This window comes from Danio rerio, chromosome 1 (assembly GCF_049306965.1).
Source record: "Danio rerio strain Tuebingen ecotype United States chromosome 1, GRCz12tu, whole genome shotgun sequence".
Classification (NCBI taxonomy): domain Eukaryota; kingdom Metazoa; phylum Chordata; class Actinopteri; order Cypriniformes; family Danionidae; genus Danio; species Danio rerio.
Genome location: NC_133176.1, coordinates 2,444,556 through 2,566,451, shown reverse-complemented (window position 1 = coordinate 2,566,451; position 121,896 = coordinate 2,444,556). Strand labels below are relative to the sequence as shown.

At 37.3% G+C, this 121,896-nt stretch overlaps 3 protein-coding genes and 1 long non-coding RNA gene across 7 annotated transcripts; 1 reads left to right on the top strand and 3 right to left on the bottom strand.

The window, feature by feature from the left end:
• Positions 1–9,030: 9,030 nt before the first annotated feature.
• LOC108187381 (uncharacterized) lies at positions 9,031–58,729 on the top strand. Of its 3 annotated transcripts, none has more exons than XR_012405284.1 (7): positions 9,031–9,115; positions 30,008–30,118; positions 39,347–39,533; positions 42,675–42,748; positions 48,580–48,691; positions 57,439–57,548; positions 57,668–58,729. It is a non-coding gene; the product is annotated as an uncharacterized lncRNA (long non-coding RNA). The 3 variants fall into 3 exon arrangements; XR_012405289.1 differs by lacking the exon at positions 9,031–9,115 and adding an exon at positions 24,009–24,360; XR_001799161.4 differs by lacking the exons at positions 9,031–9,115; positions 30,008–30,118 and having other exon boundaries at positions 38,211–39,533.
• On the bottom strand, positions 13,864–24,284 carry atp1a1a.3 (ATPase Na+/K+ transporting subunit alpha 1a, tandem duplicate 3). Its single transcript, NM_131688.1, is given in 22 exon segments — positions 13,864–14,011; positions 14,162–14,253; positions 14,338–14,439; positions 16,438–16,568; positions 16,666–16,811; positions 16,894–17,017; positions 17,102–17,256; positions 17,335–17,503; positions 17,595–17,745; positions 17,823–17,959; positions 18,041–18,216; positions 18,305–18,497; positions 18,574–18,708; positions 20,780–21,088; positions 21,171–21,439; positions 21,534–21,651; positions 21,734–21,868; positions 21,950–22,063; positions 22,270–22,473; positions 22,707–22,766; positions 23,950–24,063; positions 24,200–24,284. Coding segments are annotated over 22 exon segments (3,075 nt in total). The 5' UTR covers positions 24,212–24,284; the 3' UTR covers positions 13,864–13,982.
• Positions 33,410–40,887, bottom strand: atp1a1a.2 (ATPase Na+/K+ transporting subunit alpha 1a, tandem duplicate 2). Of its 2 annotated transcripts, NM_131687.1 has the most exon segments (22): positions 33,410–33,539; positions 33,670–33,761; positions 33,858–33,959; positions 34,084–34,214; positions 34,364–34,509; positions 34,594–34,717; positions 34,795–34,949; positions 35,028–35,196; positions 35,282–35,432; positions 35,530–35,666; positions 35,803–35,978; positions 36,080–36,272; positions 36,359–36,493; positions 36,606–36,914; positions 36,999–37,267; positions 37,351–37,468; positions 37,720–37,854; positions 37,934–38,047; positions 39,321–39,524; positions 40,256–40,315; positions 40,490–40,600; positions 40,815–40,887. In NM_131687.1, coding segments are annotated over 22 exon segments (3,072 nt in total). In that variant the 5' UTR covers positions 40,827–40,887; the 3' UTR covers positions 33,410–33,510.
• A 40,041-nt stretch (positions 58,730–98,770) lies between the features above and the next one.
• atp1a1a.1 (ATPase Na+/K+ transporting subunit alpha 1a, tandem duplicate 1) lies at positions 98,771–118,166 on the bottom strand. Its single transcript, NM_131686.1, is given in 22 exon segments — positions 98,771–99,013; positions 99,335–99,426; positions 105,734–105,835; positions 105,915–106,045; positions 106,132–106,277; positions 106,624–106,747; positions 106,827–106,981; positions 107,061–107,229; positions 107,650–107,800; positions 108,197–108,333; positions 108,406–108,581; positions 108,652–108,850; positions 109,015–109,149; positions 111,066–111,374; positions 111,454–111,722; positions 111,804–111,921; positions 112,002–112,136; positions 112,227–112,340; positions 112,440–112,643; positions 112,725–112,784; positions 112,873–112,992; positions 117,979–118,166. Coding segments are annotated over 22 exon segments (3,087 nt in total). The 5' UTR covers positions 117,991–118,166; the 3' UTR covers positions 98,771–98,984.
• Positions 118,167–121,896: the final 3,730 nt, after the last annotated feature.

Sequence of the window (121,896 nt, the reverse complement as noted above, 5' to 3'; positions counted from 1 at the left end):
TGGGCGCAAATGCCTTGTTGATGCCCGAGGTCAGAGGAGAATGGCCAGACTGGTTCCAGCTTATAAAGGCAACAGTAACTCTAATAAGCACTCGGTACAACCGAGCTCTGCAGAAGAGCATCTCTGAACACACAACACGTCCAACCTTGAAGTGGATGGGCTACAGCAGCAGAAGACCACACCGGGTGCCGCTCCTGTCAGCTAAGAACAGGAAACTGAGGCTACAATTCACACAGCCTCACCAAAACTGGACAATAGAAGATTGGAGAAATGTTGCTGCTCTGATGAGTCTCCATTTCTGCTGACACATTCAGATGCTCGGGTCAGAATTTGGCCTCAACAACATGAAAGCATGGATCCATCCTGCCTTGTATCAGCGGTTCAGGCTGGTGGTGGTGTAATGGTGTGGGGGAGATTTTCTTGGCACACTTTGGGTCCATTAGTACCAATTGAGCATCATGTCAACACCACAGCCTACCTGAGTATTGCTGCTGACCATGTCCATCCCTTTATGAGCACAGTGTCTCCATCTTCTGATGGCTACTTCCAGCAGGATAACGCACCATGTCATAAAGCTCAATCATCTCAGACTGCTTTCTCGAACATGACAATGAGTTCACTGTACTCAAATGGCACCTTTGGGATGTGGTGGAACAGGAGATTGGCATCATGGATGTGCAGCCGACAAATCTGCAGCAACTGTGTGATGCTCTCATGTCAATATGGAGCAAAATATTATTTTGGAATATTTCCAGTAGCTTGTTGTATCTACGCCACGAAGAATTAAGGCAGTTCTGAAAGCAAAAGGGGTGTACCTAATAAAGTGGCCAGTGTGTGTGCACATATATATATATATATATATATATATATATATATATATATATATATATATATATATATATATATATATATATATATATATCTCCATATATATAGATATATGTGAACACATAAAATTATATTTAATAAATTTAAACATATGCATTTCCAATGGTTTCAAAAAGTGGCAATTTTGCAATATTTTTATATACTGTATGTGAAATCCAAATATGAATTTGTCACACACACACACACATATATATATATATATATATATATATATATATATATATATATATATATAATTTGCATATATTGTTATATATCAGATTCATATAAATGCTAAAGACAGTAAATTTTATTCAGAAAGAGATCTTTAACTTCCTCTAAAGACTGAAAGCATGTTTTTCTCTGCATATTAGGTTACTGGGAAAATCCTTTTCACACATTCGACACAGGATTTAATGTCAAAGTCCTAAAGGCCCAAAAGAACTCAAGAGATGGTTAATAATTTTGCCTCCCAGATTCTTTTGAAGAGAAATAAGTGAGCTGAACATGTAACCCAAAGTACTGTACAGGTCAATTAACTCAGGGATTTGTTAAAGGTATGTTTCATAATGCAATTTAAGCCGGCGATAAGCTTCTTGAACAGGTTATCTGAGACATCGTCCTAAATATATTACCTTTTACTTTTAATACTTGCTAAATCATCTAACTATATCTGATAAGATTGAGAGCCAGTCAACTGAATGAGTAAGAAAGACTCGACTGAATTCACTTTAAAAGACTTTGAACATAAAACTGCACCCCAGAAAAAGAGGAAAGACCGCGGTTCTGACAACAGCAGATGCTGTATAATTATTAAAGCACTACCTCACAAAACATTTTCAGCTGTGACACGCCTTTGGAAACTTATAAGTAGGCTGAACAGAAGCAGAAGAAATAGAGAAGTTAATCTGTGAATCATGTGTTCAGGAAACCAGCGACAGAAAAAAAAAATGATGCAGCTGAAGACAAAACCAAACCACACTGAGAGTTGAGTTTATTAAATAAGCTGTATGAATCAACGACCTTTCAGTTTTAGTTTTCAGTGGAAGCTCATTAGTCATAAAACAGCTGTTTCATACATCATGGTTGGGAAATACCATTATTTCATATGTTATCTCCACAGAATTCACTGGAAACGATGAGTTATTGCTGCCATTTTGTAACTGCTTTACTGATTTGGTTCTTTCAAGAAATAGCCTGTAAAACACAGTTAGTTAAACACATCTCGTGCATCGATAAATTAGTCAACAATTCCTGTGTCTTTCAAAAGCTCTTTGAATGTTTTATAATTAAAGTGTGTACAAAATGACAATAGGAGCTAAATACATTTTATATATAATTTTCCTGAACGACACAAATGGCACATTTAAGATATTTTAAGCATAACAACACCTGTTTCATTCATATAGTGAGTAGCAAATAACACAAGTAAAAAAGCTAATAAATCCAGACCATCATTATTGAACATAATTGCAATAAGGATATTATAGTAGGCCGTTAGATACCTTTATTAGCTGACAGTGATGACTGGATGACCCAGGAAATGTGAAAAAAGGGAAGGGGAAGCAGTATGGATTTAAACACTAACCTCTTGAAATAAACGTTATTATTTTTCTAAAGCTACAACCAAAACTTTATAACAATTCCCTTAAAAATAAATATAATTCCCTTATTATATAAAATGATATATAAATAAATTTGCAAATAAATGAATAAATATATACACAAATTCCCTTATTAAATAAAACAATATATAAATGAATACGCAAATAAATAAATAAATTTATACACACATTCCTGCAAATAAAGCAATCTATAGTAAATACGCAAATAAATTAATAAATATATAGACAAATTCCTGCATAAATAAAACAATAAATAAAAAAATATGCAAATAAATAAATTTATATAATACATATATAAATCTACAAATTCCAGCATAAATATAAATAATTTATATTGTGGTATAAAAGGGGGACAACCTACTTTCGGTTTAGCATTTTCTTATTCTCCCAATATCAGTGTAATTTTTTTATTTATCAATCTGTAATTAATTTTTTCATTAAAATATATACAATTTTATAAAATATATTTGTTATTAAAATAAAAAAAAAAAAAAAATATATATATATATATATATATATATATATATATATATATATATATATATATATATATATATATATATATATATATATATGTTTGCATATTTATTTATTGTTTTATTTATGCAGGAGTTTGTGGATTCATGAATTTATTTGCATATTTATTCATTGTTATTGCAGGTTTCATCCTCCATACAGTTGGAGTCATATTTAATACTATGTTAAGAGTATGCACCTCCATTTTTCTGTCTAAATTAAATAGTTTTATCTTTATTTTATTTAACAGGACAACTTTAGTCCTTCCAGTGTACAGAGTGTTTTGGGTTTCTTGGGGTTCACTCCTTTATTTCAGGTACTGGTCAGTTTACCAAAGCAAAGAATAAGGCTTTGTGACTGAAAACATGTGACTGAATTGTTATTGTAATAACTTGTCTAAAGTAGATTCTTGCATCTTTGCCAACAGGTTCTTCATCATCATCATCATCATTTGCAGCTCTTCTTCTTTTGGGACTCAGCTGAGATGAGGCCTGCAGTAAATCAGTAAAGAGCAGTGAGTTTTTATTTGACCTTCATTTTCATTCAATTTACCTTGGTCAGTTCAATTCCAAAGTCTCTGGTAAGCTCTTCCAGTGTTAGTTTGTGGTCAGTTAAAATAACTTTAGGTGATGAGACATGAAGTGATATATATTTACTGCCAAGTTAATAAAAGGCTTAAGAAATGAAAGCAAAAGCAACAAAAACGAGTTTATTGTGCTATAAAATAGCAGCTTTTAAATAATTTTAATTAACTTAATTTATTCCTCAACATTTAAGGTCTGTTTTAAGCATTGAGTTAGATTTTTCTGCAAATAAGACAAAATAAGACATGTTATAAGTTATAAAGTAAAACACAAATTAATACAAGTTTCTCAAAACACATACCTATTAATTGGCATAGCAAAGTGTCATGTTTATTACCAGAGCTTCATGTGATCATTTTCCTAGCAGTCATTCACAATTTGGAAACAAATTAGATGGTAAATCCAGCAGTATAGCTTCAGTCCTTTTACTCCAAGCCACATTATCCTCAGTGTTATCCACCCAAAATGCAGTAGTTTCAGAAGTCCCTGTGTGTCCAAAGCAGCCTCCCAGATTTATACCCTGCCATCTTCCCTGTTTTAAAGCTGAGTTCTGGGAAAATGGAGGAGGAGTTTGTCGGGTGTCAACATTTCTCTAACATTATCATTTTTACAAGTGGGCCATTTAGGTCTTTTAACTATTTGCATATTAATAGTTGTCAGTCAGTCACTTTGAGATATGTTGACCAACAAATTGGGGATTCGCTTAGAAGACAATTGGAGTTGTATGAAATTGGTGAATGGAATCTGCAATTGCCCCGATTAAGGGAATATAATCCACATTTATCAGATGGCACATTCGATTTTTGATTCAGAGCAAGCCACATCTGAGCTGTCATGTTCTGGCATAAGTTAGGGGCACTGCAAAAATGCTTTTCTTACTTGGATTATTAAATAGAAAATTAATTATCTGTGACAGCCTGAGAAAGCACTGCTATCATGTGCATATGCAGACAGCGCTCTGCTAAAAAGTGCTTTTCCTACTTAGAGTTTTTGTCATTTCAAGTCCAAATTTCAAAAAATCGTTTAATAAATATAAAATGAATAAATATCAAATAAATAAAAATATACACAAATTCCTGCATAAAAAACAATATAAAAATAAATACGCTAATAAATGAATAAATATATACACAAATTCCTGCATAAATAAAACAGTATTTAAAAATAGGCAATTAAAATAAATAGAAATATACACAAATTCCTGCATAAAAAAACAATATATAAATAAATGCTCAAATAAATGAATAAATATACTCACAAATTTCTGCATAAATAAAGCAATATATAAATAAATGCTCAAATAAATGAATAAATATACACACAAATTTCTGCATAAATAAAGCAATATATAAATAAATGCGCAAATAAATGAATAAATATATACACAAATTCCTGCATAAATAAAGCAATATATAAATAAATGCGCAAATAAATAAATAAATAAATAAATAAACATATACACAAATTCCTGCATAAATAAAACAGTATTTAAAAATAGGCAAATAAATAAATAAAAATATACACAAATTCCTGCATAAAAACAATATATAAATAAATACGCATATAAATAAATATATACACAAATTCCTGCATAAAAAAAGGAATATATAAATAAATGCGCAAATAAATAAATAAACAGTATTTAAAAATAGGCAAAATAAATAAATAAAAATATACACACATTCCGCTCTGCAAAAAAAGTGCTTTTCAAATTTCTAAAAATCGTTCAACCAAGAAGCGTTTTCTAGACGAGTAAAAAATGTTGTCTCGTTCTCTGAAATAATAAATCAAAATTAAGTGATTTTTCCTTTTAACTATCAAAATAATTTGCCAGTGGGGTAAGAATTTTTTTCAAATATTTTTAGTTTTAAACAAAAATATTTTGCTGATTTTGGAGATTTTGGTCGTTTTAATGAAAAACTCATTTTGACATATCATTTCTGAAAACAAGACAGTATATTTTGCTACTCTAGAAAATGCTTTTTGATTTAATATGTTTAACCTACAGTATTAGGACTAGACAAGACAAAGACGACTCAAAAATAATTAAGAAAAGCATTTCTTTGCAGTGCATATTGCATTGACCAGGTATTCAATGCGATATGCTATAGGTGCTTTCCCAGGTTGTCACAAATGGCTAGAATTAATTTTCTGTCATGGACCTGCAGAAGTCTGTAAAAACTAGACAAGACAAATGAGCTGTTGCCTACATTTAAACTTCTAATTGCAATACTATAGTTGACCCACAACAATTTAGCAAATTGTTCCGATATTATTATGTGAAATGATATAGTTCAGTTTAATCCATCAGACTTTAAAGTACAAACAAAATTCTTAGATGATTTACAAAAACCAAGTAAATCAGAGAAACAAATAAGATTGAAGAAAATATACTCTGCAGGCAGTATTGGGCCTTTAAAGCTGTTCAAAACAGGCACAGTCTTGATTTATATAAGAACTTTATATTTTGGATGTGTTATTGAAAGCTTTGACAAGAATATACTACCTTTATACATGAGTGAGACCAAACTAACTCTGCAGGAAAAATCAGGAAAATCCAATAATAATTGTGAAAATATTTAATCTGTAATTGTACTAAATTCCGATACAAAAAAAGAAGATAAATTTGTAAAGGAAGATCAGATCTTTTATTACCATCTTTAATGTAGAGTAAAAATTAAATATTGTAAATAAAGTAAATTAAATAGTGGTTGGGTTTGTCTATATTTTAATCAATCCAGAAGATTGTAAGAATTAATCATTACATTAGAATTTAGACTGAATAGACCTTCAGAATGTTAAAGTAGAAAAACTCTTTGCTTTAAGTTGATGAACTCTCACAGTCTCCTCGTGTTTCACAGTGCAGAAAAGTTTGCATTTCAATACTGAACAATTTCATTCTTTTAGACCCTGCAGCCTCTTTTTATGCTTGTCTAAAACACAAGAATGTTAAAGCGCCACGTTGAGAAATGCAGAGAATTTTATGCTGAAATCCCCAAACAAAAGATCTTTTGTAAAGGTTGAGTTGATGAGCAGGCTATGACAATAGGTTATCATGCATAACTGTGCTTGTGTCACTGATTTACTTGTTTGCTTATACATAATCTGCTTCGGTATTCATTCAAAGATCGGTTCAATGAAATATTTGAATGACATAAGTAAAATGTTTGATTTTGTTTATCAACCCAATGATCAAATTCTTTTAAATATTTTTCAATATGTGGGTTGTGTCTTGCTTTTTGGACATACAGTATAATAATCTTTACTTTTGGGCATGGCTAAAGTAGCTTTGGTTAGTGTTTCACCAGCTTCCATTTTATAAAAACAAATCCAACTTCATTATATTTGTCATTCAAGTTTTTAAAAAGTATTAATATAATATATGAATAAAACAAATATATTTAATAAACAGCGTTGTCAAGCGAAACTCATCACTGTTATTTACAGCGCAGGTTTCTTCTTGGAAAAGAGGCATATTAGCTTTTAATGAAAACACTCTTTGTTGAGGCTAATAACAAAGTGTGTTCACACCAGTTACATCTTCTACTGCAATCTGAGCATTTTATTTAAAAAAAAAAAAATCTCATGGTTTTGTTAAGGCAGGGTTTGAGGCAAAAGATTTGAATTATGAAGATGAAAATTATGAATTATATATATATATATATATACATACAGTTGAAGTCAAAATTATTCGCCCCTTTTTGATTTGATTTGATTTTTTTTTATATTTCCCAAATGATGTTTAACAGAGCAAGGAGATTTTCACAGTGTGTCTGATAATATTTTTTTTCTTCTGGAGAAAATCTTATTTGTTTTATTACGGCTAGAATAAAAGCAGTTATTAATTTAAAAAAAAAAAACATTTTTGGGACAAAATTATTAGCCCGTTTAAGCTATTTTTTTTCCCGATAGTCTTCAGAACAAACCGTCATTATACAATATCTTGCCTAATTACCCTAACCTGCCTAGTTCACCTTATTAACCTAGTTAAGCCTTTAAATTTCACTTTAAGCTGTATAGAAGTGTCTTAAAAAATATCAAGTAAAATATTATTTACTGTCATCATGTCAAAGATAAAATAAATCAGTTATTAGAAATAAGTTTCTAAAACTATTATGCTTAGAAATGAGCTGAAACAATCTTCCCTCCATTAAACAGAAATTGGGGGAAAAAAATAAACAGGGGCTCTAATAATTCAGGGGGGCTAATAATTCTGACTTCAACTGTGTATATATACTGTATATATATATATATATATATATATATATATATATATATATATATATATATATATATATATATATATATATATATATATATATATATATAAATACACCATCAAGTAAGTTCTCCATACAATTAGTTTAACCTCTTTGCATTCTGTATCAGTGAGTACTCAGTGTGTACCATTTACAGTACGGTAACACCATGTACGGTACACTGAAACACTGAGAGGTTAAAGGAGCCTCAGCCCACATGTCCTTTAAACTACCTTAAACATTCACATGTGTTTCTACATCAGCTTCACTCATCCGAGGGCACCGGAAAGAGGGCCGGTTTCATCAGAAATGTCCTTCGCCTATGTCACAAAAAAGAGGAGAACCGTCACTTTTTTTTATTGCAATATTATGACCTGTGTCTAAGCACAGCGTGTCAGGTAAATAAGCTTACAGGTAAATCTCAAGGTTAATTTTTTACAAAATGTAAGCAAAAGTGAGAGCTTTTACTCGCTTCTGTTTTCTCTTGTGTGCTTGTTTTTCTTCATGCAGTTAAAGGAATATAATTTAAATGTTATAAACATATGCGTAACTCAGGTTTAGTTCAGTTCAGTCACACTTTCAAATGCTTTTTTTAATCAGTGTTATTATTTGAACATGTTATTAGCAAGAATATTGACCTGATACAGAATTTAGTGCATGATCAAATGGTCTTTTGAGTGCTTAATATAAGCGTTGATAAGTAAGGGTTGTTTCATTACCAAATGGTACAGTTAGAATTGAAGTAGGTAGAACAGAATACCTGTTGGGCAAAACATATATTGCACAGCTTTGTGGCATAAAACACATACTGCTACTACATTATTTGGTAGAGCTGTAATAGAGTAACATTTCTGTCAATACAGAACCATTGCAAAGTAAGCATAGGTTGAAAAACACTGAAACTAAAGGGGGAACATTGATAAAAATCCATTCAGATTATTTTTAAATGTGCTCGAGGAGCAGCATAGGACACTGAAGCTTGGAAGTAGATAGTCAGGAGGGTGATAATAAATCTGTGTGTTATAGAAAGGGGAAGGAGGTAGAGAATGACCTGTTTGCTCACAATAACCCCCCATCATACAATAACCAGTCTCCCGGTGTCTCCGCTCCACCTCTAACTGATATCCATCTAACCTCACCCACAGGAGGAGTGATAAGCCGGCTCTTTGGCTGAAGAACAGACTGGAGGTCATGAGATCCAGCAGACTGTGGTAGGAGTGGAAGTGTCTCATCAGCTGCAGCGCACAGTGGAAAGAAACACCAGGTAGGACATGTAATCCCTTTTTTCAGCTATATCTACATCGCCAATCTGCTTTAAAACAGATAATGCAGAATGATATCCACTTATAAAAATGCAAAAACAGAATATAAGACATATGTACACAGATCATGGACAGATAAAGATGTAAGAGAAACTGTGGATGGAATTTACTAGGGTTACACCTCATACAGTTTAACTAATAATTTAACTACCGAGTTATATTAATCAACTACATTTAGGGTTTGTATTTGTATGGTTAGGTTTAGAATGTGGGTTAGGTTTAGAGATAGTTGCATGTATTTATGCATAATAAAGCAGTTATTATAGTTATAGTTCACCTGAATATGAAATTTCTGTCATCATTTAATCACCCTTTACTTATTTCAAATCTTTACAAGTTTCTTTATCCTGTTAAACATAAATGGATATATTTTGAAGAAAGCCGAAAACTTAACCATTGATTTCCATAGCATTTGTGTTTTTGCTATGGACGTCAATGGTTACAGGTTTTTGGACTTTCTTTAAAATCTCTTCTATTGGAACAGTGATAACACACAGGATAATAGTGAAACTGACAGTGTTTACATGGACATCAGTCAACTAATTATTTCCCTTAATCTGAATAAGACAATAATATGACTAAGGTGTTTACATGAAATGAAGAAGAAAAAACTCTTAAAGGTTTGGAAACACTTCAGGGAGAATAAATCAGGGTTCAACACTAAGGATTTTTTCTACCGGCCCAATCAGAGCAGTTGTTCAGATTTTTACTTGCCAGCCAAGGCAAGGCAAGGCAAGGCAAATTTATTTATATAGCACATTTCATACACAGTGGCAATTCAAAGTGCTTTACATAAACAAGAATAAAAGAAACAAGTAAAACAAATAAATAAATAAAAAAATAATAATAAAACTGATTAAAAAACATAAAAACAGGTAAAATGTGATATAAAAGAATGAAAAAAAATGTTAATAGCTATTTCTTAGCAACAAATAAAAAAGAAATGTGTCAAAATGTTTGTAAATCTAGAATTTAAATATTTAAAAAAATGTTATTTAATATACGATAAGCAAAATTCAAAGTGTTTTGAAACAAAAGATAACTAAAGACCTGCAAAACTGACGGCAATCTGTACAAAACATCACTAAATTTAGTCGTGGTGTACCCTCGTAAACGTCTGCTTCCAAGATGTTAGAAACAAATGTTTTCCTTTAGCATAATCATTTGATGTTACCGCCATGTTGCTGTCTCTTCGCTGTAATGGTTGATACGGAAAAAAATACCATGCTCACAACATCCAATCAGATAAGAAGAACCGAGAAGGTTGCATTTGAAGGCTTGAAAACACAAACTGTTTCTCAATTCTAAGACTGTATTTGCAAGCAATTGACAAGCAGTCACAGTCAAATTAAACTATAGAGACAAGGCAGCAGTGGCCCGATCAGGCCAGTAATGATCTCACACGCTGGCCCCGGGTCATCGGGCAGTCCTTATTGTTGAGCCCTGTAAATAATGAGTATATTTTCAGTTTTTGGGTGAACTACCCTTTTAATGCAAGTACATAAAACATGTAATAAGAGCACCTAAAATAAAGCATTACATTACTAGTCCTAATGTTAACCTTGTAAGATTTCAAACTGAATTAAAAAATAAAGGCAAAATCTGTTAGGTATATAGATAAATTAATAATTCAGTATCACTTTAATCAAGATTGCTGTTACTTAAATGAAACTGAAATTCATTTGATGGTGGAGAAGTTATTCCTTATACTCCACAGATTAAACACCCAGATAAACCCCCTATATCTAGAGTAAAAAACACTGATGTAGATTAGATTGTAATGTAATCAGAAAATGCAAATACATAATGAGGCAGTGCATTGATATTAGGTAGTAAGTAGTGCTGTCGCCTCAAGAAGGTCGATGGTTCGAGCCTCGGCTGGGTCAGCTTGCATTTCTGTGTGGAGTTTGCATGTTCTCCCCGTATTGCCATGGGTTTCCTCCAGGTGCTCTGGTTTCCCCTACAGTCCAAACACATGCGGTACAGATGAATTGGGTAGGCTAAATTGTCCGTAGTGTATAAGTGTGTGTGGATGTTTCCTAGAGATGGGTAGCGGCTGGAAGGGCATCTGCTGTGTAAAAACGTGCTGGATAAGTTGGTGGTTCATTCCGCTGTGGCAACCCCAGATTAATAAAGCTGACTAGGCTGAAAAGAGAATGAATGAATGAATAGTTGTGTACTAGCATTCACCCCTTATGTAGAGAAGCCATATGGTCAACAGTAAAGACTTATTTTTTTGCACAGGATATTTCTATCTTTGTAAATAATCACCAGGTTGGATGGGAAATTGGCGATCTACAAACTACTAAAATGCATGTTATTCAGGCAGAAAAGCAGATTAGGAGATATCCAATTGAGAAAAAGCAGAGGTAAAACCAAAGAGCGACAAGATGCTTGTAAAATGTATTTGACAATTTATATTGGTATGGAAACAGGGTGCAACTTTATGAGCAATGATTGTTTAATCTTTCTAATAATATCACTATGTCATATACAGATTTGTATTGGGATATTAAAGGGAAATGTGCTGTGGAGTTAGATTATTAAAGCTTTTAATCACACATTTTTTTCTTACCAAAGTATGACCTGTTTGGTGTGGTCACATATGCTCTAAAGCAGAAGAGAACTCTGCAGAAACAAAAAAAAAAAAAGGATTTCTAAAAACAAGAAACTGGGAACATATAAGAAAATAATGTTCCTTGGTCCTGGAATAATTTTTATTCTGACACAGACCAAAATGTCTAAAACTAAAACCTATAACATACCCAAAATACCCCCTGGAAGAACCACCAGAACCGTTCAGACCTACTTATTTACATGTGCTACAAACTATATACAATATGTGTGGTAAGACCAATCACAAAACAGAAACAACAGAGATCCCAAAAATTATTACACAAACAACATTAGTCACAATGACAAGAACAGCAACACTATATCATTATTTTTATTTTTTGAAAAAAGCATGATGACCTTTTTCTAAATAAATACTCCCCTGGTGCGAACCATTTGGTTAAATAATGTATAGAAGAAAGTGTACAAATTCATAAAATATTTCCATTAATTTGCTAAAGAATGTGTCTGTCAGGTCTGTTAAATTGATCAACATCTTTATCTCAATTGATATGCATTGCTTTGTGTTCCTTTGACAGCGTTATGTGTTACAGAATTTAACTTTAAGGATTTAAAGTTAACATAAAACATAATAAAACAGTATTTTTAATAGATAAAGACTGCACTACCTGCTTTCTCACCTACAGTGATTAACATTTTAAAACAATGAAAAACATTAAAATATATAATAATAAATATGTGAATATTTTTAAGATTGTCAGTTTTCAGCATTTATTTTCCCTTCTTCAGTATCACATCATCCTTCTAAAAAATAATGTGATCATTTTCTACTCCATTATTATCCATGGTATTTAATTAGTTCATTCATTCATTTTCTTTTCGGCTTAGTCCCTTTATTAATCTGGGGTCGCCACAGCGGAATGAACCACCAACTTATCCAGCATATGTTTTACTCAGCGGATGCCCTTCCAGCCGCAACCCATCACTGGAAAACATCCATACATACATTCACACACATACACTACGGTCAATTTTAGCGTACCCAACTCACCTGTGCTGCATGTCTTTGGACTGTGGGGGAAACCAGAGCACCCGAAGCAACACGGGGAGAACATGCAGACTCCACACAGAAACGGCAACTGACACAGCCGAGGCTTTTACCAGCGTATTTCTTGCTGTGAGGTGATTATGCTACCCACCGCGCCACCGTGCTGCTCTGGTGTTTAATTATTACAACAATTTGTTCTAATTTACTTTACAAGGTAGTTTAACTGTGTATATAAATCTAGTGCTTTACCAATTATTACATAAAAGTTGTTTAACTATTTAAAGTGTTTTACAAACACAATTCATTATTTAAATAAAGAAACATTAAATGTGTTTTTTTTTGTAATATCTGTAAATATATGAATAAATATATGCATAGTTTAGAGGTAAACATTGTCTTTAGGTCTCCTAAAATTGTTCATTCATTCATTCATTTTCTTGTCGGCTTAGTCCCTTTATTAATCCGGGGTCGCCACAGCGGAATGAACCGCCAACTTATCCAGCAAGTTTTTACGCAGTGGATGCCCTTCCAGCTGCAACCCATCTCTGGGAAACATCCACACACACACTCATACACTACGAACAATTTAGCTTACCCAATTCACCTGTACTGCATGTCTTTGGACAGTGTGGGAAAACGGAGCACCCAGAGGAAACCCACGCGAAGGCAGGGAGAACATGCAAACTCCACACAGAAACGCCAACTGAGCAGAGGTTCGAACCAGTGACCCAGCGACCTTCTTGCTGTGAGGCGACAGCACTAGCTACTGCGCCACTGCCTCGCCCCTACTAAAATTGTAACTTTCCAAAGTAAATAGACAGATGCAGGCAGAAAAGCTTAATAGCTGTAGTGTGTAAGGGATAAAATGAAAACGAAAACTATAAAATGTTGTTGTTGTTGTTGTTTCTTTTTAAATAAAGAATTTGTAAAAAATGTTTACAACCCAATGTGAAAGTGTAATGCAGCCTTTAAGATATATCTATTACAATGTATTAACATATGCTGCTAAATGCAGCTAAAACATGCATCCTTGTTTATCTTAAATCAAAAATGTTCAAGACACAAAAATAAACTCCTCTCATTTATTAAACTGTCACATTTAAAATCTTAAAATGACATTAATTTAGATATTTAACAAATTATACAATCTCTCCCTGCACATGTTCCCAAGAGAGCGTCTTCTGGCTTTAGTAGTATGTTTCTCTTTCCACCCAGCCTGAAACAAAACAACACAGATATTACTTTTTCTATATCATCCAAAAGTAAAGGAAATGCATCGACTCAAATTGAAACAACAATTGCAAAATAAACTCAACTGATCTTATATGTGGAATAGGTTAGATGTGAGATTTAAATGGATATTTACCTCCTGGGTTTCGCCTGAGGATATATTTTCTAACTTCGTCATATATGAAAATGAGTAGCGAATATGGGAAGGCACAGAACCACCACAAAGGTCTAAACGGAAAGAGAAAACACCATTAATTAATTCAAAAACGCTTAACATTATTAACATATTAAATGTAGTATGATTCCACCCACTTCAGTGGATACATTCTGACAGCAACTTCCATGCCTGGGCAGTAGGACAGGAATGCTGCCAGAGCAGTTTCCTCCAACAAACCAAAGGTGAGGACCCGGTTCCTAGAAAAGATGAAAAAAAAAAGAGAGATTATGATTAGTGTAGCTAGTAGTTGACTGTATCACGGTTCCAGGCCCGGACTGGCTAATCGGGAAGACCGGGAGAATTCCCGGTGGGCCGGTCCGTCTTTTGGCCGTGAGGGCCGGTGTCCCTAGCTCCAGAATCTGTTGCTCTCAGCAGTCACACTTTTTAAATTAATTATTTTTTTTACTTGACCACAGTCTTCTTATTGATTATTTTACCGCAGCTCTGCTCTTTTTATCTTTTTCTCGCAGCCTGGTTAATGATGATATAACTTAGACGAGCCACCCTAGTATGCACAGCTGTTGTGGTTCAGTGGTTAGCATGTTAGGTTATGACACTGCGGACCCAGGTTTGTTCCTCGTCTGAGTAGGTTTTTTTTTTTCATTTTTATTGTTAAGACATATAATACTGTTAGGGTTGTTGAACATTTGAAGTTCTAAAGCAGCTGTTTTCTCAATAAAAGACGTGATAGTGTAATTAGAAACTGAATTGGAAATGTCCTTATTTTAATATAGTCAGTCGTGAACTGAGGTGGGCCGGTCTGAGGCTTAAAACTCCAGGGCTGAAAAGGAGTCCCACTCCGGCCCTGCACGGTTCTCTCTAGAATCAATTCCGAGTTTGGTTTATAGCTCTTAGCTAGTTTTTAATTGGGGTGTCAAAATTAATTGTTTCTTCGATGCACCATGTTGCACACGCGGACAATTAGGTATCGGTTCAGTAATAATCATAATCGGTTATTATGTACTGACATCATTTATCTCACATACGCTCTCTCTGGAGGGGAGCGAGCTTGAGTATTTACAACGCTCCAACTACTTAAAACATAAACTGCATAATTTCACTGCGTGTGTGTTTGCTGGATCAGTCTTTCACTGAAATTTACAGCAGATGCCCCATTTACTGCGATTGAGAGAATGAAAGTACTCCATTTCTCTCTCTCTCTCTCTCTCTCTCACACACACACACACACACACACACACACACACACACTGTGGCCCGTTTGACCTGCTGGCTTGACTTTTCCTCTCCTCTCGGCTGTTTTACACCAATACTTCTGAATACAGACATGAGCGCGTGCCTGCAGAGTTTTCTCCACCGTGTCTATCATGGATCAGCTGTGATCACCCCTGCCGCTTATCAGTGTCACTTGTCTGTGAAGAGCGCAGCGCTCAAGAACCAATCGCAACCGTTTTTGTTGAGGGTGTGACCAATCAAAGGGGTGTAAGAGAACTAAACAAGGATCAGAAAGCGAGCGGGACATTTATATTTGTTTATTATTTGTTAAATGCTCGTGTTGTTTAAAGTTACCGTTTATATATCCGACTGTTTGTATTAAATGACAAAATTGCATTATATAAATATATTCATACATTTTAATACAAGAATTGCTGCTGTGAAGAAAATATAAAACTGTGTATGAAAAGCACCGTCGATGCACCGAGATATCGAATTGAACCGAATCGATGGCATGATAATCGTAACCGAACCGTGAGACCAGTGTAGGTTCACAACTCCAGTTTTTAACCATGCACTCGAAGGATTTTTAAAAATGGAATTCGAAAAATGTGTTTGGAGTCATGCTAGTCGCACCTCGGCGTTTAATTCAAGAGATCTTCTTTAATCTTTAATTTGCTTAAATCTTTCTTATCTTTATTAATGATTATGTTAGGTTCAGGTGTTACGTGAAATGAATTGGAGGCAAGCAGAATAAGGCTGTTTGTAAAGCATACAGTGCCATCTGTTGGTTAAACTAAGCTCTCAGTCGAGATTCACAATGCATTTTGAAAGTCTTAGAATCAGTGCAGAATAATTTCTTAAATAACAATGCAGGGATTTATTATTACTCTAATAACTGGCCAAAAAAGTCGTTCAGAGATGCAACAGGCAAGTATGAGTTGGAGCTGAAGAAACAATTCAGTGTGCATGACATCAGCCCAATTTTGTTTCTTTGACTGTACCCCCCATTGTGAACATACTTCATTCCCTGCTGGAAGATGGAAAGTCTTCTGGTCTTGCAGATTAACAGGTCAGTCCACTGCACAATCACAATACTGGCAAAGAAGGCTGTGTGGCATGTGTACTCCACAATCTTTCTGCTCTCATAGGTCTACATCAGATGAGAAATAACATGTAGATCATTTTAAAAAAGCATATAGAAATATTGGTTTGATTTCTGTTAGGTTTGGTAGAACTGTAGCACCTACCCATTGCTGGCCATAGCTGTCTTCCAGGTCATTAAGAAATCTGTCTTCCCAACCAACTCGAATTCCCACCAGATCGTAGGGCAAGAAGCCATTCTCAGCAAGAATCACAAAGTATGTAAAGAACCCGCCAACTGCTTGTATCATGCCTGAAAATGAACATGAAGACATGTAAGAACAAAAACAGGAGCAAAATGCAGTTCACACTGTACAGTATTAGAATGCTCGTACCAATTTGACCATAGCTCACACTAATCAGCCTCTCATTCACCAGCCTATCGGTTGCAGCATTTCTGGGTTGTCTCTTCATGATGTCACTTTCAGCAGTTTCATAAGCCAATGAGATTGCAGGAACCTGTGACGCCAAACAGACAAACGCATTTATGTGTGCATATTGCAGAGTTCTCTACATTTATAAAACTAAACTGATATTGCCTACCATGTCAGTGCCCAGGTCAATGCAGAGAATGGTGACGGTGCCCAAAGGTAGAGGAATACCAACAAGGACAAACATGAGGAAGGGTGACATCTCCGGGATCTTACTAGTCAATGTGTAGGCAATGGATTTTTTCAAGTTGTCGAAGATCAGACGACCTAAACATATTGAAGATATGCTTGAGATGTGACTCTTCAGAATTATTCAGTCAAGGACGTTCCCAAAATATGACTTACCTTCTTCTACTCCGGTGACAATTGAGGCAAAGTTGTCGTCCAGAAGGATCATGTCAGCAGCCTGTTTGGATACGTCAGATCCAGCAATACCCATAGCCACACCAATGTCAGCCTTCTTCAGAGCTGGAGAATCATTGACTCCATCACCGGTTACGGCTACAATGGCACCCTGATAAGAGTAAGCAATGAATTATTGTACATTGGTACCTGCCGCATGAAAGTCTCCACTGTTAACAGCTACTGAATATATCTGATGGTACCTGTCGCTGACATCCTTCCACAATGATCAGCTTTTGTTGTGGAGACGTTCTGGCGAACACAATTTCTGTATGATGTTGAAGGACGTCATCCAGCTGTTCATCTGTCATATTTTTCAGTTCTCCTCCATGGATCACGCAGGCTTTAGCATCTCTAGAGTCACATTTAGTGTTGGTAGACATACAGAAAGCTGAATTTTATATTTGTGCTGGCTGAGTTGATAGGTTTACCTTGGATTCACCTCATCGATATGGATTTTCAGCCGAGCAGCGATGTCATCCACTGTCTCATTGCCTTCTGAGATGATGCCGACACCTTTTGCAATAGCCTTTGCTGTGATCGGATGGTCACCAGTAACCATGATTACCTATAACAGAAGTTTCAGATGTATAATCAGTTCATTTAATGTAATTAATTCAAGCAGTGGATGTTGTAATAAAGAAAACACCTTGATTCCAGCACTCCGGCATTTGGCTACAGCATCTGGTACAGCGGCACGAGGAGGATCAATCATGGACATGAGGCCAACAAAGCACAGGTTCTCAGTAGGGAAGTTCATTTCTTCAGTATCAAATGCAAAACCCTCAGGAAACTGATCATCGGGAAGGCAGAAGTGGCAGAAGCCTGTGAGGGAGAATGCAGAGTTATATATAATACTGGGGTTTATCATGTGCTCATTTTTTCTCGTCATAACTTTCAGTGGTATCTTTACCCAGGACTCTTTCTCCAAGACCTCCAAGTTCTAAATAAGCATTCTGAAAAGCATCTTTCATTTCATCATCCATAGGCTGCTCTTTTCCTTGAATTAAAATGGTGGAGCAGCGCTCCAATATTCTCTCAGGTGCTCCCTTCATCACCAGCAAGTGTTTTGGTTCTGAGGAATTGGGATTCTTGTGGATTGAAACCTGAAAGAGGGATATTTGTTTATTAAGGCCTAATCTAAAAACGAATCTCCAAAGAACAACTCCAAAGAAAACATACCTGATACTTGTTAGTGGAGTTGAACGGGATTTCTGCAAGCTTTGTGTAGTTTTCTCTCATTTCAGCAACTGAACCACAAGACAGCTCAATACACTTGAGCAGCGCAGACTCTGAGGCATCACCAGCTGTGTCTCTCTGCAAAACAGAAAGAGAAGTGGCATTGTTTAGTGTAGGTATACATATACAAAACTTTTCTTCTGCAATTAATCAGCAATTTGAAATCTGGTGGCTTGGTCAAAGACCCCTCAGTTCAGAAAAAGTGGAAGAGGTCGTGCAATGGTCATTTAATCCCCAACTTCAATCCCTGCCAGTACAACTTCAACTCCATATTAAATCTCAAATGCCCCCTAAAGACATTTTACTGCTGCAAGCTAGGGCTGTGCAATATGGACAAAATAATTAAGGGTGTCACGATCCTCCAAATCCTCGATTCGATTACATTTTCGATTCTAAAGGCACGATTCGATTTTTGATTATGAATAATTAATTAATTAATGACCAATTAATTATTTGTAGCCTACCGTTTAAACTACCTGACCTGCATGGTCTTTGTTTTACCCATAAACAAATCATACAGTAAATGAATAAAGGCAAGATACACACATAATTACCACCTGTCAATCACTTTTTCTGCAGGACTCGTGAATAGGCAGTGATCTGTGTCGTTATAATGGCGTCGGTAAAAAAGACGCACAACCAACAGGAACCAGCCAACAGTATCTGAAGTGTTCGCTAAAATGACTGAGTACAAGTGAGTGAAAGATTGAAGCAGTCCTCTGACTGCCTGGACCTGCTGTCGCAAGCGCATGGCTGTGCCTGTGTGGTCACGTGATGTGCATTTTCAGCGGTAGTGAAGAAGGAGAGCTGCTCAGAAATGCCACTGTGGATGTCAAATCACGCCACTGTGGATCTCAAATCACGCCACTGTGGATGTCAAATCGTTGTCGTTCTAAAATGCCATTTAAAGACAAAGACAGTGTAAACAGGGCCTGAGTGTGTACTTTTAGCGAGCGGATTTGCAACGGGGGCGGGCGGAGGACCGCCATGCCGGTGTTGTCTATCGGACGAACCGTACGTAATACGTACATAGCAGAGCTTGCAAAACTGTGTTTTTTTGTCGACAACATGAACGTTGTCAACATAACTCACTGGAAATCCAAAATGCTTCCACACCGGCGACTTCATTGAAAGAGGAGAGGGTTTAAGCTCTGTCGACGGGTCTCCTGCTTCTGCAGTTTAACAAGCACTTCAACAAGCCTGTTATTTTCCTGCTTGGCAAGCCAAGCTGACGTGACATGGGGGCGTGGCAGCATCGACGATTCTATTTTTTGATTCGATAATCGAAATTGAGCATAAATTTCGATCGATTTCGATTAAAAATCGAAATCGTGACACCCCTAAAAATAATCATATTGCAATTTTATGAATGAATATTGCGATTGCTATTTTATTAGCGATTTTGGCAGCTGTTTTAAACAAGCTACATACACACATTTTAAATGCATTCAGTGCACAAGAAGTGCATAACAAAACCATTGCGTCAAAAATTTCTTTGTGCCGTTTTGACCCTTTCCTATAAGGCACGGCGCTTGCAAATGCATGAACAATCATACTAGGTTAGTCTGTTTGGGCTGGCTTTGATGTGTGCTTTTGTTTGTTTTGATGGACTTTGTCGACATGCATTGATCATGCAGTTTTTATGATGCTGTTTTAAGTGTTGGATCAGATTTGTAGTATTGCTCCGTTTTGTTGGAATAATCATTTCAAAAGTCTTGAAAATTGCCTTGCTCTGTCACATCCTCTCTCCTGAATCCAAAATACTCCCAAGCGACTGTCGTTGAATTTCTCCTTGGCACCAAATCGTTTTTATTTTGACCTGCATCCATATTTTATGTTGTTTCCTCCTGCTCGCATATTCGGTTCTCCCACTCAACTTCGTCATGCGCAGAGTGAGCTGGTTAACATAATAGCTATATTTGCCCGGTGCGCTGCGTCAGCTCTGATTGGTTAACATATTAAAATCACGCGCACAAGAACATATTCTGAATAAAAATCAAAATAAATGAATAGATAACAATTGCAGCCTTTTGCGATTTAGAAATTGCATGTGCTTAAGTTGCGATTTTTTTGGGGGATTGCGATTAATTGCACAGGCGAACTGCAAGCCTTTAAATAAAATGTCAATGCTTCTATTAAGATAGCCCACCTTAAGCACTGGAATGTGGCTCTGATTTGACTGGAAGACGGCACGATTGCAAAGGCCAGCAACACGTGCGAGAGCAGACCAAGTAGCTGAGCTCCTGTCAAATGAGGCTCCAGTCTGGTTCTCTGTGGTATCGGCTATATGTATATGGTTGTCGAACCACATGTGAGCAACAGTCATCCGGTTCTGGGTCAAAGTTCCAGTTTTGTCCGAGCAAATGGTGGTGGTCGATCCAAGAGTCTCCACAGCTTCAAGATTCTTCACCAGGCAGTTCTTCTTCGCCATTCGTTTGGCAGTGAGAGTCAGACACACCTACATGAGCAAGCACACATCAAGTAATTGATTTTGAAACGTGCCTGAAAGGATATGTAAGTTTAATATCAATCATACTCACAGTTACAGTAGCAGGGAGACCTTCAGGTACATTAGCGACAATGATTCCTATTAGAAAAATGACGCCCTCCAACCAGTTGTAGCCAAGGATCAGCGACAGGACTAAGAAGGTCAGACCCAAGAAAACAGCTACACCAGTGATGATGTGGATGAAGTGCTCGATCTCCCTAGCAATTGGTGTTTGTCCACCTTCCAGGCTGGAGGCAAGAGATGCAATGCGACCCATGACAGTGCGGTCACCGGTGTTGACGACAACCCCTCTGGCAGCACCTATTGAATATTGTCATGCTCAAGCATTAATTTATTCATATAATTTACTGATTAATTTATCCAGACATAAAGCAAAGCTGGCTGAATTTTGTACCGTCAACACAGTTGGTAGAAAAAAATGCGATGTTTCTGGTCTCCAGTGGGTTGTCACTAGACATTTCAGGAGCACGAGTTTGGGGCTCAGATTCTCCAGTGAGGGAAGAGTTGTCCACCTGGAGAGATGAGCAAGCCAGGGATGTTTTCATGAGATCAACAATAAGCCAACTTTTAAGTCTTTGTTTGTTTGTTGTTTACCTTGCATCCTTGTGAAGATACGATTCGAACATCAGCTGGTATTCTGTCTCCACCTTTGACCTCTACAAGATCACCCACAACTACGTCTTCTGCATCTATTACACTTTTTTCTCCATCACGCACAACCAGGGCTTTCTGCATAATGATAAATTATGTGAATTTATTCGTTGTGAAAGCTATATTGTTGGCTTAAAGAGTGAATTTACATTTTTATACCTGAGGAACAAGGTTCCTGAATGAATCCATGATTCTGGAGCTCTTTGCGTCCTGATAGTATGAGAAGCATCCATTGACTGTGACCACAAAAGCAAGAACAAGTCCCAGGTAAAGCTGCAAATAAGTAATGCAGATTGTCATTAATCACATTTCTTTATCCAAAGATTACAGCAACAGTTATCAAAGGGAGAAGATGGTCAAGATTAGCTGTTTAGCAAAGGCCTTAAAGAAGAAAATTATTATAATGACAATTACTATATTTATCGTCATTATTTATGCCAGTTTAGAAATAAAGACAAATTTTTTCCCCTTGTACATACGTTGTCATTCGCCGGTTCTTCTTCTGAGGCAGCCTGGATCGAATATGCAAAGAAGCAGAGCAATGCACCAATCCACAGCAGAGTCTGAAATCCACCAAAGAGCTGCCTGCAGAACTTCACCCATTCTGGAGTCGTAACAGGGGGAGTCAGGGCATTTGGTCCATCCCGTGCTAAGATTTCCTTTGCTCGAGTAATGGACAAACCCTGCGCAAAGTTATAAAGTAGAGCATAATCAGCCATGCTAATAAATATTAAAACACTTATAAACAATATTGAAATGTTATTTTATTCATTAATAGCTGCTGGCTTCTGCAACATAAAGTTGTATAAATCATTAAATAAATCATAAATATAAATCATCCAAATATATTAATGTAAATGTTCTAGAGGTCATCATCATCATTATTATTTCACACCAAAATTGTCATTAAACCTACCTTGTTCAGATCAGTTCCATATTTCCTGCTGAGCTCCTCCAATGTCAGTTTGTGATCATCCTGAAGAAGAGTAGAGAAGTTTTTGTTTTTCAGATTGTGAAAGCACTTTTTCAGTCTATACTACAGGGCAAAAAGATGAAGTTTTGTATTGTTTTTCTAATTGAATGATACTGTTGACTTATTATCAGTTATAAAATAAATTAAAACCTAAAGCCTATACCTATTAATGGCAACGGTAGTCAAAGTGATTGGTTCATTTTTTCCAGAGCTGTATGTGATAATTTTCTTGTTAGTAAGTGACAGAACAATCACATGCAAAAAAAGCAAAAAATAAATAAATAAATAAATATCATGTTATTTTTTTTATGTGATCTAGACCCAGTTAAATCATGTAATTTTGCATATTTTTTGAATGTTGTCCCAGCAATTAAGAACTGTACTTGTGACTTCCCGTCTTATTTTAAATCTTACCACATTATTATTAATAAAACAATTAAATCAATTAAACAGTGAAAACTACAGATTTCTAAACAATATCTAAACAAATATCTAAATAATTATATATATATATATATATATATATATATATATATATATATATATATATATATATATATATATATATATATATATATATATATTTATATATATATATATATATTAATGTTGTTCCAATTAACAGTAAATTTTCATTTTTAACTAAAAAAATAAAAATGCAAGACCATAAAGGTATTGTAGAAAATTAATTTATTGCTATTTTCCACCTTACACCATAAATGATGTTCCCTAGTGTACCTAATTGAAGAACTAAATGGCCAAATTATTAAATATAAACTAACATTTACGAATATTTGAAGAATTGAGCTGATTTTCAATAACAAAATCTCAGTAACACACAAAATACAACAACAAAAACAACAACACAGAGTTAATTAAAATCTGCATAAACAAGCTTATTTTTCCTGCATTAACAACCCTTAACAACTTTTAAAAAAAGACATCCTAAAATGTTATAAATATGTGAAATATATCAACATTAACTTGAAGTCGAGTAATTTCTCAAAAAAGGCAGCCATGCTATTTTAAGTGCTGTCTGTTGGCTAAACACACAATATATCAACAGTCACTTTTCTGAGCATTCACAAGAAATCACTTTTCAGATTGATACCAAGAAATCAGACTCCAAATGACTTTAGGCTTAAGTTGTATATAGTGTGTAGATTATTTCCAAATCATTTCATACCATTTCCACTTCTTTCTTCAGTTCGTCCATGTCCTTTTTGTTCTTTTTCCCTTTTTTAGGCTTTTTGACTCCATCTTCTGAAGTCGCCGCCAACTTATACTCATCATTCCCTGTCTGCCGGATGTAAAACAATATATTAAACAGATCCTAACAAATCTGCTTAAATAAATGCAATATATGCAGAATCTGTAAAAACAAAACAGCAACAAATTAGATGATGAATCCTGCAGTATAGCTTCAATTGTCTTACCACAAGCCCCATTTTTCACCCAAAATGCAGTGATTTGGGGAGTCAGGATAGTCCTCCTGTGGTGGAGCCGATTGGAGACAGAAGTCCCTGTGTGTCCAAAGCAGCCTTCCAGATTTATACCCTCCCATCATTTCTGGGAACATGAGGGTGGAGTTTGTCAGGTGCCATTTAGATTTAACATTTATTTAACCTTCATTTTTACAGGTAGGTCGTTTCTGTGACACCCAGACGCAAGACTGGTCTATTAACTATCGCCTTATCAATTGATCTGAGGCTTGTTAATAATAACTGACTGTAAATGACCTTTATGCTTAACATTAATTCAGCCCTTATTTATTTAGGTTTCAGTTTTCTTGGATATTCCAATATTAATAATTGTACGCTGTGTTTTGTTTTAAATCTTTGACTTTTATTTTAAATTTACATGGTGATGGTAAATAGTAAATTCGTCAGTGTCTAATGAATGAAACTGCTTCTGTTCCTTGACTGTAGACTATGTTCATATATACGTTTCATCTTAAATGTGGGTTATAATTGAGATTGTTAACGTTGTAGCTGAATTTAAAAGTGAAAAAGTTTTGCTTTCTGTTGTAAGTCAATAGACTTTCACAGCCGACATGTTCTTCAAAGCAACGTCAAGTTTAGTCCACATCACACAGATGAGGGCTGCAAACATCACTCTGCATTTCAATGCAATAAGAACAATTACTTTAATTTCCAAAGACCCAAACTTGTGTTTATATACTTGCACAATGTAGAAAGCTTAGTTAGGGAAAAAAAAAAAAAAAAAAAAAAAATATATATATATATATATATATATATATATATATATATATATATATATATATATATATATATATATATATATATTTATATATATGTATGTATATATATGTATGTATATATATATATATACATATATATACATACATATATATACATATATATATATATATATATATATATATATATATAAATATATATATATATATATATATATATATATATATATATATATATATATATATATATATATATATATATATACATACATATAGATACATATATATATATATATATATATACATAGATATATATACATATATATATGTATATGTATATATATATATATATATATATATATATATATGTATATATATATATATATATATATATATATATATATATATATATATATATATATATATATATATGTATGTATATATATATGTATATATATGTATGTATATATGTATATATATATATATGTATATATATCTATGTATATATATATATATATATATATATATGTATCTATATGTATGTATATATATATATATATATATATATATATATATATATATATATATATATATATATATATTTATATATATATATATATATATATGTATATATATGTATGTATATATATATATGTATATATATGTATATATATATATATATATATATATATATATATATATATATATATATATGTATGTGTATATATATATATACATATATATACATATATATACATATATGAAAGCAAAAAAACTAATAAATACAAAGCAAAATCAGTGCAAGCAACTCAAAAAAATAGGTAAAAAATAATAAGCTGCCTTAATTTACATCTGTAGTTTTGCACATGTCTAAAATGGCTTGGATCAGTAATCCACCAACTACTGTTGTATAAAAGAAAAATCCTTATTTTCCTGATTCGTCAATAAAATGCTGAGATTCTATATCTTTTAGAGAGCACATAAATAATACTATTGCACAACTCATCCCTCACAACAAACCTTTCTTATTAGGGAACAGACATATTAGCTTATGAACAAACTCTTTGTTGCTAATAATAAAGTGTGATCACACCCAAAAGTTACATGTTCTATTACATTTCCCTTCATGTGTATTTTATTGGGCGGATTAGGCATGGTTAGAGGTGTATGAATCTAATATGGACAATAACAAAAGGCACCTATAATAAGATCTCCATTGACTTGTGCTTTAAAGAGCCACACGGCCCCTATGTCCTTCAAGTGTCCGCATAAGTCTCCAGCAGATTTACTCATCTGAGGGCACCAGTACCTTCACTTTTTCTATTACAATATTATGACCTGTATCTGACAGGTTATAACATAAATAAACATTTCCCACAGGAAATCTCAAGGTTACTTTTTACTAAATTGAACCAATAAGAGCAAATCAGCTTCAGGAGTTGATCAGGACAAAATGTCCGAAATGTAAATCTAAGAAAAACACCTTGATTTTTCAGAAGTTAACCAACCATGAACAGACACAACAGAGATCTCGGCAGCGATAACACAAAGACAGTAATGACAATGAGCTTGTGTACAAAGATAACACACAATGCTTTGTTTGGCAATTGTCTAATCCAGTCTCACAGAAAGATGTAACAATTTTTTAAAGTGGCCATTTTGTATGAATTTGCTATATGTTTTTTGCCATGCGATCATGTTTCATTTTCAATTCATTATAATCCACAATCCTTCTCTTAGAATGAAAATGCAAATAGCATGTGCAAAGTATAAAATTGAGATTTTACTAATTGTTCACCACTTATTCACTAGAACTTTCATGTGGAAGCACCACAAGCATTCAAAACAGTGTTTCAGGCCCACTTTTAACACACCAAGATGCCCGGTGGACCCAAGGGCCACACTGTCAGTTTCAGTCTCACTGGATGTGGGTGCCATACTTTCCTTTTTAACTGACTCAGTAGATCTGGTCTGCTGGGTAGACAGGTTGCAACGTTAAACATCAAAATGTATCCATGTTAAATTAATACTCTAAACCCAAGTGTCTGAGTATCAAGTGCTTGTGACATCCACTCAGTAAAATAATGTGTACCAGAAGGTAACCAGAACTTAAGAGTGCAAATCTGCCTTGAGCCATTCAAAGCTGCAGGAACCCAGCAGATTGAAGCCCCCACAAAATGTTATATTCCTGAAGTATTTATCTGATTGCTGTAAACTAATTGTAAAACAATACAAGGACAAAACACAGCACAGCTGCTGATGACTTCTTCAGGGCACCAACAAACTGCACAAAATTACAAAGAGGTTTATTTGACTTTACAGCTCAAGAAACGTCATTGGTCATGAGGTGACAACATTTTTATTCTGATTTGGTCAGTCAAACATGAGCATAATAGATTTTAGGGCTTTCAACATTCCATCTGGTGGTCTGGACCGACAGGAAATTGAACTCAAAATTAGACTTTTTCTCAAGGCAAAGGCTACATAGGGGTAAATTTACAGAGATTGGTGGAAACCTCTTTCAAATGCTTAGAGTAAATAGATGATAGAGATTTTAGCAGGGTCATGCTGCTTAAATCAGTGATGACAAATTTCAGCAGTATTCGACAACACTCCTCAAACTTACTCTTAGTTCATCGTGTGCTACAGATGTAAAATGCAGGTGTCTTTAACCTGCTGACAGAGTTTTATTTAGTCAGAAATAAATATTTGCTGCCTTCTAAAGACTGAAAGCACAATTCTCTGCATATCAGGTTACTATAGGCAAATAATTATTACATTAAACTCACACTCTAAAAAGTATTGTTTAGACAAAACAAAACAAATTAACGCAACAGATTGCATTAATATATTCAAGTTACGACAACATCTGACAAAATGAGGTTCAGACAACAAACTTTATTTTGTTAGCCAAATCTTTTCCTCTTCAATCAGAGGCATTTTTACTAAGCATAAACTCCATTTTTTTAATTTGAGAACTCAAAAAAATAAGTTGTTTCAAATTGTTTTTTTAAAATAAAATTGAAAACAAATCCAGTGTTATGTGCGTAATTGCATTTTTTTAAGTTTAGAACCTCAAATAAATTAAGTAGCTGTAATTGTTTAATTTAATTAAATTTTTTTGGCAAATTTACTGTTCATGCTTGTATGAAATACATTTCACAACAGCTTTTTTGTTTTTCAGTAATTTTTTTTTTTTTATAAAACAGGTTTTTATTGTTTTACAAAACAAAAACATGTAGTGTTCCATATTACCAGTATAAAAAACAGCAAAAAACATTAGTGTGTGGAAAAATACAAAACAACTCCATTAACGTGGAAAAATTGAGTTATCAACCCAATTTCTTTGGGTTGCTACAAGTTAAATATTGTTTAAAAGTAATTGACATTTTTGTTTTTAACAACTTTTAAATTAGCCGAATTTTTTAATTGATGTAATTTTCAATATTTCCTGTTTTGAAAACTTAATAAAATTATTCTGGCAATTTAAAAGTTTTAATCTAATCAGCATTTTAGAATTTTTAAAGTTACAATAATGTATTAAACTATGTAGTGGTAACAGACCTCTTGAGTTATTTTTTAGAGTGCATGAAAAATGTCAAATCTTGTCTCCAGATAAGAGAACATGTAACCTAAGCGTGTTATTTTATAATACTTCTATTAGTTGTATAGTTAAATTTAGTCAAGACTTGTGAAAAGGTTATATAAACTTCATATTTTGTTAGTGAAAAAATGACCTGGACTGGTCATTTGAGACAGAGCCCCAAATATATGACCTTTTTCTAAATGCGTAATTTCTAACTATCTGATAAGAAAGAGAGATAATAAAGCCAGTCAACTGAATCCAAAGGATAAACTTGACTGACTCCAGTTGAAAGGACCTTGAACGTAAAACAGAAAATGAGTAAAGACTGAACTGGTGCTGGAGGCCCTGTAGCAGCGGCAGTGTGCTTGAGTACATCACCAAACCTTTTCCTCTTCTCTGCAGTGATGCACATTTTGAAACCTTTAAATAGACCCGCAGCATTATTTAAAGCAGAAAAAGGGAAGTTGTGAAACATGTGTTCAGGAAACCAGTCAAAATAACCATGCCAAAACGAAATCGATAAGCATAGCCAAACTGACTGACAGCTGAGTTTATTAAATAAGTGGTATTAGTTTTGGGGATTTGTTTGGAATTAAAGACTTTCAAAAAAGGCATCTACCATTCCTCCCATATACTGTAGTTGGGGAACTTCCAATTTCATAAACTGTAGTTGGGAAATCTTGAGTTATTGTAACAAAAATTACTAAAAAGCTTGTGCTGTCAGTCTTTAGCTTTCTGATTTGATCAATGAGGAGATTCCCCCCATTGTGTAAAGCGCTTTGAGTGCCCAGAAAAGCGTTATATGAATGTAAGCAATTATTATTATTATCAATGTTTGCTCAGTTATTTAGCCTACATACGAGTATATTTGTGCACTGATGAGCTTTTTACAGTAGAAATAAGTCAGTGATTTTGAGAGTGCAGGTAACAATTACCAAGCCTTTCAGTGGCATTAACCAATTCTCAATGATCATTGTGTCATTATGCTTGTGTTGTGCAGCTGTAATATTTGTAATAACAATTTAAAGAGCAGCAAAAATAGATTTTTTTTTCCAAAATTGAAGCTCCATTAAGATGGAAGTTGAGGTTTAATTTTAAGGTTACCAGACAGAGTCTTGTGTACAATAAGCACATGCATTTGTTTTGCCTGTGAAGACAGAATAATTTATCTTTATCTTATTTAACATCTGGAAAAAGTGTGCCGGATGAGGTTGCGAGAGTGTGGTGTCTCCATATTTCTCTTTCCACTTGTGGAGGAACAGAATGCTACTTCATCAACCTGTCTATTTTAGGTACATTCACTGGCCTGTTAACAAAGGGAAAGGAAAAAGGTTTTGGAACATGTCTGTCTTAATTAACCTTGTTGTAAGAATTGTAACAACTGATAATATTAAAATTAATAATTTTTCTAAAGTGGATTTGTTGCATTTATGCCAACAGGTTCATCATCATCATCATCATCGTCATAATCTCCTCCACAGTTCACAGTTCTTCCACCTTCCATTGGCCCCCAGTTAAGACAAGAGCCTTCAGCAAGAGCAGTGTAGAGGAGTAAGTCTTTATTTGACCTTCTTCAGTTTCACCTTCTTTAATGATAAAGGGATAGTTCGTTCAAAAATTAACCTTGTGCTCCAAACTGTTATGAAAATGTTATTCACCTTATTCTCTGCATATGGGCGGGCGCAGTTATTTAAAACTTGAGACTTCCGGTTGAGACTTTTGGCTTGAGAATTCCAGTTTCATTCACTTCCATTCATTTTTAGACGTTAAAAACAGCTTGTTACGCTGCTTGATGTTGCAAACAGATATTTTCTTATTATATTATTCTGCTTTGTCTGTATTTAGATAAATCATTTTCTGCCGTTTGTTATTTCTAGTCATTTCTCCTATAGGCAAATGAATTGAACAATTTCAAACATGAGCACAGCTCCGCATTGAAGAATAAGATCAATAGAGTCATGGAAATTTAGCTGTATGTGATCTCGAACACTTAGTCGTATGTCCGTTTCTTGCACAAACAAAACATTTCACCTCACAGTTTATCATTGATTTACTTTTTTTTTTACCTTTATTAATACCAGTACCGAATTACTATTTTATGAATAACCAGGAATCTGATAACTCATTTTATCATAGAGAAATCAAACACTGCAGCTTAATATAATGATATAATTTAATATAATAATATAATTTAGGTGACACGGTGGCACAGTGAGTAGCACGATCAACTCACAGCAGGAAGGTCACTGGTTTGAGCCTCGGCTGGGTCAGTTGGCGTTTCTGTGTGGAGTTTGCATTTTCTCCCTGTGTTCTCGTGGGTTTCCTCCGTGAGCTCCAGTTTCCCCCGCAGATCCAAAGACGTGGTATAGGTGAATTGCATATGCTAAAATTGACTGTTGCGAATGAGTGTGTATGGATGTTTCCCAGTGATGGGTTGCAGCTGTAAGGGCATCCGCTGCATAAAAACATATGCTGGATAAGTTGTCAGTTCATTCTGCTGTGGCGACCCCAGATTAATAAAGGGGTTAAGCTGAAAAGAAAATGAATGAATGAATGAATGAAATTGGATATGAATGAGTGTGTATTAGTGTTTTCCAGTACTGGGTTGCAGCTGAAAGGGCATCTTCTGCATAAAACATTTGTCGGAATAGTTAGCGGTTCATTCTGCTGTGGCAACCTGAAATAGAGACTAAGTGGAAGGAAAATGAATGAACGAATCTTCAGTTTCACTTTCTTTAATAATACAAACCTTGTGCTCCAGACTGTATTGAAAAGGTTATAGAATAACGGAAATATAGTTGTAATGTAAGTTTCTTGCACAAACCAAACATTTAACCTCACAAGACCTCAATGTATCATTGATGAACTAGTTTGTTTTTGCCTTTATTTGATGTTTTTGTCTCTCAAAATGCTATTTTATGAATAGCCAAGAACCTGCTAACTCATTTTGTCATAGATGAATTAAACAATGGAACTTTAAATGAAAATTAACAATATAACTTATAACATACACAACACACTTTTATACAAAGTAACTGTCAATACACTTACACCAGGCAAAATCACTACAGACATAATTGAAAGTTCACTGCGGTCATGTTCGGTGTGCCAAAGGGAAATCAGTGATTCCTACAACTTCATCATGTATTTATATAAACTCCCACGGACAAATATGAAGCTTTACCTGTTCTCTTCTTTACCTGTGTACCTGTAACCTCACCTGACCCCATTGAAAATACAGCCATATACACACAATGAAGAAACACGTCGCCAAACTCCTCCTAAAAACAAGACCTGTTTGTCTTATTCAATTCAAATGTAATACCTTGGATTCCAGGTAAATCATTTATAACTTCTGTCAGCAGCTTGGAGACACGAATTACTCGGTAAAGCACACAAGCGTTACAAATTTGTACTGTCAATTTGTACTGATTTGGGTGGAATTAAGCAGGTGACTTCTAGCTTTCACATTCCTTTAACCTCCTTTATAAACCTCTGACATAGTGGATTAGTGGTTAGCACTGTTGTCTCACAGCAAGAAGGTCGCTGGTTCGATTCCCAGCTGGGTCAGTTGGCATTTCTGTGTGGAGTTTGCATGTTCTCCCTGTGTTGGCGTGGGTTACCTCCGGGTACAGGTGAATTGAAAACTAAATTGGCCATAGTGTATTTGTGTGAATGAGTGTGTATGGATGTTTCCCAACACTGGGTTGCAGCTGGAAGGGCATCCGCTGTGTAAAACATATGCTAGATAAGTTGGCGGTTCATTCCGCTATGGTGACTTCTGATAAATAAAAGGGACTACGCCTAAGGAAAATTAAAGAATGACCTTTTTAGACCTTTGAATGTCTTTTTAATAAGACTTTCCTAATATTCCAAGTAATATCCTTATATTTTGAGAATTGCTGTGTATTTATGAAAGACTTACTTTGTGAATATGAAATTTTTGGTTTGTGTGACTTCCGACTGGTTGTCTGTTTGAAATTGAAGGATGACCAAATTTAACCCTGCTACCCTATATGCATAGTTTAAGCACAATTAAATACTCATTTTAGTTGGATCACGTCCTTGTTTTGTAAACAACTTTCTGTTTTGTCAGTCAACAGAGCCTCACCACCTCACTGTTCATGTTATTTCCTTAATAAGTTGAGTAGTAAAACAACTGAGGCCAGTCCACATTTGTAGCCCATTGTTTTTATAATGCAATGTTTGACTGGGGCACAGCATGTTCTGCTGGTTTCACTGATATGTATAAACAGACTTTTCACAGCCTACACACCACATGATAATTATACTGCCCTTATAATAGCAAGAATGGTCTGAACTCCTGGTATTACAGCTCAGTTTCCAGAGAATGCAGCATAAACTTTATTCACTTGAAATAAAACTGCTGGTATTAGCTGTGCATGACAATAACAATTTAACATGTGACTTATTATATTATAAGTAGATTATTTAATTTTTTGTCATACTAATACATAAACTGCTGAAAAGGCAACGGCCCGGCTGATTTACATAGACATTGTAGAAGTAGACCCCTGCTGGTAGATTATGTAACTACACCATTATGGGTGCTTCTGTTTTTTTAAAAAAGTTTACAAACTAAGTACTTTCTGCTCAAAAAGGCTGCATTATTTTATTTTAAGGTGTACTCATTGACTAGCAATCGAAGTCTCTTATTTATTTATATTTTACAATACCGAAAGCAGCCTCAATGATTTTAATCTTTTGACCATTAGTGTAAACTAAATGTGTACTACAGTTTGTGCATGGTCATAATTTTTATCATTATATCTTTTCAGTTTAGTCAAAATACACACACACACACACACACACACAAACAGACAAACTCAGTGTTGAATTTATTTGCTGAAATACACCAGATTCTGTATCGCTTTTCTTTGAGAGTCTCTGAACATAAGTTTGCAGTAGAAGGTCTTCTTGTTTCAGTAGTACGTTTCTTTTTCCACAAAGCCTGAAAGCACATTTGCACATACAGTATATTAGTGTCAGTACACATGAACATCTCTCTAAAAGTGAAATGCAACCAGCTTTGTTCAGGATTCTGAAGTCTGCCGACTGCTCTGGGTAAAATCTGTTATTACCTCCTGGATTCCGTCGCAGGATGTATTTTCTAATTTCATCATAGAAAAAGATGATAAGAGCGTATGGTAAGGCAGTGAACCACCACAGTGGTCTAAATGGGGGAAAAAAAGAGCATTGTGGTAGTTTTTAATTCCTCATTCCTCAAGGTTCGAGCATGAATATTCTCATATCTTGTGTGTCCACTCACCTTAGAGGATACATTCTGACTGCAATGTCCATGCCTGGGCAGTAGGACAAGAAAGCTGCCAGAGCACCTTCCTCAAAGAAAGCAAAGATCAGGACCTTATTTCTGGGAAAGAAATGAGAAGAAATGATAAGGCTTTAGAGTCGAGCAGCCTAGGGCTTGAACTGAACAAACAGTTCAGTATTTTATTGCTTCTCTGAAGCTTGTTGGCATCTATTTGTTTACATACTTCATTCCCTGCTGCAGGATGGAGTTCCTCCTGGTCTTTACAATGAGCAAGTCAGCCCATTGCACAACCACAATACTAATGAAGAATGCTGTGTGGCATGTAGACTCTATAATCTTTCTTCCTTCGTAGGTCTCCCCAAAAATGAACAAAAAGAATATTTATAAACTGATAAATTTATATCTTATATTTAGATAACTAACTTAGTTCTATTATAAGGCTGATATTTGGTATTATATAGGCTTTTTTTTTTTTACATTTTAGGTAAAGCTTTGACATTTACCCATTGTTGGCCATAGCTGTCTTCCAGATCACCAATAGATCTATCTTCCCAGCCAACGCGAAGTCCTGGCAAATAAGAGGGTCTAAATCCATTCTCGGCCATAACCGTGATGTAGGTGAAGAACCCTGCTACTGCTTGGATCATCCCTAAAAATGAAAAGCCACAACAGGAAAATTAACAATTTGTTCATAGTCATAAGACTAGTTAAAGAAGAAATCCAGAGCTTTTACCGATTTGACCATATGCCATACTGATTAGCCTCTCATTCACAAGCCTGTCCTTCTGAGCATTTCTGGGTTGCCGTTTCATGATGTCATTTTCTGCATTCTCATAGGCGTAGGAGATAGCTGGAATCTGTGTCAAGAAATGTAAACTGAATAAAAACCGACTGCATAGTTTATAGTTCTGTAAAGTATTAGTCATTTTCCTACCAAGTCAGTGCCCAGGTCAATGAAGAGAATGGTGACGGTGCCCAAAGGTAGAGGAATACCAACAACGACAAACATGAGGAAGGGTGACATCTCCGGGATCTTACTAGTCAGTGTGTAGGCAATGGACTTTTTCAAGTTGTCGAAGATCAGACGACCTAAAGATGTGGAGGATATGTTTGAGATTTGACTCTTCAGAATTTATCAGTCAAGCAAGTTCCCAAAATTTGACACACCTTCCTCTACTCCAGTGACAATAGAGGCAAAGTTGTCGTCCAGAAGGATCATGTCAGCAGCCTGTTTGGATACGTCAGATCCAGAAATACCCATAGCCACACCAATGTCAGCCTTCTTCAGAGCTGGAGAATCATTGACTCCATCACCGGTTACGGCTACAATGGCACCCTGATAAGAGTAAAGAGACATTAAAGTTTACGTACAGGTGTAAAACTGTACATCTGTACGATTGGATAGATTTCTCTGGCAGCACCTGTCTTTGACAACCTTCCACAATGATCAGCTTTTGTTGTGGAGACGTTCTGGCGAACACAATTTCTGTATGATAACGGAGGATCTCATCCAGGTCACTGTCATTCATATTCTTCAGCTCTCCACCATGGACCACACAGGCCTTAGCTTCTCTATAGAGACAAATTTGTATTAGAAGACCAGCAAGTCCTGTATTTTTTGCAATATATTTATTTAAATTGTTGCTGTGTTTTAGGTGGTTGGGTTTACCTCGGATTAACCTCTCCAACAGGGATGTTCATGCGAGCGGCAATGTCTTCAACAGTCTCATTGCCTTCTGAGATGATGCCAACACCTTTTGCAATAGCTTTAGCTGTAATTGGATGGTCACCAGTAACCATGATGACCTGTATTGAAAGAGGCATTCATTTAAATTAGCTTTATTTAAACAGTTGCTTATTATTTGAACAATTTAACTACATATTCAGCATGTTCAAGTAGTTGAACTTGAATAAAGGTTAAAAGGTTAAATAAAGGTTAAACCTTGATTCCAGCACTCCGGCACTTGGCTACAGCATCTGGTACAGCGGCACGAGGAGGATCAATCATGGACATGAGGCCAAGAAAGCACAGGTTCTCAGTGGGGAAGTTAACATCCTCAGGATCAAATGCAAAACCCTCAGGAAACTGGTCATCAGGCAGGTTAAATTGGCAGAAACCTGTTACAGAAAATGTATTGTTATTTTAATGATCTGTAATTTCTTCTGTAGCCTTAAAATCTAATGCTTTTCATAAAATGAAATTCCATAGGTGCATTTACCCAGGACTCTTTCTCCAAGACCTCCGAGTTCCACATAAGCACTTTGAAAAGAATCTTTATTTTCGTCGTCCATAGGCTGCTCTTTTCCATTAATTAAAATGGTGGAGCATCGGTCCAAGATTCTCTCAGGTGCTCCCTTCATCACCAGCAGGTGTTTAGTACCTGAGGAACTGGGATCCTTGTGGACCGAGAGCTAGAAATAAGTATAACAAAGATCGATTAGGATCTAATGTCAAATTTACATCATCTCACCTTCAAAGAACATCTCAGCAAAAATACCTGATACTTGTTGGTGGAGTTGAAAGGAATCTCACAAATCTTTCTGTACTTCTCTCTCATTTCAATGACTGATCCGCAGCACAGCTCAATACACTTTAGGAGGGCAGACTCGGAGGCATCACCAGCTGTCTCTCTCTGCAGAACAGATTTAATTGTACTCAAAATAATAGAGCTATATTGAAGTAGCACAAGTTGCAAGATTGAATGAAGCTCATTTAGATAATAGGAAATCTGGAGACAAGCTCACATTAAGGACTGGGAGATGGCTTTGTTCAGCACGGAAGACGGCGCGATTGCAGAGGCCAGCAACACGAGCGAGGGCCGCCCAAGTAGGAGAGCTTCTGTCAAAGGAGGTTCCACTCTGGTTCTCTGTGGTGTCTGCTTCATGAATCTGGCTGTCGAACCACATATGAGCAACAGTCATCCGGTTCTGAGTCAAAGTTCCTGTTTTGTCTGAGCAAATAGTGGTGGTTGATCCAAGAGTCTCCACAGCTTCAAGATTCTTCACCAGGCAGTTCTTCTTTGCCATTCGTTTGGCAGTGAGAGTCAGACACACCTACATGAACAGACAAGAGCCAATCATTTAGCATCAAGCAGCCTAAAATACAACCAGGAATCATCAATAACCTCTCTAACTTACAGTTACAGTAGCAGGGAGACCTTCAGGCACATTAGCGACAATGATTCCAATAAGGAAAACAACTGCTTCAATCCACGCATATCCAAGGATCAGGGACAGGACGAAGAAGGTCACACCCAAGAAAATAGACACAGCAGAGATGATGTGGATGAAGTGCTCGATCTCTCGAGCGATTGGTGTCTGTCCACCTTCCAGGCTGGAGGCAAGTGATGCAATGCGACCCATAATCGTGCGGTCACCGGTGCTGATGGCAATCCCTCTGGCAGTACCTAAGGTTTCAATATGTTCAGTAATTTACTTATTCAGTTTGTCCACACTGTAAAAAACATCCAAAATATCCACTTTCTTGTACCTTCAACACAGTTGGTAGAGAAAAATGCAATGTTTTTTGTCTCTAGAGGGTTTTCATGGGAGAATTCAGGAGAACGAGACTGCGGCTCAGATTCACCAGTGAGGGAAGAGTTGTCCACCTGAAAAAGTAGACAGAAAGTATGAATCCATGTTGGTCCAAGCTGATTTCTTCATGTTAGTGCAAGTCCATGTAGTCATGGTGTTCAAAAGCAAAACATGAATGTATACAGATATACATTCGCTCTTCCTGTGCTGGAGACCAGCAATCAGCATCTCCATGCTGGTCCCAGCATGCAAAATATCTCTTATGCTGGTGATTTATCTGCAGTGATATTTTAGACACCACATTCAGAAACACTTTACGTCTTACCTTGCATCCTTGTGCATAGACAATTCGCAGATCAGCAGGGATTCTGTCTCCACCACAGACCTCTATAAGATCACCGACAACGACCTCCTCAGCATTGATGACCTTTTTCTCTCCATCCCGCACAACTAGAGCTTGCTGAATGAACAGAACAATGACTACTGCAGTACCACGTACCAAGTTACATTCGGACATTAAAGGACACATTTTTCTTTACCTGTGGAACAAGATTCCTGAAAGACTCCATGATTTTGGAACTCTTGGATTCCTGATAGAATGAGAACCATCCATTGACTATGACCACAAACGCAAGCACAAGTCCCAGGTACAGCTGCAGAACAGATATAACAACCACAGATTGTTAACATTTGTATAGAATTTATAACTACATTTTTCCAGCAGTGATGACTCCATTTCAAATTATGGGTTGCACTTTCCGTTTGAAGAACTTCAATTAAAAAAAGCTAGATCAAATCTCTTCAAATAAGAAGATTGTGCTACAAATACTCCCAACCCAAGCTCATTCTGAAAACGTAGTCCCGTTTCTGGAGACAGCAGAATACATCCCGGGAGGTACGTACAGCTGCGTTTATTTTTTTTCTAACGAACGCTACGGGGTGGTGTGTCGCTGTTCCCTTTCGCGCTTGCCGGCTGGCCGGCCGACCGACCGCTTACCTCCTTTTGGAGGGCTTTCCCGCTGCAACCAGTTTGTCCACTCAGCTCACCGTGTACGTCGGCAAGCTTGAGATGCAGAGAGGAGTTGACCACGGCGATCGGTTTCGAGTCCGGGGAAGAGCGGTTCCAGCAATCAGGTAAGACAAAAACAGAATCCCAAAAATTAAGTGAACGAGTTTCATAACAGGGTGAGAACGTGGTGAAATCCGAAAACGCGGTAGAAAAAAATACAGGGCTTTTCTTTTTTTGGACGGCTTTTGTAAACTGTTGCTCGGGTTTAGGGAAGTGAGCGGGCGGGCGGGTCAATCGGTAAAATTGGTTGGGTTTAGGGAAGGAGGAGGGCGGGTCAGCCGATTGGCCGGTCGTGCAGTCAATCATGCGGTCAGTCGGACAGCGGCCTCTGGTGGGTTCACGTGAGAACAGCGCGGGTGCGAACTGCACTCGCGAGAGGCATTTGAGGTGCAAAAAAGCACACAACAGCGGCCTCTCTCAGATTCGCAAAAACTGCAGCCGTACGTACCTCCCAGGACGTATTCCGCGGTCTCCAGAAACATCAACGGGACTATGTTTCCAAAATGAGCCTGGGTTGAATTCTCCGATTGCATAAGTAAAAACTGATTGAGGAGTATAATTGTTCACAGTTTTGCTTGTTCAGATTATTTCTGCACAGGACCGTAATGTTAAATAATTGTAAATTTGCCACAAAAAGACTCAATAGGGATCATTCATCCTGTGCTGAAAGTAATTTATTAAGTTGCCTTGTACAGTAGTATTGGAATGGATGAACTGTGAGAACAATGACACCTCTTCAAAACACTTCACTGATTGTTTGCAGTTTAATGAAACCAACTCCCATAAATCTCAAAATGCATCATGGGCTGTAGGAAGAAGGTAGATATTTATGTAGATATATTTTCTCTCTCTCTTACATTGTCATGTGCCGCGTCTTCCACAGATGCCACCTGGATTCCATAAGCTAAGAAACAAAGGAATGCACCGAACCACAGCAGAGTTTGGAAACCACCGAAGAGCTGTTTGCAGAACTTCACCCATTGTGGAGTTGTAGGAGGTGGGGTCAATGCATTCGGCCCATCGCGGTCCAGGACCTCTTTTGCACGAAAAGAAGACAAGCCCTGCATTGGGTATGAGCATTGAGGAGTTCAAACACATATAGAAGAAACAAAAACACAACTTAAAGTCAAATAACCTACATTGGTCCTACTTTATATTAAGTGTCCTTAACTACTATGTACTTACATCAAAAAATAAATGCAGTGTATTTACTGTGTTTATAATGTATTTGAGAACACTTGTGGTGTTCTTGAGTTGGGATAGAGGTTGGGTTATGGACAGGTTTGGTGGTATGGGTAGGTTTAAGGGTGGGTTAAGGTGTAGGGAATGGTCAGCAGTGTATTTACAAATGTAATTACAGAAGTTAATCACAGATATAATTACATACAGGTATTTAATCAAGCATAAGTACACAGTAAATACATGTATTCACACAATAAGTACATTGTAACAAACTATTAATTCCTGTGTAAGTACATATTAGTTAAGGCCACTTAATGTAAAGTGGGACCCCTACATTTGCAGACACCTACACAGATTTCTATGAAATGCAAGCCTATTGTATTTTAAATCAACAGTAACTGGTATTGATTATGCAGGTGTGTTGATTCAAAACAAGAAAAAAACTTCAGGAATGCATCCTTAAAATATTTTTGTCTTTTCATATATTATATAAACATTACGCAGAAGATTTCATTTTCTACAGTAAATAGATTGTGCAAGTATTATACATTTTCTATGAAAGTCAAATGAAATGCTAATTTCTACAAAAGTCTCAGTAACTTCTACTCACCTTGATCATGTCGGTGCCATATTTGCGAGAAAGTTCATCCAGTGTCAGCTTGTGGTCATCCTGATAAAGAGCAAAACAGCTTAAATCTTACTTCACCACAGAAAGTCACACTTTTGATGTGAAAAATAACGTCTTGGTTATCATTTCAAATCATATTATCAGCATTATGGTGATACAGCCTCCATGTCCTAGCTGACATGATAATGTGATGTGATGCATGCAGGAATTCCTCACCAGTTCAACTTCTTTCTTCAGTTCATCCACATCCTTCTTCCTCTTTCCCTTTTTAGTCTTTTTGAGTTCATCCTCAGATGTTGGTGTCAACCTGTAGTCATCATTCCCTGTCTATAAAACAAAAACACACCAAATCATACTGAAATATCAGCAGAATCAAACATTCAAGCAGACTGATTTAAGAAGCCACCAGCATACACCTGCATGGAAATGCATGCTGGCTTATGCTGGTTCAGTGCTAGTATGCAGGTTTAGCTTCCGTTTAGGACCAACCAGTTCACCAGCATCCAAATCACATATGGTATAATCAAGATACTCCACTTACTCCAAGCCCCATTTTTCAAGATTATTTCAACCCAAATTTTGCCTTGTTGACTTGTTTGGAGACACAAGTGTCTGTCTGGCCATGCAAAAGTCACTAAATTTATAATCTGCCAGCTCACCTGTGTTTTGGGAGGAGATCGGAGAGATTTTGGGAGGGGTTTGACGCCTCTCATCCTTAACCTTTCATTTATTTAACCTTCATCCACACAGGAAAGTTGTTTTAGTGACACCCATGACAAGGGCTGGTCTAATTTTTGTTTGACTTATTCTACTATAAAGTTTGTTATTTTCCAGAAAGATATTGTAAACAAATACGCAAGAAAATATTGTTGCATTGTAAAATAATGATAGAAATAAAAGAAGAAAAACTATTCTGAGCAAGTAACTTGTTAAATCCTGCTAAATACAGCGGGATTAATGTAAAAGTTTCTCATACAAACATTAATAAAACGTGTGTAAAGGTGTAAACCAAAGCTATTATAATTGACTAAAATTAATCATTTTAGTTTTTTGTTACTTCAAATAACAAAATATTATATATATATATATATATATATATATATATATATATATATATATATGTATATATATATATATATATATATATATATATATGTGTGTGTGTGTGTATATATATATGTATGTAAACATTTAATTTTAGCTAGTAACAAGAAAATATTTCGTATTTAGTCTCAATTAAAAACAATAAATGAATGTGATGCAAAAATATATAATTAAAATTGATAATAAATTATAACAAAATTTAAAAAAAAATTATAATACAATTACAAAAGGAATAACAACTGCAGAAGTACTTTTCACTAATAAATAAAAAAGTAATCATCATTAATAATCAAAGTCAGCTTTATTGTCAATTCAACCACATTACAGGAGATATAGAGAATCGAAATTACGTTACTCTCAGACCCTAGGTGCCTAACATATAATATTAATATAAAAAGTAGAGTTTTAAGAAAGAATTTACAATAAATACAATTACACATAAAATGTAATCTAAAAATATACATAAAATGTTGTCTAAAGAATAAACATTTGTAAACAATACAATACAATGACATTAAGGGCAAATGGCAATGAGTGCAAACCAGAGTTGTGCAGATATAGAACAGTATATAGTGCAAAAAGGGTTATAAACATGAGAATTATGATAATAACAACAAAACTAAACACCAGTCTTAACATGCACTCTCCGCTTTCATGCTTCAGCAGTACTCAGATCATTTCCACAAACAGACCAAAGAGCACAGCTTGATTTCTATGAAATAAAGAAGATAAAGCAATGAGAGCTTTTATTTCGTCTACTGTGGCCGTCGGGTCTGTTAGAGGTGGAACGAGCAGCCGTGAGCTGGAACTGTACAAACAATCCACTCTGATCAATATCAGTCCGGCACTTTATGACTTCTTTGAAGCCGAAACAACTGTTTACACGCTTCACTCTTTGCTGTGGGTCATTACAGATATCGCTAGTCTTACAGATGATCAAGTGAGAATATACACATGAATCAGTTGTGATGTTTAAATGGTATTTTATTACTGTGGCATTTTATTTAATGAAATATTTCTCTGTTCCCTTTTAAACACCCCAGTGTTGCTCACTATCAGCATTATCTGAGAATGCTGGTGAACTTTAATTGGTTAACCAGCATTAACAGCCACGTTCAGCATGGCTTTCCTGGTCTAAGAACAAATCAACATGCATGAAACTTTTGGCTTTTGAAGGTTGACTTCTGAACTGCTTTTGCATTTGTAATGAATCTGAAGGCAGAATCGAGTCTTATACATTGTGAGTTTGAGATTGACTTTCTCTGTGTTTTGTCAACTGTTTGCTGTCTGTTGTCAGTCAACAGAGCTCCTGTCCTTCACAATGCCTGAGAGGTTCAGCCCACACTCAGCTCTACAGATGCACGGATATAGGTGAAGTACTGGTTTATGTTACTCATTAACACAGAAATAAATAATGCAATTACATTCTATCACACTCACAGTCTATCACCAAATCATGTAGTTTACAGTGTTGCTCTGCAACAAGGTTTGCATTTTTCGGCCCTCAAAGGGATGTTGTTCCTTCCCCTGAACAAAACTGGTCCATGTCATTCCATCAAGGGTGTAAGGGGGAAAATGTTTTTGATTGAATTCCATTTCCTGTATTTACATATACAGTGCTCAGCATATACGAGTACACCCCATTTTGAAAATGAATATTTATATCCATTTCTCAGTGAATATTGGTAAAATATATTGGTGCATTTAAACAAAACAGATTTATTAAACAGATATAGTTATTAAAATATCATTTTAGTTGCAGAACATCTTTAGAAATGGACAGATGATACATTTAAATTCATGCAGAATGGTGCATTTTTAAAAAATAGATTTTTAGTTTCTTTTGATTTTTGCTATTTTTGAAAATGTGATTTAATATTTTAAATAGGGCGAGGCAGTGGCGCAGTAGGCAGTGCTGTCGCCTCACAGCAAGAAGGTCGCTGGGTCACTGGTTCGAACCTCGGCTCAGTTGGCGTTTCTGTGTGGAGTTTGCATGTTCTCCCTGCCTTCGCGTGGGTTTCCTCTGGGTGCTCCGGTTTCTCACACAGTCCAAAGACATGTGGTACAGGTGAATTGGGTAGGCTAAATTGTCCGTAGTGTATGAGTGTGTGTGTGTGGATGTTTCCCAGAGATGGGTTGCGGCTGGAAGGGCATCCGCTGCGTAAAAACTTGCTGAATAAGTTGGCGGTTCAATCCGCTGTGGCGACCCCGGATTAATAAAGGGACTAAGCCGACAAATCAATAAATGAATGAATAAATATTTTAAATAAAAATACAATTCATAAATATACCAGATAAATAAGCTTTCCATTGATGCATGGTTTTTAGGACAATATTGGTTGAGATTCAACTCAAAGAAATGTGAAAATCTGGAATCTGACATTTAAAAACAAACAAATACTGAATAATATCTAAAAAACAAATCAAGTTCTGAGCCATGCTTAATACTCATCAAAAATTATGTTTTGATATATTTATGATTGGAAATTTCCGAAGCTCGTTTGTGGAACATGATTTTGCCATTAAATAAAAATAAATCACAAATTTTGCCCCATGCCATGTATTTTGGGCTATTCTCACAATTATACTCATGCAACATAAGACACTTGCATACAAAATACAAGAAAAATGTAAACCAAATAGAAATACTGAAAAAATTAGAAAATTGTAATATATATATATATATATATATATATATATATATATATATATATATATATATATATATATATATATATATATATATATATATTTATTTTTTTTTTTTAGTACAGTTAGTGGTATATCCAGAGAGGCAATTGCAGATTAGGAAGTGAAGTGGAGACTAAATAGTTGAGTTTTAGTAGTTTCTTGAAGACAGCGAGTGACTCTGCTGTTCTGATGCAGTTAGGGAGTTCATTCCACCAACTGGGCAGATTGAATGTGAGAGTTCGGGAAAGTGATTTCTTCCCTCTTTGGGATGGAACCACGAGGCGACGTTCATTCACAGAACGCAAGTTTCTGGAGGGCACATACATCTGCAGAAGTGAGAGCAGATAAGAAGGAACAAAGCCAGAGATCGCTTTGTAAGCAAACATCAGAGCTTTGAATTTGATGCGAGCAGCAACTGGCAGCCAGTGCAAACGGATGAGCAGCGGAGGGACATGTGCTCTTTTAGGTTCATTAAAGACCACTCGTGCTGCTGCGTTCTGAAGCAGCTGAAGAGGTTTGATAGAGTTAGCTGGAAGCCCGGCTAGTAGAGAGTTGCAATAGTCCAGTCTGGAGAGAACAAGAGCTTAAACAAGGAGTTGAGCTGCATGTTCAGATAGGAAGGGTCGAATCTTTCTGATGTTATAGAGTGCGAATCTGCACGATCGAGCAGTTCTAGAAATGTGGTCAGAGAAGTTTAGTTGGTCATCAATCGTTACTCCAAGGCTTTTCACCATTTTGGATGCAGTAATGGTTTCCCCATCCATCTGGATTGAAAAAGTTATGACATTTTTTTAAATAGTGATGTGCCTTTTTATACAGCGTATGTAAACTTCTGGTTTTAACTGTACGTCTGTCATCTGTCACCACATAAGAGAAAAAGGCATTCAAGAAAATCATTAAAAATGACATGTACCCAATTGAACTATGACAGAAAATAATTTAAACATGGACAAAAGAAGGTGGCATTGCAATTTTTACAACAAACTTTATAGTGCAAAGTTACAACTGAACGCTGGTTAAAAGCCGATCTTATCAGAAATGTTTTCATAATTTTATGTGTTGAGCAGAAATCCACTTATGTTAGTTATGTTAGCTGGGTTTGCAGCTCAATAAATGCTCCATCTGGCCTGAACAGGGCGTTCTGGAAGTTACAATGTTTACACTGAGCATCAAAGTTGCATAAAATTGAACAAAAGTTATATATATATAAGATGACTCCTTCAGTTTGCTCCTTACCTTTGACCTGCTCTGCCTAAAACTGGTTCTGCTGTCAAAGATCAGTGCGGGTTTTGTCCTTACGCTATTACTGCTGCCTTATTTAAATAGATTTATACGCTTGTTTTTGGTTCTAATGAATATCTGCCACTTATTAACTTCAGCAGGTTTAGAGTCATTGCTCAACCTGTTCAAAGAAAGCAGTGGACTTGCATTACACTGATCTACCAAGCAACTGCTTCTGTATTTCGCAGAATTCATGTGAATAATAGAAACAACAGTAATAAAAGTTTGTTGGTTCTTGATATCGCAAACACTATGCACTCTAGGCCTCTCTGTTTTCTATCAAAATATAACAGCAATAAATTTTATTATGAACAAATCAGCCTAATAATAGAGCAGCAACCGAAACAGATGCACTTCCATAGGTTAAAATAAAAATGTAAATTCTTCTGACTGAAACACATGGATTCCTCAACAGCTCTGTTTAAACACTGCCTGCTATATAGATGGTTGTAAATCAAAGAGGAAAATACTCTTTCATTGTTCAATTGGGATTTCTTTGATATATTGAAATTTCTTCGCAATTATTTATGAAATGTACTAACAGGTTCTGAGAGAAAATCATTTGTAACTGAGGCTTATTTGTTGTACAGTGCTCAGTGTAAATGAGTAAACTTCTTTTTAAAAATAAATATTTTTTATCCATTTCTCAGTGAATATGGACTATTTATTTTGGTGCATTTAAACAAAAATATTTACAGATTATATTCATTAAAATCAGTGTTGGTTGTCTAATGTTTTTAGAAATACAAAGATAATTATATTTGTTTAAATTGGATTTAAAAACTGTCCCTATGATTTTGTCCCTATCATTTTCAGGTTATTTGGAAGTTATTTCTTATCTTGAAATTAGCTCCATTTCCCAGAGATGGGTTGCAGCTGGAAGGGCATCTGCTGTGTAAAAACTTGCTGGATAAGTTGGTGGTTCATTCCGCTGTGGCGACCCCACATTGATAAAGGGACTAAGCCGACAAGAAAATTAATGAATGAATAAAATTAGCTCCAGTTTTGGTTTTGGTAAACTGTAAAAAAAATATATGATCAATTAGTCCTGAGAGCATATAGGTCATTGTAACTTATTAAACTAAGTTAATCATGTTCTCACTTAATTCTATTAAAAATTAAAGTTATGCAAGCTGTTTTACGTCAGTGTAACATAATATTCATAAAAGTTTAATGGACTCATAAGGTTAATTAATAAAGCAGTCAGTAAATCAGCATACTATCATCTCAAAAACATAGCAAGAATCAGATGCTTTGTTTCTAGTGAAGATTTAGAGAAACTTGTTCATGCTTTTATCAGCAGCAGGGTGGATTACTGTAATGGACTTCTCACTGGTCTTCCTAAAAAGACACTCAGACAGTTACAGCTCATCCAGAACGCTGCAGCCAGAATTCTAACCAGAACCAGAAAATCAGAGCACATCACACCTGTCCTCAGGTCTTTACACTGGCTGCCAGTTACATTCAGAATAGATTTTAAAGTATTATTACTGGTCTATAAATCACTAAATGGCCTAGGACCTAAATACATCACAGATATGCTCACTGAATACAAACCTAACAGATCACTAAGATCTTTAGGATCATATAAACTAGAAGTTCCAAGAGTTCAGTCAAAGCAGGGTGAATCTGCTTTTAGCCACTACGCCCCTCGCTGCTGGAATCAGCTTCCAGAAATGATCAGATGTGCTCCAACATTAGGCACATACAAATCAAGACTGAAAGCACATCTGTTTAGCTGTGCCTTTACTGAATGAGCACTGTGCTGCGTCTGACAGATTGCACTATCATGTTTTTCTCTTCTTCTTCATTCTTTTATTTCACATTTTACCTGTTTTTATGTTTTGTTTTGACACATTTTTATTAGTTGTTTTTATTTTTATTTTACTTGTTTCTTTTATTCTTGTTTATGTAAAGCACTTTGAATTGCCACTGTGTATGAAATGTGCCATATAAATAAACTTGCCTTGCCTTGCCTTGCCTAATTTGATTCAGCTTAAAAATTTAAGGCAGCCAGGATTTTTTACCGTGTACTGACTAATCTAATGTATATGCACAAATATAATATCATATATCAGCCTTTAGATATAACTATTTTACAAGAGAGATCTGTAAGGGTTGCACTCATTTATGCTGAATGCTGTATGTCTGAATTCTGAATTTGGTAAGTTTTACATTTTGTTATTTTAATACAGCACAAATAAATACATGTTACATTGTGGGGTTGAAAATTGCATCGTGCAACTATTTTAATGGAAATGCTCGTGATATTCAGGAAAAATAGAGCAGAATCACTTTCTGAAGCTCATGTCACTTTAACAAAGGCAGATGTCTTAATAACATTTTGGTATCATAAAAATCCTAAAAAAAATGTAAGCAAAAACATTTAAATGAAAAACGTATGACGTCCTTGAATCTACATTGTAAGCCTAAATAAATAAGCTGTGTACCACTGCTGTTATGGAAACATTCAACCTTAAAGGAGCCTGTTTAAAAAACAATTAAATCCAGTATTTAAAATGTTAAATTCCTCCTCCATTGTGACCTTGCACAAAAGAAGAGCAATTTTTTCAGAACAGTGCAGCGAGGCTGATTATAAATAAAATATATATTTTACTAGACAATATATCTTCCATAAAATATGATCAATATGTGATGTAAACAGAATGGCTTAAAGATGTGTTTTTAAGTTAATTAAGTAAGAAGATTAAAGTACAGGGTCCTTAATATAAAGTGGGACCAGTTATATTTAATCTATAGGTCACACTTTACAATAAGTTAATGTTAATTAATGCATTTACTAACATGAACAAACAATGAACAATACATTTACTACAGTATTTATTCATGTTAGTTAACGTTAGTTAATGAAAATACCGTTAATCATTGTTAATGTTAACTCATGGTGCATTAGCTAATGTTAACAAGTATGGACTTGGATGTCAATAATGCATTAGTAAATGTTCAATTATGATTAATAAATGCTGTACAAGTGTTGTTCATGATTAGTTCATGTTAGTAAATGCATTAACTAATTAATCTTATTGTAAAGTGTTACCAATCTATAATATTATTACAATATATATTCCTTGCAAACTATACTGTCAATATAACTAGCACAGTTTTAAAACACATTTAAACAAAAGCTGACCGAATATTTGATTAATTACCAAGTCTGTTCAATCACATGTTCACGTTTTCACTGTTTTCCTCCTAAACTTCATCTTTAGGTTGAGGGTGACCCATGTGGAGGTGAAAGCAGATTAAGAGAGCAAAGACAAAACAAGCAGATTAGCCAAATGTCTGACCGGTTTCTCTTCAGGATACAGAGCATCATCAGAGGTCAGAGATTTCCACTTCAAACAATACTTTAAACACATGAACATGCATGAAACAGATGATCAGTCAAAGCCCATTCACGTGATTCAGAAACAAATGTATGCAAAAGGGCAAATCAACGGTTGATTCAATAGAAATAATGACGTCTGAATTCTGTTGAAGGGAATTGATGATACTGAGAATTTCAAGAGGAAAATGATTGTCATTTCAAAATACTGAAAGATTTTTTTCAAAGCCCAGAGAAAAATGTTATTATTAGAAGCTGCGGTTTGATGGCAGTAATTGGCTTTCTGAGAAAGTAAACACTTGAAGACTTTGATTGTGTGTTACTGGAGAAACAGATGCAACCTAATACTGTCCTCTCACCTCTCAAACTGCAGTTGATAGAATGAACCTGATTGAGCTGGTCACATTAAAGAGACAGTACGGTATCACTTTATTTTGATGGTCCCTTTAATGCGTTTTGTTGAATTTAAGTTACATTGCATCTACAGTTGAAGTCAGAATTATTAGCCCCCCTGAATTATTAGCGCCCCTGTTTATTTTTTTCCCCCAATTTCTGTTTAATGGAGGGAAGATTGTTTCAGCTCATTTCTAAGCATAATAGTTTTAGAAACTTATTTCTAATAACTGATTTATTTTATCTTTGTCATGATGACAGTAAACAATATTTGACTAGATATTTTTCAAGACACTTCTATACAGCTTAAAGTGACATTTAAAGGCTGAACTAGGTTAATTAGAAAGGTTTAGGTTAGGTTAACTAGGCAGGTTAGGGTAATTAGGCAAGTTATTGTACAACAGTGGTTTGTTCTGTAGACTATCAAGTAAAATTTTAGCTTAAAGGGGTTAATAATTTTGTCCCTAAAATGGTGTTTAAAAAATTTAAGACTGCTTTTATTCTAACCGAAATAAAACAAATAAGACTTTTTCGAGAAGAAAAAATATTATCAGACAAACTGTGAAAATTTCCTTGCTCTGTTAAACATCATTTGGGAAATAATTAAAAAAGAAGATAAATGTAAGGGGGCTAATAATTCTGACTTCAACTGTACATGCCAACTAATCTCAATAGTTTATAAGTAGACTGTTAGGTTGGGTTAGTGTAAGTGTAAGGTGATGTAAGGTGCGAGGCAGTGGTGCAGTAGGTAGTGCTGTCGACCCCACAACAAGAAGGTCGCTGAGTCGCTGGTTCGAGCCTAGGCTCAGTTGACGTTTCTGTGTGGAGTTTGCATGTTCTCCCTGCGTTCGTGTGGGTTTCCTTTGGGTGCTTCGGTTTCCCCCACAATCCACAGACATGTGCTACAGGTGAATTGGGTGGGCTAAATTGTCCATAGTGTATGAGTGTGTGTGTGGATGTTTCCCAGAGATGGGTTGCGGCCGGAAGGGCATCAGCTGCGTAAAAACTTGCTGGATAAGTTGGCGGTTCATTCCGCTGTGGTGACCCTAGATTAATAAAGGGACTAAGCCGACAAGAAAATGAGTGAATGAAGTTTCTTATAGACCGTTTTCTTGGCTGCTGCATGGAGGGCGCCATATCGACCAGCGTCTTCAGGTAGAATGCTTAAAACTTCTGTTTACAGTGTTTACAATGGGTCTTTTAGATCGCACTATTATGTTTTTCGTTTTCTTTTTCATTCTTTTATAGCCTATTTTAAATCATTTTAATTTGTTTTTATCTGTTTTTAATAATTTTTATTGTCTGCATTTTATGTTCCTAAACTTGTCTTTTTTATTCCTGTTTATGTAAAGCACTTTGAATTGCCACTGTGTATGAAATGTGCTATATAAATAAACTTGCCTTGCCTTTTGCGCTCCGAAAATGGGCTTTAATAGCATTTTTAATGGATTACAGAGTGTTTTTGCGACACACAACTTAGAAAGTTGAAAGTTAAAGCTGTTATAATCTGTCAGATGTGGTTCAAGCGCGAGAGAAAAACGTTCTAGTTCACATGTCTGCCGTCAGAAATACTGTATGTGTGTGTGTGTGTGTGTTTCCCCAGCCTGTCAGCTTTGAGCTCCGCGGCTCTTCAACACACACACACACACACACACACACACACACACACGCACACACACACACACACGCACACACACACACACACACACACACACACACACACACACACACACACACGCACACACACACACACACACACACACACACACACACGCACACACACACACAATACTTCACTGCATTATAGAGCAAACCAGAGTACTGGCATGAAACTTAACAGGTATGTAAGTCATGCAATTAAAAAAATGACCTATACAAGTCTGTTATTGATCCTCTGCTGGCTGATTTGCTGTTCATTCTAATCACGAGCCGTTTATGTTTAATTTCATGTGTTTTTTTTATGACGGTGTGTGTTTTTCTGTCATTTTAAAATGACACTCGCCTATATTTTCACTTTGTCACAGTTATTAAATCAGTGTGTCAGATGGACAGTGTGTGTGACAAACATTTTGCAGAATTATCTATATTATATATTTATAGAATCACACTAAACAAAATCCTAACATAGGTGAAATTATTTTTGTCATTTAGTATAACAGATATGTTCATATAAATATTGAACACTTATTCTGAGCTGGAAAAAAATACAAATTCTAATATATTAAATAAATTACTATAAACATCTTGTTAGATGTGTAAAACACAATGGTTTTAATGCACCAATATTAGTATGTAAATTCTTATTTTATGTATTACATGAATAATTCTTTTTCTTAATGATATATAATATTATGAGCAAGCAAACTAAATGCAAGTGCTCAATCTGATCTGAAGCCAAAGATACTTATTCATAAGTGTGTATTAAATATCTGACAGGAGCAATAAAAAAGAGAGATGGAGACTGAAGAAGGGACAGGCTATAGAGCTTAGCTGATTAAATTACTGCACCAAAAGCTGCTTTGCCAAACTCACAAACACAAATAAGCCAATGCATTAGTTGTGCCTCGTATAGATTGTCAGATACTGAGATTCCCTGAATATGTATAATGATAAAATGTAAAAATCCTGGGTTGTTTTAATCTATCACTGGGTCAAAAACTTAACAATCACAACACTTGGGTTGAAACATATAAATTAAATATAATATAAAAAGATCAATCCAATGTTCTCCCCGTGTTGGAGTGGGTTTCCTCTGGGTGCTCCGGTTTGCCCTACAGTCCAAACACATGCAGTACAGGTGAACTGGGTAGGCTAAATTGTCTGTAGTGTATGTGTGTGAATGGATGTGTAAGGATGTTTCCCAGTGATGGTTTGCAGCTAGAAGGGCATCCGCTGCGTAAAACATATGCTGGATAAGTTGGCGGTTCATTCCGCTGTGGAGACCCCGGATTAATAAAGGGACTAGGTCAAAAAGAAAATGAATGAATGTTGGGTTAATACGACCCAGCATATTTTGAATACAATACAATTAAGTAGGCGAGGCAGTGGTGCAGTAGGTAGTGCTGTCTCCTCACAGCAAGAAGGTCGCTGGTTCGAACCTCGGCTCAGTTAGCGTTTCTGTGTTGAGTTTGCATGTTCTCCCTGCCTTCGCGTGGGTTTCCTCCGGGTGCTCCGGTTTCCCCCACAGTCAAAAGACATGTGGTACAGGTGAATTGGGTAGGCTAAATTGTCCGTAGTGTGTGTGTGAATGTGTGTGTGGATGTTTCCCAGACATGGGTTGCAGCTGGAAGGGCATCCACTGCGTAAAAACTTGCTGGATAAGTTGGCGGTTCATTCCGCTGTGGCGACCCCGGATTAATAAAGGGACTAAGCCGACAAGAAAATGAATGAATGAATGAATGAATAAACAATTAAGTAGTAATTTGTGTGTATCCACCAGAAGTACAGTGAACTTGTTTATAGTTATATTTATTATCCACAATAAGTAAATAACTGGAAGAATAATAACTAGCATTAAACACAAAAAATAATCATTTACATACCATAAAAGGCATATTTGTTAGCCCTCCTGTTACATTTTTCTTCTTTATTTAAATATTTTATAAGTTATATTTAATGTAGCGATGACATTTTCACAGTATTTCTTAAAATATTTTTTTCATTTTTCAGTTTGGCTGCAATAAAAGCAGTTTTTAAATATTTAAGGTCAATATTATTAACCCTTTAAAGATTGGTTTTTCATTGCCACTGCTGTCCAATAACTTCCCTAATTAAACCTAGTTAAGTTAATTTGTTAAATCTTAGAACATGTACTTAAAGCTGAATACTGGTATCTTCATTCATTCATTCTAATTAATCAGGGGTCACCACAGCGGAATGAACCGCCAACTTATCCAGCACGTGTTTTACACAGCGAATGCCCTTCCAGCTGCAACCCATCTCTGGGAAGCATCCAAACACACTCATACACTATGAACAATTTAGCCTACCCAATCCACCTGTACCACGTGTCTTAGAAAACCCACGCGAACACAGGGAGAACATGCAAACTCCACACAGAAACGCCAAGAGCCAGCCAAGACTCGAGCCAGCGACCTTCTTGCTGTGAGGCGACAGCACTACCAACTGCGCCACTGCGTCGCAATACTAGTATCTTGTAAAATATGAAAAACTAATAATTAATAATAATTCATTATTAGGGGCGACGCAGTGGCGCAGTGGGTAGCACGTTCGCCTCACAGCAAGAAGGTCGCTGGGTCACTGGTTCGATCCTCGGCTAAGTTGCTGTTTCTGTGTGGAGTTTGCATGTTCTCCCTGCGTTCGCGTGGGTTTCCTCCGGGTACTCCGGTTTCCCCCACAGTCCAAAGACATGTGGTACAGGTGAATTGGGTAGGCTAAATTGTCCGTAGTGTGTGTGTGTATATGTGGATGTTTCCCAGAGATGGGTTGCGGCTAGAAGGGCATCCGTTGCGTAAAAACTTGCTGGATAAGTTGGCGGTTCATTCCGCTGTGGCGACCCAGGATTAATAAAGGGACTAAGCCGACAAGAAAATGAAATGAAATAAATTAATTATTAGAAATTTGTTATTAAAACTACTAAAATTTCTCTGTTAAAAAGTGCTTGGGATTTTATGGAAAGAATTTAAATTTCACGTGAGGGCGAATAATTTTTTTTAGCTGTATATTGAAAGGATATATGAGACTCCAGTATTGCGATAAGTAAACGTAAGCTGCATCTGCTCTCATACATAAAGAAGAAATCAACTGCAGAGCACGCCACACCCGGTGCTCATATCTACACTTTCTGCATGTAACAGGCAGATGGCGCTGTTTGCATTCTGCAGGGATGAACATTTATTTCAGCGAAACACCAGATGGAGCTGAAGCTCTGTTTTATTTTTACTCAAACACAAAATAAAACCATAGTCTTTCCCTGAAATCTACCAATCATCAGTTTAGAATAACAGCATTGTGTTGGTCCTGATGTTTATAAAAGTAACCCACAGCTAACTTTGCTTTCTTGTTTTTACTTTTAAATGCAGCAGTTATAGTCAATGAAGGGCCCATTGGAGACTGAAGGCAGAGAGATGTCAGTATATATCACAATGCTCTTTTAATGAATGCCACAGCATACTGTAGTGTTAACAAGTGAACTGATGTATTTTTATATTTACGACATTATGTGGTTATATATAGAAAACGACAGTATTGTGGCTAAGTGGTTTGCACTGTTGCCCTACAGCAAGAAGATTGTCACAGTTGACATTTCTGTGTGGAGTTTGCATGTTCTCCCCGCGTTCGTGTGGGTTTCCTCCGGGTGCTCCGGGTTTCCAAACACATGAGCTATAGGGGAATTGAGTAAACTATATTGTCCATAGTGTATAAGTGTTTGTGTTAATGAGTGTGTATTGGTGTTTTCCAGTACTGGGATGTGGCTAGAAGGGCATCTGCTGAGTAAAGCATATGCTGGAATAGTTGGCAGTTCATTCCGCTGTGGCAACCCCTGATAAATAAGGGACTAAGTCGAAGGTAAATGAATGAATGAAAACTACAGTAGTGGGTGTTTGTTTGTATAGTTATATCACCACAGCAGCTATAGAATTACCACAACAAATTAATGAAAGTACTTCACTATAGTATGCTTCAGAAACACTGTAGTGTTTACTACTGTACTGCTGTTTCAATTGGGACACAACATAGCCGGGATTATTGTATTAATAAACAGATGAATATTGGTGTTGGAATCTGGATAATTCATATCTGTCAGTGTGTTTTCCTATTTCTGTTGTGTCTGTTTGGCTCAAATGTACTGAATGATTGTGGCGGTGTTTCAGTGAGCGTCACGTGACTCTGGCAGATTTGCTCAATCGCTCAGAGAATGTCATATTACAGTCATTGTTCTTTCTGTGCTATTTTAATAGCTAGAAAATCCTCCTTTGTGCTGTTGATGAAGAGCGTACAAATGTGTGAGAATTACGAAAAACAATAAGAAATTAACACGGATTAATGAAAGCTCAGCCATTAAGGCTGCAATTATGTGAACAATTCATTCATTCATTCATTTTCTTGTCGGCTTAGTCCCTTTATTAATCCGGGGTCGCCACAGCGGAATGAACCGCCAACTTATCCAGCAAGTTTTTTATGCAGCGGATGCCCTTCCAGCCGCAACCCATCTATGGGAAACATCCACACACACATTCATTCACACACTCATACACTACAGACAATTTAGCCTACCCAATTCACCTGTACCGCATGTCTTTGGACTGTGGGGGAAACCAGAGCACCCGGAGGAAACCCACACGAATGCAGGGAGAACATGCAAACTCCACACAGAAACGCCAACTGAGCCGAGGTTCGAACCAGCGACCTTCTTGCAGTGAGGCGTCAGCAATACCTACTGCGCCACTGCATCGCCCTTATGTGAACAATGTCCTGTAAAAATATTAATATTGTGAAATGTTTACAAAATCCAACCAGTTTTATTTAGTAAATGTATTAAGATACTTTTTCTATTTAAATTGTACTTTACTCCAGGCTTCAGTGTCTCAAGAAGCTTTAGAAGTCATGCAGATATGATTATCTGATGATGGAGAAACATTAATGAGTGTTGTTAGTGTTGAAAACAGCTGCTTTGTATTTTACTAATTCATGATCAACAAAATAGCATTTATTTTAAATAGAAATAATTTGAGACACTAAATATCCTTAATTTGGTAAACAAAAGTATTAACCAGGTTTAAATATCTACACATTCACTCACTGGCCACTTTATTAGGTACACCTGTCCAACTGCTCATTAAGGCAAATTTCTAATCAGCCAGTCACATGGCAGCAACTCAATGCATTTAGGCATGCAGACGTGGTTGAGACGATCTGCTGCAGTTTAAACTGAGCATCAGAATGAGTGGCATGGTTGTTGGTGCCAGACGGGCTGGTCTGAGTATTTCAGAAACTGCTGATCTACTGGGATTTTCATGCACAACCTTCTCTAGAGTTTACAGGGAATGATCTGAAAAAGAGGAAATATCCAGTGAGCGGCAGTTCTGTGGGCGTAAATGCCTTGTTGATGCCAGAGGAGAATGGCCAGACTGGTTCCAGCTGTTAGAAAGGCAACAGTAACTCAAATAAGCACTCGTTACAACCGAGCTCTGCAGAAGAGCATCTCTGAACACACAACACATCCAACCTTGAGGTGGATGGGCTACAGCAGCAGAAGACCACACCGGGTGCCGCTCCTGTCAGCTAAGAACAGGAAACTGAGGCTACAATTCACACAGACTCACCAAAACTGGACAATAGAAGATTGGAGAAACGTTGCTGCTCTGATGAGTCTCCATTTCTGCTGTAACATTCGGATGCTCGGGTCAGAATTTGGCGTCAACAACATGAAAGCATGGATCATCCTGTCTTGTATCAGCGGTTCAGGCTGGTGGTGGGGGTTTAATGGTGTGGGGGAGATTTTCTTGGCACACTTTGGCTTATTAGTACCAATTGAGCATTGTGTCAACGCCACAGCCTACCTGAGTATTGTTGCTGACCATGTCCATCCCTTTATGAGCACAGTGTCTCCATCTTCTGATGGCTACTTCCAGCAGGATAACACACCATGTCATGAAGCTCAATAATCTCTGACTGGTTTCTTGAACATGACAATGAGTTCACTGTACTCAAATGGCCTCCACAGTCACCAGACATCAATCCAATAGAGCAGCTTTGGGATGTGGTGGAACGGGAGATTGGCATCATGGATGTGCAGCCGACAAATCTGCAGTAACTGAGTGATGCTATCATGTCAACATGGAGCAAAATCTCAGAGGAATATTTACAGTATCTTGTTGAGTTCTGAAGGCAAAATTGCGTCCAACCCGGTACGGTACTAGTAAGGTGTACCTAATAAAGTGGCCGGTGCGTGTACATATTTAGCAATACAATTAAATCCCAAAAGTGTGTGAGATATGAGTAAAAGGGAATTAGTGGATGTATAGTCAAATATTTCTGCTGTTTAAATCTGTAGTTTGCACCAGGCTTCATTGTCACATGATGCTTTAGAAATCATGCAGATATGATGATTTGATAATGGAGAAATATTAATAATAATTATTATTGTTGAAAACAGCTGATATGTGTTTTGCTAAAACCCTAATAAAAGCATTTATTTGAAACCCTAAATTTTTATCACTCTAAATATCATTAATGTCAATCTTAAAATCATTTTTAACACATCCTCATCAAACAAAAGTATTAATTGCTCATTAAAACTGCACACTTTTTAATGATTGTGTACGCATATTTTGCTTTATCTCTTATTTAATTGTCAAAATGACTAGTTTTTCCATTGTGTGTCAAGGAAAACCAACTGGAAAATGATGATGTTGTCCATTTGGAAACCTGACAGAGAGTTGCTGATGGAAAACGCAGAGTTTTTCAAAACATCTCAGGATGAAAATCAGCATGAGGGTGAGAAAATAATGGAAAAATTCTGATTTTTATTCAAATGATGAGTGTAAAAGAGCACATATTTTTCCTCACTGAATCTGTTTTCTCTGTAACATCACCAGCTCTCTTTTTTCCATCAGATAAATGCAGCTCACGTGTGAAGCCGGATCAGAGCTGCTGGATTGTGTAACAAGAGGAATGTTTGGGAATCTCAGAGAGCTATTGCATTGTTCACAGCCATGTGAGAAGGAGTCAGAGGTCAAACACAGTGGCACGCAAAACAAAGAGGCGAGTGAAGCAACAAGGACATATCTGAAGCCCTTTCACAAGGTCATTGAAGATCACAGAAGCCAATATACTGTATAGTGCATTTAAACCTAATATTGGATTGAAAATATTTTAGAAAAAAATACGATGAATTGGGAATTTTGGATATATTAGCATTTTAGTTAGCGCCTATTAGGGTTGCATTGCCAGAAACTAAAAGTTAGCTACGTTATTTGGGCTTTATTTATTCCTGCATAATATTTATAGACATGTAGTTGGATTCAATTTCAGATTAAAGATAAAAGTATACATTAATCATTATAATGCATTTGAAAATCTGTACTATTTTGCGCTTCATTATTTGACAAAGCATTAAAAAACTTATTATTTTTGTTTAAACCCATATTGTATTTGTTTTAAACCCATATTGTATTTGTTTTGAGCAACTTATTTTATCAAAAAATGCTAATGTGTGAATTGTAATGTTATATGAATTACAAAAGGGAGATTTTAAATTGCACATTAACCAGTTTCAAGTATACAAGTTTAGCAATAAAACTAAGTCCAAAAAGTGTGAGATAAAGTGTGAATTATGTTTTAGAACATATTTTAATAATAATATTATAACTTTTTTTGTTTTTCTGACATTATTGACAAAACACAAACGTGAAATGCGTCACATAAAACTAAATATTTCTTTAAAATGCCTGATTAAAAAATGCATGCTTATTTCTAGTTTCTTACTGCTTTTGAAAAGCTGTTTTTGTTGTTTATGTATCTCTTTTATTTTAATAACTTTATATTTTTTATTAATATTGCATTGCCAGAAACGAAAATTTTGCATGATAATTTGTGCTTAATTTATTTCTGCATAATATTTATTGAGTTGAAGTTTTTAAATTTAAGATTAAAGATTAAATTTTGCATAAAATCTGTCCAATTTTGCATTTCATTATTTTATAAAACAGTAAATACTTTAATATTTCTGTTTAAAACCAGATTATATTTCATTTGAGCAACTTATAATGCTTAAAACTGCTAATGTTTAGAAAGTTACTATGTTTTTATGATAGTATTATCACATATACCCATTTTATATGAAGTATGAAAGGGAGATTTTAAATGGCACATTAACCAGTTGTAAATAAGTGTAAATATACAAGTTTGGCAATTAAAAAGTCAATACAAAAGTCAGAAGTGTAATATAAAGTGTGAATTATGTTTTAGAACATATTTTAGCTATGAAATTATAACTCTTTTGACTTTTTGACATTATTGACAAAACACAAACATAAAATGCGTTACATAAAACTAAATATTTCTTAAAAATGCCTGAGAATTGAAAAAAAAAATCACTTTCTAGTTTCTTACAGCATTTGAAAAGCTGTTTTTTTATTGTTTATGTATCTCTTCTATATAAATAGAGAACTTTGGAATTAATATTCTAATGAGGTTATATATTTAATTAAATTAAATTAATTTATTAAATTGCATTGCCGGAAACAAAAAAATATTCTATTTAGTCCTGCATAATATTTATAGAGTTTTAGTTGTATTTAATTAAAGATTAAAGATAGAATTATACACGAATATAACCTCATAACGCATTTAAAATCTGTAATATTTAGCATTTCATTATTGTAAACTTCATTACAGTAAATAAATTAATATTTTTGTTTAAAACCATATTATATTTGATTTGAGCAACTTATTATGGTAAATATGCTAATGTCTAGAAAGTTACTATGTTTTTATGATAGAATTACCACATTCAGTTCTTAATATTCAGTTTTTAAATATTTCCCAAATGATGTTTAACAGAGCAAGGAGATGTTCACAGTTTGTCTGATAATATTTTTTCTTCTGGAGAAAGTCTTACATGTTTTATTTCGGCTCAAATAAAAGCAGTTTTAAAGTTTTTTAACATCCATTTTAAGGTTAAAATTATTAGCCCCTTTAAGCAATTTTTTTTCAATAGTCGACAGAACAAGCCACTGTTATACAATATCTTGCTTAATTACTCTAACCTGCCTAGTTAACCTAATTAACCTGCCTAGTTAAGCCTTCAAATGTCACTTTTTGAAAATCTTGAAGAAAATCTAGTCATATATTATTTACTGTCATCATGACAAAGATGAAATAAATCAGTTATTAGAGATGAATTATTAACACTATTATGATTAGAAATGTGCTGGAAAAAAATCTCTACATTAAACAGAAATTGGGGAAATAATAAACAGGGGGGCTTATAATTCTGACTTCAGCTTTATACCCATTTTATATGAATAATAATAATAATAATAATTAGCAATAAGATTAAATCTAAAAGTGTGTGAGATAAAGTAGTAAAATATTTTAACACTAATGTTTAGATTTTTTTGACAATATTAACAAAACACAAACATGAAACCTGTTGCATGAAAAGTTCTTTAAAATGCCTGATAAATAAAAAACGCATGCTTATTTCTAGTTTCTTACAGCATTTGAAAAGCTGTTGGTTATGCATCTCTTTTAGATAAATTGGGAACTTTGGTTGCATTGCCAGAAGCAAATTTGTTTGATAATTTGTGCTTTATTTATTCCTGCATAATAATTATTGATGTAGTTTAATTTAAGATTAAAGATGAAATTTTGCATAAAACCTCATGACGCATTTAAACTCTGTACTATTTTGCGTTTCTTTATTGTATAAAGCAGTAAATAACTTAATATATTTGTTAAAACCCTATTATATTTTATGTGAGCAACTTATTATGGTAAATGTTTAGAAATGTACCATGTTTTTTATGATAGTATTACCACATATACCCTTTTAATATGAATGATATAAGTGAGATTTTAAAATCACACATTAACCAGTTGTAATTAAGAGTAAATATACAGGTTTAGCAATAAAACTGTCCAAAAAGTGTGAGATAAAGTGAGATAAAAGATGTTTTAACACTAATATTTTTATTTTTTGACATTATTGACAAAACACAAACATGGAACATGTTACATAAACAGTTATATTTATTAAAAAAGCCTGATTAATAAAAAATGCATGCTCATTTCAAGTTTCTTACAGCATTTGAGAAGCTGTTTATGCATTTCTTCTAAATCAAAACAGACCTTAATGCATTCTGAGTATTCAGTTGTACGTTTATAATCATGTGACGATGAGTTAACTGTGTGAAAAGTGATTCAGAGTTGTGTTTATTTCTGTCAGCCGATGCGTGTCGAGCGAGACTGAGTTTCCAGGATGGTGAGAATTATAACACACAGCTCACACTCCACACTGAGGATCATGAACCCACAGCTGTTACACGAAACTAAAAATGAGCTCAAAACAAAGGGGACAAATATCCCGTAGGAAAAGAAAACCACTTGAGACATCTCTTTAATATGTCAGCTGTTTATGAACATTAACACATCTCCAACGAAGGAATTTTAAGAGAATCTCGAGACACTGTTGACGCTTCGAGTGGATCTCATGAGCTATAAAAGAGATATATGAGCACTTTTCCATTAACTTTTCCATATACACTCATGAAGTAACTGAATCCATTGGTAACATGATGCCTCAAAACACAGACCTTAACATGTCAGGCTTTATACTAAGCTGTTAATCTTTAAAGCTGAGGTTTACAGTTTAAAGAGCAAATATAGTGTGGTCAATACAGTTCAGTCATAATCATATCAATAAATACTCTTCTAAAGATTCATCTAAAAGGCATATGAACAGAAATACACAATGCAGGTCTTTCCTAGAAAGTGATTAAGGCATTTGTTTGACTGATCGCTGTGTGTTAGAAAGCATAGTGTACATTTAAGTCTGCTTGATGCTTAGCCAAATCTGCAGTGCGGTAAGCAGGTCTTTTAACACGTGTTCACATGTAAACGACACAGACTCCCACTGCTGTTTCTATACTATTTATGCACTTTGATAATATTATAGTAAAAATGTAATTGTTTTATTTGAATATTTTCAGTTTATTTAGATTTTTTATTATAGGTTTTGTTGATTTATTTATTTTATTTTTTGGTTTTGTTTTATAATGTTTAGCAATTATTATATTTTAATAGAATTTATTTATATTAAATTAATATTTAATACAATTTATTTATTACTTTGAAGTCTGTTAAATTGCAGGAATTTCAAATATATATATATATATATATATATATATATATATATATATATATATATATATATATATATATATATATATATATATATATATAGTAGTTCCTGCTGTAACGAATGTATCTGTGCACTTCATTATTTTGTAAAAATTATGTTGCCCTCATAAACTTTAATCAAATACCATAAACTTCCCTTGAAAAAACTTTTCTTAATTTTCTTTGGGGCGGGGCAATTAATCCTTTAGTGCGGGGCTATCAGGACAAGTCTTATGAATTCATCCATTTATCAATCTTCCTTCATTTTCCAACAATTTAAATGGTCTCCAAATTCATGCACCGTCCTACTTTTTTTTCCCATTTCAGGGCAGATTCAAGTGGATGTCAGGATATCTGTATAATATACCCATATAAATACTTGTATAAATACTTAAATCTGATGCCATCCCTTTACAATAATAACATTCTAAACCTAAACCGAGAAACCTTTAAAAGACAATTCCCATTTTAATATCTGCAGCGAAATAAATTTACATTTTATATACAAAGAAAGCTTTAAATTGGAGGAAAACAACATCATAGTAACAACATTTATAGAAATATTACCCTATATATCTAACTATATACATAACATTTCTTAGTTCATTCCTTAAAACTTGTGGACACACCCTTTCTTTTATTTGCAATTATTTACATTATGCATCCATTATTTGCATTTGTGTACATTATGCATCATTCTATTTGCATTTATTTACATTATGCATCCTTTTATTTACATATTTTCCATTGCTTATGTTTACAGTATGCATTCTTTTATTTGCATTTGTTTACATTATGCATCATTCTTTTTGCAATTGTTTACATTATTTATCATTCTGTTTGCATTAATTTGCATTACGCATCATTTTATTTGCATTTGTTTACATTATGCATCTTTTTATTTGCATTTATTTACATTATGCATCATTTTATTTGCATTTATTTACATTATTCATCATTTTATTTGCGTTTGTTTACATTATGCATCCTTTTATTTGCATTTATTTACATTATGCATAATTTTATTTGCATTTGTTTACATTATGCATCATTTTATTTGCATTTATTTACATTATGCATCATTTTATTTACATTTGTTTACATTATGCAACATTTTATTTGCAATAATTTACATTATGCATCATTTTTTTACATTTGTTTACATCATGCATCATTTTATTTGCATGTTTACATTATACATCTTTTATTTTAAGTTGTTTATATTATGCATCTTTTATTTTTTTGTTTACATTATACATCCTTTTATTTGCATATATTTACATTATGCATCAGTCTATTTGCGTTTTTTTAGAATATGCATCTTTTATTTCACTTTGTTTACATTATGCATCATTTTATTTGCATTTATTTACATTACACATCATTATATTTGCTTTAACTTACATTATGCATATTTTTATTTGCATTTGTTTACATTATGCATCCTTTTATTTGCATTTATTTACATTACACATCATTATATTTGCATTCATTTACCTTATGCATAATTTTATTTGCAATTGTTTACATTATGCATCTTTTTATTCCTTATTTATTTGCATTTGTTTACTTTATGCATTCTTTTATTTGCATTTATTTACATTACACATCATTATATTTGCTTTAATTTACAGTATGCATAATTTTATCTGCATTTGTTTACATTATGCATCCTTTTATTTGCATTTATTTACATGACACATCTTATTTTCATTTGTTTACATTGTGCTCTTTTTTATTTGCATTTGTTTACATTATGCATCTTTTTATTTGCATTTATTTACATGACACATCTTATTTTCATTTGTTTACATTGTGCTCTTTTTTTATTTGCATTTGTTTACATTATGCATCTTTTTATTTGCATGTATTTACATTATGCATAATTTAATTAGCATTTATCTGCATTATGCATCCTTCTATTTACATTAGTTTCCATTTCGCACGCATTCAATTCAACAACTTTCAGTTTTCACTTGTACCACTTTTACAAATGATTTTTCTTCATGTAGAAGAAACCAAGCCTATCATAGACCACCGGCTATTTTCTCTGGAAGACCCTGAAGGTTTTCTTCTAACTGTGAGCCTGCAGATGGAGCGACCGCGGCTCCATTAGCTTCTTACAGATGATCCGTCGAGGCTGTTGCTGCTTTTATTGGCTCGTACATCACAGCTAGTGCACGCTGCACTTCTCACAGTAAACGGCTCCCCGGGGACGGCAGATCTCGCACTGCATCGGTCCATCGACGAGCACTAACGCCCCCCTCGCACACTGCAGCACAGTCTGTCAGATATATAGCTTAATCTGCAATCAGCAGGATTTCTTTGCACTGCAGGATTGAGTCTTTCTGAGCATTGAAAAGCTTTTAGTTAAATAACTGAGATGATGCATTACAGCGTTCAAGGCGACATCATATCCATATTTATTTATTTATTTAAAGTCTGCATGAAGCGGAAGCTATGACTTTTTTTCTATATTGTTATGCAGTTCCTAGAGAAACGGAATATTAATGAGAAAACTGTGGGCGTGGTTTGTTTTTTCTACTGCGAGCTGATTGGATGTAGTAAAGTAGACGTTTCATTCAGAATGATGGGGATAAGGGTTTGGGGAGAGTTATTACTACCTAACAGACACTTTATCCACATAATTTCTGTTTCTTGTTTAATCATTTGTGTTTAAGTATGTTAAACCTTTTTAATAGTGCTCTAGATAAACAAAAACAAAACTATAATCATCATAGACAACATACAGACATGGACAGAATTGTTGATACCCATCCCTTGATATCTTTCATGTGTCGTCACACCATTATGGGAACAGCCCCATAATGGCAGGCAAAACATTACTCCTCCAGCTGACCTCTGAGTAACAGACTTAGTAATTTCCCCTATTTGTAAACCAAAAACTAGATAATTGTTGTTATAATTTAGATTCTATTTGATATTATTCATTCATTCATCTTTGGCTTAGTCCCTTATTTATTAAGGTTAGCCACAGTGGAATGAACCGCCAACTATTCCAGCAGATGTTTTATGCAGCAGATGCCCTTTCAGCCACAACCAAGTGTTGAGAAAAACCCATACACACTCATTCACACACATTCATACACTATGCCCAATTTAGTTCATCAATTCCCCTGAAGCGCATGTGACTGGAGGAAACAAGAGCACCCGGAGGAAACCCACGCCAACATGGAAAGAACATGCAAACTCCACACAGAAATGCCAACTGACCCAGCTAGGACTCAATCAGCAACCTTCTTGCTATCACAGTGCTAACCACTGAGCCACCGTGCCGCCCCAAATTTACATTTATGTACAAGTAATTTCAACTCATTTTTATGTGTTATAATGCACTATATATCTTGACCGTAGAATATAAAAAACCCTAATTAATTGTAAGCTAAGCTGTCTCAGCTTAGATATTTTAATGACGTTTGTTAAAGTTAAATATAACATTATAATTTAATTTCTTTTTAGTCATGATCATTTTTTGTGTTTTACAGTTATGGTTATAATAGTAACACCAACAAACCAACTAAGCTTAACAAATTTATGCATTCCATGTGTTATATTTATTCTTATTGCCTTTAAATCACTATTAACTATGTTAATTCATTTGGTAAAGTGCCATATAACACTTTGAGTATGTAGAATTGATTGTGCGCAAACACGCACACAGTTAAAGTCAGAATTATTCACCTTCCTTTGAATTTCTTTTTCTTTCTTAAATATTTCCCAAAGGATGTTTAACAGAGCAAGGAAATTATCACAGTATATCTGATAATATTTTTTCTTCTGGAGAAAGTCTTATTTGTTTTATTTCAGCTAGAATAAAAGCAGTTTTAAATTTTTTAAACACCATTTTAAGGACAATATTATTAGCCGCTTTAAGCTTTATATTTTTCTGATAGTCTACAGAACAAACCATCGTTATACAATAACTTGCCTAATTACCCTAACCTACCTAGTTAACTTAATTAACCTAGTGAAGCCTTTAAATGTCACTTTAAGCTGTATAGAAGCGTATTGAAGAATATCTAGTCTAATATTATTTACTGTCATCATGGCAAAGATCAAATAAGTCAGTTATTAGAAATGACGTATTAAAACTATTATGATTAGAAATGTGTTAAAACAATCTTCTCTCTGTTAAACAGAGATTGGGGAAAAATAAACCGGGAAGATAATAATTCAGGGGGGCTAATAATTCTGACTTCAACTGTACGTGCCTTTCTCATCACAAAAAAAATTCTCAGAAAACACAAGATGTGCTGTATCCTTTGCTTTTTCCTAACTATCAGCAATTATCCAGGCCTGCACACAACAGCCATCCGGGTTAATTACTACCATTAGAGGTTTCAGCAAAGATCCAATCTAAACATCTGAGTGTACATAAACAGTGTTGCTCAACGGTTTGTGAAAAACCAGCTCATATACCAGCATGAGGGTGAGCACCATTTCATGCTCATCTGATGGTATTCGAGCAGGTCTTAGCTGTGGGTCGTCAGCACGATCTTTGTGAAGCTGGTCCACCAAAGCAGATTTGCTGTTTAAGCTAATTAGGGAGCCTAAAAGGTGGCGAACCAGAACACCAGACCCACAACACACGCTAATGACTTCACCTGAGGAGTTCTCGCAAGAAGTGGGATTAAAGGAACGATGTGCAGGGAGAAAAATCAGCAAATGAAGAAATGAATGAAGTGTGTGTTGTGGAGAAACATCGTCCACTAAAGAGCCCAATTAGATAATTAATATCAAGCATCAAAAAAATGAACATTAGTATTAGTACACCACCGGGAGAAAATACAGATGCAGAGAAGATTTAAGAGAAAGTCAGTGATCTACTCTAGAGCTTTCAAAGCTACAGAACAACAGATGAAAGCTTGTGTGCTCATTGGTGCAGAAGTGGGTGGAATTATTATGTTCAACAGCAAATTTTTTTATGCGTTACTGCCACCTCTGCATACCTCGAGAAGTACATGTTAAGATGCAATAACTTATTATATATATATATATATATATATATATATATATATATATATATATATATATATATATATATATATATATATATATTAGGGGTGTTAAAAATCGAAATTGATCTAAATTTATGCTCAATTTCGATTATCGAATCAAAAAATAGAATCGTTGATGCTGCCACGCCCCCAAGTCACGTCAGCTTTGCTTGCCAAGCGGGAAAATAACAGGCTTGTTGAAGTGCTTGTTAAACTGCAGACGCAGGAGACCCGTCGACAGAGCTTAAACCCTCTCCTCTTTCAATGAAGTCGCCGGTGTGGAAGTATTTTGGATTTCCAGTGAGTTATGTTGACAACGTTCGTGTTGTCGACAAAAAAAAAAAACACAGTTTGCAAGCTCTGCTATGTACGTATTAAGTACGGTTCGTCCGATAGACAACACTGGCATCGCGATCCTCCACCCGCCCCCGATGCAAATCCGCTCATGAAAAGTACACACTCAGGCCCTGTTTACACTGTCTTTGTTTTTAAATGGCATTTTAGAACGACAACGATTTGACATCCACAGTTGCGTGTAGCATTTCTGAGCAGCCCTCCTTCCTCTCTACCTCTGAAAATGCACATCACGTGACCACACAGACACACACACACACACAGCCATGCGCTCAAGACAGCAGGTCCAGGCAGTCAGAGGACTGCTTCAATCTTTCACTCACTTGTACTTAGTCATTTTAGCGAACACCTCAGATACTGTTGGCTGGTTCCTGTTGGTTCTGCGTCTTTTTTACGGACGCCATTATAACGACACAGATCACTGCCTATTCACAAGTCCCACAGAAAAACTGATTGACAGGTGGTAATTATGTGTGTATCTTGCCTTTATTCATTTACTGTATGATTTGTTTATGGGTAAAACAAAGACCATGCAGGTCAGGTAGTTTAAACGGTAGGCTACAAATAATTAATTGGTTATTAATTAGTTATTCATAATCGAAAATCGAATCGTGCCTTTAGAATCGAAAATGTAATCGAATCGAGGATTTGGAGGATCGTGACACCCTTAATATATATATATATATATATATATATATATATATATATATATATATATATATATATATATATATATATATATATTATTATTCCAAAAAATCCCTTTACTATAGTATTTTAAATGTGTAACACCTGGTTTTATTGGATTTTTTGTTTTAGCTGTTATACTATAATGTGTTTCTGTTTAGTACAGTATACCATTTACAGTAAATAACTGAACTGAACTATTCTGCCTCATATGTTTCATTGACAGTTTTATTGATCACTAAGATATGATTGACTTGGATTTAAGTTGTTTCGATTTCAAAATAAAAAATTGCAAAAATTGCTTTGATGTGGCTAAGCTACTTTTGTATGTAGCTTTTAGCTTAGCTTGCTACATTTCCCAGGGGGTAGCTTTTAGTGTAGTTAAGCTACATTTTAGGTAGAGTAGCTAATAGCTTAGCTCACTACATTTTTCAAGTAGCTTGCCCAACACTGGTATTAAAGCTGTGGACCCCATCGATAGAATTGCTTCAGGGCACTCAAATCACTACATTTTGAACTGACCTTAATACTCCACATCCACAACCCTTAAAGTAATGCGGTGTTTTTATTATTCTCTCATTTTCACATAGAGCGGTTTGCTGACCCCTCACAGTTCTCTTATAATTCATGGCCTGCTGTTCTGGTGGCCCTGCTGGATGAGGGCATTGATTGCATTGACCACACAATCACTTTTCATTTCCGAGGGATTGAATGATTGGAGGTGCTGTTGCAGAGGAAGCTCATCTGTTGGTAAACAAATAAAATATCCCCGGAAGATTTTGATAATGTTTTCAATAAATTATGAAACCATCTATTTCTGAACAGCCATGACTTGGGGTGCGTCTCAATCAGCTCCCTAGTTCATGTACATGAGTGCATGAATTAAGGCACTGATAAGGACAGTGATAAGCTTAGTTCACTAAACATTATGAGAATATTAAGACTGGAATTCCTGAACAACAGCAGAACTCATAGATTTATATATGTGGTGAAATGCTTATGAAGCTAATACGACTAAATATAGAAAATATTATAAATAAGAATTGAAATTATAATAAAGAGTGTAGTAAGTAAAAACACAAACAATATTAGATATAGAAATAGAAGTTATAGCTATAGAAAATAAGACCAAATATAAAATGTTTAAAGTTCACGCGCATCCTGAACATGTCATGTTTTATCTCAAATGTATATTAATTTAATTTAAACTCGTGAAGTGGTAAATTTAGCATTTTGATCACACGACTAACACATAGATTCATTTTTTGCGAAACCGAAATGTTGTTTTATTTAAAGTTAATTACTATTGCCTAATTAGTAGCAAATTATTAACGCAGCAATTACATTTTCAACTCATTTCAAGCACTTTATCCAAAATTAAACTCTAATAAAAATGAAATTAGCACAAATGTACACAATGGCCATCTGCTAAATTTACGAGAAATGGCACGTATCAGAAAACGGGCCAAAATAACATTTGAGATGGTCAAAAATTTACACGCCGACCTTTAGGATATTTGTAAAAACAAAAACTGCAAGAAGATATAATCCAGGATGCATATTTCTAGGTTCTCAAAAATGTATCCCTGGGAACATGTCCTCATGTGTTTTTTATTTAACGTTAATTACTATTACCTGATTTGTAACAAATTATGATAGCAACAATTACATTTTCAAATCATTTCAAGCACTGAATGCAAAATTAAACCTTAAAGGTAACCCTTAAACCTTAAGGTAACCCTTCTCTTTTACCTTAAGTTGTACGTTGAGTTGAGTTGTGCTACGGTACGGTCAAAAAACTGTGTGCTTCCTACCGACGCTCTCTTACTCAGTGCAGTGAAGCCACAGTTATATAGTCTCCTATTGACACCTTGTGGCCAGAAATGGCACGTATCAGAAAACGGCCCAAAATACATATAAGATGGTCTAAAATATACACACTGCCCTTTAGGGGATTTGTGTAATCAAAGACTGCAAGAAGACATAATCCAGGGTACATATTTCTAGGTTCTCAAAAATGTATCCCTGGGAACATGTCCCCATGTGTTTTGTATTTAACGTTAATTACTATTACCTAATTAGTAACAAATTATTAAAGCAACAATTACATTTTCAACTCATTTCAAGCACTGTATCCAAAATTAAACCCTAAAAAAAATTTAATTAGCACAAATGTACATAATGGCCAGCTGCTGAATTTACGAGAAATGGCACGTATCAGAAAGCGGTCCCAAATGAGATGGTCTAAAATTTACACTCCGACTTTAGGGAATTTGTGAAAACAAAAACTGCAAGAAGACATAATCCAGGGTACATATTTCTAGGTTCTCAAAAATGTATCCCTGGGAACATGTCTCCATGTGTTTTGTATTTAACGTTAATTACTATTACCTAATTAGTAACAAATTATGAAAGCAACAATTACATCAACTCATTTCAAGCACTTTATCCAAAATCAAACCTTAAAAACACTAATCATATTCAAGCTACTTGCTCATGCTAATAGACTGAACATGTAACACACATGCACATCTACATTTGCACTGAATCTAGTTTTTGTAGTTCCCACTTTGACTACATGAAGGCCAAATGTTTTAAAAGAACATACTCTGTCGGAAATAAACTTGTATTTCCAGTCTCCTGAGGTCTAAAAGAGCAAACTGAGCTATAAAGTCTTCCCCGAGGACTCATTAATCCATCAGCGTCACTCCTTTCTCAATTGTACCTGTCAGTATATCAGGCTTCCGGATGGTTTTTCTGGGATTCGTTTATTTTCGCCTGCAGGCAGAGATGAAAGAGACGTTCAGCCGCATACGGAAAGATGTTTATTTGCTTAGTTGCATGTATAAGATGCTCTATTATAGGCGGTCGTGAGATACGCTCAATGCATTTGATAGAAAATCTGATTAGAGTGGCGCAGCAGCAGCTGCTCTTGCTTCTGGATTGCATCATGATCATTTGAGACGTTCTCGTTTTTTTATTTGCCAACATGACTGGTAATTTTTGAGGATGCACATTATATGACCAGAAAGGTGTTTTAGGTCATGAAAGAAATTCACTTGTGTGTAATTTGACAACACGCATGATAGCTTGTGCTTAACAACGCCAGCATCAGTTCTGTGAGTATAAACATATTAACACATGCTCACCGTCGCTGTCATTAGTATAAATGTAATGTGAGATTGTGGGAGGAGAAAATGAGCCGCAGCTGCTGTTCGCTATCATGAGAAACTGTACACCACATGTTATTGATAATGACATCCATCAAAGACAATACCAAGAGGAAAATGAACAGCAACAAATGAAGTTAAACAGAATTGGAGGGAAGTGCAATACCCGCTTCAGGCTAGCGCACTGTTTTTCATCCAAACACACAGTAGGAATACTTGTGCTGTTTATAAAACACTACTGTATTTTTCTAAATATTAAGTGTGCAACCAGAGCACGTGTACTGTTAAAACATCAAGACACTTTAATATGCTTGATTTCAGTTTAATAAGCAACTTAAGTTTAACATTCACTACACTGACAGACACATTTCCAAGAAGACGACAGTCTGAAGTCAAATAGATGTGCATAATATGTCTTTAAAGGAATAGTTCACGCAAAAAGGAAAGTTCTGTCAATATTTACTGACTCTTCGCTTTTTTAAAACCTGTGTACTGTCTCCTGTTGAACACAAAAGAAGATACTGTGAAACCTGCAACCGTTGACTTAGATAGTATTTAATTTTCCTACACTGTTAGACTGTTATTTTTTTGTATTATTTGCAGTAACTTACTGTCAGCATTGTTACCGCAACTGCCCCTTTACAGTAACTTACCTGTAAATGTGTTTTACAGTAGTAGGACCCTACCACAATTTCACTTGACAATAAAATAGCCTAACCGCAACTTCTTTTCATGGTAAAATGTTTTTAATTACATTTAATTTTACATTTCTTTTTTTCTTTTTTTTTTACATTTTTACATTTAATTTCTACAGTATTTTTACTGTAATTTATTTACATTTTACACTAGCAGTACAAAAACTTTATTTCTATTATCTTCTATTACATTTAATAAATTCCAAAAAATAAAAATAAATCATTAACCGTCTCATTTTTATAATAATAATCGTAATAATAATAATAATAATAATAATAATAATAATAATAATAATAATAATAATAATTCCTTACATTTATGAAGCGCATTTCTGGACACGATTTACACATTGGGGGGATCTCCTCATCCACTCGTCATCCACCAGGATGACGCGACGGCAGCCATATTGCGCCAGACCGCACACCACACACCAGCTGATTGGTGGAGAGGAGACAGAGTGAAGCCAGTTATTATATGGGGATAGTTAGGAGGCCATGATGGACAGAGGCCAGTGGGCAAAAAGGGTTAAACCCCTACTCTTTTCGAAGGACATCCTGGGATTTTTAACAACAACAGTCAGGACCTTGGTTTAAGGTCTCATCCAAAAGACAGTGCTTACTGAGCAGTATAGAGTCCCCCTTCACTATACTTCACACAGACTGCAGATTGAGCGCCCCCTGTTAGCCTCCCTAACACCCCTTCCGGCAGCAACCTAGCTTTCCCATGTGGTCTCCCATCCAGGTACTGACCGGGCGCAGCCCTGCTTAGCTTCAGTGGGCGAGCATGTGAGAGTTGCAGAGAGCTAGCTGCCGGCTGTTTGTCAGTAGCAGTATGTGATTACTTTGATTACAGTAGAATACTGCAAATTCCTAATATGCAGTAAGTTGCTGTACATTTTTTAAAATGACCTACAATGCAGTTCATATTACAGCTGTGATTTGTAAAGAATGTACACTCACCGGCCACTTTATTAGGTACACCTTACTAGTAAAGTGTGCCAAGAAAATATCCCCCATACCATTACACCACCACCTGCCTGAACTATTGATACAAGGCAGGATGTCATGTTGCTGAGATATCGAGACTCATCAGAGCAGGCGACGTTTCTCCAATCTTCTATTGTCCAGTTTTGGTGAGTCTGTGTGAATTGTAGCCTCAGTTTCCTGTTCTTAGCTGACAGGAGCGGCACCCGGTGTGGTCTTCTGCTGCTGTAGCCCATCCGCCTCAAGGTTGGACATGTTGTGTATTCAGAGATGCTCTTCTGCAGACCTCGCTTGTAATGAGTGCTTATTTGAGTTACTGTTGCCTTTCTATCAGCTGGAACCAGTCTGGCCATTCTCCTCTGACCTCTGGCATCAACAAGGCATTTGCGCCCACAGAACTGCCGCTCACTGGATATTTCCTCTTCATCAGACCATTCTCTGTAAACCCTAGAGATGGTTGTGCGTGAAAATCCCAGTTGATCAGCAGTTTCTGAAATACTCAGAGCAGCCCGTTTGGCAGCGACAACCATGCCACATTCAAAGTCACTTAAATCCCCTTTCTTCCCCATTCTGATGCTCACTTTATATTGTATTTTATGGGGCATTTTTGCAGTAAATAAAAGTAAAATTGTGTCAAAGCCTAACAGTGGACTATGGAGATCAGTAGTTTTCTGGAGAACATGCAAACTCCACACAGAAACGCCAACTGAACCGGGAGCCACAGTGCTAACCAATGAGCCACAGTGTCACCCAGCACTCATACAAATAAACCACATGAACAATTAAAATCATAGTTTATTTTAATTGAGCTCAACAAGTGTAAACACACACCCTAACACCCAAAAGCGTGTCACAGTTACCACATCATCTGTGTATGGATCGGGCATGTATTTGCATGATTGCAGGAGACATCAGCTGTTCAAAAGCAGAACGCTGCATCTATAATACACGGGTCGTGAAATGACTGACAACACTCTCATAACGCTGACACAACATTTGCAGCCGCAGCATTGTCAGAAATCCCAGGGATGTAGTGTTTACGCAGGGAGGGACGTTGATGAAACTAAAGCATATTATCCCAGATTGTTCCATTTCCAGCGGGAACAACACGTGACGGCTCCCGGCACATGCACTACAGGCGGCCAACACGGACCGCAATATTACGAGTAATGATCCTCCCTGCCGAGAAAAACTTAATAAAGCGACTCGTGATGAACAACAAACATTTAAAGAAAAGCATTTGAACTCACAGCTGGTGAATTTGCGGATTTATGCCCATCTAATCACACACCATAAACAGGATTTAATAGAAGTCAACAGAATCCCACCTGCGGGATGATCACATTAACCCGTGCTATTCATTCACACTTCTTTGTCTTTATTTCCATTCCCAAGGCGATGAGTGTAATCGCTCCTCTGTTTGAAACAAACAGGCATACACATTTGAATTTCACAGTATGCAAATTATATTCTTGTGTGGACCGCTTAATTAGGGAACAAATAATATCCCTAATAATTCTGGGAATTTAATTATTATTGAGCTGATAGGGGACATGAGAAATCATTCATTTTCCTTCAGCTAAGTTTGTTTATTTATCAGGGGTCGCCACAGCGGAATGAACCACCAACTCATCCAGCATATGTTTAACACATGCTTTATGCCCTTCCAGCTGCAACCCAGTACTGGAAAACACCCCCTCCCCACACACACACACACACTACAGCCCGTTTAGTTCATGTGTTTGGACAGTCATAATAGGTTAGTATGTTTCTAGTATGGATTGTCATGTTTCTTGCTAGGCAGTTGATAGGGTGTTCTGAGTGGGTGCTAGGCGGTTGCCAAGGCGTTGCTACTCAGTTATTTGGTGGTTCTGAGTGGTTGCTAGGTGGTTGCTAGGGCGTTCCTAGTGGTTGCTAGGCAGTTGCTAAGGCGTTGTCAGGGAGTTCTAAATGGTTACTAAGATGTTGCTAGGCAGTTGCTAATGTGTTCTAAGTGGTTGCTAAGGTGTTGCTAGGGTGTTCTGAGTGGTTGCTAGGTGGTCACTAAGCCATTGCTATGTGGTTGCTAAGGTGTTGTTAGGTGGTTGCTAGAGTGTACTGAGTTGTTGCTAAGGCGTTGCTAGGTGGTTGCTAAGGTGTTTTAGGTCGTTGCTATGGTGTTACTAGGTGGTTGCTAGGGCGTTTTGAGTGGTTGCTTAGGCGATGTTAGGTGGTTGCTAAGGTGTTCTAGGATTGTTGCCATGGTGTTACTAGGTGGTTGCTAGGGTGTTCTGATTGGTTGCTAGACAGTCACTAAGGCATTGCTAGGTGGTTGTTAAGGTGTTGCTAGGTGGTTGCTAAGGTGTTAAAAGGTTCATTCCGCTGTGGTGACCCCTGATGAATAAATTAATTAATAATTTAAATACATTTAAAATTAATTAATAATAACAATAACAACAATTAATAATAGTTGTAACATTAATAACAACAACTAATAATAAGGGATTCGTATAGAAGTAAACCAATGATATGAGGAAAAATATATGAATAAAATAAAACAATAATAATAATAATAATAATAAAAACAATAATAAATTAAATTTGAGTGCAGCTAGTAATAATTAATTTGGGGATTTTTCCAAAGATTATTGCAAATCCATTTCACAAAGGGGTTGGCACACACACGGTGCAGGCACCTCGACCTAATATCTGCCAGCCGCTGGTGTAGCCTGATGGATTTGAGTGCGTGTGTTGACAGGAATGGTCCGGTGTGTACTGGTACCCGCCGTCCGGCTCCTGCCGAGATGCCAGGCTTAATGCCAATGACTCACACGCAGCCATAGGGCAGGGAACACAGAATCAGAGCGCATATGCTCCGGCCTGGCAAATCTGGGGTTTAGTGGACTATTAGGATGCAGCAAAGCTTTTAGCACTGCTTTGCTTTTTAGTCTTGTTAGCATGAACCCGTTGACATCTCATTCAGCGTCAGGGCTCAGGATGTTTCTGCTTGAAAACGACTGATTATATTATGCGTTAAATTTATATTAATGTGCTAGTAGTCATTTATGATGTTAATAAATATTTATGTGTTAAAGAATTCACCAAAATAGTGAGTTCAACATTGATAGCATTAGGAAGCAGTAGGAAATCTGCATTTGAATGCTTTCTGCACACTGTAAACAATATAATATGACTAAAAACCATGACTATAAATGTTTTAATGTTTTTTTATTACTTATTTTAATATGTTTTAAGCTCTGCAAAGTTTAAATGGTTATTTTTAGTCAGTTTAATTGATATGTTTATACAATATTTAAGATATAATGATATACAATTAAGGCAGCAAATGCAGGCACCTCGACCCAATTTCTGCAAGCCATTGTGGGTAATTTGACCTTTTGAGGACATTGTTTGCTCCGCATCAGGAAAACGGCTCATAAATCACAGTTAATGAAGTATTTTGCAAATGTAAAAATGCAGATTGTTTCCTGTGAGCGTTGGGCTTAAGGATAGGGTTGGGGTAAAGAAGTCCCCATAAAGATAGTTGTACAAGTGTGTGTGTGACTTATTTTAATAGGTTTTAAGCTCTGCAAAGTTTAAATGATTACTTTTGGTCAGTCTAATTGATATGTTTATACAAAATATAAGATATAATGATATAAAACTAGAAAAGTAAAGTTCGTAGACTTAATGGCGGCTTGAGAAAGCCTCGTCTGAAAGTTTAACGTAGTTTTAAAGGTTTAATCATTTAGGTAGTTTTAAGAAGTTTGAAACAGTTGGCATATATATATATATATGAAACTACATATATGTTAGCATGTTTCTTTTTTTTGATTGGCATGTTTCTTGCTAGGCAGCTGATAGGGGGTTCTAAGTGGTGCTAGGTGGTTGCCAGGGTGTTCTGAATGGTTGCTAAGATGTTCTGAGTGGTTGCTAGGGTGTTCTGAGTGGTTGCTAGGGTGTTTTGACTGGTTGCTTAGGCATTTCTAGGTAGTTGCTAGGGTGTTCCAAGTAGTTTTTAAGGTGTTGCTGGGGTATTCTTATTGGTTGCTAGGTGGTTGCTAAGGCATTGCTAGGTGGTTGCCAAGGCATTACTAGATTGTTGCTGGGGTGTTCAATGTGGTTGCTATAGTATTACTGGGCGGTTGCAAGAGTGTTCTGAGTGGTCTCTAAGATGTTGCTAGGTGGTTGTTAAGATATCTTTATGGGTTGCTAGGTTGTGCTGAGTGGTTACTAGGGTGTTGCTGGGCGGTTGCTAGGGTGTTCTAGGTGGTTGCTGAAGCGTTGCTACGTGGTTGCTTAGGTGTAATGAGAGGTTGCTAGGTTGTTCTAGGTGGTTCCTAAGCAATTGCTAGGGTGTTCTAGGTGGTTACTAAGGTGTTCCTAGTTGTTGCTAAAGTGGTGCTAGGCAGTTGTTAAGGTGTTCTGAGTGGATGATAAGGCGTTGCTAGGTAGTTGCTACGTTGTTCTATGTGGCTGCTAAGGTGTTGCTAGGCGGTTGATAAGGTGTTTCAAGTGGTAATGCATTGCTAGGATGTTCTGAGTGCTTACTAAGGCATTGCTAGGTGGTTGCTAGGATGTTCGAGGTGGTTGCTAAGGCGTTGCTAGATGGTTGCTAATGTGTTCTAAGTGGTTATGAAGGTGTTGCTAGGCAGTTGCAAAGGTGTTCAGAGTAGTTGCTAGGTGGTTGCTAAGGTGTTCTGAGTGGTTGCTAGACAGTTGCTAACATTAATTGGCATAGTTCTAGTATGAATTAACATTATGCTAGCATGTTTCTAGAATAAATTAGCATGTTGTTAGAATGGGTCTAGTATGTTAGTATGTTGCTAGTATACATTGGTATGTCGTTAATATGTCCAATGTAAAGTCAATGGCAGTTTCTTACAATGGGACAGTTACTAGGGTGCTGTAAGTGGTTGCTAGGGTGTGGCAAGTAAGCTGAAAGGTCATCAGTGGTTGGCAGATTGGTAGTCTGAGTTAAATGAGCCCAACAATAAGTCTGTATGACAATCTGACGGGAAGTTATGAGTTCATAAAGTTTGGTCCAATGTTAAGTCAATGGGTCGTTTCCGAATATTCTGAGTCAGATTCTGGAAAACCGTAAGTCAGATCAGTTGGAAAAGAGATAGCAACCTGAATCAGAGCAGTTTGGAGGTTTGGAGCTAGTTTGGTTTTTGTAGCTTAAACTGTTTATCAGGAGATGCATGTAGAGTTTAGTCTCAAAAGAAGAAGAAGAAGACGAAGAATGTTACGTTTATATAGAATAGCAGTATGTTGGCTTACCCACGCCACCATTAAGGCAGCAAATGCAACACTGAAAAATAAATTACAGCTTTGTATGACATAAATAAAAAGCATTTTAAAGAATATTCAAATATATAGTATTTAAAATTACATTTTATAGTATTTTAATAGTAATAAATAAGATAGTATTAAATAATTGACGGTATTGATGCTTTTTTTAATCAAAGAAATTCAGCCTTGGCGAGTAGAGGGGGCTTCTTCTAAAAAATCAAACATTGCAATCTGGTACAATTAAAAAGGAAATGTGTGTGTTTGTATTTGTGTGTGGCCTCATGTGTGCTGCTCATTCAATTCTAATCATACCCGACCTACAGAGCTGAAGCCCTACAAGCCTCCCCAGGGGGATGATGGGTCTAAAAATAGCCGCTCTCTGGAATGTGAAAATGTTTCTCCACTCCAGTCTCCTGGTTTGGCCAAGATATTCCCAACACCTTGTCATATGTTCAGCGGCAGATGGTGTGTGGGATAATTACTGAATACAAACTGAAGAGGTGATTCTCAAAGGCACGATCAAAGGCGACGACCGTGTGCCGTACGTGAGCTACAAGAGAAAGATTTAATGGAATGGAAACCATAGAAGCCAGAGCTATTATTAGAGAACTTGTATTAAAAAAAAATTGAAAATAATTTCTAAAGGAAATTAATAGAGATGTGTTACATGTTAATTGTTATTGTTATACATGTTAAATGTTACATGTTTAATAACATGTTATTAAAGCCTCACCACATTGTTTGCAGGATGCCAAACTACCTAGTAACACCCAAGCAACCAGACAAACCATCATAGAAACCACCTAACATTGGCCATAACATAGAAAGACCATAGAAACCTCCTACATTATTATGACAATGACCTAGCAACCTCCCAAAACACCTTTGCAATGCCTGATCCCTTTAGCAAACACCTAAAAACTATCCAAGACATCATAACAAGCATCTACTACCACTAAAAACTCAATTGTAAACACCTAGCAATGATCAACTGCTTGACAATCTACAAGAAATTATTCTAAATATCATTAAACACCCTAATAACCAGCCATAATACACAAGAAACCACTTAACAATGACATTTTGCCACTTCACAACCTGCTAAAAAAAGCACTGACCTATACCAGCTGCCCAATGGCCTTACGTACAGTCTATAAACCAGCAAAGGCATCATAACAACCATCTACAGCAAACCAAACCATGCTAGCAACCACCTAGAAATGTTAAACAGTAACATACTAACATCTCTGACAATGAGCAACTGCTAAACTGCCTAGCAACATCTCACAAACTCATTAAACCATCATGGGAACATCCCAAAATATGCTAGCAATCCTCCAAACAAAACACAGAGGCTGTTTCTCAATTCCAAGAACGCAGAGAATGGACTTGCGTTCTTGTAGAGTGCGGTCTTGCCAGGTGTCCTCGGAAGAACGAACTCAGGAGACCGCGAGGGCAGAGAACGCGTCCTTTGAGAAATGGGATGCTGCGTTCTTCCTGATGGTCATGTGACCTTCACGCGTTTTAAATGGAAATTATTTAAACATTACAGCCTTCATACAACGATTTATTGTTTCCCCCCTCTTCAAAATATATACTTTGCATAAAAACATTATAAATATACTCTGCACAATATAAATAAAACTAATTTTAATACGAATTTCATCAAACAAACACAATTAATGTGTTTATTCCTTTATTAAGATGTTCATGTTAATGTTTACCTTCACCGTTTCATTTAGGGAAACTCCTGAGGTAAATAAGTAATATCTCTGAACTTTAATAATAAATCTAAATAAAATGCTGCGCTTCCCACCTCCAGTCGCAATGACTTCTGGGACTTCCAGAGCGAGTTCGCTGTTGAAGTCTGCATCGGTGAGTCCTCGATTTCAAGAACACATCCGGGAAGTTTCACGCGTTCTCCGTACTTGCGGTCTTGAGTATTGGAACTGAACTTAGGTAGCTGATGATGACGTTTCACGAGAACACGAGGACGCAAGACCGCTGAAGAACGCATATTGAGAAACAGCCAGAGTGATCCCCCAACAGAAATCCTCCAACACATTATAACTATTCAAAAAACATAGCAACATCTTAGCAATGCCCGATTTTTTTAATCCAAAACAAAACAACCCCCAATTAACACCAATCAGTCAAAACAGCCCAAAATAACATAACCACCTAGAACAGGGGTGTCCAAACTCGGTCCTGGAGAACCGGTGTCCTGTATATTTTAGTTCCAACCCCAATTAAACACACCTGAACCAGCTAATCAAGCTCTTTCTAGGTATACTAGAATCTTCCAGGGAGGTGTGTTGAAGGAAGTTGGAGCTAAATATGCAGGACACCGGCCCTCCAGGACTGAGTTTGGACACCCATAACCTAGTAGCACCTTAGCAACCAGCCAAAACATCATAGAAACCCAACATTGTCTAGAAACACCATGGAAACCTCCTACATTATTATGACAATGACCTAGCAACCTCCCAAAACACCTTTGCAATGCCTGTTCCCTTTAGCAAACACCTAAAAACTATCCAAGACATCAAAACAAGCATCTACTACCACTAAAAACACCACTGTAATCACCTAGCAATGATCAACTACTTGATCAACCTTCAAGAAATTATCCTAAATATCATTAAACACCCTAGTAACCAGCCATAATACACAAGAAACCACTTAACAACGACATTTTGCCACTTCGCAACCTCCTAAAAAAAAAGCACTGACCTATCAATACCAGCTGCCCAATGGCCTTACGAACAGTCTATAAACCATCAAAGGCATCACAACAACCATACAGCTAACCAAACCATGCTAGCAACTACCTAGAAATGGTAAGCAGTAACATACTAACATCTCTGACAATGAGCAACTGCTAAACTGCCTAGCAACATCTCACAAACTCATTAAACCATCATAGAAACCATCAAAGTCCTAGAAACCCAACAATGCCAAACCACTGAGCAGCTACCAATATTACGCAGAGAAACCACTCATCAATATTTATGTAAGAAATCTATGACATCTCCATAGCAACCTCTTAAAGCATCCCAGTTTCCTCCTGTTGTTAAAATTGACTGGCAGTTCAATGGGATTGTGAGGAGATATTGGCAGCTGAGGGTGGATTACGGAAGCCTGATTATTTGCTTTGGACTTGGCCAGTAAAATTGTCCTATGTAAGTTGTACTCATGACAGGTACTGTTTGAAACGGTTTGAAATTTCATATAGTAAAACAAAATTTAAAAATCCGTGTTCAATCAAAGGCTATTTAAAGCATCTTTGAAGCTCTGTGATTGGTCGGCTTGGTAGCACTGATGAGTTTAGGTGGGACAGCGAGCCACGCAAGTCCATTGGAGCGACTGTTTACAAGTGTGGAGTCCTGTGAAGGAGCGCCGGATGGAAAGTTTTGTTTTGTGTTCACCTTGTTGCTAGTCCGCCGGCTCCTGCCTCAAAATGGGCGAGTTTGAGCCACTTGTACATTAAGGAAGCATTCAGAAAAAACAAAACACCAGTGAAGAAACTCGACACAGAGGGAGTCGAATGGACTCTTGTGGCTCTCGGTCCCATCCAAACTCGTCAGCTATACCAAATCGACCAGTCGAGGAGTTTGCGCTATGCGTCGTTGCAACATCTATTTTTTGAGAGTTGCGCGTCAGCGACGCCGATGGCCACGGCGAGAGCTATGCATCCACGCGTAGGCTGCGGCATAGCACACGCTTGCGCTGACGCAGGAGTTTAAATCAGTCTTTAGTGCAAGCTCTGTGATTGGTCGGCTTGGTAGCGCTGACAAGTGTGGGCGGGACAAAGAGCCCTGCAAGCCCAATAAAGCAATTGTTTACAAGTGTGGAGTCCCGTGAAGGAGCTCCGGGATGGAAAGTTTTGTTTTGTGTTCACCTCATGGTTAAAGTTGTTGCACGTCCGTCGGCTCCTGCCTCAAAATGGGCGAGTTTGAGCTACTTGTACATTAAGGAAGCGTTCAGAAAAAACAAAACACCAGCGAAGAAACTCGACACAGAGGGAGTCGAATGGACTCGTGCGGCTCTCGGCCCCATCCAAACTCGTCAGCTATACCAAATCGACCAATCACAGAGCTTGCGCTATGCGTCGTTACGACGTGTAGTTAAATTTTTTGAGAGGTGCGCATCAGCAACGCTGACGGCCACGGTGAGGGCTATGCGTCCATGCGTAGGCTGCTGCATAGCATACGCGTGCACTTGACGCAGAAGTATAAATAAGTCTTTAGCACAAGCTCTGTGATTGGTCGGCTTGGTAGCGCTGACGAGTGTGGGCGGGACCATGAGCCCTGCGAGCCCGATAAAGCAACTGTTTACAAGTGTGGAGTCCCGTGAAGGAGCTCCGGGATGGAAAGTTTTGTTTTGTGTTCACCTTGTTGCTAGTCCGTCGGTTCCTGCCTCAAAATGAGCGAGTTTGAGCCACTTGTACATTAAGGAAGCGTTCAGAAAAAACAAAACACCAGCGAAGAAACTCGACACAGAGGAACATGAACACATCACTGCCAACTATGAACACAACTGCCAATAGGTTTCGGAAGTGTTAATGCAGAGCAACAGAAACAACACGCAGAAGTATGAATGCACGGCAACGCACATGGCATGCACCGTGAGTCACGCCGGTCACTTGACGCAGAAGTATGAACCAGGCTTAAGGCAGCGCTCAGGTCTTATCACAAAGGGACAAACAAAATTGACACAGCCTACAATCCTTGCACAACCTACAGTTTTATCTGTTATCTCTCTCTTTTAGTAGTACCCAATTTAAATGTGAGATTTTGACAACCAGATTTACATTTAGCAGGAATGATCAGAAAATTATTCTAAAGCCGACTTTCCACTGCACACGACATTTGGAATACGCCCCCTTGTGGCAGCCGCACAGTATTTTCAGTGTTGTCGTGTGCCACGGGGGAGAAGCTGATTCTCACGGTGTCCGAAATAAAGGAGGGCAAAAGCAAGAGCCTTTATTCTCTGTGCGTTTACATGGTTTAATGGATGAATGAATACTAGAAACTCAAAGACCGCTAAAATATTGGAGGAATGTGGAGACGACATTAAAAACATATATTTTTATTACTTTCTTACTTACATTTGTGAACAGAAAAGTTTTTTTTTTTAAATATAGACTTTTTATAATTTAAAAAATAACCAAATAAACTCCTATTTCTCATCTCGCGCGCACGGATCTGCTTGGACAACACTGGAATACATCATATCCGGTCGGCAGGTAGCATACGGTCTAGTCGCAGGAGTTCAAATATTTCAACGGATCCGCAACTCAATTCGGATCCGAATTTTCCGCATACGGAGATGATCGTAACTCAACGCAGCTCCCGGACTGATCTCCATTGGAAATGAATGACTTCCTGTCTGTCGCTTGTTGTTTGTCGTGTGCAGTGGAAAGGAAGCTTAAGGCTGATTTATACTTCTGCGTCAAACGCCGGCGTATGCTAAGGCGCTGACGCATAGCCCTTCGCCGTGGCTGTCGCCGTCACTGACGTGCACCTCTCAAAAAATGTAACTACATCGCAACAACGCTTAGCGCAAGCTCTGTGATTGGTCGGCTTGGTAGCGCTGACGAGTCTGGGCAGGAACGAGAGCCACGCGAATGGCGAGAACCCAATGTAGCGATTGTTTACAAGTGTGGAGTCCCGTGAAGGAGCTCCGGATGGGAAGTTTTGTTTTGTGTTTACCTCATAGCTAAAGTTGTTGCACGTCCGCCAGTTCCTGTCTAAAAATGAGCGAGTTTGAGCCACTTGTACATCCTAGAAGTGTTCAGGAAAAGCAAAAAAGCAGCGAAGAAACTCGACACAGAGGAACATTTACACCTCACTGCCAACTAGCGTTTCGGAAGTGTTAATGCAGACCAACAGAGACAGCAGCAGAAGTATAAATGCACAGCCACGCGCGTTGCCTGCGCCATGGGTTACGTCGGTCACTTGACGCAGAAGTATAAATCAGGCTTTAAGCGGGCAGCGGGTAAACAAAGGCTGAATATACAGCGGAAGCGGTTTGGTGGGGAATAAAACCTCACAGGAGCAGGACTAAAAAAAAAATCCCACGCAGACCTACAGTATACTACACTCGAGGGATATTAGAGACTTATTTTTGCATCTTGTAAAATCAGGCACCCTTTACTGGGCTAGCATGATTGTATTTTAGTCTAATATTGTTAAATATCTAAACAAACCCGTTTGTCAAAGCTGAATCTTGGCATCTGTTGTGTATCTCAGGCTCTTAGCATCTGCCTTGTGTTAGTGTGTGAGGAATGAGCATCACAGCATAAAGCCGCAGGGGACACATATACCTGCCTACTGCATCACTCGTCTGCCATTATCAGCCAATATTCACCAGCGACCATCCTTCACTGTCTCCCTTTAATTGTGTGTCTTTCAAGCGCTTGTGTGTGTAGCGTGTGGGCTGTTTGTGTCTCATGGATCAGTAAATCTGGGGATATTTTAATAAAATATTATCGCCACACATTGCTTCATGTATTATTCATACGCAATGATACTCTACACTGCAGAATTGTCCTTTATGCTTTGACAACAATGGTGAAGGCAAAACGGGAACTGTGCAGAGTGCATTTGCATGGTAGATCTTTCTCATGTCAGCTCCTGATCAATTAATACCACGTGTAGCTGGCTTAGATTCATGAATCAGGGACGGTGTTAAAACTGGTCACCAGGGGCCTCATGTATCAACGCTGCGTACGCACAAAAACTTTGCGTACGCCAGGTTTCACGCTCAGAATCGCTCACGTTTGGATTTACTAACGATGAACTGAACGTGGGAACGTGCGCAGCTTCACGCCAGCTTCTTGGCTGGCGTACGCACATTTTTTGTGCGTGTCTGTTTTATTTCCATTGGCGACTCCTAGAGACAGTTGTGTTAAATTCCTCTCTACAAAGTGTCTGAGCCTTGCAGTGGCAGCTGTATGAGACGGGTTCACCTAGTACAGGGGTCTCAAACTCGGGCCCGCGGGCCATTTGCGGCCCTCAGTGCAATATTTTGTGGCCCGCGCCGACTGCTGTACACTGACAGAATCAGCGCTGATTCTATCCGTACACAGCGCGCTTGTCACTCAATGCGCGTTGTCGCGTGCGTTCTGATCAGCTGTGTTGTCGCGCGCGTACTCAAGAGCGGTGTTATCGCGCGCCTACTAAAGGGCGGGACCGAGGGTGTGTCGTGTCGCGGGGGCACTTTTGATCATTTTGGAAGGGCATTTTCTATGCCAGACTAAAAAGGGCATGTGCTCTGCACAGGTTGAGCCCTATGTGTGCACGTGCCTGAGATTGTGTTGATATTATAGCTAGATACAGACTGGTACAGACTGATGTGACTGGAGTGGGGTGGGGGTGTTTTATTTATACATATATACGCCTTTTTTTTAGGTGAGGGAATGGAAGTTTTGAGTGAGTTCCCCCACTTTTTTTCCCTAGGACTTCAATAAGTCAAAGTACAGGTCTAGACTTAATGATGATCATCTTCAAGCCATACTGAGGGTCTCAACTGCTTCCGCTCTAAAGCCAAATGTGGTTCAGATTTGTGAGAAGAAGCGCTGTCAAGTCTCTGGCAGCAAGGAGTAGGCAAAAGATGCCATGTTCAGAAGAACTGTTCATAATCTTCACTCAATGTTCTATTAATGTTCAGGACACTTCATGTTCAGAAGAAATAATTAAAACTGTTAATAATGACATTTGAGGACTTTTTTTTGTGAAATCCCTTATGCGGCCCAGCCTCACCCAGACTTTGCCTCCTGCGGCCCCCAGGTAAATTGAGTTTGAGACCCCTGATCTAGTAGGTATGTAAGGTTTCCATTCCATACAGTTGACCAGCCAAACATTAAAGCACAATTTGCAGCGGTCGTCTGTTTTCCCAATGTAATCTGAGCGATCTACTGCACGCACATTGCTATAAAGACACTATCTGAAGATGAATTTGCATGCGTGAATCAGAAACATTTCCATTCAATAAATGTGCAAATAAAATATGATGCACAGACTTATTGATGATTCCTACTTGTCTTTCTCGTGATAAATAGTAGGCAAAATCTGATATGTAGCAGGGGAAAAAAGAAGAAAGAGTTCATCAGACCAAAGTTTCTCTTCTTGCTTGCTTTTGCCGTTGCTTTTTTGTTGGGTTTTGCCATTAGCATAGTCATTAGCATATTCATACGGGGGAGGAGGCAGGGAGGGGTTTTGTGCTCGTGCATCATGCGCTCAGTTTCACGTTCATTCGGATGTACAAAAGAATCTGCGTGAGATTCGGCGTACGCAGTGTTTCATACATCTGAATTTTTTTCTGCGTACGCACATTTACAGCTTTGTGCGTACGCAATGTTTTAGTAAGATTTCCACGCAAGTCTTCGTACATGAGGCCCCAGGTGTTTGAGAAAGGAGATTAATTAAACAGACAGACAATCATCAGAGCTTGTGTTTTACATTTTACCCCAGAGATGAAACTGTTGAGTTCACTTTTTTGGGTTGTTTTAACACTAAAAGTGCCTAGAGGAAAAACGTTCTTGACTTGATTCTGATCTTTCATAACTCTCTTAATTAAATTATGCCGCAGATGTTTTTAGACACAAATAATCTGTTTTTATTTTCTTTCATTTATTAATTTTCACCAATAGTCCAGATACAGTGCTGCACTGATTCATCCACTGGTTTCCCGTGTTTATTGCCTACCAGGAGAATATTCATCTCAAACTGCCATGGGTTTAAACTAGCTTAAAGCCAAGAGTGCAGACCATCAGACCAAGAAAAGCAACTCCAGAGCCTCCAATTTTATTCTATTAACCATTAGAAATAATTGAGTTAAACATGTTTAACCCTTTCCAGGCAGGCGTTGCTGATTTGCAACAGTTAAAACCATAGACTTTGCCTGTTTCTAAAAGTTAATTTGAGCCTGAAAGGGTTAAGATGATGTTCCTGTACTGATGCTGGCTAAAAGTCATAAGCATGTTCCTGACATGACAAATCTGAAAAGGCTGGAAAATGACCAGCTAAATCCAGCTAAAACCAGCTTGACCAGCCTGGCTTAAGCTGGACATAGCTGGTTTTGGCTGGGCTCCCAGCCTGGCTAGGCTGGTCAAGCAGGTTTTAGCTGGTCATCTCCCAGCCCAGTGGTCACCAAACTTGTTCCTGGAGGGCCGGTGTCCTGCACATTTTAGTTCCAACCCCAATCAAACACACCTGAACAAGCTAATCAAGGTCTTGCTAGGTATCCAGGCAGGTGTGTTGAGGCAAGTTAGAGCTAAACCCTGCAGGGACACCGGCCCTCCAGGACCGAGATTGGTGACCCCTGTCCTAGTCTGACCAGCTTAGACCAGGCTGGAAATGGCTAGAAACCAGCCTGGAAATGGCCAAAACCCCTCTAAAACCAGCCTGGTCGACCAGCTAAAACCAGCCAACCAGCCTAGGCTGGTTTAAGCTGTTTTTTTCAGTAGGGTAATGTAAACAAAAAGCAACAGTTTCCATCTAGAGCTACTTCACGGGACTCTACACTTGTAAACTCTCGCGGTTAAACTCACGCCAAGGGGTTTGCGCAGATTTCAGCACCGCCTACACTCATCACAGCTACCAATCCGACCAATCACAGAGCTTGCGCTACGCATTGTTGCGCACCATAGAATTAATTACTATACTTTAGAAAATATCTTCGTTGATAATTTATGCCTAATTTTATGTTTGAAAATATCAAATTGACTTTGTGCTGTCAAGTGTTTGAAACGAATCGCATGAGACAAGAAATAAACGTGCGATGCTCATCATGAACTTCCAGGCCCTTCAGATTCCACCTCTCTGCTTCACTGCCCCCAGCAGCCTCTGGAAACAGTCCTGAAATCACATTTCATTTTCAATTGCTGAATGAAAACTGATTCCGAGAGCCTTAAGAGGGTTCTCAGAAATTGCACTTGGCCAAATCACAAAGACTGAGCCATCATGCTTTTGATTTGCTTCAGCGGGTCCTTCAGCAGGAGAAATTAGCAAAGTATATCAGCTTGTGAATTAATTATTCAAAAATCTCCATAAAAAATGTCTTTGCAGGTCTATCCCAGGGCCTGCAGTTAGTCTGTATTTCACCCTGAAAACTACATTTCCAAAGATATTCAGCTAGGAAAGTGGCTGCACTATCATTCATTCATTTTTTTGGCTTAGTCCCTCTTTTTTTAGAAGTCACCACAGCGGAATGAACCGCCAACTATTCCAGCATATGTTTTACACAGCTGATACCCTTCCAGCTGCAAGTCAGTATCGGGAAACACCCACACGCACTCATACACTGTGTGAAGTTTATTTATAAACACATTTCGAGAGGGTCACGTGCTTATGATTGTTCTCAGCTGTTCCAGCATCAGCTCATGACCGATCATCCAATCAGATGATTCCTGTCTCACTATAAATAACCAGAGTTTTCTTTTCTCAATATCTTCGTGTTGAGTTCTTCCTGCCATTGAGGAGGAAAGAGGCTTGATTTAATTACTGCGGTCTTGCTCCAGTGCTAATTACCAAACCCACACTTCCCATTTGAATTTCCAATGAGCGCTTTCATGTTGTGATTCCAAACAAACACACAGGGGCACTTAAGAGAGATATTTCTGTTGCCTATCGGCTTGATACGGCACAAAGTGAGACAGTGAATGCTCTGCTACAAAGCTTTGAAAATGACTGGGAGTAGAGTGCATTGGATTTGCTAAATTGGTCATAATTTAATGCAAAATGAACATATAATAAAAAATAGTTGCATGATAGTTCAGGGCAGTGGCTCAGTGGTTATCAATGTCACCTCACAGCAGGAAGGTCACTGGTTCAAGTCTCGGCTGGGTCAGTTGGCATTTCTGTGTGGAGTTTGCATGTTCTCCCTGTGTTGGCGTGGGTTTCCTCCGGATGCTCCGGTTTCTCCCACAAGTCCAAACAGTTTAAACATTTCACTTACCCGTTTGGGTCTCTTCAGCCTGAGGCGGGTAACACAAACACATGTGATATAGGTGAATTGGGTAAGCTAAATTGTCTGTAGTGTATGAGTGTGAATGAGTGTGTATGGATGTTTCCCGGTGATGGGTTGCAGCTGGAACACTGAAAAAAATGTTTTCTGCAAAATTGTTGCAAACAATTTATTTGTGTTGAATTTAAGCAAATAATAATAATAATAATAATAATAATGATAATAATAATAATAATAATAATGATAATAATAATAATAATAATAATAATAATAATAATAATAATAATGATGATGATAATAATAATAATAATAATAATAATAATAATAATAATGATGATAATAATAATAATAATAATAATAATAATAATAATGATAATAATGATAATAATAATAATAATAATAATCATCATTATCATAATCATAAAAAAATTATAATAATACATTTTGTTTATAATGCGGTTTTCTCAGTCCCAAAGTGCTAACAGACATACAAGGCAAACAAAGCAGAACAATAAAAACAGTCAGAAAATAAAATAGAATAAAAAGAGCGCATTAAAATTTAAATGATTCAATACAATTGCATGATAAAATGACAAAAATAATCAATCTAAGTTAAAAGCAACAGTGAAAAGGTCTTAAATTAAATTTAGTGATGTTCAACTTAATTTGTTTGTTTAAATCCAGCCCAAACTAATTGTTTACAACCACTTAAAATATTTTAGTAAATTCAAGGAATCATCTTTAAATATATATTTAAATATATATTTTTTTTTCAGCGAAGGGCATCCGCTGCGTAAAACATATGCTGGATTAGTTATCAGTTCATTCCCCTGTGGCGTCCACAGATTAATAAAGGGACTAAGCCGAAAAGAAAATGAATGAATTCCATTGGTTATGTTGACTGAGAAATGAATATTAATTATTAATTTTTCGAAGGTGATTCCATATGTTGAAAAATATATTTATATGCGCGGACAATTTTGCAACATTTTATGCGAAATCTAAATATAAACTTGTATGTCAGATATGTAGTTTGATTGTATTTCTATAAATGAGATTTGGTGATGTAGTGGCGCAGTAGGTAGTGCTGTCGCCTCACAGCAAGAAGGTCGCTAGGTTGCTGGTTCAAACCTCGGCTCAGTTGGTGTTTCTGGGTTGATGCTAGATCGGATACGTCTGCGGCCGGAAGTTAACAAAAATTATTTATATTATTTATTAAATTTCCCATTTATTGTATTTTATTAACGTCTACCCCCACCTCAACCCTAAATCCAACCATCCCGGTAACATAAAAACATTATTATGTATTTATGTTATCTATTAAATTACTCAATAAATTGTATTTTTTAATGCCTACCCTAAACCCAACATGTCACAGTACTGTAAAAATATGAATTATTGTTATACAGCGACAAAATAAAATGCTACTATGTTAATGTGCATATCACACTTCCGGCCAGCCGCATATCCGATCTAGACTTTACCGTGTTTCTGTGTGGAGTTTGCATGTTCTCCCTGCGCTCGCGTGGGTTTCCTCTGCATGCTCCGGTTTCTCCCACAGTTCAAAGACATGCGGTACAGGTGAATTGAGTAGGGTAATTTGTCCATAGTGTATGAGTGTGTGTGTGAATGTGTGTGTGGATGTTTCCCAGAGATGGGTTGCGGCTGGAAGGGCATCCACTGCGTATAAACATGCTGGATAAGTTGGTGGTTCATTCCGCTGTGGCGACCCCAGATTAATAAAGGGACTAAGCCGACAAGAAAATGAATGAATGAAAAATGCGATTTCTATATGGACTGCAGCTCATCTCCTGTTTGCTTCTGAATGCTGATGTTAGTCTTTCCTTCAATATTCGGACTCATAAACACGCCTATATGATATTAAAGGTATTTTTCGCTGTCTGAGTCACATCACTGATGTTCCTGAGCACAAGAGATGCTCTGTGGAAGAATATTGATTAAACACACACACACACACAACTCTTTCTGGACAGATGACTGATCGCTTCAATAGACGCTTGGCTTATAGTGCAGGCTCAAAACAGGATGCTTAGAAGTATGATGAAGTGCTGCAGCTGAACGCTGCGATTCTCCAGAGGAGGGTTTTGCCTTTGCATCAGTTTATCAAAGCGCTTCATAGATCTTGTTTAAACCTCGTTGCGTCAGAAACTCATTTCCTGGAGGATGCGTGTTCACGAGTCTGATCAATAGCGAATATGCTTGAAAACAACACGGTCCTGTAATCATCATTGAGATCCATAGAGTCAGAATCTAATTGCTGTTGTTTATTATTTTTGGTTCACCAACATGCACTTGTTGAAAAAAAAAAAAAACGCAATCTTATGGCAATTCGTAACGTTTTGATTTAGTGGCTAATTCGTATGAATTTGTACGATCTAATTCCTACAATTTAGTACGATTTGCTCATTACCCAATGACGGTTAGGGTTGGGTGCCACACCTCCTTTTTAAGTTAAACTCTGCTGCTATTTTGGGATTTCCGCCTGGATTTTGCCTACCCAAATTTAAAAGCTTCCCAAATCCACATGCAGAGGTGTAAATGCAAAAATTTGGTATCATTTTAAAGAAAACCCTTTGAATTTTCATAAAACACTATTGAAAGTGTTTAAAATATCTGAATATGTTGTCTGTGTTATAATAAACACCTAAAAAAAGAGGCGCTTTTTGTATTTTTTGATAAACTCGTATTTGAAAGTGTACCTTTTAGGTTGTGTGTGGTCTAGCGTGCTGTAATTAATGTTGGTGGTTCCTGCACATGTCTGTAATCATAGGAAAAAAGAGAAATGTCTCCACCATAATCTATGCAAAAGTTATTGCATTCCAACTGATGAGAGGTTCTGTACAAGCCACAGGGAGCGATCATTGTTTACATATTTCACTATTCTTTTGTTTGATCAAACATAATTCACTGTTTGGACCACATCAGACATATAAAAGGATTACTTATGCACATCACCTCAAAAACAGAGGAGAATGGCCCTGAAGGGCACAGCATAAGGTAAGAGATGACAGCTGTCTGTGCTATCTGGGGCTGCTTATTGATCATGAATGTATTGTTTACATTTCTGCGCCATGGAAACACCGCGATTCATTCAACAACTGTTTGGCATATGAATATAATTCAGTAAAAAGAATGCTAGAACTGTATGAGCACCAGCAAGAGCTTTCATTTGAGCTATAACTTGCACATGTGTCATTTGAAAAAATATGAAAATGAACCAAAGTAAAATACCCAGCTCGGTTATCCAAAATACTGTGACTCATCGTTGCAGAAAGGCTTGAATTAACTCCACAAAAAATACTGTAAATCAAATAACCATTGGGAAACTTACTGTAGTAATGGAGATCTGCTTCATTCTTATCTGTCACTGTGCTGTTCATCTATGTGAAGGCTACACGCACTATGCATGTGTGAACGGTGGGCTCATTTGCGGTAAAGGCACAGGCAACAAAAACAGCTACAATATGCAAAGAAGCTCATATTTCCAAGATTTAACAAGGTATTATAATTAATCTGATGAGTATTTTGAGCTGAAACTTTACAGACACATTTGAAACACCAAATATTTATCTTTACTCATGAACAGGGGTCAAATATGTGCCCTTTAACAGATTTAGGTTTGTCATTGATAAATACCATGGCGAGGCAGTGGCGCAGTACGTAGTGCTGTCGCCTTACAGCAAGAAGGTCACTGGGACTCTGGTTCAGGCTGGGATGTGGTGGAACACCATGTTGTTGACACCAAATGCTGAGCCGACCATCTGAATGTGTCAGCAGAAATGTAGATTCATCAGAGCAGGCAACGTTTCTCCGATCTTCTATTGTCCAGTTTTGGTGAGTCTGTGTGAATTGTAGCCTCAGTTTCCTGTTCTTAGCTGACAGGAGCGGCACCCGGTGTGGTCTTCTGCTGCTGTAGCCCATCCGCCTCAAGGTTGGATGTGTTGTGTGTTCAGAGATGCTCTTCTGCAGACCTCGGTTGATTCGAGTGCTTATTTGAGTTACCGTCGCCTTTCTATCAGCTGGAACCAGTCTGGCCATTCTCCGCATTGTAGAACTGTCGCTCACTGGATATTTTCTCTTTTTCAGACCATTCTCTGTAAAACTTAGAGCAGCCCGTCTGGCCCCAACAACCATGCCACGTTCAAAGTCACCTTTCATCCCCATTCTAATGCTTGCTTCGAGCTCCAGCAGATCATCTTGACCATGTCTACATGCCTGAATGGATTGAGTTGCTTCCATGGTTGACTGAAATTTGCATTAATGAGCAGTTGGATGGCTGTACCTAATAAAGTGGCCGGTGAGTGCAATTTATTCAGCATTAACTTGGATTGAGCTCTCCATCAGTGTCATTTTCACATGCTGAATAATACGTCACAAGTGGATTATATATTTTAATCTTATCTTAAATATAATCACATCTTGAACTAGGTTGTTCTATATAAGCACACTGTAATATATTTCACATAGTCAATGCATCTAGATATTTCTCTTCCTCTGCAAAGCGAGTGTCCGCTCACATATCATTAACGTGATTATCACTGCAGATGATGCATTTTGCACACCCAGGTTAAAATGATCAGCTGCTAATGACTGCATTTTTAAAGATGGCCAGGGGTTTGTTGTTTTTGAATGTGCAGTAAACTAAACCCAATCCCAGACACGCTCCATTAAAACTCTGAGCAGAACTTAGTGGAGAATGTGCATTAGCAAATTGACTATGCACTTCAGGGCCTTTGCCGACACACACACACACTTATACTCTCACAATGAAAAATGCAATGCTTCTGAGACACATGGTAAAAAGTCTGCTTTATTGGTTTCATCATAACAGTCTTCATTCCCATACAATCACATTTAGGTTCTGCATATACAACATAATAATCAACAAGCCTAACTTTAACGGGTTTGGTTTGGTTTGTGTGGTTCAGACTTGAACTCATTTTCACATGCATGTCTGTCTACTGTTAAGGGTGCACTGAACACTAAAGCTGGTGTCTCTGTTGCTTCGAAGAGTTTATTTGCAGTCTCTCCCAAATACTTATTCCACACTCCCTAACACAAATCAGAGAACAATCTAGGTTTCAAATGCATAGTCATGTGGAAGTCATGCAAAAATCATGCAGCAACACAACATGAACAAACTCAACGGAAACTTCCCTACGCTCCTATATTGTGCAATTCTCACACTCCAGAGAACTGCATTCACACTTCTTTCTTTTGTGCCTCGTCATTGACCGCTGAACTCGTCCTGACCCTCAAGTTAAATAAAAAAACGAAATAAATACTTCACTAATACCGCCATCGGTTGACTGGGAAAATAGGAATGATTCAGACACAAAGCACAGATTGGAATAGAAAGGGAAATCAGTGATATAGGAAAGCAAATTAACCAGATTACATTTCGTAATAAGAGCTGGTCCATTAATGTGTATTAGTTTGGCAAATACAGGGTTCATACGGTCATGAAAAACCTGGAAAAGGAAATGTTATTTTGACATGGCATTTTCCAGGCCTGGAAAAGTTTTGGAAAAACTCAGATATCTGTATTCTTGAATATAGGGTATTTACTTCTATTCTGTCCTTGGCCAATCACACACTCTGACATGATTAGTGCTGTGTAAGCATTTTCTAAATCAATTTTACATAGATATAAATATACATTTAAACTAAATAGATTGCTGCATGTTTTACGATATGCTGTGATAAATTTGCACATGCCTTGTTTTTCTTTTACCACGCCTATGTGGACATTGCATGCCACATTAAGTCATGAAAATTTACTTGAAAGTCTTGGAAAAGTCGTGCAATCTAAGTAGTAAAAATGCATATGAACCCTGCAAATATTTAAACTACTCAGATTGACAATTAAGCACATTTCCCTTCCTCAGAATCGTAATGTAAAGCAGATATCATTTTTATTCAATTAAAATTAATTTAGTTAAATCAGCATTAAACGTTTCCAGAAAGGAACCTGGTTTAAAACGCTTTAATCGTCATGAAAATACTGCACCATACAAATCTCATTGGTCCTAAAGTTAAAATAGCAAATCTGTATAGTTTAACTACGCATAAAAAATACTATAGTAATTTAAAGTGAGTATTGTAGTATTTTTGAACCATACTATAGTGAAATGTAGCATATTACTGCATATTTTACTGCATATTCATGAATCTTAAGTTATGCAGTAGCATAAATGATGCATTGATGAACTGTAATAAACCTTAGTTTTTACTATAGCAATCTCCAGAGTATTATAGCTGTAGAAAACGACAGTATTTTTTAATATTACTATAGTGCTTGTATTAGAATAGCAACTATAGAATTAATGGTAACACTTTATTTTGATGGTCCATTTGAGTATTAGTAGACTGCCTGCTTAATATCTGACATCCAACTGACACTAAACCCAACCTAACAGTCTACTTATAATCTTTCAAGAGTTGACACTTAGCTGATGATTGATTATAAAGCTTGTTTGGCATGTTGTCCCGAGACAGAGCCCTGAGCTCATGGGATCCTCGAGCCTGGGGCTCCCTCCTGTTTGCAAGCCGAGATGGGAGTTTGAGCTCAGGTAGATCTTAAGAACTCCCCTGCTGTAGTAGCTAATGAACAGATAGTGATCGCTCTTAAGAGATAACTACAGACAAGGAGCATGTCTATGGTGACGGATTAGTCAATTAACTTAAGTTGCATGTTTTTGGACGGTGGGAGGAAACCAGGGGAAACCCACGTGAGCACGGAGAGAACGTGTAAACTCTGCACAGAAATGTCAGTTGGCTTAGTAAGGACTAGAACCAGGGACGTTCTTGCTGTGAGGCAACAGTGCTAACCACTGGGCCACCGTGCCACCAATCTAGGAAAGGAGGAGGAGGAGGAGTGGAAGGGGGGGATTCCTTAAAAATGAAGATGGCTGTTATATTGAACTCAGGGTATTTATAGTGGCTTAGGAATCGGCTGATTGGTGAATGATAAACTGAATAATGCAAGACCAGCCGTGATCAATCATAAGCATGTGATCCTCTCGAAATTAGTTTATAAATAAACTTCACAATGAGAATCGGTTGGCATGTAGATGCAATGTAACTTAAATTAAACAAACAGACCATCAAAATAAAGTGACCAAACTAACACAACAGATTAATTCCAGTACTTCAACCTTAATACGGTTCAAAAACACTACACTATTTACTTCAATTTACTATATGGCTGAAATATTTCCATCTTTTTAATGTGATTTAGCCTTTGCTGGTTGATGAGCATGTCTCATGTGAACGGCAGTGTTTAGAGTTTAAAAGCGGTCCTCGACTTTGTACGTTACGCAATCAGTGGAAAAGTTGAATGAAACATGTCAACCAGCTTGCTTCTAAGCTTGCGTCTCAGGAGGGGAAAACAAAGTACAACCTGATCTATTCTCAACGCATACTTCAAAACACAGAGCAGTTCAACCACACCGCTTGCATAATTCCCCGAAACGGCAGTGGAACGAACAGTGAGTAAATTGCACGCAATTAAACTATCAACCGGCAATCCTACCAACCCAAATAAAACAGATGAAAGGGAAATGCACTTTCAACAGCCTCATTTGAAAATAGCAGTGCGTGATCACTCTCAGTAAAAAAAAGACAGAAGTGGATTCAAGCTCATCCAAGCTTGAACTGCACAATCTCTCTCCGGCGAATTCTCCAAGCATGGCCCCCAGCCAAACCTCCCTGGGAAACAGATATGCACCTCAGGGAGACGGAGCTGTTAACCCGGGGTCATCATCCAGAGATAACGCTCAGAGTCAAAAGCAGAGAGAGAGAGAGAGAATATGGGAGGCAATGCTACATGTGGAAGACTTGAATTGAGTTTTTGGCTTGTTTCTAATCCAAACACCTACAAATTCTGAAATCAAGAAGCATTTTATAGACGAGCAAAGAAATAAATGCTGTTTTAAGAAATAATGGGTCAAGTTTAAGTGAATTTCTGCTTTAAATCAAGCAAAATAATCTGCCAACGGGGTAAGTGACGTGATGTTGTTCCTCGTTTTGTCTTACGATTGTTTGCTTACCAGCTTATTTAGCATGTTTAAATCAAAAACGAGCTTAATTTTGGCATATTATTTCTGAAAACAAGAGAATAGTCTAGAAAACACGTGTTAGATATTGAAAAAAACTTAAAAGCATTTTTTTTTTGCAGTGTGTGCTAAATTGTTCAAGCATTTAAGATTGCTTATGTAAAGAGACCTAGAGCAATAGTCAGATTGGCTATTCATCCACTCAATCGGTTCTTTAACATTAAGTCAATACAGACGTCTGAACAATTTAAGAACATTATTGAATGACAATAGTGCATGTATACAATTAAATGTATTACTTTAATATACTAAATGTATGCATTAGCCATTCATAAACCTGCAGGACATTAAATGCATGACTATTTAGACTGTTAAAGGGATGGATCACCAAAAGCACAGGTGTCAAACTCAGTTCCAAAAGGGTCGCAGCTCTGCACAGTTTAGTTCCAACCTTAATAAACACACCTGATCAAACTAACTGAGTCCTTGTTTGAAACCTACAGGTAAGTGTGTTGGAGCAGGGTTGGAACTAAACTGTGCAGGGCTTCGGCCCTCCAGGGATTGAGTTTGACACCCCTGACCTAAAGAAAAATACATTTACTCTCCCTCACGTCGTTCCTCTGCTTAAATGTTTCTTTATTCTGCTGAACACCATACGGATATTTTGAATTAAGATGAAAACTTCCAAATGCTATGAAAGTCAATGGTTACAGATTTCCATCTTGCTTTAAAATGTCTTGTTCAATAGAAGCAAGAAACTCAGAAATGTTTGAAGCGAGGCTGAGTAAATGACAGAATTTATTTTTGGGTGAACCACCCCCTTCAGAATAACCACGATGCATACACTGTTTTATTGCGGTGCATAACTGGATCTGTTTTGAGCCAAAGCCAAAAACTTTGATGAAAAAGCTCATTTGGTGGATCTTTAGAGACCCGATCCCCTTCCCTGCCCTCTCTCTGCTGTGTTTGACTCATGAAACTTTGACTGAAAGCGAGTTGGCTGTGTTTTCGTGCCAGATTTGGGTGGTGTGGGTGGAGAGAAGTGGATCTCCGGTCTCCTCCAGGCATGAGACCTGGACTACACTTTCCAAACCCACTTAAAAATGCGCCCACTCTCATTGAGAAAGGACATCGCACTGCAAAATGATTCAATTTTATATTATTTGTCAGTAAGGCTGTTGAAATGGACAGGAGGTTGGCAGAGAGGATGCAAGAGTTTCCTTTTCATTCTCAGCTCTGACACTTATGCACAGGCTCCATTCAGAATAATAAATACTAATTTACCATTGTAACCAGTGTTTTTACACCAAATTCAATTTAGGTTAACGTTTATTATGGTTTTTAGCATTAAGTTATAGTCGTTCCATTAATTTTTTTAGTTCAGCAGTAACAATAAATATAGCAACCCTGATATTGTGGTGCAAACTATGGTTACAATAGTCTACTTTTATAAGGGTTACAAAGGTAAAACACCAGACAAACAGGGGCATTGTGGGCATGCACTCAAGCTCCGAGCACTTTCCAGATGAAAACAAACCAACTTATGAGTAAATCAAAAAACTAAACAAGGAAATGACACAAATGTGGGACCTGACTGCAAGTTTATTTTTATATTACACTTTTAAAAACATGTATAAAATTGGTCCGGCTTCAGAAACAAGGCACGCAATGTCTTGGTTCACGATCTCAGTGTTTGTATCAAGCATTCCCTATATAAAAACATCCAAATTACTGAGGTTAAAATTCCGAGCAGCGAGACAACCATGCAAATAAACTTGTGTGATGCAGACTGGATGCTTTAATAGTAGGTCTCCCTCTCCACCCAACCTACGACAGAAATACAAGATTCAAATTAGCTGAGCAGGACGGATGCATGCGCATATTCTGTTCACAAAAACTCAATTAAATCAAGTGGAGGAAAGAAAAGCCAGCATTTTAAGTCAAACGTTGGTTCTATCACACTTTTATGACTGAGCGAGCAATCCCAGAATGCATCGCAATGTGAAACAATACAAAGATTCAGCCAAAGTCTTAAAATTAGAAATATTTTTACTTTTTAAGTGTATATTTATGGCTTTATATCATGTTGTCTCCACGAATACTCATCGTTATTATTATGAGCATTGGTGCAAGTGAATGTTCCCTTACCTCCTGGGCTGCGTCGGATGATAAGTTTTCTGATTTCATCATAGATAAAGATGAGCAGTGAGTAGGGGAAGGCGCAGAACCACCAATTTGGTCTGGAAAAATACATATATTTAACCAAAATTGGTTTTACCAGTTCAGGACAGATGCTTAATTTGATTACATTAGAAAATCACGAGTCAAAAGCCGCTTTCAATGCTTTTACATAACGGATGTTGCATAAACTCTATGGGCGTAATGATCATTATATAGAGATATTCTCAGATTTGCTTATTGTGATAAGTTTAGCTGAATTAAACTAATTCAAGAGTCAGCTTAGTGCAGGGGTGCCCAAACTCGGTCCTGGAGGGCTTGTGTCCTGTAACGTTTAGTTCCAACCCAATCAGACGCAACTGGGCAGGCTAATCAAGCTCTTACGCCCCATTCACATAGGGCATCAGCATCAATGCTTCCCATTCACTTTGAATGGGTGACGTCAGGCATTGCTGAACTGCATTGTGCATCCGTCGGCAGCGCTTAACAAGTTAGGACTTGTCCAACTTTAAGTGCCGACAGAAGCATCAGCCAATCAGATCGCTGTATGCAAATACACCAGCTCAGACAGAAGCCGATTGCTGTCTGAAATGTAATGTATCTTTTATTTAATGCCATGTCAGCAACCAAGGCAATCTTCATGGCAGGAATCTTTCAACAGTCAATATACAATTTAAAAAACAAACAAAATAAAACAAATTAAATAAGATTTTTTGTGTTAATACATGATAAAAATTCTAAAATCTTTTCTGGTTTCACTTTGTCAAAAATGTCCTTAAAAGAGTTCATTTCATAAAAAGTCCTTCTGGAATCAGTAAAAGCAGGACAGTCCAGTAAAATATGTTTTACAGTAAGAGGAGTTTTGCAGCACAAACACTGAGTAGGGTTTTCACCTTGGAGCAAAAAACCATGTGTTATTCTCGTATGCCCAATACGACATCTGGTAAAAACTACTTGATCAAATCGTTTCTTAAAATGTCTTAAAATTCTGTGTGAAACTTCAGGTTGGATTTCATGTAATTTATTGTTTTCTAATGCATCCCATTCCTTTTGCCACTAGTTTAAAATGTAAGCGTTGATAAAAGGTTTCATCTCTGACGGAGGAATTTGGCATTTGTTCACTACTTGCTTCAAAGCATCTTTAGCAGCTGCATCAGCTCCGATTGCTGTCTGAAGCCCTAACTTCAGACACGCCCTCTGTCAAGCGTTGACGCTGAAGCCCTGAGTGAATGCAGTGTTAAGCCATGGTCACACTGCACTTTAGACTTCCATTGATATGCATGTCAATGCATCAGACCGGAAACGCAAGCTCATGCGACAAGTTTCAAAGTTTGCCGCATTGCATAGTTCAAGCTTGGTGAACTCTGACCTGCGAAATCGCATCATGGGACTGCGCGAGACCAATTGAAGATCAAACATGACCTCTCTGGACAGAAATTTAAAATATGGAGTAATCGCTTGCTTTGTAAACATCTAATCGCCCCTTTTCGCAGCGCCGTACGGCAGAATTTGCATGCTCAAACTCCCTAGCTGTACTAGGCTTTCTAGAAACTTCCCTGCAGGTGTGTTGAGGCAAGTTGGAGCCAAAATCTGCAGGACACCGGCCCCCAGGACTGAGTCTGGACACCCCTGGCTTGTATTTATAAGATCTTCATGTATTTATTAATTTGGTGGATTTAGAAGTCGTTTGCAACCTGTAAGATTTGTTGATTATACTTTATTAGATTACATGAGGCATTTAATGAAACCTGAGACTATACAGTCCGTCCATTTAAAGTCCACTAAAGCTTAAAAGATCCAAACAATCCAAACCTGAGGCTGCTTCTCAATTCGCATACCATCCGTCCTAAATAGTATTTGAAAATAGATATAGTGTGTCCCAAATCGTAGTATGTTGAAAAGAGTATGCCAAAGGTTCCCGGATGGCTTACACTGTCCGGTCCAAATTTGAAAAGTAGAACCGTCCATACTCGAACCGCTGATATTGCCCATAATACATTGCACATTGGGCGTGAATTAAAATAGAACTACAATTGTGGGTGAAAAGTGTAAATAAAATACAAACATGATAGACACTCGAGACCAACCGTCATGTAGAGAGGCTCGGTAAAGATGTTTGTATGACTGTTAATCAACATCTAGCAGGGTTCAACAATAAGGACTGCCCAATGGCCCGGGGCTAGTGTCAGAGATGCTCGGGACAGTAGACAGAATCGTTACTGGCCCAATCGGGTCACTAAATTTCAATTTGCCTGCGACTATTTGTCAGATGCGTGCAAATACAGTCTTAGAATGGAGAAACTATTTGCTCTTTTAAGTCTTTGAATGCTGCCTTCTCTGTGATGTCGTAAACACCATATTGCTTTTTGTTTTCTTATATCTGATTGGATGTTGTGAGCACGTTATTTTTTTTCCATAACCTGGTAAAAACCAGTACAGCAAAGAGACGGCAACCTGACGTCACATCAAAATATGAGGCTAACAGAAAACGTCTGTTGACATGGGTACAAGACGATGTGGGTTTCAAAAATGGAGTGATGTTTTGCTTGGTTTGCCGTCATTTTTAAGTCAGTCACTTTTTGTTTTGCGATAAAATAAATGCACATTTTCCATACTGCTATATTTTACTGCAAAATATTTTAAACATTTCTAGATTCACAGACATTATTTTTGACACATTATTTAAAATATGTGGCTAAGAAATAGCAATTCACTTTTTTCTTTTGGTGGGGCCAGTGAAAACTTTGGCAGGGCAAGTAAAAATCTGAACCACTGGTCCAGTCGGGCCAGTGGAAATAATCCTTAACGTTAAACCCCGTCTAGCCAACTTGAACATTTAAAATCATGTTTTCTGTGTTATATTTCATATGCAAAAACAATACTGAACTTATATAAAGACGTGTTTGGACATTAATGTCTGAATGCAGAATTATCCAAAGAGTTGAGGAGATTTCTCAGCTTGAAAGACTCGTGAATGGGAGATTATCCTGCTGCTTCTCCAATAAGATAGGAAATTAAATATGACAGAAATGTGGATGATTGACAGGGCTCATAACTAAGCAACACAGCGATCTGTTAACAAGGAAGTGGTATGTCCCAACGTTTGCATACTCATCGCTTACACACTCAAAAGTGTATATTTTTCCTTTATAAAAATAGTGTACATACTTTTAGGGCGTAGTACAAGTATGCGAATTGGGATGCAGCAAAAGTCTTCTGAAAAGACATGGCTTATGATGAGGATAATCTTGTTTCCACTTTAAAATAACATTATTTTGCAAATCACATTGGCAGATTACTATGGTTTCAAGGGAAAACTTGCTTAATTGACATAAAACAATACGTTTTGCTCGTCTAGAACAGGGGTTTTCAAACTGTGGGTCGCACAGTGAACAAAGGTGAGTCGCGCAACGTCAAATAGCTGCAGCTATATTGACATTGCGGTGAATCAAAACCAGTACGATTGATGGCAATAACTCAAAAACCTCTTACCCTAAAAAGATCTAAAGTGTGTTTCCTACAAAAAGACAAAGCTGGTTATGTTTCACAGCTGTCTTTTTCTTTTTTTTCGCTCGACATTACGAGCACTGCTCCGTTTGAGCCGTCGCAATCTGCGTTTAGCCGGTAGAGCTCGTGCAGAGTGGAGCTCTCAGTAAGGGACTGTCGGAAAAGAGCTTATTTTTTTTGTTTTTTTTGCTTCGTCCTGGGTGCTTAATTTTAAACACAACTAATTTTCTCTTAAATGAGCACTAAAGTTAGTAAAGTAGTCGAATGCTTCATTATAGATCTGTGCATTCTTAGATTAACAAAACACAATCAAACAAAACACAATGAGACATTCATTTGCTGCTCTTCACTAAAGCTATAGTAACTTTAATCAATATGCAAATACAATCAAAAGTGAAGTAGATTTTATAGCTTTATTTAATTTCTGGATAGGCCATTGATTTTAATAGGCTAAACCTTTTATTTTTTGTCAATATTTTCTAATGTTTGCTATGTATTCTATCATTTGAAGTTATTTGTTGTCCCATATTTTTTACATCCCAACGTTGACAGATTGCTAATCAATAAATAGCTATAGTGCTATCTGTTGGTTTTAACGTCAGCTAATGTTATGGAAGGGCATAGATGTCATGGAAAATAGTAATAGTAATGCAACTCCCCCCATCATTCCTTCCTCAAGCAAATGTGTAAATATTAGATCTGTTTAGCAATAACGTTAATTGCGTTGGCATATTTATCTGACGTTTTCCCAGCTTGTAGTTGTCGATCAAAAAGCTATTTAGTTTCTTATGACTACACCAGCAGTGGAGTTTACTGCGATGTGACGGGGCTTGATCATAATCAAGGGGCTTGATCAAAGGTTGATCATATTCTCTTCTTAAAAAAAGAAGAGCATCTTTTTCAACAAAAAAATGATCACAGTTACAGCCAGCATCCCACAAAAAGCACTTTGAGCCTCATTTTGAGCATATCAAATCACAAAATCCAAAAAGCCATATATTTTTGACTGCTTTGAATGGAAATTTTTTTTGTTACCCATTTTTCCACATTAAAATATTATAGTGGGTCTTAAGATTGAATTACTTGCCTAGGTGGGTCCTGGAATAAAAAAAGTTTGGGAATCCCTGGTCTAGAACATGCTTCTTGAAATATGTAATGTGTATTTATATAGCGCATTTATCGTGTATGGCCATACACCCAAAGCACTTCACAATCATGAGGGGGGTCTCTCCAAACCACCACCAGTGTGCAGCATCCACTTGGATGATATGACGGCGCCAGTGTGCTTACCACGCACAAGCTATAAGTGGAGTGATATAGCCAATTTGGTGGATGGGGATGATTGGGAGGCCATGATCAGTAAGGGTCAATGAAGGGAATTTGGCCAGGACACCAGGGTTACACCCCTACTCTTTACAAGAAGAGCCATGGGATTTTTAATCACCCCAGAAAGTGACAACCTCAGTTTAAAGGGTCACGAAACACCAGAACACATGTGTTGAGCTGTTGACAGTGGTATATGTGTCCCACACTGCTGTAAACACTATTAGGACACCTATATTTCACTAAAAAGTGTAAATTGGTTGTTTTTGCATTAGTTCAAGCAAATTCGTACTTCCGGTTTGAAACAAATTTTTGAAGCTGCGTCACGGTCATGACATAATAGCGTGTATTCCAGCGTGCAGACTGGACGTCTGTGCCAGAGTGTGTCTTATTATGTCTTACAGTGTGATGCATTAATGCATGAGTAAGGCTTGGTTCAAACCAATCAGCGCGCTCTATTGTATAACTTCATTAATATTCATTACTATCACAGTGTTTAGACGACAGAGACGCCACGTTGTGATGGCAAAACAAGCATGAAGTGTTGCTTTTATAGTTTGCTGCAGTTAAGTTTCGTTTTCATTTTCTCTCTGTGAGAGCTCAGACTCACGTGTGGATTAACAGTGTACGCGACGCTCCACAACAATAACTTGCGTGTCTAAGGAGGATTATTGTTTACCTGAGAGCTGTTCTCATCTGCAAACGCTGAGATCCGGATTCGCTTGTAGTCTCCTCTTAATAAAGACGCGGCTCTAGTTGCTGGTGATTGTCCTGTCTCTACAGATTTGGTAAGTGAGCAAGCAGTGCTCTTTGTTTATTCAGTTTGTTCGTATCGAGTGTAAACATGTTAGTACCACAACCAAACTTTACCCTCGTGTAGGGTTTTTACCGCATTTTGAGACCGGAATAACACACGCGACTTTCTGATGCTACCTGCCGTGTGCATCTAAGTTTCCGGGAAATGCGGAGGGTTTTTTTCTCTCATTCGCCGTGCGGTATCAAACATTGCATGAAAAATACACGCTTAGAGCAGTTCCTCGAATCAAATATCTCGTTTGTCGCGTGGGACATGAATGAATTCCCTGAATGAAAGAGCCAAACTGCAGTTAAAGTCCAACATTTAATCATTTGGCAAATAATTCGACTACAGATGTCCATGTAGGTTAAACACCATCACTTTCTCCTGTGTGTTTATTTTGACTCTGAAACTCGCGCGTGCCCAAATAGACACTCCCACACCCTCCCACTTTTCTTCCTTCGACACTCCCCCCTAAACAGAGCTGGACACGCCCACTTTTCTGACTTTTTCCAAAGTAGAGGTGTGAAAACACCCTGCTGAAACGAGGGGATTTCCTGGCCCTTTAACATCTTATCCGAAAGAGAATTAGGATTTTTTTTTTGGGATATTTGGACAAGAAACCAGACAAAACTCAAAGATAGAAAAGGATTTTTTGCAGTTTATGTTAAAAAACATTCCCAAACGTCATAACAAAACATGTCTAGATGATTAACAAATACTGGTAAAGAGGCTTGACTTACTTAAGTGGGTACATTCTGAGGGCTACGTCCATGCCCGGGCAGTAGGACAGGAAAGCTGCAAGAGCGGTTTCTTCGAACAATCCAAAGATTAGAATCTTATTTCTGCAAGACAACAGCAAACACGTAAGACCTCTGATACAAGACGCTCAGAAACATACTGAATTATTACCCATCCACTTACTTCATTCCCTGCTGGAAGACAGAGTTTCTTCTGGTCTTGCAGATGATCAAATCTGCCCACTGTACAATCACTATACTGGTGAAGAAGGCAGTGTGGCATGTGAACTCCACAATCTTCCTCTGCTCGTACGTCTGGGATGGCCAGGAACACAATATTCAGATTAGATGCTGGACAAGCAGAGATGTCATCTGCTTATTGGATGATTGACAACACTCACCCATTGCTGGCCATAACTGTCCTCCAGATCGTTGACGTATTTGTCATCCCAAAACACTCGAATGCCCAGCAGTGATGATGGTAGGAAGCCATTTTCAGCCAAGATGACAAAATATGTGAAGAACCCAGCCAGAGCTTGAATCATACCTGTGGGGAAAGCAGAAGCATTGGGATTCAATCCTCAAAGTCTACAGTACACACCTGGTGAACACCAACAGATCAAGTCCACCCAAAAATGAAAGATTTACCCAACTTCAATTGGGAACCTTTTAAATATGGTATTTTGAAGAAAGAAGAGAAACCAACCATTGACTTCAATAGTATTTGTTAATCCTACTATGGAAGTCAATGGTTAAATGGTTCCAGATTTCTTTACAATATCTTCTTCGGTGTTCAACAGCAGAAAGAAAGTCAAATAGTGACCAGAGAAGGTTGAGTAAACGACGAGTTTTTGGGTGAACCATGCCTTTAATAGAGCATCTGAGATGCTTACCGATCTGACCGTAGGCTATGCTAATGAGCCTCTCATTCACAAGTTTGTCTGTTTTGGGGTTTCTGGGTTGACGCTTCATGATGTCACTCTCGGCAGCTTCATAGGCCAATGAGATGGCAGGAACCTTGACGATAACAGGACAATATCATTTATTAACCTCACCAACCAGCTATTAAATAGAACCAATCAAATGCAGTGCTTACCATGTCGGTACCCAGATCAATACAGAGAATGGTGACGGTGCCCAAAGGTAGAGGAATATTAGCAATGATGAACAGAAGGAAAGGGGTGATCTCGGGGATGTTACTGGTCAGTGTGTAGGCAATGGACTTCTTTAAGTTGTCGAAGATCAGACGACCTAAACATATGGAAGATATGTTTGAGATTTGACTCTTCAGAATTATTCAGTCAAAGCAAGTTCCCAAAATATGACATACCTTCTTCTACTCCAGTGACAATTGAGGCAAAGTTGTCGTCCAGAAGGATCATGTCAGCAGCCTGTTTGGATACGTCAGATCCAGCAATACCCATAGCCACACCAATGTCAGCCTTCTTCAGAGCTGGAGAATCATTGACACCATCACCGGTTACGGCTACAATGGCACCCTGTGGATAAACGCAAATGAATGTAAGCCAGTGTTGTGACACGTCCAAAGTCTTGTCCAAACCAAACTTGTCTTAGTTGTATTTCAGAGCATTAATTTGAATGTGTACAGTCTCGTCTATTAGTTATGTTGTGAAGTTTCTTCTCTCTAATCTTATCATAGGTATTGTACACCACTTTGTGTTTGTAAACGTGCTTAATAAATAAATTACATGCTCTTTTGGTTTCTACTGCTGTTGTGTCATGCTGAGTCACTAATCTACAGTTAATCCTAATCATGTAAAACTTTCCATTTCAGATTGGGCAGAGGTTGATGCTGGAATCATGGTGTATTGCACCAGCCAGGTAAAGTACTTACCATTTATCTTATCAAGACAGCCTGGTGAAGACTTGATTGATCTGAGAGTGTAAAGGCAACTAACCTGTCTCTGGCAGCCTTCAACGATAATCAGCTTCTGTTGAGGAGACGTTCTGGCAAACACTATTTCAGTGTGGTGTTTCAAGACATCGTCTAATTGCTCAGGGCTCAGATCCTTCAGGTCTCCACCGTGGATCACGCAAGCTTTGGCATCCCTTTAAAAAGCCAATTAATTGGGTTTAAGCTTGTTTATTTATTGCCACATCAGCAACGTTTGGCATGGCAAGATCAATATAGATTAAAAAACTTAATATTTCAATTAGAAGTTATACTGAATACATAAATAAAAATGACAAACATATACATTTAATAATATAAGACATGGTTTTTCAGCTCAATTTGATAACTTTAAATTCTACCTGAAGATACCCATTTAAAAACACCCAACAAAGAGTATAAAAATGTTGTCTAGTAATCTTTAAAATTTCACATTTTTTAAGATGAGAGAGGCTTGACAGTGATTACATGTTGCACATTAAATGGAATTAAAAGCTAGACACTATAAATATCCAGCAAGAAAACATTCGAATTGAAGAAGAGGAACCAATTACCTTGGGTTGACCTCATTAATAGGGATGTTCAAGCGAGCAGCGATGTCTTCAACAGTTTCATTGCCCTCTGAGATGATACCCACCCCCTTGGCAATGGCCTTGGCTGTGATTGGATGGTCACCGGTAACCATGATAACCTAGAAAAGAGATTTTTAATTTGTAGCCAATGCATTTCTGTTTCTTTAAGATGAGCAGTTTTTAAATCATACCTTGATTCCAGCGCTCCTGCATTTGCCCACAGCATCTGGTACAGCGGCACGAGGAGGATCAATCATGGACATGAGGCCAATAAAGCACAGGTTCTCAGTGGGGAAGTTCACTTCTTCAGTATCGAACTGGAAGTCCTCAGGAAACTGTTCATCGGGAAGATTGAAGTGGCAGAATCCTGTGGAGAAACAACACGTTGAAGGAACGCGTCGCATGGAAATGCGTAGTATAGCAATGCCAGTACTCACCCAGTACTCTCTCTCCAAGACCACCAAGTTCCAGGTAGGCATTCTGGAAAGCATCCTTCATCTCATCATCCAAAGGCTGCTCTTTTCCTTGGATTAAAATAGAGGAGCACCGGTCCAGGATCCTCTCAGGAGCGCCTTTCATTACTAGCAGGTGTTTGCTTTCAGTGTTATTGCTGTTGGGGTTCTGGTGGATGGAGAGCTAAAAAAGGAGATTCACAAAAAGAAGCTATTAGAAATCTGATATTCATCCAAAGTCAAAGTCGCTATTGTTATTTTTAAAACTGCCTAGCCAATGCAATGACGTTTCATTCTGTGTACACTGGTAAATTTTAAAGTGACATCCTAAGCCAAAGACAGTTATACCTGGTATTTGTTGGTGGAGTTGAATGGGATCTCTGAAATCTTGTTATATTTTTCTCTCATTTCTTTCACCGATCCACAGCAGAGCTCGATACACTTCAGCAGGGCGGATTCAGAAGCGTCACCAGCCACGTCTCTCTGAGAGGAAACAGGAAAGTGTAAGAACAAAGAATGGCCTTAAAACGAATGTCCAACAAACACTTGATCTGTGGCCTTTTTTAATACTGCTAAGATGTTCCAGGAAACGCAAGGCGCGGTAATGTGTGCCATTTAACTTGAGGAAATGGTCCAACAAATTAGTCCCATTACAAAACAAGTCAGAATGGGCCAAAATTGGAAGGTGTTTACAAAAAAAAAACAGTTTCAGTCAGAGGCTCCAGGGAGCTTAAGGGGCTCAGAGAGTCCTTGGAGGCAAACAGCTGAACTAAGCACAAACAGACATGGCTAGCATGTAGTAAACAACTCTGATCGTGTCAATAAAGCCACACATACACAGGTATTTTTGTAAACAGAGTTTTCCCCTACTTCATTTTAGTTTTAAAAAGATTCTCCGTCTGCAAAAATGCACAGTAATGCATGTTAAGGGCACATCAAACCAACGGGTGGCAATAAAAGCCTTTTATTTAGGGTTAACAAAAAATGCAAAACTAAGCATTTGTGCGAGTACATTGCATATAATTCAATGCAGACAAGAGAACAGAGGCGGATTACGCTCTTGTGGTGCTAAAGTTGTGAGTAAGCGTGTCACGATCCTCCAAATCCTCGATTCGATTACATTTTCGATTCTAAAGTCATGGTTTGATTCGATTTTCGATTATGAATAATTAATTAATTAATAACGAATTAATTATTTGTAGCCTACAGTTTAAACTACCTGACCTGGATGGTCTTCGTTTTACCCATAAACAAATCATACAGTAAATAAATAAAGGCACGTTACACACATAATTACCACCTGTCAATCACTTTTTCTGCGGGACTCGTGAATAGGCAGTGATCTGTGTCGTTATAATGGCGTCGGTAAAAAAGATGCACAAACAACAAGAACCAGCCAACAGTTTCTGAAGTGTTCGCTAAAATGACTAAGTACAAGTGAGTGAAAGATTGAAGCAGTCCTCTGACTGCCTGGACCTGCTGTCTTGAGCGCATGGCTGTGTGTGTGTGTGTGTGTCTGTGTGGTCACGTGATGTGCATTTTCAGAGGTAGAGAGGAAGGAGGGCTGCTCAGAAATGCTACACGCCACTGTGGATGTCAAATCATTGTCGTTCTAAAATGCCATTTAAAAACAAAGACAGTGTAAACAGGGCCTGAGTGTGTACTTTTCGCAAGCGGATTTGCAACGGGGGCGGGGCGAAGGATCGCGATGCCGGTGTTGTCTATCGGACGAAAACTAATACGTACATAGCAGAGCTTGCAAACTGTGTTTTTTTTTTTTTTTGGTCCACAACATGAACGTTGTCAACATAACTCACTGGAAATCCAAAATGCTTCCACACCGGCGACTTCATTGAAAGAGGAGAGGGTTTAAGCTCTGTCGACGGGTCTCCTGCGTCTGCAGTTTAACAAGCACTTCAACAAGCCTGTTTTTTTCCCACTTGGCAAGCCAAGCTGACGTGACATGGGGGCGTGGCAGCATCAACGATTCTATTTTTTGATTCGATAATCGAAATTGAGCATAAATTTCGATCAGTTGCTGTAAATGTATGGAATTTGCCTCAATTGCATCTTCCGCGTTTGGTGTGAACCAAACCATATTGGCCAATCAGAAAGGAAAACACAGTGCACATTCTGACATCATTGAGGACTTTGGGTGCTGAGTGGTCGTGTGGACACTACAACCTGAGTTTTGGAAAATCTTCACCCTGGCCAGAGTTGTCAGATGGTTTTGGTTTTAGTCATCTGACACTTCATTTTCGTGTGGACAAACAATATAGAAAAAAATGTGGTTTTGAAAATACACGTATTTGTGTGAACAGGGCGCAAGATGAAAAACTACTTCTCCATACACTGCAAGGACCGGTAAATCTTTTGACAGACAACGCATAAACACAGACCTTAAGAATTGGGATGTTTTCTTGCTCAGCAAGGAAGACGGCGCGGTTGCAGAGGCCAGCAACACGAGCGAGGGCGGCCCAAGTAGCAGAGCTCCTGTCAAAAGACGTTCCACTCTGGTTCTCTGTGGTGTCTGCTTCATGAATCTGGTTGTCGAACCACATGTGAGCGACGGTCATCCGGTTCTGGGTCAAAGTTCCAGTCTTGTCAGAGCAGATGGTGGAGGTCGAGCCAAGAGTCTCCACAGCTTCAAGATTCTTCACCAGGCAGTTCTTCTTTGCCATTCGTTTGGCGGTGAGAGTCAAACACACCTGAACACGACAAGAATGAGGTTTGTCTACGTGTAGAACTAAATTTAACTAAATCTGTAGCAATTCCTCTGACACTTACAGTTACAGTAGCCAAGAGACCCTCTGGTACATTCGCAACAATGATACCAATCAGGAAGATGACAGCCTCCAACCAACTGTACCCAAGGATGAGGGAGAGGATGAAGAAGGACACACCCAGGAAGACAGCTACACCAGTGATGATGTGGATGAAGTGCTCGATCTCAATAGAGATGGGGGTGCGACCAACTTCAAGGCCAGAAGCGAGAGTGGCGATGCGACCCATGACTGTGCGGTCACCAGTGTTGATGACAATTCCTCTGGCAGTACCTAGATGTAAAGCATAAGGCAATGAAAACATCTACTGTTGATTAACACCATGCTTAATCCCCAAAAGACCTCTTTTTGTACCTTCAACACAGTTGGTAGAGAAGAACGCAATGTTCCTGGTCTCCAGTGGGTTATCATTGGAAAAGTCAGGAGTACGAGTCTGGGGTTCAGATTCTCCAGTGAGGGAGGAGTTGTCCACCTAGGAAGACAACAATTATTTGTAAATGCTTGTGCACAATGAACAAGCCAATCCAGCATGACTTGTTAATAACACTTTACCTTGCATCCATGAGCAGAAATGATACGCAAATCAGCAGGAATTCTGTCACCACCTTTGACTTCCACAAGATCTCCGACAGCAACTTCTTCAGCGTTGATGTTCTTCTTCTCACCATCACGGATAACCAAGGCTTGCTATAAGACAAAGTGGGAATTCACATTCGTCAGAGTCAGGAAAATATAACACTTATAAAACAATCTATGCAATATAATATCAATAAGTACCTGGGGAACCAAATTCTTGAAAGAGTCCATGATCTTGGAGCTCTTGGCTTCTTGATAGTACGAGAAGCATCCAGTGATCATCACGACAGCAGAAAGCACAATACCCAGATACAACTGTGCAAGACAATGAAGGAGATGTTAGGATTGGTGCTAAAACAACATGATCTTAAGAAGGCAAATCCTTAAGACACACAAACAGGGTTTTCTCCTTACATTATCATTGGCAGGCTCCTCCTCAGAGGCCGCCAGGATGCCGTAGGCAAGAAAACAAAGGATGGCTCCAATCCACAGGAGAGTTGAGAATCCTCCAAAGAGCTGCTTGCAGAACTTGACCCATTCTGGGGTTGTGGGAGGTGGAGTCAAAGCGTTGGGTCCATCACGTGCCAAGATCTCCTTAGCACGAGTGCCTGACAATCCCTAGATAAAGTGATGGGTTAGATAATGAAGATCCAAACTGAGACTTACATTTCCAAAGCTGTTCATCCAATACAGTCTTACCCTTGTCAAATCAGTGTTATATTTCCTGGTGAGCTCATCCAGGGACAGTTTGTGATCGTCCTACAAAGATGTAATAAAAACAGCATTTTACCATCCTATCAAAAGTTACGATAGCCATTATAGGATTTATGCTCATAAACTAACTCACCAAGTCCACTTCTTTTTTGAGTTCATCCATGTCTTTATCCTTCTCTTTCTTGCCCTTGGACTTTGACTTCTTGCCCCCCTGCTCTGAGGTGGCTGCCAGCTCATATTGTTCTCGGCCTTCCTATGGAGAAGCAAGCAAAAACTACCATTAAATCTGTTGTGCAAGGTATAACACTATAATATGTCCTAAAAAGCATGTTTACAGCATTAATTTGCACAATAATAGGTAACAAATTCTGGCATTGCTCAACTTGTTCTGAGAACTTGCATATAAATATATTAAATATTTACAACAGTTAACTGAGTGCATATTGCATGACCCAATGGACAATGTGTAGTAATTAACATTTAACTAGAAGGGCAATTAACCAAGTGACCTCTACTACTCTTACATAACACTTCTTATCATCATGACGGCTTTCTTTGAATACCTTAGATGACTCGTCTTGAATGCACGTGAGCTGTTAGATAAGAGCACACTCACACTATGCTATCCGAACTGTGCCAAGGCACGTTTCCTGATTCGTTTGAGAAGTGCGAGTTCTGTTGGCCGGCCCTGGCCCGGTTGAAGGAGGTGTGCCAGAACTTGGTTCACTTGGGCTTTGGCACGGTACGCTTTAAGTGTGAGTGCAAAGCACGCCTGAGCTCGAAATTGAAGACGCAACATCAGTTTCAAGGGACTGTTTGATATGGATTTATTAATTATTCTTAATTTTTAATAAACGCAAACTGTCGTAGTTTCAGGGAGTCTGCAGTGTCTTAAAAAGTATTAAAAGTTGATAGATCAATTATGAGAAAATGAAGGCCTTTAAAAGGTATTAGGAAGTCTTAATAACGTTTTGCGAGGTCTTAAATTTTGTTGAAGCGTTGGCCAAAGTTTGACTCCCTAACATCATAAATACATTTATCTTCCTCCTAATATTAACAACCGCATACTCGATCCCCATGATTGGTTCGGGTCGGGGCAAGTCCAGCCAAGCTCATCCATTTGGGTGATGTCACATAATTTGCGAAAAACGTAGGAAGATGATGTGCTGTTCTCCACATGTAGCAAAACCATAGAGCTAGACAGACGGCAAAATGGGAACATGCAAGTTTGCGTACTCCTGGTTGGCGAAAGACTAGTAACAGTAGCTGAAACCTGTAGCTGAAAAAAAGCAAGCTTTGTTTCTTCCGAGCCTATCTGAGTTCTGTTGCACGGTTGTACTCCATTGATTCATTTAACTACAACTGTTTATTAGCAACTGTTTATTAAGTTAAAGGTTTGATGCTGATTAGAACGAAGTGGCGATGAGGTCTTAAAATATTCCGAGGTCTTTAAAAAGTCCTACAAAGGTATTGAAATTTCCTTTAGGATTCCTGCATATACCTTAATTTTATTAAAGACGTAAACCTCTCGCTGCACGTCAGCTACACCTTCAGTAAACCTCCAAATACCTGCAGCACGAATACTTTTATGATCATTTATGAGTGTCAAAAGTGTTGGATCTGTTCGGCAAAATATCTGACAGCGCATCACTGTATCCCAAACGACTAAAAATAATACAAAACTATAAAACTAAAGCAATATCTACTGTGCTCAGCGAGAGCGCTTCTCTTCCTGAAAATAAGTCGCATCGATGATGTAAGCGCACTCAGGTCCGGTAGGTAAAAATGCAATTGGAGTGCAGGCGGAAAGGGGGGGTTGGTTGACCATTGCGCTTTGGCGTGCTTCAAGGCAACTGTCCCTAATGTGAGTATGCCCTTAATCACTATAGTGTGGAACGTTTGATTGATAGTTTGCATTTGAATCAAGTGCGTCACTTTGTAAGGACAAAAGCAATCAATAGGCTCTTTGTTAGAATTTATGCTTTAAACGTCCCAAGAAATGTTTTTCAACTAACTGAAAAGTAAAACAGTGCCATAGCACGGCATGTTTGACCATGAAAGGTCTGTATAGTTTGGGCAAATATCTAACCTACAACAAAGTGCATTAACAAATTTTACAGATTGTTTCATTTTGAACTTTCACTTGTTGATAGTAAAAACAAAAGTTTTAGAAAAGGAGTTGATGACTTCAAGTCATTTTAAAAAGATACAAGGCATTTATCTCGGTCTAAAATCGTAATTTTTGTTTCCCATGTCCTGATATAAATCTGCAAGCAACAGATGCTAAAAGTGGACATAAACAGAGAACTTGACACCCGTAGTGCCTGACTGAACTTGACAGCTACTTTAAGCACACTTTCTCTCCTGCGTACGCGCAAACGCTTACTCATCGGGTCTAATACGCACATGAGCACCTTCAACATCTTGCACATGCATGTGGAAAATGTCACAAGGCTGAAAGAAAGCGGGAAATAAATCAACCATGGCAGAGCACCCTCATAAATAATCACAATTTTGAGAGAATATTCCATCTGAATGCTACCAAATTACACGTGAGCCAAAACCGGTTCACTCAGGCATATCAGCCCTCTCATACTGGGACTTTGCCCTGTTGCCATTGGAAACAGAGCCACACCTCTAGACCCGGGAATGGGTTGAGTCACGTGTCAGACCCAACTCTCTTTGTTTCAGAAGGGGCGAGTGAACAGGGGAAGGTGAAAAGAAAACATGCTGTACAAACTCCTCCACACCAGTCACAGGGCAATTAGCTTTTTTATAAGCTTAGTGCAGTTTATAGAGCTTGGATAGAAAGCAAACAGTGGGGTCCAAAAAGTAAAGCACATCTAGTTTACATCTGAATCTGAGCTTAAAGGGATAGTTCACCCAACAAATTTAATTTGATATGGTTTTGAATAAGTTATTTTGAAGAATGCTGGTTGACATTGACTTCCATAGTGATTTTATGTATATTTTAGTCAATGCAACTATAAATCAACTAGCATTTAAACAAATATCTGCGTTCAACTGAAAAAGAAGGAATAAACCAAGTTTAAAACAACATGGGGGAAGAGTAAAGAGTGTGGAAATATTCGTTTTTGGGGAAAACTTCCAAATATATTGGTATTATCCATTTGTCAGATGTTTCAAAGCAACAACTAACCAACATTTACATTTAAGAAGTCATCTAAAACAGTATTCATAAAAACATATTTATTACGTATCATATTTATTAATATCAAGACATATTTATATTTATTAATATCAAGATATTACGATTCCCAAAATTGACCTATTTTAAAAACGTTGTGATGCTTTCAAACACAAGTGCATTTCTAATATATCAGGCATGCATGCATTCTCTATTGATTTCTCCACTGGTGGTAGAAAAGCAACTGTATGGAAGTAGCGGCATGCAACTATCTCATAGTTCACTGCACCAAAAAAGGTAAGGGGGCTCTGAGACAGCCCGTCTGGCTCGGTGAGGAGGGGTGGTTAGGCTCTGTCAGATGGCATTGTCAATGACAAAAGGTTTCACTAACACATACTGACTGATGAATGGAAAGAATGTTAAACCCCTTCAGACACGGAGTGACAGTCTTAGCTTATGTACACACTCAGAGCGAGTACACGGCTGTGGTCAACACCTGATGCCAGTCCAAAAACACCAACTTTTGTGCATTAAAGCCCAAAAGGCGCACTGTGGAGCTACTGTTTTTATGAATATCCTTAAATCTATGCATGAATTGTCTTTAAATAAGGAATAGCAATGCAATACTACTTAAAACAAAAGGTAATCCAGTTCTAAAATAGCAAAAACACCAAGAAATTGACAGCATTGCAAAATAGGTTAAATGATCTTGTTTTTTTTTTTTCTTATCAGCCCCATGCACACAAACATGAGTGCATCTGCAGAGGCGAGACATATGCCCCACTGCGGTGGGATTTGATGGGGCTGGGGGCGTAGCTCAATGCACCAAACCAAGATGAAACATGCGGATGGCTGTTTGCTCTCCATCACATGAAATACCCTGGAACTGAATGCATAATTTACATTTACACTGGCGCTCAGAGCCACACATTAGGGAGTGGTGTTCGGCTCTTACGCAATGCCACCGCATACTGGAGTCCTATTAGGAGTTAATGAACCCTACAGGAAGCAAATCATAAGATTATGACTGACTGAACGTCAAATGGAGACATTGGGAAACAAAAAAACCCGATATTTGGATCTAAACGAGATCAGTTCCAGAATATAATCATAATTACGATAATCAATATATCGACGCAAAACACAAGACGTGAGTTTTTTTTTTTTTTTGAGGGAGAAAGCAAGACGACTCCCATGTTTATTTTGAACCTCCACTACAAGATAACCATGACAAATAGACAAGATGATAACTACTCCTCTACCTCGAGTCAACTTTATAGTATCAGACTACACCCTACGTTTGACACGGTTTTCTACGTATTACTCGGTCAGAGACTAAACATGAACCACATACGCAACGCTGCACGAGCACGCCATTAAATAGTTAAAATATTCTAAAACAACAGGTTTAAAACAACAAGTTGTGTGTTTATATATACTTAAAACTAGTTATAAGTGTTTCAATATTTTAAAAACATCAAGTAAACGCGTTTGTATCGCGTATTTTTCAGCTAACTTACGCGTGTTTATTCAGGTTTACGCGGTTGAAGTGTAGCAATGTATTAGCACTGAAACACGTTGTCGGGCAGCCTAGTTATGTTCTGTAGCAATAGATAAAGAGCTTTAAGTTTGTTTTCCCCCTCATAAGAACTGCTTAGCAGCTCAATTGCGACACACATGATTACTTCAGTTTTACAGTGTAAAAGTCACGAGATTTCAACTATATCTGCTTAGACAAACAGGCCGTGTAACACCGCGGCCATAGAGGAAGTTTAGTGTCTGCTACATTCCTCAAATCTTTCTAGTGATCGAGGAACGTCTTAAAATGGAGTTTGACTCCCTTTTAAAGCCACAGACTGGAAAACCTGTTGCTCCACTATCGAAAACAGACTTCACAAGTAGTTTAGATGAACATCTGCGCACATTTCATTCATTTAAAACTCATTTGAATATGAAAACTGCGGAAGTCTAGAACGGCGAGAAGCCGTTTACCAGTTGATCATCTTGTGGTTACTTTAAAAACACTGCGTTCAAACACAGAACTGGACAAACCGATATAAAAAGTGAATCAACAATTGGGTTTACACTTACTCCTCGTCCCATTTTGCTGCTTTTGATTAAAATCGACCACCTGGGAATTCCCAAAAAATAAAACAAATCCGAGCTTTCTTTCAAAACAACAAATTAAAAGTCCCCGATCCCGTTTCCTCTCTTTTTGGGGCTTTTTCAAATGTATTCTCTCCTTGGTCACCGCCGGACGCGTAGTACCACCCAGACACGCATCCGAGCCGCGTTACAGTCAGTTCATTCAAAGCTTATATATAGTGCGGTTTTTCAGTATGACGTATGCACGGATCGTCATGGTAACGCGGAGGAAAAGAGGCGGGGTCTACGGGGAAGAAGAGCCGCGGGAGAACAGAACAGTACAGACTTTCACCTCTGAACTTTGATCACGCTGGAGAAAAATGCCCACCAGTGGCTTTCCTCTATCAGAGAGCAGAAGCCGGCGTCTTTGATTTTAATCTGTGAAATGAGACCTTTAGACTGTACATTCAACATTAAGACCCTGTTGGAATATCCAGGTTAAGCCTGGAGCTGTGGCAGCTGGTTTCTAGCCGGTCATTAGTCAGCTCATGTCCAGCCGGTCACTGGTTTACTACAGATCTAAGATGGTCTACAGGTTTGATCAAGCTTTTAGAGATCACTGTCTTATGTTAGGGGCATCTATATTCCTTCTACTTTTATTTCATTTGTGTTTTTTTAGCTGTTTTTTATATATCACTCAGAGTCTTTTCTACATTTTATCTTAATGCAATCTCTACATTTTAAATCTTTAGTTTTTATTCCAATTAATTAACAACTAATTTATTTATTAAAATTTGACTGCTGGACTGCTTGATGATCGGTGTGGTGGACAAATTTGTGCAGATGTAGTAAAATTTTATTTTGTAATATATAATATAATAAGAATTTTATTTTGAATAATATGTTATTTTAATTCATTATTATGTGACATTACATTATTATAATAGTATTACATTTTATGTAATTTTATGTAATTAAATATGTAATTAATTACATTAAAACTATTTGTTTGACTCTCACCATACAAAATCCCATAGAAAACAATGTTATTTATACCGTAGAGACCAGAAGTTTACATACACTCTAAAAAAAACACATAACCTTTTAAAAAATGTCTAATGGTAAATCATACTAAACGTTTACTATTTTAGATCCGTTAGAATTACCTAAATTATTTGCATTTGCTAAATGCCAGAATAATGAGAGACATTTTTTGAGAGTTTTTTTTAAATATTAATTTCTAGATGGTCAAAAGTTGACACACATTTCCTTGGTATTTTTGTAGCTTTGCTTTTAAACTGTACAACTTTGGTCAAATGTTTTGGGTCTCCTTCCACAAGCTTCTCACAATAGTTTGCATGAATTTTGGCCAATTCCTCCTGACAGAGTTGGTGTAATGGAGTCAGATTTGTTGGCTGTCTTGCTTGCACAAGCTTTTTCAACTCTGCCCACAAATTTCCTATAGGATTGAGTTCAGGGCTTTGTGATGGCCACTCCAAAACATTCAATCTCTTGGTGGATGGGTCGCGGACAAAAGTGAGTGCTGTGAGCTCCTAATAATATCTCTGGGTGTCCCAAAACTGTGGGGGCCCCAAAACTCTGGGGGCCCCAAAACTTTCCCACCCCTAGCGGTGTCCCTGTTTATAGTTACAATTTATACTTAGCAAGAAGAAGAAGGTCAAGAAGGTTGCAGGTTCGAGTCCCGTCTGGTACAGTTGGTGTTTCTGTGTTAATTTAGCAAGTTCTCCCTGTGCTGGCGTGGGTTTCCTTCGGGTGCTCCGGTTCCCCCCTCAGTCCAAACACATGTGCTATAGGGGAATTGAATAAACTAAATTAACCGTAGTGTATGGGTGTGAATGAGAGTGTATGGGTGTTTCCCAGTGATGGGTTGCAGCTGGAGGGGCATCTGCTGCGTGAAACATGTGCTGGATAAGTTGGCGGTTCATTCCGCTGTGGCGACCCCTGATTAATAAAGGGACTAAGCTGAAAAGAAAATGAATGAATAGACGAATAAAAAAAATTTCCAATGTCATGCAGCCCGACTAGTGATGGGTCGTTCATGAACGATTCGTTCTTTTTGAACGAGTCTTCAATATGACTCGAGAACTACGAGTCCTCTCAGGGAGTGATTCGTTCATCCACGCTTGCGCACACTTGTGCAGGTGGTATCGTTAATTTCAAGTCTTCATCACATTGGCAGAAGCCAATCATATGCGTTGAGAGCCGGAAAAATAATTGATCCGCTCACCTGTCGAGTCCTCTATCGGGTCTGAGTCACTCGTTCATCACGAGCCAATCATACGCGTTTAGAGCCGGAAAATGAATTGAACCGTTCATCTCTCGACTCCTCGGGTTTGAGTCATTCTGTCATGTGATGAACGAATGATTATGCTCCTATCGGCTTAGACTGTGCATTGATTAAGATTAATGTGACTGTCAGTGTAACGTGAATGAACCCCTGACATTTGAAGACAGAGATGAGCTGAGCAAAGAGACAACAATACCATTATAGACAAAAGCGCAGGTAAACATTGAATTATTATTTTCTCCTTCTTATATTCTATTTATGACTTATTTATCGTGCAATCAACCTTTTGGGCTAGTTGTAGATGTGTTTGGAAGCAATTCGTAACATTTTAATAATATTTTGGCAAATTGAACCAAATGAACGAAATGACTCGAAAAAAGATTCGTTCATCTTGATGAACGAGACTCAAAGATCCGAGTCAGTAAAATGATCCGAACTTCCCATCACTAAGCCCTACTGGAAATACTGAGAAGATCATAAAGAGATCAAAATGATGCAATAATACTGCTGCATGAGGTCAGAGTAACCTGGATAAAATGTGTCTAGATAAAATTAATGTATTATCAGGGTCTTGTGATTGTACTTGTGTTGTAAAAAGCGATCGCAAGCTTGTTAATCAGTACAAAAAAATCCTGACCTGCTTTGTAATGTTTCTCATTATTCATGATTAGTGCAGCATTAAATAATAATTCACTGAATCAGATTATATGGTTTACATTAATTCATCAGTGAATAAGGATTCCCAGCATACACTCATTTGAGGGTTCCTGTTTTTGTGAGATCTTATTTCATGACGAATATTGTCTTCTCTTGCTGTTGTTCGGGATTATCCTCATTAGAGGGATTAATCTCATGGATGGCGTGTGTTGCTGATGGAAATTGACCGGTGCTGTTGAACCAGCGCCTGCTGGAGACCGCATCTTCAAAGGAGGAGAGCTAAAAATATCTTGCATTTTATTTACAAGCTGTGGGCTCTAGCCTATAAATGTGTTGTCATGGAAACTATCATGTCACCCCCTAATTTTAGACCCGAGCGATGCCCTCTAGTGGAAGCTGTGAAACCTGATGAGACGGATCTGACAGTGCACGTGCTCAGCCTTTGTCATGACGATCAGCCTTTGGGTTTTCATGCAGTCTCTTTGTTAAAATGTCTTTAAATAGATTTATTTATTGATTCATGCATTTATTTGGTCTTGATATTTTTATTGAATTTATTATAGGGTTATTTTTAGATGTTTTAATGTCATTTATTCAAGCATTTGAATGCCCAGAGTTTGCTTTTAGTTAATTATTCATTTATTTTTAAATGATAAATACTAGTAACACTACACTTTTTGTGCTTTATTAGATACTGTGGCTCAGTGGTTGGCACTGTTGCCTCACAGCAAGAAGGTTGCTGGTTCGAGTCCCGACTGGGTCAGTTGGCGTTTCTGTGTGGAGTTTGCATGTTCTCCCCGTGTTGGCGTGGGTTTCTCCTGGGTGCTTCGGTTTCCCCTAGTCCAAACACATGCGCTATAGAGGAATTGATGAACTAAATTGGCCGTATATGTGTGTGAATCAGTGTGCTTGGGTGTTTGCTAGGGTTTAGTTGCAACTGGAAGGGCATCCGCTGTGTA

Excerpts from the sequence above, each read along its gene's own strand:
- atp1a1a.2 (XM_073949030.1), bottom strand. The coding sequence starts at position 37,223 with ATGGGTCGCATTGCATCACTTGCCTCCAGCCTGGAAGGTGGACAGACA. Across the intron at positions 36,915-36,998 it reads GTCTCCCTGCTACTGTAACT|GTGTGTCTGACTCTCACTGC; the intron begins GTAAGTTAGAGA and ends CTGTTCATGTAG. Across the intron at positions 34,215-34,363 it reads ACAGCTATGGCCAACAATGG|ACCTACGAAGGAAGAAAGAT; the intron begins GTAAATGTCAAA and ends ATTTTTGGGGAG.